At 40.8% G+C, this 144,179-nt stretch overlaps 1 long non-coding RNA gene across 1 annotated transcript; it reads right to left on the bottom strand.

The window, feature by feature from the left end:
- Positions 1 to 28,316: 28,316 nt before the first annotated feature.
- On the bottom strand, positions 28,317 to 88,386 carry LOC140705883 (uncharacterized). The gene is made up of 3 exons (XR_013540558.1): positions 80,787 to 88,386; positions 53,668 to 53,755; positions 28,317 to 30,860 (listed from the first exon to the last, which is right to left on the bottom strand). It is a non-coding gene; the product is annotated as an uncharacterized LOC140705883 (long non-coding RNA).
- Positions 88,387 to 144,179: the final 55,793 nt, after the last annotated feature.

Genomic DNA, 144,179 nt, shown 5'->3' on the forward strand with positions numbered 1-144,179 from the left:
CATTTGTATAACATTCTGGCATGAACTCAATTAGCAGCAGATCTCCTACGTGCCAACAGCATTATATCTAGCAACAGAAGGGGTTGGGAGAAGTTAATGTGCCAAGCTAGTCAGCCATTGAGCTGTCATAATAGCTTGTCTGCCCTCCAGCCTGTTGTGCTACCAAGTAGACTGAAGATCCTCCTGTGCTTAGTGACCCTTTCTCCCAAGCAGAGATTCCGAGGATGCCAGGTGCAAGAGAAACAATGTCAAACAGCATCTCTTTTATGCTTTATGCCATCGTATAAAGGAAATGATATTTAGGAAGCAGCAGACCAGAAATATCTGGCTACCTATTATTTCAGGCCCATAAGTGGGGCAAATGTCCCTTCGTTATGGTGGCGCAGGATTATCTAACATTTCCATACTTGTTTATACTGTCCACTGTTTCAATGGTGGGCAATGCTTTTACTTTCCATCCATGTCCACTAGCTTCAAAATGGGTATAAATGACAATATTGCTGGTCAGGAAGATCTCGTGAATAACTGGCCAGAACACTGTACCCAACAACTACATGCTTTAACATACGTACCATTCAGTGAAATAACCTACCTACCTAATTATTGTATTGACATTTATAAGTTAAGCAGCCTGTTGCTAGGTCCATATCTAACTTGCATTCATTATATTAATTATCTGATTTCAGCATGCTAGCTCACACATATCCCAGTTTTTTTAGTCCCACCCACCACACACCCTTCAACTTATTTATTTATTTATTCATTTATTTATTTTTAAAGAATGAACAATTTCTCAGAATAGCACATCAGTCCATAATATTACTTACATGCTGAATGTTTTTGTCCAGACAACCTTGAAAGGTAAACAGCTGGGAGAAAACTGGCACAAATCTGATGCTATAATGGTTTATACTGTACCTTTTTCAAGATACGATTTAGTGGGTAATAAAATTATAATAAAATTATCTTCAAGCAATAGTTGTCCAGATGACATTTTCAACTTTTATTTTGGTCTGAAAAAAACCCCCAGAAAAGAAAAAAATTATACAGGTGGAGGTCTTGGAGGCATGTAGGAAGGAAGTGTGTGTGTGGGGGGGATGTGTGTGGTGGGGGTAACCTCTACTTCAAACTAAGCCCTGAATCCAATTAGTAGTCACAGCTAGAGTATATCTATCAAATCAGCAGCATTTATCTATGTATTGACCCCAGTAATTTATTAAATTGTTCTTCTATATTTAGGACTAGCAATTGGATTTAGCCCTAAGAAGAGAGTCTACACGTCACTTGTTTGTGGATGAAGAACCATGTGCACAAACAAGAGCTAAACCCATGATTTATTTCCATTCTGAGATTTCTTTCTTGTCATGGACTAATCAAATGCGGCCTTGAGCATTCTGATGTTCAGGGAACAGAATCAGAATGATCAATAACTTGTATTGTTTAACTTGTATACCACACTGACTACAGGTAAACACTACTCTGAGTGGTTTACATCTAAAAATGAAACAGAAATAACATAACATAAAATAAATCTTAAATAATATACTAAATCCATCACAAGTGAACAAATAAAGCAGCTCACAACTAATGAATCAAACAAACAAAACAATAGCAAACAGGCAACATAACGATAGACAATTTGGGCTTCATTTAGAGGGGATGCTTTCAAAGGGTCCACTAAGTCTTGTTTTGAGCATCCTTGATCATCCTGTGAGAGAGGAGGCCAGGCACAGATCCACTGGGAGTCCATTACAAAGGGATGAGGCCACAACCAAGAAAGTCCTGTTTCTAGCTGTTGACTTCCTGGCCTGTCTTGGAAACCTGAAGGAGCATGGCTTGGGAGATTTGAGTGGCATGGGTGGAAGTTCTTAGGGAAAGATGCTCTAACAGGTACAAAGGTCTAAACCATGAAGGGCTTTATAGGTAAGTACCAACACCTTGAACCTGATGCAGTAATTGTTATTGGTTTTCTGATAATGACCTGTGCATGCAGTCTCAGCTATTCTCTGCACATAATTGGCTTAAAGAATTAAAAAGCAGAGGCACAACATTACGTCATTACATATCCCCTTAATTCAATGGGTTTTGCTTAGTTAGAACTCCCTGAAATCAGTGGGCCTTGGATTAGTGATGGTTAACTTAAATCTAGCTGACATCAATGAATCTATCATAAGCAGATGTTGTGCCCGCTTTAGAGGTGTCCTTGTCTAATAAAGACATTGAGTCCCTAGGAAGCAGATCCCATCAGGGCTTACTAGAAGCTTCCAACAGAAGCTCAAGGAGAGGGTGGTTCTGCAGCAGAATTGGAAATATAGCTAGTCCCTAATCCCCAAGAGCAATGCCACTTGTGAAACCAGGATACAATGGTCCTGCCCAGAAGAAGTACAAGGTTGCTGCTAAGATCACTTAAGGAAGCATCTGCACAAAAGGGTTGTTTGTGGGAGAAAACATTTATTCTGTTCAGCTATCTCAGTGCTATGCATTTTTGATAAACCTTTGGCCATCTGGACATTTGATCCTGGTTTATTAAGATACCCTTTTCCTGCATCTTCCATGTTTATTTAACAAACAACTGGTAGGTATTTTGCTTGCTGTGGCCACAGCTCAGCCTCTTGGATTCTGCTGTTTGGTTATACTTTGTTTATCGCCTGCTTTTTTGTGACTTGACTTTGACTCTGCTCCCAGACTCTGTCTGTGTTTCTTAACTGCTTGTAACTCCCCATGGGGCTTGTCAGCCTAACATAGGCTGTCTCATACTGTGTTTGAGGTGCCTGCCAGGAACCAGCAGTAAGACTAAGTGTCAATCCGGTCGCTCATCTGTAATAATCGAAGGGCTTGACTGGCCAAACCAAACTTAATTTCAAGATAAATCCAAGTAAACTATCCACAAAAATAAGAGCACACATCCGGTTTTGGAAAGCTGTATATCAGCATTTCCAATGAGTCTTGTGTTTTTTGAATTTTTTTAATTATGAAAACTGCAAATTTCAGCTGAGAAATCTGAGCATTCTCTTATGAAGATTAATCAGCTAATTAAATGTAAAGAATAGTATTAGTTTTCTCCTTTTGGTTTGGCTTTGTAAAATCAGGTGAAGGTGGTTGTGTTTCAGAAGCACCTTTCAAAGTAATACAAAATGCAAAATATGACTTGGAATGAATATATGGAAATCCTGTCCAAGCACTCTTCTCAACGGGAGGAATCAGACACAATCACTTTTTAAATTTTGGAATACTGTTGTCAGTCTCCTCTGTGATTAAGAATTCTGAGTGTGCACTAGAGCTTTTATATCAATAAGTAATTTCTAGCCCAGGGCATAATTGTACATGGTATCAGCTTTCTGAATGCCAATTAATGAAAATGTAGAGCATAGGCATTCTACAGTTTACTTCTTAAATCAAGGCTATCATTGATTTCAGTCTTTCACCCTGATCCTGACATTTACATAGAAATAAATCCCATTGATTATATTAGAGCTACCAATTAAATGCATTTAGAATTACAGCTATAAGATCACTGTGGATTAAACTTCAAACACCCATGCCGTTTTGAAATTAAAGTGTTCTTTGCCACCACCCTCTGAGCCTTCCATCCACAATCAAACCGGGCAGAGTTAGAGATGAAGGGCAGTAAAAAGTTGGCTGATTCATTAAGAATGGGCAAAACAAGTACATTTATAAAATATTGCATGCTATAACAAAAGGAATGCTTTATTCATTCTGAATTATACATGGGAAATACTAAACTCATACTGCTTTCAGACATAACACCCTTAATAAGAAAAATGTTCACTTGTCTCTTCGTTTCTCATTCATTCACGTCTGTTTCAGATCAGAAAGAGGAAGAGGAGGGTTTATTGACCAACCACTTTTCTTCTGTGATACCTCTTGAAGGCATTGGGAGATAATATCTATATCAACTCCCTTGCAGAGAAATAGAGGAGTAAGTGGCTTTTGGTTCAGTACAATCCCTTTACTAGCCTTCTTCAGGAAAGGCCAAAGCCATGGATGGTTAGGAATGCAGGGTGTCCAATCATCCACCTATGGTGCCAGGAGAACCAGGAGGCAGGCAGTCCTGAACTGTGAACACAACCACAGAGTGAAAGGATCAGGAAGAAATCTGACCAGCACATAGAAGGGTCTCCTGGAAGTTCTTAAAAAGCAAATGTTGGGTATTATCAGCAGGTACCAGACCACAAGGCTTCTGGACAGCCTTTTTTAGGTTTTTAATGTGTATGTGAAATAGTATGGGGAATCATGGAACATCAAGGTGTTGAACAGGAGTCCCCCAGCGCTACCTTTCACAAAGTGACACAGTGCAAGGGAAAATTACAAAAACCGACTCCTTTTTTTCCCATCCATTCACCACTTCTCACCCAAACACAAAGCAATTGTCAGGGCTTTTTTTCAGCAAGTGTGAATGGCAGTGAGCAGAAGAGGGTATCCTGTAGACCAGTGGTCTCCAACCATGGGCCTCCAGATGTTCTTGAACTGCAACTCCCAGAAGCCTTCAACACCACCTCTGCTGGCCAGGATTTCTGGGAGTTGAAGTCCAATAACATCTGGAGGCCCAAGGTTGGGGACCACTGCTGTAGACCATCTTAATTGCTGTCATTGTTGTTATCAACATTCCAGCTGCCCTTTGCTATGCAAAGCTTGGCATCCTTTTTCCTGCTGGCAACATGGGCATGATATTGTGCATCAATATCGGACCATTTCCTGGCTTTTTGAATTGTGGGTACAGAAGCACAATATCACACATTCATAAACCAGAGGTTTTTTGAACAACTGAATTTCCTGGCTTTTTAAAATGGAGTTTAAATATACACATGCTACCCAGAAATTCAATCAGAAATTTCCCTTATATTGAATTACCCAGTGGTAGAGGATTCCAGAATATGAGGATATATGATCTGTATTATGATTCCTGGAGAAGATGGAAGTGAGAACTGCCTGGGTGTGCCTATCATCTCTGTGTGTCAAAATATTTTGAATATTTTGTTACATGCAACTAACCTGAGTAAAAATTGTTTTGAGATCATCACCGGTCACAAAGCAAGAATTTAAAAAGTTCATTTATTTAATTATTTATTTAAAATCTTTTAATCTGCCTTTTTCTTTTAGAAAGACCCAAGCTGGTTTGCAAGAATTAAAAGAAGGTATTTAAAAGTATTAACAATGAGTGCATAATACTAAAAGAATAAATCAATACAATGCTAAAAAACATAAACAGCCTGCTTGCAGAAGGACAGGAAAGATGGGGCCAGTCTAACTTCATGTGGGAGAGACTTCCAGAATCTGGGGGAGGAGGTAGAGGGACCAGCAGGGTAGCAAATCTTGGGACACAGTTCAGCTGCAACCCCTAGTATGGTAGATCCACTGATTCCTTTTTTGCATGGATCAGTCAAACCTTAAAAAAATCCTAAATTGGAATCAACTTTAATAAGGAACCTTGTAATGAGGGTGAAAGAGGAGAGCTCAAAAATTGTCTGAAGCTCAACATCAAAAAAACTAAGATCATGGCCACTGGTCCCATCACCTCCTGGCAAATAGAAGGGGAAGATATGGAGGTAGTGACAGATTTCACTTTCTTGGGCTCCATGATCACTGCAGATGGTGACAGCAGCCCTGAAATTAAAAGATGCCTTCTTCTTGGGAGGAAAGCGATGACAAAGCTCGACAGCATCTTAAAAAGCAGAGACATCACCTTGCCAACAAAAGTCCGAATAGTCAAAGCTATGGTTTTTTCTGTAGTGCTGTACGGAAGTGAGAGCTGGACCATAAAGTAGGTTGACCGCCGAAGGTGCTGGAGGAGACTCTTGAGTGTCCCCTGGACTGCAAGGAGAACAAACCTATCCATTCTAAAGGAAATCAAGCCTGAGTGCTCACTGGAAGGACAGATCCTGAAGCTGAGGCTCCAATCCTTTGGCCATCTCATGAGAAGAGAAGACTCCCTGGAAAAGACCTTGATGTTGGGAAAGTGTGAAGGCAAGAGGAGAAGGGGACGACAGAGGATGAGATGGTTGGACAGTGTCATTGAAGCGACCAACGTGAATTTGGCCCAGCTCCGGGAGGCAGTGGAAGACAGGACGGCCTGGCGTGCTCTGGTCCATGGGGTCACCAAGAGTCGGACACGACTAAATGACTAAACAACAACAATAAGGCTTTCAAGGTAAGTGAAATATTTAAGAAGTGGTTTTACCAGTTCCATGCCCCCAGTGAATTTCCATGGCTGAATGGGATTCAAACCTAGGCCTATTGAGTCTATTCTGCCCCCTGGAACACACTGGGTATCCAAAGAGGATATATGTCTGCGTAAAAGCCTGTTAACCATGATGGAGGGAGAATTCTGTGAATTTAGGTAAAATAAACAATTTCCCCCAAGCTCTCCCCGTGACACCTCATAATGGTGTTCGCCACATCATGCCTTCTTTCTTTCAAACTGAAAGTCATGGCAGGGTTAAAAATGACAGACACCTGCTCTGTGATGAAACAGGAGACACATTCTGATTGGCTAGAATGCTATGCTGGGCAAATATTGGAATTCTCAGAAGTTCTGTTTCTGCACAGGGGTAAAACAGTGTTGTTTTTTAAATAAGAAAACAACAACATACAAACAAGTCCAAAACCCTTTGCCAAAACTTCCTAAAATTTAGCTCAGAGCAAGAACAGACACCAAATTTGGTGCTGATTTGAGGTCCAGTTTCGTAGTTATACTTTTTTTGTTTGGGGCACTTCTATGGAATGTTGAATACTGCTAATGCACAATATACTGGTTCCCAGCTGAGCACCAATAATACTGCTGTGGCCTCAAATCACAGCTTACCTGTGGGTATTTGGACAATTGGTATACCTGAAGGGAGATTCTCTCAGGAAAACTGATTACTCTTTAAGAAGCCTTTACTTACAAAGATTTCTCCCAAATGAGCACCTCAAATAGGGGTCTCAACCAAGGGTGAGCCATCAGTCTGCACCATTCTTTCGGGCTGGAAGTTGCATCATCATCATCATCTTAGCACTGCAGAGCTAGAAGAGACCCTATGGAACTTCAAGTCCATCCCATGTGAACCCCTAACCACTGGCTCCACAGCCAGATACCTAATCCAAGACATTGTAACTTTACTCTAGATCAGAGCTGCTTCTAGTGAGGCATTCTGCCTCATACACTTTGAAGTCTAGGGGTCAACCTACTCCTCATCTTTATTTTGTTCTGGACACCTGGTGGCCTTCCAGATGTTGTTGATGACTGCAACATCCAGGAGCCCCATCCAGCATTGTGAATGGTGGAAATGAATCGAGTTGCAGTCCAGTACCATTGGGAGGACCCAGAGCTGCCCACTTCATGGGTAGCGCCCTTTCAGGTTAGATAATGAACTGTAAGAATATCTTCACATATTTGCCTTATATGTGTGTTTTGGACTTTCACCAGCTGAAATCTGTCTTATTTTTTAATGATATTAGGGAATAGGACATGAATAAGAAATTGAACATTTCCATTATAAACCAATTTAATTGCAAATGGAAAAATATTGCTGAAATTAAAAACACAATCTAAATCAGAATTAATACTCTGGTAGCTGATTATTTGTCACCTTCAATTTGAGGGAGGATGCTACCTCCCTGAGGGTTTTCTTTCTGGTTCAGATATAATTCTTCTTTCTTTCCCTCCTTAGTTATAAACTTGTTGCAGCTGCTGCTGTGGCAACAGCAGGATGAAGGAAGATTTACAGTTACAGCTTCCCTGTTGTCTTCCTCTTCCACATTTGCAAACTGACAAGGAATAAGAGCAAGAGAGAAATGAAGATAGTGAGCAGGAAAGGGAAATAGCCCTAAGGAGAAAGAAACTGAGGTGAAGGAGGGGCAGATAATATAATCAGGATGTCATTAGACCAGTGGCTCCCAACCTTGGGTCCTCAGATGTTCTTGGCTAAAAGGTCCTGTGCTGGCCAGGATTTATGGGAAACACAGTCTAAGAACATCTGAGGACCCAAGGTTGGGAGCCACTGCTTAGAAGGCAAGCTATTTTAAGAGGTAAAAGTAATTAGTTCATTGTAATGCAATCTTTCCCTGCTGTGCATAATCCCACTTAGCTCACTTTTGTTTCTGGATTGTCAATAGGAGGAAATCATGGGCTACCAGTCTCATTTTGCAAGTCTGATTATTCAGATATGGAGCTTTGAAAGAACTGTTTGGAGGGTTACTATTATAAAAGGAATCACACTTTATTCTTAAATGTCATTTGAGTGAGACAGAGAGAAACATTTAGCAGAGTTGAGCCATTGGTCCATGCATCATCCTTTCTGATCAGTTAAGGACGTGCACCGTCCCAAACAGCTGTCTCTGTGTGGCTCCTCTTTGCCAGGACTATAAATGCCTCAAATCCTGGTGTACAGACTTTTAGTCAGTCTAATTGTTATGTGTACCCAACCACATAACTGAGTTACTACAGAGTTGCAATAACTTAGAACAATGGAGAACATAATGACACACTCATTCATTCAAATGACTCGCTACCTGTTCCCATCAGAAATACATATCCCTGGCTGATCTTCAGGGAGCTATACCATCCTTTTGCAGAGATAAATGTGAATCTTCTCCTCCTGTATCTCATCAGGCTTCCTAGATGATCTGGAGAAACTGAGTCAGGGTCTAATCACACAAACCAGTTGAATTGTTTCTTTTTCCTCCTTTTTTCATATTGATATAGTTCTATGTATAGTCACGTGATATATATGCAGCTGGAGATGTTCATATGGCTGTCAGTTCAATTGGTACATTTTTTGCTATTTGTACCAGTTCTGTAGGTTACACATGCCATTTTATATAAATAGATTCAGTTTCCATCCTGTTTCAGAGTCCCCGCTGCCCTAAATTTTTCCTTTTAAAAAACTAATTCATAAGTAATATATCACTATTTTCCTGTCATTCCCAACAGTTAGTCAATACACAACTTGGTGGTATATGTCACTTGCAGCCCTTCCTTCCTTCCTTCTTAATTTTTTTTCTTCCTAATTCCTTTCTCGACTTTCTGATTTTCTTCCCCCCCCCCTTTTCCTTTCCCTCCTTTAATCACTTGTCCTCTTTTCCTTATTTTCCTGCATATTTCACCCTCTGCCTTTCATTCTTCTTTTCCTTTTTGGACAGCATTGGTTGGATGAAGTGGATTTTAAAATACTTGCAAAGTATTGTAAAGAGCAGGGTTTAAAAACAGTGAGATGAAATGTTAAAGCACTATCCCTTTCTTTATCCTCTTAAATAATTCCAAGCAGGAAATGGCCCTTTCTCTGTTCAAGCCCTCTATCCTCTTGAATTCCTTAAACCTGCAAGGGAGGTGGGGGAGAAAGCTGTCTCATTTTGAGCAATGTATTTGTGATGTTATTGTTGCTTCTGCAACTTCTGCAGCTGCTAAAAGTGATTTATTGATAAGTATTTAAAAAAAATTCAAAAAGGGGGGTACAAGTGCAGTGGCTGTGCAGTGGCCAAAGCACCCAAAAACCCAATCCATTTACAAAGTAAATAAACCAACAGCAACATTCACATGTACCAGAATGATACAGATTGAAGAGATGCAGGGACCAGTACATTTTAAAACAACCATGACAACAAGGCAGGCGGGGAAACCAACTCGTTGGCCAAATGAATTCATGTTACCCATGAGTCATGTGGATGAAATTTATAAAATAATTTAAATAACAGCAGAATCTATTTATTTATTTATTTATTTATTTATTTATTTATTTATTTATTTATTTATTTATTTATTTATTTATTTATTTATTTATTTATTCATTCATTCATTCATTCATTCATTCATTCATTTATGACCCACCTATCTAGTCAATTGTGACCACTCTAGGTGGCTGGGATTCTTTTGCCACGTGTGATCAAACCCTCAGTTTGGCAATTTTCAGTTTTGCTTTCTTTTATATTCAGTGTATTGCTTTTAATTGTAATCTAGCACCAGAGTTCCCACTGTCTCCTTGCCAGTATGTCCCTGGCCGTGGGTACTTCTGGGAGGGGCAACTGTAAAAATATCTTTCCCAGGTCTGTCCAGTCTGACCAGTTTGGGTGAACACACACGGGTTGAAGCCCAGAATGGGGGAATTGTCAGATTTGCTTTCTTTTACATCCAGTGTTCAAGCATTTCAAGTTCTTTTTCTCACATTAATAAAGAAATTTGAATTTTGCGAAGTTTGGTTTAAAAAACAAAAAAATCCTAAATTCTCACTGATCTGTAGTGTGAATTGAAATTAAATTTGAAGAGAAGTAAAGGCGCTTCAGCTATTTATGCACATTGCTGCCTTGTATTATCTGTGGCATGGCTAGGTGATCAGACAGCTAGCCTGCAGTCACTTTACATGGAAGTGATTCGAGTTCAGGTTGTCTAGTGGAAGTGGGGGTACGTCTGCATAGTTATAGTGGGATGGGGAGCAATTTATTTTGGAAATCAGGGTTTCTTTGCCCTCTCCTGTCTTCTCCATTTAGTTCCACCTGTGATTGGACTGAGTAGGTTTTGAGGTAACACCATGAATTGAGGAAGGGTCATAGTCACAGCCCTGTGTTAAGGCTGGGCTGTATGCATCACATCTTGCCATTTTAACTGGATTGGTTTGAAAGAGGGGAATAGTGATTGCCAGTTGGGTGCTTGTTACAGAAAATGGTAAGTCCAGTTGCATGGACTCCATCTTTCTCTCTTTCAGTAAACAAGGCATAAGTCCACCACTGCCATTGGCAACCACTCAGCTCCAATGCTGCAGTGAGAGAAATCAACCACAACATAGGATAGGATATCACACTACGCCCACATTGCCTAAACAAAACATCTACAAGGATATCACCCTTAATTAGCTGCAATTTCCCAGCAGTTTGGAGCTCAAGTGAACATAGAAAGTCTATAAGGAGAACTTTTAACGTATCATTTTAAGTGAAAGGCAGGAGATTGTCAATCAAATTGTTCAGTATTTCATTTATGAGCCCTAATCTTTGTTTGTAACATAACTTTGAAATACAGATTCTCCTGTAGTTGAAAACAGCAGACATGTGGGGCATCATGCTGGAAAAGTGTGTTAGACATCAAACCCAATTAAAGTTTAATATGTTTAGGGACCTGGGATGGGACTAGAGTGCTTCTAGGGAGGAATTAAAAAGAGTGCTTCTGGAAAGGAATTCAAATACAACAGATGAATAACAAAGCAAATGTCTAAAAATACGAATAGGAAGGAATGTAAAGGGAGGCGGAATCAAAATGCAAACTTTTAGGAATATGTGTTATCCTTTTATTCTGTTCCCTTACTCTTCACTCTGCCCCAGATTCTGCTGCACCTCCCCCTTTTTTGGATTTTAAAAGAGTGTTTCAAATGTTAAATTCCCCAATTGTTGAATTATTAGCCAGCCATACCATTCTTTACATTCATTCACGTCATTAAAAAATGTCCATGTTTTGGATATGTTTGGTTAAAAAAAAGCACCCAAAAATAACCTTGCAGACCCCATAGAATAAATGTTTGTTTTTTCAGTTGTGTTCTGACAACTCTTCTGTGCACTGGTAACATAGACGGAAAAAGAAAAGAAGTGAATGGGTGGGGCAGAAATCTGCACAAAACATGCAAGCATAGCGCTTGTCTGACAATGTGCAGACAGGAACAAGATAGAACAGACTAATGTCAGTGCCATATGATGCCCCCCAAAAAAGAAAGAAAAAAGAAAAAGAAAGATTTTGAGTGCCAGATCCTGGGGTGCAAGAGGCGGGCGACATTTTCAGATGTATCCCTCCTGATTTTATTTTACTGTGATCGCCGTCCAATTATACCCCTCTACCAAAAGTTAATTTCCAAAAAGAACCATTCTTGCTGGTATAAATTTTCCTTGAAGCAAATGCCAAAGTAAATAATTCATCATGCAGCCATATATCACATCTCTTCCTGTCAACAGGCATAGTTTAAATGAAAGCTTCAAAGTCTGGCATATTTTTTATGTATAAAGCCTCCATCTCCTAGGTGAACATGGCAGGGCTTCTCAAGACATGGAAGGGCAAATCATCCCCCAACACATTTTTGAAGCTAATTACTGTAATTGGTTGTGTTGGGGTAACCAGTGCTAGCCATTGTTGTCACCACTTCAGCATTTGTTGATGAGGATGATGAAATGTTTTGAAAACAGCATTCATTCCCAGAAAAGAGATAGTTAATGGGTGAAATATTTAGTAAGAGAGTTACAGTGTTCGTGTATCTTAGTCAGACCTAAATCCCACTGATAGCCTCAACTAGTATAGATTTAGTAAATCAATTACAGAATAGTAGTGCAAAATATATGCAAACCCTATTGATTTAATAACTGCACTCTAACAGAATCAAGGTGAGGAGAGGAGTTTATTTAGGAACATTTTTGGCCCATAAACCAAACTCTAATGTGGTTTGCAGTACAGTGCACTCCTTCCGGGGTATAAGGTAGGCTGAAAATCTTCCTTGCAAGGTCGAAAACAGGTCTCCATTCCAATAGGGGCAAATGTGCTCTGATCAGGAATTCCGCTGCCCCCTCTCCCTTTGTGAAAAGATCAATGCATCTTACCATTTTGTCTTTGAACCTCTGATGTCTGAGGGGCAGTGGAAGGACCACGTGTGAAGTAAGGGAAGACTGAAGGACTTCGTAGAATTCAAACCACTTCCAGCCCTTGATTGTGTTCTCAATGTGAAGAAACAAAGAAACAATTGGATCAGCCTTGGGGCTGATCTAAAAGGTTTCTTTTCTTATTGTTACTTCCATTTTACAATGCAAGAAAAAAAAATGACAGCACATCCAATGAACATTTTCCTAAACGTGAGGTCCCAGATGTTTTTGGACTCCCTAAAGTCCAGAGTATTTCATGTAGTGGCTAGTCCTTGGGTTTGTAGCATAAATTACAATGTTTTCTGAATTATCTCTCTATTAGGTAAGAGTCAAATCTTATTGAGAGCAATGGTTGGAGTAGCAAAAATCCTTCCTTAGTACAGTGGTGCCCCGTATAGCGAGATTAATCTGTTCCGGATTAACCTTCGCTATACGAAAACATCGCTGTGCGGGGCAGGAAAACCTATTGGAACACATTAAACTTAGTTTAATGCGTTCCAATAAGTGTGTAAACTTACCCCCTCCAGCGATGTTTTCGCTCCGGCGGCCATTTTGGAGCCGCCGATCAGCTGTTCGGCGGCTCCAAAATGGCCACCGGAGCCCCAATCATCGCAAAGCGAGTGCGGCGATTGGGGCTGATCCGTATAGCGATCCCCAAAAAGGGATCGCTATACGGATTTTTCATTAAACGGTGTACTCGTTAAGCGAGGCACCACTGTATTAAATTATGAAATCACCCCTTTTACCACATTCTGTTGACAGTGATCTTGTCAGAGAGCTACAATAAACATAAGTAGTGGAACCATTTGAATTCTTTTTCCAGACTGAAAAATGAAATACACTACTGATAAAATGCAGATAATAATCATGTAGTGTATGCTGTCATTTAATTTTTACAAAACTTTTAACTGGATTAAAAAAAACCCACTACATCTCCCCCTATGAGTCTGCCCAAGCATTAAGATCACCAGGGGTGGCTATCTTGGTCCCACCACCCTCACAGGTGCACTTAATGGTGAAATCGGACAGGGCCTTCTCTTTTGCTGCTCCCAGACTCTGGAACTCCCTCCCATGGGAAGCCAGGCTGGCCCCATCTTTGCTGTCCTTCTGCAAAGACCTTTCTCTTTAGCCAGCCACTTCCCTTAGTGCTTTTTGAGAGAGGCCTTTTAATGGACTACTGTACTCTGTTGCTTTTAAATGTGTTTTTAGTAATGATTTTATTTATCATTTTAAATATAATATTTTTAAATGTAATTCTTTTAAAATATTTGTATATGTACTGTTTTTAGGTTTTAAATACTAGGTGCTTTTAAGAAGAAAGGTGGAGTGAAAGTATTTTAAATAAATAAATAATAAATATTAAGACTAAATTATTTCACTACCATTTAAAACACTTACTCTTGCAGATTGCTCTGTGTTTCAACTGCTCTGCAGTCTATTTCATATTAAATAATGATTGACTACATTAAAAGTAGAAGACTAAACACAATTAGAAATAATAACATTGAGGGCAAATGGCTAGGACACAGATTTTGTTGTTATTTATTGGAGAAATGAGCAGCAGGAGATGGGTGATTATGGTGATCAGTGTGTTTTTGTTGTGGGTGTACAACAGGGCTTTCATCTCCTGAAAAGGACAAAAAGGTGATCCCACAGCTATAAATATTCAACTCCCAAACAAACTGCACCAGAGCACAGAGTGCTACTCCTGTCCTCTGAAGATGCCGGCCACAGAGACTGGTGAAACGTTAGGAAGAACAACTTTCAGAACACAGCCAAAGAACCCGAAAAACCCACAACAACCATTAGATCCTGGCTGTGAAAGCCTTCACAAATACATTTAGCAGGTATTCTTTATGTCTCTACTCCAGATACCATTGGCTAGCCCCATACTCTCCATCCTGGTTCTCCCTGTGGAGAGTTAAATTTCACAAGGAGATTGTTTTTAATTCAAAATCCCCCATACCCATGGTTTTTGAGGGCATGGAGGTGCTCCCACATGTATTTGGCTCACCGCTTCAGATTTAGCAGGAAGGCAAGGAAGGAAGGAAACAAGTCTAAATTTATGTATTTAGATTACAAAGCCCAGAATTCTCCACACAAGAACTGTTCAGGGGAATTCTGGAAATTATAGTCCCAAACCCCAAATTTGCATTTCTGTGATCTGGACTGTAGATACAAAAAGAGAGGAATCACCTTCCATAAATATTCTTAGACATGACTTCTAATTTAGTCCAGTTTAAAAATAAAGAATCATAATTAGGGACATTACCCAGTCATAGCAGATTGAGTCATCTGGTCACAGTCTTCCCAAATATAATTAAACAAGGCATATTTCCATTTAAATTAGTAGTAATTGCTTCTACATTTTCATCTGCACATATAAATTAGCAAATACACATTTTATGTAAATTGGGACTGGCCTTTGTTTCCTTTATTATCACTTCTTCTCTCTGTGTGTGTGTGCTTGCGTGCGTGCATGCATGTGTGTGTTGTGTAAATGGCCACCCCCAACAACAGGGAAATCATAAGGTAAACCTCTTACACTGTCATGGTTGTGCTGGGACACCATGGAAGTACATGGCCCCACCATTATTCCTAGTGTGGCCTTCACTCGAGCCATAGATAGGAAGTTGGAGAATAATATTTGCCCATTAAAAACATTGCAGTTAAGTTTCAGCTGCTGCCAGTCCAAGCAAGCTTCTGTGTATGAGATGGGAGGAGGTGTCATCTGGTCCTCTGAGTACTGCTGCAGCCCCATGCCATACATAGAGGGTTGCTGAGTTCCTTCTAGGCTAGCTCAGGGCTGGGCAAAGGAACATTTTGAGTGAAAAATATTTTGTAGGCATGCATGGGGCTACAAAGGTGCTAGGAACCCATATTTCCTTGCAGACCATTGACCACACATTGCCAGCTCAGGCCAAGGTGATGCCCATGGCAAAGTAAATAAGTGTCTCAACACCTTCTGATCTGTATATACTTTTTAGTTCCAAGATGGAAGCAGCATAAATGAAGTACTTAGAATCTGCCTTATGTTTGGCATTTACTGGTGGTTCATCTCTTCCTGTGCCTCTAAGAGATGTCAGGTGGAATCCAGGGCAAAAGAAAGGGGAAAGCAGACTGGGGCAGTTATTCATTTACATTTTATGTACATTAGCTTTGGGAACAAGTGTAGTACAAACCACTAGATTTGAGAATATCCAACTAGAAAAGTTTTATTTTCATTATGTCCCTGAGGGAGAGTTGCCAGGTCAGCAGCATCCCGTTCCTTGGGATTTCTTGGTTTATAGCTGAGAAGAGAAGGGAGGCCCCTGAGCTATTGCAGAAGTGGGGCCAGAAGCTACTTCTAGGCCAGCTGGTGGTAGAAATGGGATCAAGGGAAATCTCCACAAATGGGACTCAGAATCTGGTTAAAAATTCCAGGTTAAAAATAACTGGTTAAAAAACCAGGTAATATCATAGAAAAGTGAAGTTGGAAGGGGGCTACAAAGCCATCAAGTCCAACCCCCTGCTCAATGCAGGAATACAATCAGTGAACATGTACTTTTATCAGTCCAAGTCATCCTGCTCGTAAGAAAGCTATACTCTAACATTTATATTTGTGCAAACAAACAGTGGCCAAGTTCTTGTTCTGCACAGCTTGTATGCATTGACACTGATTACATGCACACTGAACAAGGTCCAGGACAGAAGCAGGAATTCTGAACTACCCAAAAAGTCTCTCTGACAGTAACATTATCACCTTTCATAGAATCATAGAAAAGTGAAGTTGGAAGGGGCTTACAAGACCATCAAGTCCAACCCCTTGTTCAGTGCAAGAATACAATAAAAGCATATCTGCCAGGTGATTATCTAAGTTTTTCTTGAATGCCTCCAGTGTTGGAGCACTCACCAACTCCCGAGTTAACTGGTTGCACTGTCATACTGCTCTAACAGTTAGGAAGTTTTTCCTGATATTCAGCCAAAATCTGGCTTCCTTTAACTTGAGCCCATTGTTGCATGTCCTGCACTCTGGGATGATCAAGAACAGATCTTGCCCCTCCTCTATATGGCAGCCTTTCAAATATTTGAAAAGTGCTATCATATCACCCCTCAATTTAATTTTCTCAAGGCTAAACATGCCCAATTATTTCAGCCTTTCCTCATAAGGCTTGGTTTCCAGCCCCGTGATCATCCTTGTCGCCCTCCTCTGAACTTGTTCCAATTTGTTAGCATCCTTCTTGAAGTGTGGTCTCAAGAACTGGGGAATCTCCATTGGTAGGCACTGGTCATGTTGCAAGCAGTGTTTTCTGTCTTATGGGACAGACTTTCTCAATGGGTCCGGGGGGGGGGAAATCTAGCACATTTGAAGGAAGCCACAGACTGGAAACAATTCTTCACATGCACACTTATAAGGTTCATTATGCAACTTATACAGTCCTGATTCAGCCTCTATTCCTTTCATATTGTGTTTATGGCTGTGACAAAAAAAAAGTTGAGAATGGCTGCTCTAGGTATCATATCCTACATGTCTTATCTACAACACACATTAATTAATCTAGGCTCAGTGTGGCTGCTGTGACTAATCAGAAGCTCATCTGCCTTTCATGGGGAATTCTTTTTTTTTCTGACTAGATCCTGTGCTGCCACCACATACTCAAAAATCAAATCTTCTCTTCCTCTAGTGTTTCTCTCCCAGAGATTTATCTGCTGTCCTTGAGATCTGAAAAAGCTTAGCAATTGCTAGAGACTTTGGCTGGTATTTTGAGACCTGACAACCCTATTGTAATCTGTGAAGGAATACGTACAGCTTCTGTGAAACTGACAGGCATCTATGCCATAGACTTTCTCCCTTCTTATCATAGATCCTGATGGTGGACCTGCTGATTTTATGGTTTAATAGTGAATTTTGAAGTTTCTTATCGTGAGTGAGAGCCATGCCTCAAACAAAGAATCCAAAAATATAGGGAAGTGTGTTGGTCTATATCAGCAAGCCAAATGTTGTTTGTTGTTCTCTTCACAGGATGAAGGTGTTTTGTAAAGCTAATAGTTCTTAATTGCTACTCATGATAGAGGCACCCTGAAATGTTTTGCATTGTGACAGGTATAGTTCACAAAATATGTTGTTGCTGAAAAGATATTACACATAGATTCTGTCAGGGATGGGGATTCAAGTCACGGGAATTGCTGTCAAGTCAGACTAACTCCAGGAGGCAGTGGAAGACAGGAGGGCCTGCCGTGTTCTGGTCCATAGGGTCATGAAGAGTCAGACATGACTAAACAACTAAACAACAACAACAGACTAAAGTCATGCTGGTGACTCGACTCAGACTCAACTCAGATTTTTTTTTCAGTGAATCGGACTCGACACAATTTGCAGCCCATTCACTCCTCCCTTTTTCTGGGGGAAAAAGCTTGTTTTTAATAGGGACTAGAATTTCCTCTTCATAGATTGCTGCCTTGTTGTGGCGAAGGGGCTTGAGTAATTCAGAGAAGCTATGGGCTATGCCGTGCAGGGACACCCAAGACGGACAGGTCATAGTGGAGAGTTCGGACTAAACACGATCCACCTGGAACAAACAGGGGATGGCAAGAATAAACATTGACATCCTGGGCGTCAGTGAACTAAAATGGACAGGAATGGGCGAATTCGATTCAGATGATTATCATATCTATTTTTGTGGGCAAGAGGCCCGTAGAAGGAATGGAGTAGCCCTCATAGTCAACGAAAAAGTGAGAAAAGCTGTAATGGGATATAATCTCAGAAATGATAGAATGATTTCAATAAGAATCCGAGGCAGACCTTTCAACATCACAGTAATCCAAGTTTATGCACCAACCACCAATGCTGAGGAGACTGAAATTGACCAATTTTATGAAGACTTACAACACCTTCTAGAACTGACACCAAAGAAAGATGTTCTTGTCATTACAGGGGACTGGAATGCTAAAGTAGGGAGTCAAGAGATAAAAGGAAAAATGGAAGTTTGGCCTTGGAGTTCAGAATGAAGTAGAGCAAAGGCTAATCAAGTTTTGTTGAGAGAACAAGCTGGTCATCACAAACACTCTTTTCCAACAAAACAAGAGGCGACTCTACACAAGGACATCACTAGATTTGCAATACCAAAATCAGATTGATTGTATTCTCTGCAGCCAAAGATGGAGAAGCTCTGTAAAGTCAGCAAAAACAAGACCTGGAGCTGATTGTGGCTCTGATCATCAGCTTCTCATAGCAAAATTCAAGCTTAAACTGAAGAGAGTAGGAAAAACCACTGGGCTAGTCAGGTATAATCTAAACCAAATCCCTTATGAACACACAGTGGAAGTGAAGAACAGATTTAAGGAACTAGATTTGGTGGACAGAGTGCCTGAAGAACTTTGGATAGAGGCTCGTAACATTGTACAGGAGGCAGCAATAAAGACCATCAAACATCCTTGTAATGCTGTGACTATTTCTTGATATAGATTAAGAGCCTTTTCAGGGGAACTTCTTTTTGAAAGGGACTCCCACACTTTGAGATAGCTTTATTTTGTTGTTTATGTTGTAGCGGAGGAAGATACACATTAAACAACAGGGTAAAATATTGAAACATAATAACCAGAGACATTGCAAAATTGGTTAATGCAGCTCATCTAATTTTGGTGGCTTGAAGATTAGTGGAAACTAACACCCCAAGGCCTCCTTTGGCTCTACCTCCCCTGGAACTTGGTTTGGCTCTCAACTTGTAAAACCATCTTGCTCCAGTTCTTTTGTCTCCCAAGTGTGTTGGGCTGTATAGTGAAAGCTATGGTTTTTTTTCCAGTAGTGATGTATGGAAGTGAGAGCTGGACCATAAAGAAGGCTGACCGCCAAAAAATTGATGCTATTGAATTGTGGTGCTGGAGGAGACTCTTGAGAGTCCCCTGGACTGCAAAGAGAACAAACCTATGAATTCTGAAGGAAATCCACCCTGAGTGCTCACTGGAAGGACAGATCCTGAAGCCGAGGCTCCAATACTTTGGCCATCTCATGAAAAGAGAAGACACCTTGGAAAAGACCTTGATGGGAAAGTGTGAAGGCAAGAGGAGAAGGGGACGACAGAGGGCAAGATGCTTGGATAGTGTCATTGAAGCTACCAACATGACTTTGACCCAACTCTGGGAAGCAGTGGAAGACAGGAGGGCCTGGTGTGCTGTGGTCCATGGGGTCACAAAGAGTTGGACACAACTTAACAACTAAAAAACAACAAGGACTTGGGACCCGGGACTTGATACCAAAGACGTGGACTCAGACTTGAGATTTGGTACCAAAAACTCAGAGTCATACTTGGATTTGGGACTCTGACCCAAAGATTTACCAACATTCCTGACTTCTGCAAGGATCAGAATTAAATTAAGGAAATCTGAAAAGTGGTAAGATATAATGCTATTGCCCTGGATAACCAGCACATCCTGGCACACTGACTCTGTGAATTTTACTACAACTCTACTTATATACCCCAGAGAGGTTCCAAAGATAGTGGGGATAAAAGTATATAATAGACTCTGCCCACTAATTCATATATAGCTATATAGGTTTCCCCCCATATAGTTGGACTCGATGATCCATAGAGTCCCTTTCAGCTCTGCGGTTCTAAGGTTTTATGTCTCCCTACAGAGAAACAAGCAAAGGAAAAAGCATTCGCCTTTCTCTCAAGCTTCAGATTTTCTTCTAATATTGCCTGTGTACTTGAAATTATCACAAGACATGTTGTAAAGTAGCATGGAATACAAGACCATAGTCTAGAATGTTTTAGGCAATATACTGTTTTGGATGAAAAAGAACTAAAAAGATAATGAGACATCAAGCAGCATTTGTACGGCTTGCTAATAAATGAAGCGCTGTTGTTGATTTCCATTACTGACATTTAAGGAGGAGCAGGAAGTATATCTTTTGAAGTCTCTTGTTGGTGTTGATTTAAATGTTAAGAAGTGAAGGCAACTATTATAGTGCTGTCAAAAATCCCAGCGAACTCCCAGGAAAAGAATGACAAGAAAGAAAATGAAAACCTTCCTTTGCCTTTTCAGATTTCAGGAAATGCAGAGACACCCTTTTCCGAACAATCTGTAACTCGGAGACAAGCTGGGCATATAAATCATTAGAAAGCATGTTTGGCGGGGGGGGAGGGATTCACAGAACAAGAAAAAACTTCACATGAAAATGCTTTAATAAACAAAAGGGGAAAGAGGAAAAGCAATACATATAATCCACCTGTGTATGTGGTGTATCTCCTAGGGCTCCATAATAGGCTTTTGTAACTGCACAGATCTGCTCTTACGAAATTCAGAGCTTCTGGGGTCCAATCCCCACTCTAGAATATATGCTCCACAGCATCAATATATGGCATCAAACTATGCTTCTGAAATTTGGTGGTGTACTGGGGAAAAGCTGTATTAAAACACATTAAAAATTGTTATTTTAATATGTTTGTGCCTTGATATATGCATTTAGCAGTAAACCACAACTTTTTAAAAATGTAAATCTTTAAAGCAAACAGCTGCTGCTTGTTTAAAAAAGAAATCCTGATTCTATGAGAAAATTGAACAGGACCATGTTTCCAAGAAAGCTTTTACTTATTTGTGAGTTACGCACACACACTCCAGCTGCAAACCTGTGGTCTCAGTGGAAAGGAAGCTCCTTCCTGCATGAGTTAGATGCCATTTTCATAGACATGAGAACTATATACATTTCTCATACATATTACAAGAGGCTCACTGTCTCAAAATCAACCATTATTATTTTTCTTATAGATAAAAGCTGTCTAAGGATAAATGCCCCCCTTTATTTATTTCCCAGGCCAAATACATGGGTTTTCCAAACTGCTACCTATTATCCACCTTCCCCTCCCATCCTTAGAAGACATGATGCAAAATTCAGCTTCTCTGACTGACCCAGAAGTCATGAAATATCCTGTGCTGTAGTTACAGAATTGTCAAGGAAATTACAACCAATTTGTGCATGTGTTTTACAGCTCATCAAAGCCTGTTTCTTTCTGATGTAAGAGTGCCTAAAATAGCTGGAGAAAATTGTGTGAAGCATCTCGGACTAATGGTCTGGCTTTGATGTGAACTCACAGTGCTGATGAACATTTCACCAGGAACAAAATTTTTTTTAACCAGAAGTAAATTTGAATAACAATTACTCAAGTGGTCATTCTTTAGAATAGTGGACTGAAAGAACTGGAGAAAAAAATGCTTTTTAAATGACCCTGTAATGCTTAGTGTCCCCTCTGAGAAGTGTGGGTCCCCCCCCCACTCAAAAAGATAGCAATAGGAGGAGAGGGAAGAGTGAAACATACCAGCTAGCCGTTAGTGAATGAAAATAATTAGTTTTCTGGAACTTTACTAATATTTTCTTTTTGCTTCCAGCATATTGCAGATTATTGATTTTGTCTTTTTCAGTACAATAGCCAGATTTAAAAGAAAACAAAATGTATATCTAAATAGCACTCAGAATAGTTATATCCTCACATTTCCGAAAAGAAACATTGTATTTTAACTCATTTTCTCTGGGAAGTACCTGTTATCTCTCTGCCTCCTTTCTAATGTTCTTTACTTGTGCAAATGTATTTTTTTTAAAAAATCAATGAAATATTTTCAAAAATGGTTCTCTTTAATACGTTTTCATATTAGAGCAAGCATCATATTCTGCAAAAATCTGTGTTTATTTAGTGCCAGACTTTCTCACAGGGAGTCCTTGCTTTCACGTCACCCACTAGTTTGTTAAATGAATCTGACCAGCAGCCCCCTTCTCTCATCTTAACCTACCTCATAAAATCATGAGATTAAAAGATGGTGTGTGGGGGGGAATCCCATGTGAACCAGCACATGGTAAGACAGAAAGAACCACATAAATATGTATCCAGTCGCACTTTCCGTTAACTGATTTAATAAGCTACTCAAATTTGGCAGAGGTAGAAAATGACTCCCTGTAGTTAATTTTACATAACAAAATTACTGGTGTTTCAAGAACTGGAAGGAAAATAATTCCCATTTCCCCTTTACAGTGTATGTATACTCTGGTGACCACTGCTGGTACACATATTAAAGGCATCTGTTATTTCAGCACTTCGTTTTAACTCCCCTCATAAGATTGCTGACTGAGGTAGTTCTAGACTGGTGAGAGATTAGCTTTTGACACTCCCCTCACTTTCAGTGCATGCTTTTGCATGGATTCTTGTCTCCAGAAGATGGTTCTTTACAAAAACAGATGTAACAAGAGTATCCTGAGGCAGCAATTCCCACACCTTCTGCTTGCCTCTTTCCTCTTGCCGTTCCCTGTGATTAAAGGAGCAGCAACAAAGAGTGAAGTGCTCTACAGGATTGTGTATCTATGGATATGTTAATAGCACGTGTAGGTCAGTCGTCAAAAACATCCCTTTCCAGAACCAGAGTCCAAAGCCAGAAGGAAGAGTAACATTCAAAAGGAGTAATTTCTCCAAGCTCTGTGTATACTGTGTATGGGTGGTGCATGTGTGGAGAAAGGAAGAGAGAGGACTCTGGCTAGAGATGGACATGAAGCACTTCATGCCAAGTCATTTGAAGGCATTGGTGCAGCACCACAGATGCCACACATTCCCTGCCCCCTCTCTGCCGGCTCCCCCACTCACCAACTAGCACATGCTGCTTGTTCCCTCCCCACTGCATGAACTTCCAGTCCTGGCAGGATCATGGTCTTCCCTTCTCTGCTTCTCCAGCAGATGCCCACTCACAGGCAGTGCTGCCTCACCTCCTTGTCTGAGTGGGCAGCTGCTGGAGGAGTCAGAGAAGAGAGGTCCATGCTGCTGGTGGGACTGGAAGGTCATGCAATGGAGATGGAACAAGCAGCATGTGCCAATCGGTGAGTGGGGGAGCTGGTGGGGAGCAGGGAATGTGTGGCACCTGTGGTGCTGCACTAATGACTTAAGATGACCCGGCATGAAGTGCTTCAAGCCCATCTCCAGTTCTGGCTGAATGTAGCCCTCTGCAGCCAAATGTGATTCTCAGGACAATAGCATTTGTTCATCCCATTACAAAGGGAGAGGCATAAAGGTTTGGTAACCTACAGAGGGTCAGTCATTATGTTAATAGACAAAACATCACTGGAAGCTGAGATAATGCTCATGTTCAAAAGTTATGACTAGAAAACGTTTGGAGCAAAAAGAGGTCTGCTTCTTTGTCTTCAACCATTTTTTGTCTCTAAATGTGGTATTTTACAAGTCTCTCTGATTTGGTTGTTCTTTGTTCAGTGTTCCAGCCCAACAAGATCCTTTAGAATCTTGGTATTTTCTTACATAGTGCTGGACCCGTCCCTCATTATTTTGAGTGATATAAGCAAAATTCATATGCAGCCTCTGGTGCCCATTCATCCATGTCATTTACAACAATGTTGAATGACACTTGGCCTAGGATAGATCCCTGTGGCACTCTACTGAAGTCCTCCGTCTGGGAAGTCATTAATCAGCACCAGTTGAGTGTGGTTACTCCAAAAAATTGTAAATCTACCTGCCCATTGTCTAAGCCACTGGTTCTTAACCTTGGGTTACTCAGGAGTTTTGGACTGCAACTCCCAGAAGCCTTCACCACCAGCTGTCCTGACTGGGGTTTCTGGGAGTTGCAGTTCAAAAGCATCCGAGTAACAAAGGTTAAGAACCACTGGTCTAAGCCACTGTTCACTATTTTGTCAACAAAAATATAATAGGAAACATTGTCAAATGCTTTCTGAAATTCAGAAAATACCTTCACAGCATCCCCAAACCATATCAAACTGTCAACTCTATTTTTTTTAAAGGAGCTTAGTTTGATTTGGCATGAAACATTCTTGACAAGCCCATGCTAAGTCCTACTAATTAAAAAGTTATACATTATAGATCCTCACATACTTACCATCTACTGTACTTAGTATCCCATGTCAATGATTAGCTGGGAAGAGAAGGGCTTCAGGGAGGAGGTGTGACAAGGAGGTACTATGGATCGAACTGGACATGTGAGCGGAGAATTCCTCTCATTTGCTATAAATCCTAAATATTCTGACCTGCAGGTCTGTTGTGGCACTATCTGATTCTGAATGCTTCCCAGGCAAATAATAGTGTCCTTTTATTCTTTTGGAAGTATGACCCTTGTTTTTGAAGAGAAACTCCTGACCATATTTTCAGATGAAGGCAGGATGGAAATCCTGTAGCACAGACCCAATTTGGTCCATTGAAGGTACAGTGATCCCATTCTAACAGTGACTGCTACAGTGCAGCCGGGATATGTATTCATTCTCCCACCTGTCCTATGCTCGGGTAGTCAGGTTCCAGAAGTAGGAACGGTCAGGTCAAAGTCAAGTTGGGAAAGCAACACAACTACATCCATTAAACCAGTTGGAGATGAATACCACAGCTACATCTGATAAATGAATATGTCAAAAGGGCAAGGGTCAAGAACCAAAGCTGTATGTGAATCTAAGGTCAAAAGCTAGCAGAACAAACCCAGCAGGGATTCATATATTTGAGGAATTACAGGAATTGGTAACTTCATACTAGCCCAGGATAATTTATTGCTTTCAGCAAAGGACAAGATGGTGTCCCTTCCCCATTCTAATATAGAATGTAACTGGACTGGTGCTTCATGAAATGACCACATTTGATCCAATCTGTTAATTTAGGAGGTTTGTGGTGGTCTGTGTGGAATACATAGAATTTACCTCTAAGAGGGAAAATGTCTCAGGAGAAAGAGGTCAGAAGTGGGCATCTCTGTCTCCCAACATCTGCTGCCCAGGGCAGTTGTCTGGCTCTAATTAATGGTTGAACCAGCTCTGGACACAGAGATGGTTTGCTTCTATCATCAAGTATTATAGGTTGACTCTAGTGCTTAAGAAATCTTCATAGTTGAGACAATAGATAACCAGCTGTAATTATATTCTAAAGCCAACTTTGCAGATTGTTAAAATCATCTTTATATTTCCTCACAGTAGCTGCTTATTTTCTTGAAAGATTCTTCAAAATGCCACAGAAGCATTCACCAAATCCCCACTGGCTCAATAGGACTACTCTAGTGCAACTTACTACATTAGGCAACAGGATTTTAGCCATTTTTCAAATAAAGACACTACTTCCTCTCAAAACCATTTAAAAATTGTATCCACATCTATCTATCTATCTATCTATCTATCTATCTATCTATCTATCTATCTATCTATCTATCTATCTATCTATCTATCTATCTATCTATCTATCTACCTACCTACCTACCTACCTACCTACCTACCTACCTACCTACCTACCTACCTACCTACCTACCTACCTACCTACCTACCTACCTACCTACCTATCTATCTATACCCCCCACCATCTGTCAACCACTCCACTCTGGGCGGCTAACAACAATATAAACAGCAATATTAAAACACAATAAAAATAAAATAATATGTAGCCAACAGGATAAATTAAAACAGATGGCAATGAAGGTGGTAAAAATGGAGATGAAAAGGAAGGCAAAAAGGATGGCAAATGAGAAGCCTAGATCATAATCCTGAGAGAAAGCCTGGCAGAAGTGCCAAGTCTTCAATGCTCGTTTGAACCCATCCAGCCAGGGTGCCAGGTGGATCTCAATGGGCAGATTGTTCCACAGGTGGGAGGTGACCACTGAGAAGGCCCAGTTTCTTGTTATTTCCCTCTGGGCCTCCTTCGGAGTCAAGGCCATCTACTGCCCTGCCTGTGAATAATGGGTATAACGGACAGATTTGGCTGGGAGCAGGTGTTCTGATAGGTACCGAGGTCCTAAACCATTTAGGTCTTTGAATGTTATCATCATAACCTTGAAGCTGATGCGAAAACGAACTGGTAGCCAATGAAGGGCAGCCAGAGTGGGGGAGATTTCTTCACCCCAGTTATTAATCTGGCTGCTGAATTCTGCACCAGTTGAAGTCTCCACATCAACCTCAAGGGTAACCCCATGTAGAGAGCACTGCAGTAGTCTATTCTTGAGATTATGAAGGCATGACTAAGCGTTGTGAGTGCCCCCATGTCTAGATAGGGATGCAACTGGACAATCCTCTGGAGATGGAAATGGGCTGCCTGGAGCACAGATGCCACCTGGGTTTCTATTATGAGATCCAGGTCTAGGCAGATGCCAAGCTGCAAACTTCACTCTTCATGGGAAGAGTCACTCCCCCAAAGGAGAGGGAGTTTCCCAACCTGCTGATGCCAGGGCTGCTCATGAGCAATATTTCCATCTTCTCCAGATTCAACCTCAGTCCCTTTGCCCTCATCCACCCCAGAATGGTCCCTAAGCAGAGTTCAGGAGTCGGGACAGCATACACTGCTAGTGGAAAAAAGGAGAGTTAGAGCTGGGTGTCATCAGTGTACTGATGGCACCGGGCCCCACAACCCCAGATGACCTCACCCAGTAGCCTCATATAGATATTAAATAGCATTGGTGAGAAGATCGACCCTTGTGGAACCCTACAATTGAGGATCCACAGGATGGAAGTCATCTCGACAAGTTGTCCTCCAAGAAGGAATGGAGCCACGCCAAAGTGAGGCCACCAATCCCAAATTCGGAGAGCCGCCCCAGGATGATACCATGGTCAATGCAATCAAAGGCTGCTGAGATATTGAGGAGGACCAACAAGGACATATTGCCCCTGTTGGCCTCCCTCAGGAGGTCATCCTGCAGGGTGACCAGTGCTGTTTCTGTACCATGACGCAGCCTGAAGCCCGACTGGAACGGATCAAGGGCATCAGTTTCTTCCAGGATGGACTGGAGCTGATTGGCCACTCCCTCTCAACCACTTTACTCAAGAAAGAACAGATGGTGTGGAACTCTTTGGCTTTCAGTCTTGGCATGGTACTAGGCAGAGTATTTACCTGAAGGGAAGATGAAACAAACAAGGAGAGAACTGGAGCTCTTCCAACACACACATTATTATAAAATTGTATGTGTGTCAAAATTTGCTTATTTGGTTTCTGAAGTCCAACAATGCACTAAAATGTAGCTGAAGAAATTGCTGTCCCTCTCTCTACAGCTCACCACAGCTTCAAGTGCCATCAGCTGAATTTATGCCTGTCCTGTCAATATGCAGTCTACTTGCACTCTTTCAGTGGAACACAATGATAAAACGATGACTGACATACGCTAGGCCTAGACAGTAAATTACATTTCTTTCAGGAATAATTTAGAGTGCAAATTCATGTGAGTCTATTCAGAAGTAAAACTGACAGTTTTTTTGTCATTTATTTCTAGTTAAAGAGGCACAGGATGTATATTTCAGTATCCTTCTGCTCACCCATATTCAAGACCACTGATAGAAAATGTAAGGAAACATATTCTGCTTTCATGGACTAGACCATGCAGTGATTTTTTTTTATAGATCACAGACTGATGTGGGGGAGTGATGGGGTTTAACCTCCTTGGAGAGATAGGTGTAAAGGAAGAAAACTAAAAGTGTGTCTATGCACACTGTTCTTATCATAAGTGGAAAAAGAATGAACAGGGATTGAAATAACAGAGGCTTAAATAGCCCCGTAATGTTGGTATATGCTTTTGAAATGCATTGCTTTTAACTTAGTGAAGTACATGCGTTAGGACAGCATTGTCGTTGTCAAACTAGAAAAAAAAAAACTGGTCTCTTGTTTTCTAAGCGTACTCTCCCCTTCTGGACAGATGAATAATTGAAGTGTGTAGTTTCTTGGAGAGCAGCTTGTCATGTTGCATTCAGTTCTATACTTAAGCGAAACATCATCCCATTAGTCTTTATTTTATTTTTTATTTATTTTAGTTTTTAAAATAGCAAGGAAAAAACCCTTCCTATGACTAACTATATACCGTGGGGTCTTGACTTGAGAACTTAATCCGTATTGGAAGGCGGTTCTCAAGTCAAAAAGTTCTCAGGTCAAATCTGCATTTCCCATAGGAATGCATTGAAAACCATTTGATCCGTATCTGCTCTTTTCCGTCCATAGAAACTAATGGGAAGCTGCTATTCTGCCTTCGACCACTAGAGGGGGGTATTTTGTTTCTTTTTTTCTTAGATCAAGAAAGGTTCAGGGAAGGCAGGGAAAATACAGTCCAGGCAGTACCAGGCAGTCTGAAGACTCCCAATCCACTCTCTAAACGCTGGGAGGAGTGAGGAAGCAGACAGGCACCCTTTTCACTGGCCAACAGTTAACTGAAAGTTCAAATTTTGCACTTTCCCTGCCTCCCACGTGGTTTTTTTTCAGTTCTTAACTCAAATCTAAGTATGTAAGTCAAGTCAATATTTTCCTATGAGAGCGGTTCTTAAGTCAAAATGTTCTTAACTCGAGCCGTTCTTAAGTCAAGACCCCACTGTATAACAATTCTTTCACACATTGATAGGACACAACTGGTAAAAACCCTCCAATTAACGTGCAATTTCCCCCCTTCTTTTCTGACCCACCTTTCCTAGCACAAGTTAACAGGCCTAAGTTTCAAAGGCAACTGAATCCATCATCCACTCATTTTCTAATTTGGCAACAGGAAAAAAAGAAACTAGGCATGATGGACTTCTACCAGGAGACCAAATATATATTTTAAGGAAGCTCAGTAGGTGTGTTTTGTTCTTTTTCCCGTGTCAATCTAACCATCATTTTTTCATTAAGGAAGAGAATACAAATTTGAGGTATTAGAAACAACAACACAAGCAGTGATCCACCATTTTTAAATTTCTTTTTAGAAAGACTTTCCCAAGCAAAATTGGAGGGTATTGCCTAGATTATCAGCAGCAGAAGGACAGTTGGGATGTACTGGGGATGCACTGGAACATTATCACTGTTTCCAAAATTGTAGTTGTGGTTTCCAATAAAATACTGTGTGTACTCAAAGAGCTCATTAACTCCAGGTTGATCCTGAAAGAGCTGGAGAATATCATATTGCCCTCCTTGATGGAACAGCAAAAATGAATGCTTGAGGAAACACCACAAGCAGAAGTAGCACTGCCCAGATGGCAAGCTGTTGGCTCCATACCGCAGGCCTGTTGGTCAGAATAAATGTTCTGTTGATGGATCAGCCCAGGAGAGAGAAATCTCTTGTGACTTCTTAGCCTTTTCAGTGTCTCACAGAGAAGTAAAAGGCCAGAATTTTCAGAGAATATGCAAACTGAAGCATTAAGCTGCACAAATGATCAATTCTTGAAATTATATATATATAAAGTAGATGACCTTATTTATGAAACGATGGAGTAACATTCGTAGCCTTTCCACACTTCATTAGCTCACGAGTGACGGTAACTAGCTCTGCCAAATAATTAGCAGACAACACACATTCACCTCTATGACATTCACTTTCTCCTGACTTCAGCAACATTGTATATGATTCATAGAGAGGAATTTCTTCTCTCATGATTTTCCCAAGGAGAGGAAAGGGTGGGAGGGTGGGAAGGGTTTGTTGGCAAGAAAAGACAGTAACCACACTCCACGAAACTTGCCAGAAGATGGTTGTTGACCAAGTACCCTTCAGGAGTCTTGGGCCGAAACTCCAGGCATCTCTTCCCATTGGCCATGCTGACCAAGGCTTACAGAAGATGTAGTCCATCTGGAGGGAACCAGGTTGCCCTATTATGTATATATGGGAAATCTGAGTGCACAAGCTTATATGACTCACAGAGACCATTAGGTGTGGCTCATCCAAGTGCTACCACTGTCAAATTTTGAGGTTGTCTCTGCCCAATTTTCCTGTCTGTTTTCCTGCAAAAGTTCAGACATGCCTGTCACACAGTTGTTGAATTAGAATGAGAGAGGACAATCTTCTTGAGGATAATGGGGCATGGAGTAATGAGCCTTCCCATGTGCCATTCTTGACAGGCTAGAGTGAGCAAACTAGCAGGGGGCTCCTTGGAATTGTGTCCAAAACATTTGGATTATAGCACATGTAATGTATCACCATCATCATCTTAGAAGTGCAGAGCTAGAAGGACCCTATGGATCATCGAGTCAAGCCCCTGTCATGGAGGCATAGTGGGGGATCGAACTCTCAACCTCTGGCTCCACAGCCAGATGTCTAAACCACTGATCTATCCAGCAGTTCTCTTATGATACAGATAACATCAATTTTCTGCTGGAACTGGAACCTATAACTACAGCAGCTGCTAACACTGTTCTATTCAGAGATAAATTACTGGGTTGAGTAGCACTTCATATCCTCCCCATTTAAAAACAGGGATACACAACCTCTTTGTATCAAGTTCATACTTACACTCTACAAACAATTTGATGAATCTCTCTCCTAGGCTACAGCATTCTTCCTTTTCCTCTGTAGTCTGTGAAGCTCAATGTGTTCTCCTGGCAAGAAAAGATGAAGTTACTTCCCTAAAGCTTGAGAAGGGAGGATATTTCATTGATGTCTTGTTTCTGGATGAGTTAGGGAGGACTCTAATGCAGTACTCCCTTAACTCCGTTAGGGAGTTTTATTCTTCTTGGCAGTTTTCCAGGCCTCGCCGCACCAAGGTTCGCACTCAAGACCTCCCCCTCTGCCAGTGAGATTTCCCAGCTTCCCGCAAAAATGAGATCTTGATGCCAGTTTTTCTGTTTGTTGTTCCTCTTGCTGCTGCTTGTGTGCTCTGCAAGAAAATGACGGATTTTGCTCAGCTCCATTCCATTTGCATTTTCAAGTGCCATTTGGCAAAGCTTGGGGAAGATGACAATTTGTACAGGAATGGTAAGAATTCTGTGCAGATGGCCATTTGATCTGGGGGGGGGGGGAATGACCAGGAAACTTTCAAGAAATCCCATGAAATTTTTCCATCATACTTCTCACAGTAAAACACACACACACAGACACACACACACACACACACACAGAGGGGAGAGATTGAGAGAGAGAGAGAAAACTCTTATAGTTGAGGAGAAAATTGATTTTTTCCTTAGTTTCTTGCTACCAGAGGCTCATCACAAATCCACAAAGTGCCATTAGAGTTTTCACCTCCAATAATCACAGTGAGACACCAGTTTGCATGCAGTCTCCATAGCGCCTCTTCCATTCCTAACACTAAACAAGCACAAATACAGAAGGAACATAAAGAGGCAGACTGCTGATGAAGAAACAAACAATTCCTCAGGAATGCTTCTACTTTTAAAAGCAAGATGGCAATTAATGTGCAGAATTGTGTTGCATAGCTTTGTACTTGGCATAACTAGGCTCTGGCATCACAATTATTTAACTTATACTAATTAAAAGCTTTATGTTCCCCCTGTTTTAGGTTCCTCATGGTCCCTATTGCTCTGGGGGAGACTTTAAAAATAAAAAATCACCACTAGATCACCAGTGGCAGTCCTGATCCCAGGAGTGGGGATCCAGCAGCGATTTTTGATTTTGAGAGCCCTCCCCTCATCATAAAGCTCCCAAAGACTCCCCCAAGGTTAATGGAGCAGTAGGGAACCTCAGAATCTAAGAAATACAGAAAGCTTTTAATTAGTGTAAATTAAAAGTTTCTGGCAACTGACCCAAGTTATACTTGGCACAAAGTCACACCACAGGATTTTGCTTTTTTTTTTTTTTCCAAATTTTGCACAATTGCATTTAAAAACATTCTTGCAAGTGTGCACATTTTTTCCAAGACAGGGAACCTTAGGAAAAAAAGCCAAAACCCTCTGTTCTCTCACTGCTAGAAGAAATTTTTAGTGTGTGTGCTTTTTTATTTAGTGCAAACCAGCTCGTGATTTACATCACTACCAGTAGCTAGTACAGAGCAAAACCTTTATTATATTTCATTTTATATTAAGCCATTCTCTGAAAGTGAACAGAAAATGAAGAGGTAAGCAACAGAGACTGAGGAAGGGAGAGAACAAACGATCCGGCTAGAGATAACTAACAGTTATCATATTTTAGGGAATTGAGCTGGAACATTTTAGGGAATGAAGTTGCCATAGTTTCTGAATCACAGTACCTTAAGGACACGAAACACAGACACAACAGATAAATAATCGAAATAGCTGTTATAGCACTTTACATGGGGAAAGGGATGGTGAGGGACTGATAGAATATATTTACTAATTTTGGGAGAATAGCTGTGCTGGTCACTCACAGTATAAACAACAGACAGCATTGTGGCACTTTTATTTGGCTGCAGTCCATAAAAATGTACAAGAAATCAAACATGAAGTACCAAAAGACTATTTACTTATTTCCTTATCAGTTTCATATATATATCATATCATGCCCCATCAAGTGAATTCTGATTTATGGCTACCCTTTTCAGGGTTTTTTAGGTAGAGAATACTCATAGTGGTTTTTCATTCCCTTCTTCTGGGGATTCTCTGTATCTATGCAGCTTCCGAAAGTCTTCACAGACTGATTCTTTTGTAATGCACAGTGGGGATTTATTTATTTATTTATTTGACTTTTTTACCACCCATCTGGCTGCCAGAAGCCTGTGCTGCAGGGTCAGAAGACCAAGCAGTCGTAAGATCAAATCCATGCGACGGAGTGAGCGCCCGTTGCTTGTCCCAGCTCCCGCCAACCTAGCGGTTCGAAAGCATGCAAATGCAAGTAGATAAATAGGGACCACCTTGGTGGGAAGGTAACAGCGTTCCGTGTCTAAGTCGGACTGGCCATGTGACCACGGAAGATTGTCTTCGGACAAAAGGCTGGCTCTATGGCTTGGAAACGGGGATGAGCACCGCCCCCTAGAGTCGAACACGACTGGACAAAAATTGTCAAGGGGAACCTTTGTCCGAAGACAGTTTCTGTTGCCACGTGGCCAGTGTGACTAGGGAATGCTGTTTTACCTTCCCACCGAGAGGGATGTATCTACTTGCATTTGCATGCTTTCGAACTGCTAGGTTGGCAAGGAGCTGGAACAAACAATGGGAACTCCATCACGTGGATTCGATCTTACAACTGCTGGTCTTCTGACCCTACAGCATAGGCTTCTGCGATTTAGCCCACAGCGCCACCCCATCCCTATGAACAGGATAGCTATTAGCAAATCAAAATTGAGCAATGAAGCAAATGCACAAACAACATATAATTAATTTAAAGTAATTAAAAGTAATTTTAAGGCAAGATGACAGAAATAATAATATAAATGCTGAGACTACCACTGTGTTAAGATTTTTTTGTAAACTCTGGAAAGGCTTGTCTAAAAAGACAAGTTTTTAATGATCATTTAAAATTTCCAGTGAAGGAGCCAGGTGAATTTCAGGTGGGAACTTATTCCAAAGATGAGGAGTGACTGCCAAGAAGGCCCTATTTTGGGTCTTCTCTTTCTGGGTCTCTCTCAGAGTCAATGTTCTCAACAACCCAGCCTGCACAGGATGGGTAGATCTTATTGGAAGGAGGCATTCTGACAGGATCAAGGTCCCAAATCGTTTAGGACTTTGTGTGTCAACATCATCACCTCAAAGTCAGTATGGAAACAAACGGGTAACCATGCAAGATGGCCAGAGTAGGGGAGATACTCCACTCAGTAATCTGGCCACCAAATTCTGGACCTGTTGATGTTTGAGACTCATGGGCAGTCCCACATAGTAGTCCCACATTACAGTAGTCTAATCTGTGGACCAGCATGGTGAGGGACCTGATGTCAAGGTAGGGACACAACTGGGCAATACGCCTCAGGTGGAAAAGGGCAGAGCAGCCCACAGACGCTATCTGAGACTCAATTGACAGTGCTGGGTCCAGGAATATACCCAGACTGTGAATCTCATCCTTAGTGGAGGGAGTAGCCCCCACAAAAAAGAGAGGGAGTCCCCAATCTGCAGACACGAGGGACACCCACTTGAGGGACTTCCATCTTGTCCAGGTTCAGCCTCAATCTATACTCCCTTATCCACCCCAGCACTGCATCCAATGCTCAAGGGATGGGACAGCATCCACTGCAGAAGGGTGGAAGGAGAAGGCAGTGGCCAATCAGCTACAGGCACTCCTTTAAAAAGGGACATTGGTGACGGGTCTTTAGTTGTTAATGTCCGCTGCCAAGTTAGGGTTGTTTTTTTTTTACAAATGAGCCTAATGAGTTTCTCCTTGAGGGCTCTGGGCACCCTGCCTTCAAGGAAAGACCCATTAATGATAGTAGTTTCCCATTCTATTGTTACTGGCCTGGCAGTTTTTATGAGCCAGGCTGAGCAAGAATCTAGGGAGGCTGTGGTGGCCCTGCAGCAGTCAAACACCCTGTCAATGTCATTGAATGCCACAGGCTGAAACTGTGTTAAACTCACAGACAAGGCAGTGCAGTGGACATCTCGGTTCAATCTACTAAAGAAAAATTGGGGTCAACTTAAAGCATAAAAGGGATTCAAGAGTCCCAGTCATATATAGACAATACCTTTGTCAGCAAGAAATTCCCAAAACTGTCTTGGAGTGAGGGTGATGGCAAAAGATTGAGCTTAGTGAGTATAAATGCTCTACAAACTTGAGATGTTCTGAAAATTGTTCAGTAGGATGCAGGTGCCCTGTATACTGACAATACACCAATTGCAATAGGGGAACAGATTGTATTTGCTAGAATATACAGATCTTGACTCTCAATGCAGTGCCATATCAGAGACAGCACTCTTATGCTTGTTCCTCAAGCTTTAAGCCAGATTCCAGTGGCCCACTGATCCTATTTAATGCAGAACCAGAAATGACCATCTATCTATTTGGGAGTCTGTTAACATTATGGTGTGTGTCACTGTGTTACCTGGGTAAAAAAGAAATGGAGGTTCAGCCGAAATTCTGTAGTCTGGACACAAGCTACAGTTTCCAAGAAATCTACTCTGGATTCCAGAGATTTGGCCACATAGCCTACACAATCTGGAACTCAAAACATGACACCAAAAAGTTGCCTGAGTTTTTTTCTACAACCTGGATAAATCCAAATGGGAATATCACAAAGAACTGCAGAAGTGTTTCTGCTGACCCTCTTTACGATGTTTTCTCAAAGCGACCAGAAAGTCTGTGAAGACTCTCAGTCATCGAAGTGAGGATATCTGGAAATTTAGTCATTGTAATTGGACTTCTTTCTTATTAGGCTGAAATATTTTGCTACTCTTCCAAGTAGCTTCTTCAGTTTGAGGAAAGTTGGTAGGAAACCCCTGATAGGGGGGAAGTGAAACCGACGTAGAGAATATATCAGGGATCTCCTGCCAACTCTCCTAAGACTGAAGAAGCTACTTGGATGAGTAGCAAAATATTTCAACCTAATAGGAATGAAGTCAAGTTGCTGTGACACAGCTTTCAAATAACTGGGCCATGGGTTTAGCTTTAAATATTTGAACAACTTAATTAACATTATGTGTAATTTAGTTTAAAAAGCCCAACACCCCAACAACTGTCATCACAAAGCAATTAGCTAAATTAAGCAACACTAAGTTTCTGCTTTTAATGAAGCCTCACTTTTAATAAGCCTTACTTATTGCATGGCTCTCAGGAACTGAAGTGTTCCTGCTGACCCTCTTTGCGGTGTTTTCTCAATGCGACCAGAAACGGCATTAATTAAATATCTGTTCTGTTTACACACCTCACAGTTATCTCCGGGAGCTTTGGTTCTGCATGGATTAGTATAACACTCTGGCTGCATAAGGTATTAGTGGTTCTGACTGGAGCAGAAATGGACCAACCAATCTAGAATTTGAGACATGGCTGTTTGGAAGATTACCAGCCAAGTTTTGAGTTCTCTGCAGAAAATTTCTGAACTGTGAAATAATAGCTTGATTTAGAGCAGAACTGCATGCTTAATGACATTGTGTGTGTGGGCAAGTAAGCAATTAGTGGTTGTTGTGGGTTTTTTGGGCTCTTGTTCTGAAGGTTGTTCTTCCTAACATTTCACTAGTCTCTGTGGCCAACATCTTCAGAAGACAGCACTCTGTACTCTGGTGTAGTTTGCTCTGGTGTAGTTTGCACTGAACTCAACCGTCTGAATTGGGACCTACAGGCAAATGGCTACTCCAAAAATGAAATCACAAGAGCCATCAAACCGAGAAAACAACACCAAACTGAAGAAAAACAGCCACCCACAAATAAAGTATTTCTGCCATACATCAAAGGGGTCACGGACCACATGTGGAAAATTTTGAAAAAACACAACCTACAAACAGTATTCAAGCCCACCACAAAAATACAACAAATGTTACAGTCAGCAAAGGACAGAAGGGACCCCCTCACCACTGCAAGAGTATACCGGATACCTTGCAGTTGTGGCCAGGTATATATTGGAACAACAAAATGAAGCATCCAGACCAGAATCAAAGAACCAGAGGGACACTGCAGACTAAAACAACCAGAAAAATCTGCAGTAGCTGACCATGCCCTAAAACAAGCTGGACATGAAATTCTATTTCAAAATACTGAAATACTGGACAACGCCAGCAATCACTACGTCAGACTGCACAGGGAAGCCATTGAAATCCACAAGCACCAGCAGAACTGCAACAAAAAAGAGGAAAGTTTGAAACTCAACAAAACTTGGATCCCAGCTCTCAAAAATACAGCATGCAAAAGGTCAACGAACCCTACCCAGCCACAAGGATAGGGGATCACTACACACAAAAGACCAGCCGATGACACCCATCAATCACAGTGACAGATAATCTCTGCTCCTTATCACAACAATACACCCACAACAAGACACACTAATCACCCATCTCCAGAAAAGGACAAAAACCTATCTCACAGCCATAAATACTCCAAGCAAACTACACCAATGCACAGAGTGCTGTCCTCTGAAGATGCCAGCCACAGAGACTGGCAAAACATTAGGAAGAACAACCTTCAGAACATGGCCAAAGAGCCCGAAAAACCCACAACAACCATTAGATCCCGGCCGTGAAAGCCTTCACGAATAAATTAAGCAATTAGTCTTGATCATTCATTTAATCAAGTCTAATACATTTCCATAATGATTTGAAACAGTTCATTTTGGTAAGAACAAGACAGATGCTGACCTTTATATTTTATTTAATATCAGAAAAGAAAAATAATCTGTTCTCCCATTTTATTAATTGACTGAAATGGCAATTTATACTTCTTCATTCTTTTGATTACCTTTAAACAAGGAATTCATATAGGCTTTGGGGGAAAGAGGCAAAAAATTTAATTAATAATCACATTTAATACTCCTTCAGACAGATCTAATTTTATGTATAAAACAAAGTGAACGGGTAAGTGTGAAACTTTGTACATACAGGGTGCTGAAATAGTTAAAGGGGGTGTAGAAAAAGTAGCCAGGAAAATGAAAGTGTTTTTGGAATTTTCTGTAGTAATTTCAAAACAATTAGCAAACTCAAGAGCCAAACATAATTTTCTTGACAGTTAAATATGTTTATGCTGCAAAGTGTAAATATGGAGGTAACACTTATAATTTGCATTATGTATAATTCCAGTACCTTGGTGTTACAATATTCTTGTGTTCCAAGATGCATCAAATGATTTATACTACAAGCCTTTATTCCATCCGGCTTTGCAAAATTTTAGTCAAAACAATGACAGCTCGCTAGGGTCTAAGTTACAAGCCCTTGACATTGCAGTAGATGCAAAAAGAATAGAATTTCCTATTAATTTTTTTCCCTTTGTGCTCCTGGATCTCCAGGTTCCTGTAGAAAGGATTGTTTAAAGTGGGAATGGAAAGGAAAAACAACTGAAAGAATTACAAATATAGAGAGATAGAACACACACACATATTCAGTGACAATGCTTTATGCTATGCCAGAAACCAGCAACAACCAACATAGATTTTCCTTCGTAGATTCAATCTGGTTTGGCTGGGTGAGCATTTACATTTATTTTGTGCATGATAGGGATATGAAACCACATGTTCCCTGGCCTATGAAATGAAGAAATATTTCCATGCTCTGTCTCCTCTGGGTGTTGCCTCTGAGTGGGTGCCTGTCATATGGGGCAGGATTCTGAAGAATGGAAACCTGCTCAACCGTCATCCAAAGTGGCACGAAGTGCTGAAGAGGCAGTTCAAGCCCATCTCTACCCCATACAATTTCATGAGTCATTCTCCTCTTTTGTTTTTGTCCCTTAGGTCAAGTTCTTCAACAATATTTGGCTCTGCTTTGTTTCATACTTTTGCATTTCATTCAGTCATGTATGATTATTAACATGTCTTGTTTTGGTGTTTGATAAGTTTCCTCCTGGAAGTTTACATAAAAACTTTTAGTTTCTTCAGCATCTGTAGTTGGAAGACAGATTTGATTGGTGGTTTTAAGGATAGGTTTTACAAGAAATCTGATGGATATTATTTGGTCTGTCCTTGCATTATACCTCATAACTACTTGTACCACATCTTGCCTCAGTATTAGAGGCACTCGTTTTCTTCTGAGCTCATCATTTTCAGCATAAAATACTTTGTAGTTATCTGACTGAAAATATCCCATTTCAGTCCATTTTAGTTTCCTGACATCAAGTATGGCAATGTTTAAATGTCCAATTTCTTGCTTTATAGTTTCCAGTTTACCTTGATTCATACTTCTCATGTTGCACGTTCCAACTGTGTATGTCGTACAGCACTGGACTTTTCTTTCACCTCTGTGCACATTGACCACTAGACAATCCTGTCAGCTTTAATCTAGTTGTGTCATTAGCAACAGCACTACAGTGGTGCCTCGCAAGATGAACGCCTCGCGGGATGAAAAACCCGCAAGATAAATGGTTTTTGTGATTGCTGTGGTGCCTCGCAAGATGGCTTCTTCTATGGCCGTGCTTCGCAAGACGATTCCCCCCCCAAAGGCCGATGCCTTGCAAGATGAAAATAAGTCAGTCGTCATGTGAGGTTCCCATAGGAATGCATCGCAATGCATTCCTATGGGAAACTGCTTTTCACAAGACAGCTCTACTCACGGAACGAATTACTTTCGTCTTGCGAGACACCACTGTATTTGTACTTCTCCTTTGCTTTTCTCCAGTAGCTGCTTGAGCTCCTTCTTACTTGGGACTCTCATCTTCCAACTATCTCTTGTTTCATTTTGGATCATCCCATAGTAGAATTTTCAATGTAAGGAATGTTCAGCAGTGATCTACCATTGCCTTCTTCTGTGTACTGCTAATAAACATTAGTTTGAGTGTCACTCATTCTCTGTGAAAGATCCTCTACCAGCACTATCTTCAACTATCACTGCTGCTCAGTGGCTGCCTTTTAGGTGTTTCACCATTATCTTCTGCTGATCCAGTTGTTACTCCTTAAGAGGATGGATGCATCTTCATCTCGTACTTTGGCTGTGCATTCTGCCTTAGGTCATCCTGCTAAGAAGTCTGTTCTTGTAACAAAGCCTAGCATCCTAATAGAATTGCTCTCAACTTCTATGACATATTCAACCTCCCTCATCATTTTAAGGTGTGCATTCATAAAGTCGGGACAGGTACAGGATTTATGGGAGATGGGATGCAGCTATAAACTAAGTGGCTTAAGCACCTGATTACAGAGCTAGAGACTGTGAAAGATTGAATTTGATAATCCACAGGGTCCCTTCCAGCTCAGCAGTTCTAAGATTATTATTTATTATTATTATACATATGTCCTGGGGGTGGGGCAAGTAAAGGATTTATATCTGCATCCTCTCTCTCATAGTCCTCCGATACTGCAGACTTTCAGGCTGTACACTTGAATGAAGCTTATGTGACCTGATTTGTTGTGATTTGTCTTTAGAAAAAAGGATTCCTGCCCCCCCCACCTTTTGGACACAGTGAAGCAATTTGAACGAAGTAATGTGGCACTTATTTATGTCAGTGTTTTGTGGTTTCTTTTTAAGACCAATTGATTTGGAACCATATTGATTTTTTAAAAAGAAACAAGCATGGTCAATCAGAAAGGAATTGGCACAGAAACAGCAGAACCAAGATGGTAATTAATAGTGAATTATAAATGGTAAATCTAAAAGAACCATCTCCCTGGAAGGAGAGACTGTCACGGTTGCATTTTTGATACATTTCAAATTTCCAAACACCCACACATAAGTTAAGTGCATGCCTGTGTGTTGTGCAGGGGTAGTGTATTGTAATGTAATTTGATCTATGTACCTTGACAGCTGCCCTCATAAATTTGGAATGCTCTTTTCAAATTGCTACATTTCATTTAAAAGTTGGCATCGAAAGTGATGGTGCTGACTAAATAATGGCAAAATTAATTCTGGAAGACGGTTGGCAGGTGGTTTCATTGCATCGCTAATTAGAATGTGGAATGCACTCCACCATTCTTCTGCTCCTCCAACCCAGAATAAGACAAGGTATGGAATTAAAGGCCATGGTTGTATTAAACCCAATCAAAGAACTGCAACAAGACCAGTGATGTTAACAAAACTGTGCCAGCACCCTATCTATGGGTGACAGCTGCTAAAGGTCAAGACATCTTTTGACAGAGAAGATGACACCACTTTGGCTTCTAGTACTGCACCAGTAGTGAGAACTGTTCAGCGTCTCACCTGCTCAATGTAAATATAGGTCAAGATGGAACCTTTGCCTGCTTCCATTGCACCTCCCCTGCAGGATTTGGAAAAACAAAGCCTGCAGGAACTGAATACTGTCTACATTTCTAGCCTGTTCAAGCCAGCCAGAAATAATGGCCGTCAGAGACAGCAACCCTTCATAATAGTGCCTCTGAGTGCTCCTCCGGGCATGCTAATTAACTCACTTCCCTCCCAGTCTGTACTCCCTAACTGTTGTGACCAAACTGCAGACAAGTTCCACAAGCCAAAGCTAAGTTTTCACATCTGCTGTTTTTGTCTTGGAAGAACTACATTACAAAAATATACAATGCCTTTTATTGAGTGATCAGTTCAATTTATGTGCACCCCATTTGTGCAAGCAAACATGCATCATATATGTAAAATCAACATATACACTTTTAATTGCATTGCATATGTTTTATTTTAGCTTTCTTAAACCTCACCGATTCTAGATTTAATTTCAGAGATCTGTGCCCACGGCCACTCACCACCTAGTGAAAGGCCTTGGGTTCTTTGCTCTGCATTATGGTCACCACAGAGGCACACAAGTAACTCTGATTCAATTAGTAGTTCAGTATTCAACCAAATATAGTGTGTGAGAAGCCTCTTACCACCTTGGCTTAGGTTTCGTTTCGTTTAGTCGTTTAGTCGTGTCCGACTCTTCGTGACCCCATGAACCAGAGCACGCCAGGCCCTCCTGTCTTCTACTGCCTCCCGGAGTTGTGTCAGGTTCATGTTGGCTGCTCCGCAGACACTGTCCAGCCATCTCATCCTCGGTCGTCCCCTTCTCCTCTTGCCATCACACTTTCCCAACATCAGGGTCTTTTCCAGGGAGTCTTTTCTTCTCATTAGATGGCCAAAGTACTGGAGCCTCAGCTTCAGGATCTGTCCTTCCAGTGAGCACTCAGGGTTGATTTCCTTTAGAATTGATAGGTTTGTTCTCCTTGCAGTCCAGGGGATTCTCAATAGTCTCCTCCAGCACCACAATTCAAAGACATCAATTCTTCGGCGGTCTGCTTTCTTTATGGTCCAGCTCTCACTTCCATACATCAGGACAGGAAAAACCATAGCTTTGACTATTCGGACTTTTGTTGGCAAGGTGATGTCTCTGCTTTTTAAGATGCTGTCAAGATTTGTCATCGCTTTCCTCCCAAGAAGCAGGCGTCTTTTAATTTCGTGGCTGCTGTCTCCACGAAATTAAAAGGCTTAGGTAGTAATATACTTTTGCTGGAGGGGCACTGGAAGAGTCAATCCATTTAGTGATCTTATGCATTTGTAGTTTATTTTATGGTTTAAAGACTATACTGTACTTGAAGCATTTCCTTTATGTTGTGAATCTCCTGCCTCAATCTGGGACTTTGTTTTTATTTGGCTTCAAAGAGATATTTTGTATTCTTCTTTGGTTCAAGTAATTCCTGCTCTGGTGCTGGTGAAAAATACTTGGGATGTACAAATTGTAGAATCCAGTTTTTGGCTATGTTTTTATCATCATTTTTTTAAAAAGTTGGTGTTTGCAATTCTTATTTAAAAATCAACCCTGTATATTATCAAATCCAATTCTTAAAAAAACCTTCATTTTGTGAATGTGAGATATTTTACTTCTCTATACATGATTCAAAATGCCAGGAACTCGCTGGACATTGCTGCACAATATTGGATCCATATTGCCAAAAGGAAGGAAGAATGACAAACTCTTTTTCATTTTTGTTCACCACCCAGAGCAGTGAGTTGTCACTAAGTTGGGCAGTATATAAAATATATAAATACGTACATACATGGTAGTGAGTAGGGATGGGCCTGAGCCACCAAATGGGCAGTTTGTGCTGTTTTGTCCTTCAGCTGAGCAGGTGTTAGGCACTTCTCAGCCCTGCCTCCTTTGGCAGGCATCCACTCAGAGGCAGCAGCTGGAGGAGGCAGGGCCAGGAAGCCAGATTGTTGCCTCTGAGTGGATACTCACCAGAGGAGGAAGGGCTGGGAAATGCCTAACACCTGTCTGACCAAAGGCAAACCGACATGTACCACCAATGTATTGGTTCCTGCCCATCTCTAGTAGTGAGCACAAGACATATCCTGTAGAATGTCTGCTATAACTGTACCAGATTTGGTGCTGATAGAAAACTCCATTTAAATGTTACGTTTTAGCTGTCTCCATGTTTAGAATTTGCTGATAGAATATTGATTTGCTCTGCCAGCACTCTCATGCAGCAATAATTACATGTTATAATATGTTAGTATAAGTATACAGTATCCTAAATTCAGATGTTGGTGGGGTGGTAGATTAAATCTCTTTGATTTCTTGATCCTTATGGAACAGATCTCTAATTTTCCTTGTTGTTATTATTATTCTTGTTGTTCTCTTCTGTTTCTTCATGGTAGTTATTAAATAGTTCTCTTTATTACCATGTGTCAGTTGTTGAAAGATGACATTAAGATTCTGACCCAATCTCTATCATTTTTTACTTCTGCCTCTTGTCTGTTGCTAATAATTTTAAGCATTTCTTCAGCAATGTTTCTTTTCTTTTGATAATAGGAATAGTCATTTGGCATTTTTCCCCTGATAAAATATATAGTTTCATTCCTCAATTCTTCTGGAGTACTGCGATGCAAATCTGTTCTTTGCATAGGCTTTATCTTATCAAGAGTTCTCTTTAAATCACATATTAACACTAGGATTTTTTAAAGGTTCTTCTGCTTCAGGTATAATCTAAACCAGATCCCTTATGAATACACAGTGGAAGTGAAGAACAGATTTAAGGAACTAGATTTGGTGGACAGAGTGCCTGAAGAACTATGGATGGAGGCTCATAACACTGTACAGGAGGCAGCAACAAAAACCATCCTAAAGAAAAGGAAATGCAAGAAAGCAAGGTGGCTGTCCAATGAGGCCTTACAAATAGCAGAGAAGAGAAGGGAAATAAAATGCAAGGGAGATAGGGAAAATTACAGAAAATTGAATGCAGACTTCCAAAGAATAGCAAGGAGAGACAAGAGGGCCTTCTTAAATGAACAGTGCAAAAATGTAAAGGAAAATAACAAAAAGGGAAAAACCAGAGATCTGTTCAAGAAAATTGGAGATATTAAAGAAACATTTTGTGCAAAGATGGACATGATAAAGGACAAAAATGGTAGGGACCTCACAGAAGCAGATGACATCAAGAAGAGGTGGCAAGAATACACAGAGAAATTATACCAGAAAGATCTGAATGTCCCAGACAACTCAGATAGTGTGGTTGCTGACCTTGAGCCAGACATCCTGGAGAGTGAAGTCAAGTGGTCCTTAGAAAGCATAGCTAACAACAAGGCCAGTGGAGGTGATGGCATTCCAGTTGAACTATTTAACATCTTAAAAGGTGATGCTGTTAAGGTACTACATTCAATATGTCAACAAGTTTGGAAAACACAGCAGTGGCTGGAGGATTGAAAAAGATCAGTCTACATCCCAATCCCAAAGAAGGGCAGTGCCAAAAAATGCTCCAACACCATACAATTGCACTTATTTCACATGCTAGCAAGATTATGCTCAAAATCCAACAAGGTAGGCTTTAGTAGTATGGGGACTGAGAACCCCCAGAAGTATAAGCTTGATTTCAAAGGGGCAGCGGAACTAGAGACCAAATTGCTAACATGCACTGGATTATGAGGAAAGCCAGAGAGTTCCAGAAAAACATCTACTTCTGCTTCATTAACTATGCAAAAGCCGTTGACTGTGTGGACCACAGCAAACTATGGCATGTCCTTAAAGAAATGGAGTACCTGACTACCTTATCTACCTCCAGAGAAATCTATATGTGGAACAGGAAGCAACAGTTAGAAGTGGATATGGAACAATTAATTGGTTCAAAATTGGGAAAGGAGTACAACAAGGCTGTATATTGTCTCCCTGCTTATTTAACTTATATGCAGAATACATCATGCAAAAGGCCGGACTGGAGGAACCCCAAGCCAGAATTAAGATTGCTGGAAGAAATATCAACAACCTCAGATATGCAGATGATACCACTCTGATGGCAGAAAGTAAGGAGGAATTAAAGAACCTCTTAATGAGGGTGAAAGAAGAGAGTGCAAAAATGGTCTGATGCTCAACATCAAAAAAAAACTAATATCATGACCACTGGTCCCATCACCTCATGTCAAATTGAAGGGGAAGATATGAAGGCAGTGACAGAGTTTCCTGGGCTCTACGATCACTGCAGATGGTGACAGCAGCCACGAAATTAAAAGACACTTGCTTTTTGTAAGGAAAGAGATGACAAACCTAGACAGCATCTTAAAAAGCAGAGACATCACCTTGCCCACAAAGGTCCATATAGTCAAAGCTATGGTTTTTCCAGTAGCGATTATGGAAATGAGAGCTGAACCATAAAGAAGGCTGACCGCCAAATAATTGATGCTTTTGAATTGTGCTGGAGGAGACTCTTGAAAGTCCCCTGGACTGCAAGAAGAACAAACCTATCCATTTTGAAGGAAATCAATCCTGAGTGCTCACTGGAAGGACAGATCCTGAAGCTGAGGCTCCAATACTTTGACCATCTCATGAGAAGAGAAAACTCCCTGAAAAAAAACCCTGATGTTGGGAAAGTGTGAGGGCAAGAGAAGAAGGGAACATCAGAGGACAAGATGGTTGGACAGTGTCATCGAAGCTACCAACATGAATTTGACCAAACTCCGGGAGGCAGTGGAAGATAGGAGGGCCTGGTGTGCTCTGTTCCATGGGCGTCACAAAGAGTCAGACACAACTTAATGACTAAACAACAACAATAATGTTGATGTAATCAACTGGTGACAGCTGAGGGGCACATAGTGTGAGCTCTTTGTTTGGTGAAACAAGCAGGGGCCATGAGGGAATCGTGACAGTTATCAATAAGGAAAAGATGGTATTATGGATATTTAAAAGAATATAGCGTTCATTCCAAAAAGAAAGAAGAAAAAGAATATATGAAAGGCTAGTAGTAGGAAGGAGTTGTGGTGTTTCTGAAACATGAAATAGATGAAACAGAATACACTAAACTGTCCCGTATCAAGAACAGGAAAGCTGATCAATTTTTTTTTTCATTTATTCTCTTTGCATTCACACTAATATGTCATTCTCTCCACATTCATTCACACCATGTCATTCTCAAAGCCACACTTTGGACAAATGTGTAACAATGAAGGGAATCAGGTGTATTCACAGCACACCTATAGATCCTTCATGTTGAATCATGCCACACATTGTGATTAGACATGCGGAAGGAGAAAGAAAAACACAGAGACGAATTATAGTATGCTCTTGACTTTAGAAATAAATCTAGAAATGAGGTCTTTACCCACTAAAAGAGGTGTTAACATTCCTGATGCAAAATCATTGATTAAACTATCAAGATTTTGTGGCCTCAGCAGAAGACTAATTTGAAAATATTGTCATAGACTGGAACATGGGTCTGGATGGAGGGTCTCCAAAGGGGCACAGGGAAGACTGGATCTGGTCTGTGCAATTTTTATTTGGGCACAGAGCAGACGGTGGGCTTCTACATATCTCTAATATATTATTACCTCATCTTTCTCCTAAAAGAGGACCCAGGACATATTACATCCTTTAAAAATAACTAGAAGCTAAAAACTGAAAGCTATTTGAATATTTAAAAAGAATTAAATAAACATCATATTAAAAATATTAGATAAAAGCATTAGTAAAACAGATATAAAAGTGGGAAAAATACAAACCATCCTATTTTTAAAAACCTCACTCAGACAGCCAATCTTTGCCCACTTGCAGAAGCATAACCCAAGTTTTTAACAATCTCTTAAAAGTAGCCAGTGAAGGGGCCAGGCGAATAACAGGTGGGAGTTGGTTCCAAAGACATGGCGCAACCCTTGAGAAGGCCTGATTTAATGTATACAGTCAGGAAAACTCACAGAACATATTGTTTAGTTGTTAAGTCCTGTCCAACTCTTCATGACCCCATGGACCAGAGCACGCCAGGCCCTCCTCTCTTCCACTGCCTCCCGGAGTTGGGTCAAATTTATGTTGGTAGCTTCAATGACACTGTCCAACTATTTCATTCTCTGTCGAAGTAAGCATTTGTTGTTGTGCACCGATTGATATGATTTGGTATGTAACAGCAAATTCCTACATTGACTTTTTAACCTGGAGAATTCCATCACTGAGAATTCGCGGACTTTAGCTCTGCTTTTAACACCATTATACCCCACAGATTAATAGACAAACTTAAAGATCTTGACTTTCCAGATTCTATCTGTCTGTGGATTTGGGATTTTTTAACAAATCGTCCACAAAGGGTTAAACTGAATGACTACATCTCTACTGACAAGATACTCAGCACTGGCACTCCACAAGGCTGTGTCCTTAGTCCACTACTGTTCTCCATTTATTCATCGGATTGCACCAATAACCATCCCAGTAATAGGATTATCAAATTTGCAGATGATACTACACTAGTAGGACTTATCTCTGGGGATGATGAGTCTGCGTATCGGGACGAGGTATTACAGCTATCCCGCTGGTGCAAAAAAAATAATCTTTTATTTAACATCCAAAAAACCAAGGAATTCATAGTGGACTATAGGAAAAAAAGAGCAGACATTCAGCCACTGTATATAGATGGAGTTTGTGTGGAACAGGTGGTTGAATGTAAGTTTCTTGGGACTATCATAACAAATGACCTGACTTGGAGTGCAAACACCGCTGTGTTAATCAGGAAGGCACAACAACGGTTGTATTTTCTAAGGATTCTTAGAAAGCAACAATTGACTGAGAGTTTGTTAATCACCTTCTATCGGAGTTCGATTGAGAGTATATTATCCTACTGTCTCTGTGTATGGTTCACGAGCTGCACAGTGGCAGAGAAAAAGGCAATTCAAGGGGTGATCAAGACGGCCCAAAACATCATTGGCTGTTCACTCCCCTCTTTGGAAGAATTGTATAAGAACAGATGTAAGAGGAAGATATCTAACATACTGAAAGACTCCTCTCATCCGGGATATCAGCTCTTTAAACTATTACCATCAGGAAGGAGATTCAGGGTATTGAAAGCAAGGACAAGCAGATTCAAGAACAGTTTTTACCCAAGTGCAGTATTGAGTTTAAATGCGGGGCCATAAGTTTTTGGTGGACTTTTTAATTGCTGAGAGAAAACGGGGTATCTATATTTGGATGGTGAAAGTTGTGTATATTTTAACTTTTTTTTTGTAGTGTTGTCCAGTTTTACCTTGGGGAAGAGCACCTCATTTCGTTGCACCCACTTGTGAGCGCAATGACAAATAAATTTCTTATGTCTTATGTCTTATGTCTTATGCTAACTGTGTTATGTCAACAAAAAAAGTAATAGTATTTTAGTTGTTTTTTTTTAAAGGGGGGGATCATACTAAGCCACATCATAACACAGAGCTACTTCCCTGGGCACAGCTTAAATGAAAGCAAGATGTGCAACTATTTCTGAGTGACCAACATAATAATAAACAAACTTTCCCAAAGTATCTATCTAGTTGGTCCATGTATTATTATTCACAACCGTGAGAGTCTTTGGGTTCCTCATCGGCCACCACTAATCTGGCAAAAATTGAGTTGCCTGCAGAGTCCTCTCACCTTTTCAGTCAAAGAGATATGCAGGATAAACATTCTTGAATGAGCCTAATAAGTGCATCAATGACTAATAAGCGAGGCGGCAGCAGCACTAACATCAGTGGCTAACTGGAATAAATTAAAGGATAAAAACTTTTAACAGGGATGCGTGCGAGCTATGGCAAACATAGACTACTGGGTTTTTCCCCCCTAGAAAATCTACAAAGTTCTGTTGGATTCATAGCGAGGGTCATGCACCCGTTATCTGATCTGACAACCTATCTTATAATATGAACTCCTTCCTGGCATGGTGCCACTCTGTAACATGAAGAACTAGTACTTTTTGTTTATGTTACCACCTAATGACATAAACTTGCCTGGTTGCTAATATAAGGGGCAGGGCATTGATGCTATATTGCTAAATGCAGACTTTAACTTGTGTAGGCTGCATTTCAAAGTGGAAATGTTGATCTTGGAGGCTGTTTGACCATACACCATTCATTTGCCTTTCATTGCTGGGATTGAGAGCTGATGTGCCTGTGCATATTGTGGATTCAGCTCATCTCTGTCCTGGGCCACAGTTGCCACATCACAACTACCATTCACAAAGCAACATGGTGCAAGGGAATATCCAAGAGGGGACTAATTATTTTCCCATCAGATTAGCATTTCTCACCCAAACACAAAGCAATTGTCTGAGCTGTTTTTTTTTTTTTTTGACAAGTGTAAATAGTACTGAGCAGAAGGGAGTATCCTGTAGACCAGGGGTCTCCAAATTACAGCCTGTGGGCCACATCCAGCCCACCTTGCCTTTTTATCCAGCCCAGGCATAGGAAGAGGAAGGAATGAGGACCCAAGTGGTCCTCCACTCCAGCTGTCTTTGCAAAGACAGCAGGGCTGGGGGGATCACTTCTGTTAGCTTCACTCCTCTTCCTATCCCCGCCTGGGCTGAGAAAGAAGATGGTAGGGGGACCCAAGCAATCCCCACCACCACCACCACTGTCTTTTGTTTTATGTTGTTGAGACCTTGGCTTCATGAATGAAAAGTATTACACCTGGCCCAGTTGTTCAGCCGTTTCCCACAACCACCTTTGCTTAATGAAGAGTTCTGGATAACATGGAAGCTCATCTTACCCATCCTTGGACTTTATATCTTGCTTCAGAAATCTTTTCACGGTCATTACACTAATCTTATTTCTTCTGTTTCTTTTAACATATCATTGTGCTGTGATGTAATAAGCTCCCATCAGAAAATGGCCACAATAAAGTCCAATTATATATTGCTTTCTACCAGGAAGACCAAGTACACTTAGGTAAAGAATAAAGAAGAGCTTATATAAGCTACTTATGTAGAAATCATTTGTTATTACGACTCCTTGATTCTGACAACACTGTTAAGAATTACGGTAGAGTTTTATGTTCAACCATTCAGAAATAACGAATGAAATCCTGCTGTTTAGTATAGTAAGTTGCAACTAGAGTGTGTGAGAGTACTGTGCCATCAAGTTGGAACCAACTTAGAGTCATCCTAATAGGACTTTCAAGGTAAGTGAGATATTTAAGGAGTGGTTTTACTAGTTCCACCCTCCCAATGAGTTTCCATGGTCAAATGGGGATTCGAACCCTGTCCTTCAGAGTCCTAGTCCATCATTCTATCCATTACACCACACTGGGAATGGTAATTAAGGTATACTGAATCAATGAACCTCCATCGCTATGGCCTGCCTTAAGGGAATCTAGGTTGCCCTTTGTAAAGGTGGTGGCTGCAGCTTCCCTGCCTAAGAGAAGCTGTAGCCGCCATCTTTGCAAAGGGCAGCCTGGATTCCCTTAAGGCAGGCTAAGGGAATCCCGGTAGCCCTTTGCAAAAATGGCAGCTGCAGCTTCCCTCCCGTAAAAGAAGCCACAGCTGCCATCTTTGCAAAGGGCAGCCAGTGTTCCTTACAGCAGGCCGTGGCTGTGGAGGCCACCCCAGTGGGCAGCAATGGATAGCAGCAGCAGTGGGTGGCAGTAGATGATGGCAGCACCATGTGGTGGTGGATGGCAGCAACAGCTAAGGTAAGGAGTGGAAGGCAGCAGGGGATAGGTTGTGGGGGTGGCTGGCTGTGGGGGTGGCTAGCTGCCAATCGGCCCACTGATCAGTGGGCCCATAGGCAGAATGGGAAAGCCATGGGGGACAAATAAAAATTGGGAAATATTCATCGCTTCGTATTCATCGGAGTCTCTGGAACTGATGAATATGTAAAAATGAATATTTAACAAATCAGCAATTTTTCACGAATATTGTAATCCATTTTTCCATTTGTCCCAATGTCTAGTCCAAACATTTTGTTGTCTAGGACAAACTGGGGCCCTTTCCCATTCCATGAAAGAAGCAGTTAAGGGGACATTTCAGTTGTTTCCCCTGGTCTTATGTGTGTGTCTCTGACAGTATAGCATAAGGGAAGTCAGAGAGTAAAGAAGATGAACAAGCACAAGTAGGGCACTCATTCCTTTTTCTGATCCAGGGTACAAGCACTAGAGTTTGAACACTGCATTTTTTAAATTTAAAGATGAAGGTTGCATTACAGCTGACTGAAACCCAGTGAATTTTACAAATAGGGCATATGTCATCAAGCATAAGAACCACTTATGCCTGGCTACATATGTTCAAGCCTACTTCCAAGAAGCTGCACATAAGATTACAGCTGTGACCTGTAAACATACCTGTGAATTTCATTATTTGTTTGTTTTTGATGCCTCTGCTTCATGGTGGAGGATTTTTAACTAGAGTATTACCTCCTCTTAGTATACCTAGTAGAAAAGTAGGATGGTATGTAGATCAAAGGTGGAAAAATGTAAAAACAACAACAACCCAACTATTAAACTCTGATAATTCTATAGCCAACATCGCCATAGCTATAGAGATGATAAGATTCTGAAGACTGTCATTCAAGAAAGTAATTTCTCTTCTTTCTGATGTAGTTAGACAGCTGGCCAGATAGACAAAGGGGTATTCTGAAGGCATGAATATGGATTTTCCTTGGGGCATATTACAATCAGCACTTCATTATTCACATTTATCACTGCCGCTGGCTTAGATACATTTTTAGAAGAACTGGACAAAAATGTTGAAAAATAAGGTTGCAATCAGATGGCTATAAAAGATTACACCTGATTGAAATCTCTCTTAAAACAGCCCTTCCATGCATATAGGAATCATCTCAGCCCAAAAGAGAGTAACTCTACTGCTGGACAAAAAAGGGTTGGATTGGGCACAGCAGGGCCAGGCTGGTTCACAATCTCCTATGCATTGTCTGAACAGTGGAAAATGGCCCCCATTGAACTGTGCTACAAGCTGTCCAAAACACAAGCTACAGTATATCTCTGTCTAACCACCCCACAGTCTGCAGGTGGTAGTCTATCAACACAATACACAGTTATAAAGTCCAGTACAGTGGTACCCCGCATAGCGACGTTAATCCATTCCAGGAAAAACATCACTATCTGGAAACGTCACTATGCGGGGGGAAACCCCATAGGAACTCCGTTTAATGCGTTCCTATGGGGACAAAACTCACCGCTTTGTGAAGATTCCCCATCCGGCCGCCACCTCGGTAAGTGAGGGCAGGGCGCGAAAACGGAGTGGGCGACCATTTTCTTCTTCCGGCGGCCATTTTGGAACCGCCGATCAGTTGTTCTGCAAACATTGCAATGCAAAGATTGGTAAGCAAAACGCTTACCGATCATCGCAATGTGATGTTTTGCCACCTAAAACATCGCAATGCGATCGCATTAGCGATCACAAAAAACGCATCACTATGCAGATTCGTCGTTAAAGGGTGCGTTCGTTAAGCAAGGCACCACTGTATATAATAGCTTAACCAGAGTTTGGAAAAGTTGGTAATGATGCTGCCTGGGGGATACCAGGATTTCTAATCCAAACAAATAAATTGGCTAAACTCTGCATGTAGCAGGCAATGTCCCATTGGATACTGCACAAGCGGTGGGGAAGGTGTGACAAGAGTGGTGGACAACTGCTCAAACTAAAAGTGTCTAGTCCAATAAGAAGCAGGATTACACAGACTCTCATTATTTTATAACAGCACTCCTCTTAAACTGTTTTTCTGCTCTGTGTATCACATTTATCAGTTTTTAATAGATCCTCTCTTCTCTGATCTCTGCCTTCTCTTATATTGATATAAACTCATATTGCATCCATACACACCCCACTGAAAGTGAACTAGCAATATGAACAAGATTTGCCATAGTGGGCAAGCAGTTCCTGTGATGATTACACATCTGTAGCCCCTGGGGAAATACTCGATTTTTATTGAAGCATCTCCAATCAGAATTTTCTAGCTTATGAAACAGACTACAGAATTATTACTTTCCTGGAAGGATGTTCTGTTTTTTTTAGAGCACAGCAAGCAGAAGAGACAATCCTGTATGAAAGAAGAGTATTATTTCAAAGGTTCAGGCAGAGTCTTAATAAAGACAGCAACAAAGGTGTTGGCATGCAGCCACAGAACATAGGAGGCCTTGATCTGCAAGGAAGGCACAGATCAAAGTGGGGGGGGGGGAATCTGTACCCAAAGGCTGGATTTGGCTCATGAACATTGTCATTCGCGTCACAAGCTTCTTCCACTGATCCAGTTATCACTGAACTAGCAATGAGGGAGAACAATGAACAGATATCAGAAGAACCATGCCACAAATATGGCTTTTCAAAAGTTGCCAGGCAGGAATGATTGCAATTATAAGGTCCAGTCATAATGTTAACAATTCCTAATTGGAAGTCTGGTCAGAAGCAATCCAGTGGTGCTTTTAGAGTGGAAAGATCAGCTGACAAGGTGCCGCCACTGCCCAGGGTACACCCAAATGCACCCACAGTCCTCACATTCTTCAAGGAAGCTCATTCTAGATTTTGCTCTACTGAAATAGTTGTGTTAAAGCTCCATGTTTCACGATGCTCATATGTATTTTCTAGAATATGTTAAATTATCCTGGTGCAGTGCTGATGCATTTAAATGATGTATTTAGCATGCCCAAATCAGTGAGAACAGATAAGTCATGCTGAAGATCTTCCAATCTGTTGCTCCTTTGTTGATGGATCTATATTATTCCACTGAGCTTGTCAGAACTTGAAAAAAAATACTTTTTTGGATTAGAACTTGTAGTACTCACTGTAACTGGAGGATTCTGACAGATGTCATCCCAAACATTAACTTTTTCAAGTTCTGGGTTTTCTATTTGTCAGTTGTTCCATGAACCCCTATAACAGTTAAACATTTAAAATCAATAGTTAGATAAATATTTTTGAAATCTGAGGATAAACATTTCAAATTAATAAAGTAAATGAATGGACATCAGACAGGACAGAAGAACAGCAGCATAATCCCTCTCTCCACTTTAACTCTGCTCTCAAATTTTATGGATTTTGGTTTCTCATTGAGTTTTTCCCCCCACATGAGAACTGCAGTTATTCTGATGGGATATTGCATCCATCAGCTGGCAAACACAGGATGTGATCTACAATAACAAGTGAATAACAAGCTTTGCTACATAAGCAAATAGTGAGAGTGGAAGGACAGCTCTTTGATATTGGGCCAGGTACATATCCAGCTGTTCTATTCAAAGCAACACTTCAGGCAAGAATCCTAAACCATATGGATACACCAACGCAATTCCCACATCCTATTTTAAGATAATATTCTCCAGAAAGGAGGGGAGGAAGGCTCATAAAAGGCGATTCCCAGGGTAATATGTTAGACAGTTATTTTCCAAACATGAGCTTCTTTGGTTTTTACCTCTTTTGTGGTTTCTGTTTTAATTCACTCAAACACCAGGCAGAGCTATTTGTATTTCCGAAGGCTTTCATGGCTGGGATCCAATGGTTGTTGTAGGTTTTTCGGTCTGTTTGGCCATGTTCTGGAGGTTTTCCTTCCTGATGTTTCACCAGTCTCTGTGGCCGGCATCTTCAGGGGTCAGGAGTCAGAACTCCAGAACACAGACAGAGTTCTAACTCCAGTCCTCTGAAGATGCCAGCCACAGAGACTGGCAAAACGTCAGGAAGAAAAACCTTCAGAACACGGTCAAACAGCCTGAAAAACCTATAACGATAGAGCTGTTGCCTGTGGAATGTTGTACCTCACAATGTCCTTCATGATGTTTTCTAACTTCTGGACCCCTTGTTTATACAAAATAAAACATGATTTCTCAAAGAGGCTTGTCCTCCCACCCCAGAATAACGAGTCAAGACTCAATGAGAGGTTGAAAACAGGGTCACATTTTTATTAATCATAACACTTTTCAACTTTCTGGCCCTTCAAAGAAGCAAATGGGGCCTGTGGTAGTTCAGAATGATGGACCCCTTCTTGACGACAATAGGCGAGTCTAAAGCAAATGCTGTAGTGGAGGGGAAAATCCATTACTGGTCATTTTTCAGAATCGTTTTCATTGAGGGGCAGAATATTCTCTTTTATTACTAAGAATACTTTTGCGCAAGTGGATCTAATAGGCATGGATATTTATTTTCCATTTTCCAAAACAAAACAAAACACACAAACGTGAAAGAAAACAACACACCTCACTGCTTCCTCCATTTCCTTCTCCTTCGAGAATGAAATTTCTTACCTTAACAATTCTGCAACATTAGAAACATTTATTTTCTGTAAGGTACCACAAAACTCTTTGCTATTTTTTGTACCAGAAAACAGCAACTTTTTGTTTGTTTTCTACTTTCTACTTTCTGTTTGTTTTTAGTGTCAACAAAAGCTCCCTTTATTTTTTTGAAGACTAAATACTGACTCGCACATATAAAACTTCTGTCTAGTTAGTATTTGTGATGAAGTCAATGAATGTAACTACTGCCATAAATCTCCACTGAAGAAAAATTAAGGAGGAGGAGAAAAAAGAAAATCTTAACCCTCACCCCAAAATTGCTTAAGATGATTATTACTATGTGTGTATGTTACATGCCATCAAGTCAGAAATGACTGATAACTATAACAGGGTTTTCAAGGTAAATAGGATATTTAAGTTGTGGTTTTACCAGTCCCACCCACTCTGCAGTGAGTTTCCATAACCAAGCTGGAATTTGAAGCTATGTCTTCTGAGTCCACCACACTGAGCATCTTCATTATTACTACATTCAATCAATGATAAAGCATCCACAGAGATAAGCAAGGGAGGAGGGATCACAAGGGAAAGATCATGCCCTGCACTCTCTGCATTCCACTCACTGAGAGAACAAATTGAAGTGTACTGGACAACATTACGCAGCCATGGTCATGAAATTACTTGCCAATTTCAAGCCAGTGTGCAGCGTTTGCCTCTGAGGGAGTGTTAACTGAGGAGCCTTCACTAGTCTTGGACAGCTTCCTGGTCTCCTCTTCCCTGCCTGCCCCCTGAGCCTTCTGGGCTCCAAATCATGACAAAAAGAATGCATGCCCTAGTACTGTGTCAGAAAAGTGTAGGACAACTCTTAAAGGGAAAGATGGATCATTCTAAGTAGAAAGACAATTAGATGTGGTCTGATCCAAATTGTGCTATCAGCTATTCATATACTGTATCATATTTATATGCCAGTGTGGACAGACCCTGTCTCCTACTCGCCCTTTGCAATCAGGGAAAGCATGCACTGGCTTAACAGCCCTCCCTTATGGAAGGAGATGTAGTTGAAACACACCCACACTACGGATACAAAGATAATAAAATAAATACCTTCTGACCAGATTTATATAGAGATGCATTCTGACACTCAGTTTGCTCAGTATGGAGGTGGGTGGGGTAGGATTCATTATTTGCCTACTTTTAATGATTAACTCACAGAATCCCTGAGAGAACAGGAATGTTGAGAGCTACTTAAATATCCTTATGGTCATCACTGGACCCTTGTGTTTGCTGCATCTGTCAGATGCCCACATCCTTTTCTATTTGATTGCCAGACAAATTTATTGCTTGTGACACTATTGTACAATTAGCTTCAGCTCTTTTCATCTGTCTGTCTGTAAATTGAGCCAGTTATCTAGAAAATCCTGGAACAGAACACTTGCTCTGGTCATTAGGTGACAGATTAAAGTGCTTTAGGAGTCATTGTCATTACTCTACCTGGAGCCATAGTCTGGCTTTTGATTCTGACTCAGACCAAGAGGGAGAAGTCATTCTGCACAACAAGCCTGAGTGGCTCTCAGCCAGTGCCTGAGCCTGATGGATTGTAATTCATTGAGCAATGGACCCTTGACCTGGGACCTGAGTCAGTATAATCTGAATTTAGTGTGCCACCCAACCAGGAGTGTGATAGGGTGGAGCAACTGAGGCTTTGTCCCAAAGCACAAACATTTAGAAGGGAACAAAATCTAAAGGTGAATCTCTAGGCAAGTGATAGGAAAATAAACAGCAACATCTTCTGGCTCCATTTGCTTTCCTGGTTTGCTTGCTTGTTTTGAAAGCATGCACTTTCTCTTTCTTTTGGGGAGACAGCATGTTTTCCTTTTTTACCCATGGGCCAGGATGGAGTAAGTGGGAGATGATGGCACTTGCCACAAGTGACAAAATGGCTCTTATGGCTCTTCACCCTTCAGAACCATTTGTCACACACACCAGGGAACTTATGACATCCCTTCCACGTTGGCTTCTTTCCACAAGCACTAAAACCTGAAGGAGACTGTTCAAGGACAGGAGGAATATTACAGCTTTCTGCATTCAGAGGCATATCCCTCTGAGTGGGTGGGTGAAAGAAGGGTGATAGCCACAGGCATAAAGACATTTCGTTCAACCCACACTTTGCTACAGGAAATTGCCTTTTGGAGATCTCCAAGGTTCTACCTTATTCTGTCAGCTTCCTGTCAGAGCCAGGACAGAACACCTACAGATTGTCTGCCCAGAAGCTGGAACAAAGCTAAAACTAGAAATAGGTAGTTCATTTTCACAAGGCCACAGTAGCCCATACTGGGTAGGCCCTGCTATTTGCCTGAATAAGGCAATTGCCTCACGTGGCAGAGCAGTGAAGGCTATGAATTTGCTGGCTTTGGCCACCTGCAGGCAAGGCCCTGCCGTTCTAGAGAGCTGCCATTGTTATGCACAGCTCTTTAAAGACCGCTTCTAAATGAAGAGAAAAAGGGCTGTGCAACTACCCCCAATGTCTGTTTAAATCAAAAGTAATATGGCATCCCAGATATATTTATCAACTGAGGTAGGAGATCCACATCAGAATGGAAACAACTCTAAGTACTGTACATCGTCTTGAAAACCTTATATATCTATACAGTACCTAAAATAAGGTGGTAAAGCCCTTATCATCCTCCAGGGGAACAGCAGCTGTCTCTCCCGCTCTCCCACTCTTTCTCAACCCAAATCTTGGACCACACCCCCTTCCTATACCCTTGCCCTGTAAATATGAACAGTCCATCCTCCTATCATCATTGAAGCTACCTGCAGGCCCTCACACCTCAGGGGTGGCAGCTTAGTTAAAATTGGACAACACTGGCAAGCTATTGCTGTTTTGTAAAACTACCTTTCCACATTGATGATGACAGTTAACATATTTCAGATTTATGGCACTATGATTCTAAGTGATAAATACCAAGCCCCAAAACGTCCTGTCATCTCCATTTTGTTCAGGAAAAACTTGATAATGCCATGATCCCAGAGGTGTTGTGTTCAATGACAAGCTGACACAGTCTGTGTCAAAGTAATTAAGAGCTCTCTGTACTCCTGGTAAAACTGAAATTTCACAGCTCTTTTGTTTCCTCTTAGAAAGTGCTCCTGTTGTTTTAACATCAGATGAATGTAGGAGGCTATGAATTGCCTGACCTTGGGGCAGTCACCTAAAGAGGGTCTTCTTACTTGGCAGAGGCTGACTACATGGGCTATTTATCCCACTGTTTGGAGCACTGCAGGATGGGCTGGTGCATTTTTTAAGACAGTGATCAGACAACATCTTTACTAGAGCACACCAACCCACTCCCTGAGTGTTTCTACCCACACCTTTCTGGCCCCTTACCTGCCGGTAGGATCACCCTGATTTGGCTTAGCTCCCACATGTTTTGTAACTGTAACTGATCCAAAACAAGCCTTCCTTTTTCAATTTCTTCTTTCAATTTGCAAAAATCATGAAGTAGCTTAATAAATGAGCCACTTCAGGATAGTGGCAAATTACTTACTTCCCCTTCTTGGCAGAGGGCAGGGGATGTGGAATGGTGGTATTTTTTTGTATACAGTGGTGCCTTACTTAACTATTACCTCGTTAAACGCCGAATATGTTTTAATGGGCAAAATTCACTTCCCGATGATCGGTTCCCTGTTTCGGGAACCGATTCTTCGCATTACGACAATCAAAAAAGCTGATCGTCGGGTTTCAAAATGGCTGCTCGCTGTGTAAAATGGCTCCCCACTGTGCTTTAGGACAGATTTTTCACTGCACAGGCATCGGAAAATGGCCACCCTATGGATGATCTTCGCTGGACGCTGAGGTACTTAGCCCATTGGAACGCATTGAGCAGTTTTCAATGCATTTCAATGGGCTTTTTAATTTCGCTTGACGAGGATTTTGCTCTACAGTGATTTCGCTGGAACGGATTATCCTCGTCAAGCGAGGCACCACTATATAGACTATCACTGATGCACTACATCATTTTTTTTTAAATCATGCCTTGCCTTAAAGGACTAGTATAGAAACCACCCATGGTGGTGGGTTTGACTGCAGGCAGTTTCTCAACCAGACATTTAAGAGAAGGCAAATATATATTTTTTTTCATTAAGTGAAACAACATATCAGCAATAGTCTACACATGTAGTGAAAAACTCTCCCCCTCCGCCATTTCCCCTGTACTGTGCCAAAATGATTACTTCGCCACTATCCTGAAGTGGCTCATTTATTAAGCTATTTCACAATATTGTCAGGAGCCATTTCTAAATGAACAGCTAGGCTTGATTAGATTGTTTTAATAAATCCCAACCATTCCCAAGCTGGCTATACTAGCTTACTCCTTGCTGCTAGTGTAGCTGTACCCCCAAGCAGCTTGTTGGTACAAACTAACATGGGAGCTATTATACCCATAATACAGTACATATTTCTTTAGAAGAGGTTTATTAATTAATTTTTTTTACTTATGTATTAATAGTATTCTTACACTACTGATGAATAATAAATCATCTGGACAGTACACAGAGGAAATGTAAAGCTGTAAAAGATAAAGGGCTAAATTCACTTGTTAGTCATAACTAGAAGAGGAGACTTATTAAATTAGTATGACATATAATTTTTGAATTCCAAATAACATTAATTCAATGAAACTACTCTATTGGAGACACCCTATAGGGTTTAGTCCCCCACCCTGATAGAAAATACAATGTATAGATACGTAAAAACAGATTCAGAATAAAATCTATGTGCTACCATGGCCAATTTCCAAAAATCATTAAAACATTTTTTAAAATAGAAAAGACTGTCATCATCATCACCACCACCACCACCACCATCATGGTCTTCATTTAATGATGAAGAGAATCTCCTAGAGCAGTGGTCCCCAACCTTGGGCCTCCAGATGTTCTTGGACTATAACCCCCAGAACATCTGGAGGCCCAAGGTTGGGGACCACTGTCCTAGAGAACATGTTTGGGGATGTAAGTTTCACAACCTATTCTCTGAATTTGTTCAGGCAAAGGAAAAGACCTCTGGATATTATTTTAGGTTCCAGGCAATACAGATGCACATAGGAGGGCATAAGAACCTGGTCTAAGGGTTAATAGCCATATTTTCAACTGGATCGAGGAATGAACTAGAAGGCACTGGAAAGAAAAAAAGAAGGAAAAAAAGGAAGGAAGAAAAAAAGAAAAATCAGTTGTCACTGAATAGATAATCCTCTCTGTGCTATTTTGAGCTGCTTTCTCCTGAGGTTGCCTAAAACAATTTAATGGTCATTACTAGTGAAACTTCTGCAAGTCTTGGCACTCCACAAATTATTTATTTATCTATAAATACTCCACCTTTCTTCTTGAAAAGGACCCAAGACAGCTTACAATACTTGAAAGGCAATATTTAAAGTTGAAAACAATGAGTATGCAATGGTGTTTAACATTATTAAAAGACAATATTTAAAACTAAGAACAACGAATATACAAATGTTAAGAAGAATAAAAAATGTCACTCTGAGAAATGAAAACCTGCAATGGAAAACATAAGTAGTACTAAAAATCCCATCAAAACATTAATACACAACAATCCATCTAAAAATCACACACAGATAGCTGGTTATTGATGGAAAGCCTGCCTGAAGAGAAGGGTCTTTGCCTGCTTGTGGAAGAACAGCAAAGATGGGGCTGTCTGGCCTCCTGTGGGAGGGAGTTCCAAAGTCTGGGAGCAGCAACAGGGAAGGCCCTCTCCTGTGGCCCATCAGACACACCTGTGAAGGTGACAGGACTGAGAGAAAGGCCTTTCTTGATGATGCTAACACCTAGGCTGGCTCATAGTGGGAGATATAGTCTTTGAGATACTTTGGACCCAGGTCATTTAGGGCTTTATTGGTTAAAACCAGCATTGTCAATTGTGTCCAAAAACTGACTGGCAGCCAGTAGAGCTGTTGTAACGGGAGTTATGTGGTCCCTGTAACCAGCCCCTGTCAGCAATCTGGCTGCTGCATTTTGCATCAGCTGAAGTTTCCGGACACTTTCCATCGGCAGTCGCACGTAGAGTATGTTACAGTAATCCAGCCAAGAAGTAACTAAGGTGTGTGTGACAGTGGCGAGATCAGATCTCTCCAGAAATGGATGTAGTTGGTACACTAGTTTTCATCATGCAAATACACTCCTGGCCACTGTTGAGACCTGGGCATCCAGGCTCAAGGATGAATCTAGGAGCACTCCCCTGAGTCTGCTGCCCAGGGAACCGTGTTCAAGAAACAGGAATGGGCTCTTGACAGGCTGACCACTGTTTTGCTATTGGGGATCCTTCTGGAACTCTGACCTTGTGTCTTCCAGCCTGATCAGTTGCATCTTAAAAATGTCTCCATCCTCTCTAGTGCTTTCCAAAAACTAAGTTTTGGGATGGCCCTTTCCCCACAAAAGAGCCCTGGACCGGATGGGTCTTCTTTGGGGAGGGGGGAAAAGAAACCACTGCTGGGAGACAAAAAAAAAACACCAACAACCCACATGTCCGAAATGAGTTGCATACTTACAAAGATCCTTGCAAAGCCTACAGATACTTTCTTTTCCTTCTGTTTTAGTATATAAGTGCAAGCATTCATGCCTAAAACAAGAAACATTAGAAATAAGTCATATATTAAGGTCTCTGCAGTGAACAATGGCATAAATCAGTTATTTCTCCAAACAAATATAGAGTGATTGAATCAACAGAACTTCAGTAAATCAACCCTTAAATAAATACCTCTATGTAGTGGGTGTGTTCTAGATGGAAGCATTTATTTATTTATTTATTTATTTATTTATTTATTTATTTATTTATTTATTTATTTATTTATTTTGCATACTGCCCAATTGGTGCAAAAGCATATTCTGGGTGGTTTGCAATCAACTAAAACAATAAATGTAAATAGAAACAAGAAAATAACAATCAACACATCAAGTGGTGGCAATATAAAATGAAATGAGGTATCAAATGGATTGAAGCATGGAGCCTTACCTTGATTTCCTTAATTACCCCCATCATACCACTTCTCTTTCCCTACTTGTTCTCCACACCCATTGAATGTCAATGGTGAATCTCCTTCAATACTGTTTCATTTATTTACTTATCTATTTATTCAGTTTGTATCCCATTCGCATTAGTGTCACAGCACTGGGTGGGTTATAACTCATAAAACAGAAAACAAAAACAAAAATAGAAATATTAAAAGAAATAGCAATAATAAACAACAAAAAACAGATGGTTCCAACTAATCCCAGAGCGGATGGAGAAAAAGAGGGGAGGGAAGAAGAGGAAGGGAAAGGAAAAAAAAGGGGGAGAGATGTTCAGCTAGGGTTGGTATGGAAAGCCTTCCTGAAAAGCAATGTCTTTAATTGCTTCCTAAAAGTCCAGAGGGAGGGGGCTAGGCAGAGCTCCTCCAGAAGCTGGTTTCATAAAGCTGGAACCACCGCAAAGAAGACCCTACCTCTTGTAGAGGATTTATGGACCTCCCTCAGGGTGGCCACTTGGGGGATCCTCAACTGGGATGATCTTGTGGGTCAGGCAGATGATATTGAGAGACACTCCAGCAAGTAAGATGGGCCCAAACGGTGGAGGATTTTGTATGTGAGTGTCAAAACTTTTTTTATTATTATTACACACTTTATTTAGTTTAAAACAGTATAGATAGTACATATAAAAAAGAAGGAAAGGGAAAACATAAAACGATAACTAAAAAAATAAAAAATAAAATAAAAATAAAATAATTAAGGTACAGGGTTAACCAGATACTATTATATTTGCTATATTTGCCTTTATCAATCTGTTTATCATTGGTATATATATAATTTCCTGTACATAGATCTCATCTTTCTTTATCTCTTTTATGAGTCATTTTGCATATTCTATATTTTATGTATTTGCCTGGAGCCACACAAAAATAATTCCCATTTCTCATTTTGTATCTGTTTTGTGTTTTGTTCTAATACATCTGAGAGTTTATCTATTTCTGCTAGGCCCATTATTTTTTCCATCAATTCTTCCTTTGTATTTGCGAAAGGATCTAGTGGTTGTTGTGGGTTTTTCAGGCTCTTTGGCCGTGTTCTGAAGGTTGTTCTTCCTGATGTTTCGCCAGTCTCTATGGTCGGCATCTTCAGAGGAGGGGCAAGATCTGTTCTCGATCATCCCAGAGTGCAGGACACACAACAATGGACTCAAGTTAATGAAGCCAGATTCAGCTGAATATCAGGAAAAACCTCCTGTTAGAGCAGTATGACATTGGAACCAGTTACCTCAACATTTGTTGAGTGCCCCAGCCAAAGATGGAGAAGCTCTATACAGTCAGCAAAAACAAGACCTGGAGCTGACTGCGGCTCTGATCAACAGCTTCTCATAGCAAAATTCAAGCTTAGACTGAAGAGAGTAGGAAAAACCACTGGGCCACTCAGGTATAATCTAAACCAAATCCCTTATGAATACAGAGTGGAAGTAAAGAACAGATTTAAGGAACTAGATTTGGTGGACAGAGTGCCTGAAGAACTTTGGATAGAGGCTCGTAACATTGTCCAGGAGGCAGCAACGGAAACCATCCCAAAGAAAAGGAAATGCAAGAAAGCAAAGTGGCTGTCCAACGAGGCCTTAGAAATAGCAGAGAGGAGAAGGGAAGCAAAATGCAAGGGAGATAGGGAAAGTTACAGAAAACTGAATGCAGACTTCCAGAGAATAGCAAGGAGAGACAAGAGGGCCTTCTTAAATGAACAATGCAAAGAAATAGAGGAAGATAACAGAAAAGGAAAGACCAGAGATCTGTTCAAGAAAATTGGAGATATTAGAGGAACATTTTGCGCAAAGATGAACATGATAAAAGACAAAAATGGGAGGGACCTAACAGAAGCAGAAGACGTCAAGAAGAGGTGGCAAGAATACACAGAGGAATTATATCAGAAAGATTTGGATATCCCGGACAACCCAGACAATGTAGTTGCTGACCTTGAGCCAGACATCCTGGAGAGCGAAGTCAAGTGGGCCTTAGAAAGCCTGGCTAACAACAAGGCGAGTGGAGGTGATGGCATTCCAATTGAACTATTTAAAATCTTGAAAGATGATGCTGTTAAGGTGCTACATTCAATATGCCAGCAAGTTTGGAAAACTCAACAGTGGCCAGAGGATTGGAAAAGATCAGTCTACATCCCAATCCCAAAGAAAGGCAGTGCCAAAGAATGCTCCAACTACCGCACAATTGCACTCATTTCACACGCTAGCAAGGTTATGCTCAAAATCCTCCAAGGTAGGCTTCAGCAGTATGTGGACCGAGAACTCCCAGAAGTACAAGCTGGATTCCGAAGAGGCAGAGGAACTCGAGACCAAATTGCTAACTTGTGCTGGATTATGGAGAAAGCCAGAGAGTTCCAGAAAAATATCTACTTCTGCTTCATTGACTATGCGAAAGCCTTTGACTGTGTGGACCACAGCAAACTATGGCAAGTTCTTAAAGAAATGGGAGTGCCTGACCACTTTATCTGTCTCCTGAGAAACCTATATGTGGGACAGGAAGCAACAGTTAGAACTGGATATGGAACAACTGAGTGGTTCAAAATTGGGAAAGGAGTACGGCAAGGCTGTATACTGTCCCCCAGCTTATTTAACTTGTATGCAGAATACATCATGTGGAAGGCTGGACTGGAAGAAGCCCAAGCCGGAATTAAGATTGCCGGAAGAAATATCAACAACCTCCGATATGCAGATGATACCACTCTGATGGCAGAAAGTGAGGAGGAATTGAAGAACCTTGTAATGAGAGTGAAAGAGGAGAGTGCAAAAAACGGTCTGAAACTCAACATCAAAAAAACTAAGATCATGGCCACTGGTCCCATCACCTCCTGGGAAATGGAAGGGGAAGATATGGAGGCAGTGTCAAATTTTATTTTCCTGGGCTCCATGATCACTGCAGATGGAGACAGCAGCCCCGAAATTAAAAGACGCCTTCTTCTTGGGAGGAAAGCGATGAGAAATCTTGACAGCATCTTGAAAAGCAGAGACATCACCTTGCCAACAAAAGTCCGAATAGTCAAAGCTATGGTTTTTCCTGTCGTGATGTATGGAAGTGAGAGCTGGACCATAAAGAAAGCTGACCGCTGAAGAATTGATGCCTTTGAATTGTGGTGCTGGAGGAAGCTCTTGAGAATCCCCTGGACTGCAAGGAGAACAAACCTATCAGTTCTAAAGGAAATCAACCCTGAGTGCTCACTGGAAGGACAGATCCTGAAGCTGAGGCTCCAGTACTTTGGCCATCTCATGAGAAGAAAAGAGTCCTTGGAAAAAAAACCCTGATGTTAGGAGGGTGTGACGGCAAGAGGAGAAGGGGACGACCGAGGATGAGATGGCTGGACAGTGTCTGCGAAGCAACCAACATGAAATTGACACAACTCCGGGAGGCAGTAGAAGACAGGAGGGCCTGGCGTGCTCTGGTCCATGGGGTCACGAAGAGTCGGACACGACTAAACGACTAAACACACACACCAGCACTGGAGGCATTCAAGAAAAATGTAGATAATCACCTGGCAGATATGCTTTGATTATATTCCTGCATTGAGCAGGGGGTTGGATTTGATGGCCTTGTAGGCACCTTCCAACTTCACTTTTCTATGATTTCTAAATGTAAAAGCATGTAACAGTCATTCGGGAAATATTGCACAAATATGTTACTAAGGAAGTTACTCCAAAGGGGGTATTTGTCCAGCTAGCAGTTATTTTGACATGTAGCTAAGTCAACCTACAGCTGTCTGGACAAGCCGACATCGCTTATCCATGGGAAAGCCAAAGTTCAGCGTCATAATGTTTTGTTTGATTTAGAAACACAAAGTGTATTTAGAGATGTCTATCATGTTTATGATATCTCCCAGAGATCATGCATCCTAAATTGACAATCACACCCCTAGAACCCAATGGATGATATAGAGCAGAAGATGGCATAAGCCCTTTGAAGAATCCCAGAAGGATGTATTTGGACTTCAGGATGGTTGGATTCTGCCCATTTCCCACAATATGGCTTAAAAGAATGATCATACCCCAAAGAAAGCAATACAGACAAAATGCTATGTGATAGGTTGTTCTTTGCAAGAGCTGCATTAAATTTCTGCTACGACTATACACACATCCCCCAGTTCAATCTGAAGGCCAACTTGAGGACACAGAACAGATACTGATTTGAATTGAAGCGATCTGTGCCTCATCCTATTCTAATTGGGCCTCAAATCCTCATCAATGTGTGTGTCTCCCATTGACTTAACGTGGAAAACTAAAATATAGTAACTTTTGTTGTTTTTGCAGTGCAGAATTTGAAATCTGGAGCATCCTTTCTTTAACTGTATCAGAGCACTGCACAATTTTAAATTTGTGATGTACTGTATATGAAATTTAGATTCCCAATCTGGTGTAGTGGATAGAGTGTTGGACTAGGACTCTGAAGAACAGGGTTTGAATCCACACTTAGCCACAGAAGGTCACTAGGGAATTGGAATAGGTAAAACCACTACTTAAATATCTCACTTGAAAGCCCTATTAGGGTCACTTGACAACACAGAACACCTACCACACAAATATGAAATATAAACAAATTATAAACAAATTAAAATGTGAAGATAATTACACTATTTTCAACCAGAAGTGGACTAATTATTCAATAGTATTAACTTTGCCATTTGCTCAGTCTCCTTTTGTACATATGGTGGTGCATTAATTGTATATGCATAAGTCAACTGAATTTTTCCACAGTCACAGAAACTTTGTCCTGTATCCAAGTAGCCTGATTTTACTAAAATATTCTTTGGACTTCTTATTTGCTTGGAAGTCTTTTATGTGTTTCATCTGGAGGCATGATAGACCTTAAAGGTGGGGGAGGGGACCTGATAAATTCAGGGGTTTACATAAAGAGCACCTTTAAAATGTTCTTTAAAAATAAAATGGAAAAGGGTTGAAACAATCTATGTCTCATTTGATTGGGCTTGTTCTTGTCAATTAATTTTGCTGAGAAACAGAATCTGATCATTCTGCTTCAATCAAAACCTCACAAAAATTGGTCCAAATCAGGCTCATTCAGTAAGTAATACATGGTTCGTCCAAATTCAATGCACAGCCCTACATTCTGCCAATAGAGGACAATATAAATATTACTCCTGACAGCTAGCATCTATGGCATGATTTCCTCTGAGGGGTTATCAGCACAAAGCAGCCCTTTGTACAGATATTGTATATTGCATTGCTGAGATATTTCCTTAGACTTTAACAATGTAAGAGAGTTATTGTTCTGAAAGAAAGATAAGGCAAAGCAATACAATTTAGGCCAGCTCAAATTTCCAGTCAGACAAGAAATGTGATGGCTTAAATCAGCAGGGTTTTGGCAGAGTTGTGTATATTTTTATAGCTAATAAAGGGCTTGAGAAGAAGAACAATGCTATTTTTTACAATGTCATGTGCACTCATTCATTCAGGTTTCAGAAATTAGCTTGATTTCTAAGCTGCCAATTGAGATGTATTACAGTACTTTTGGACAATTCACAAGCCTGGGCAGTTTTCCAGTGAGACACAGGAAGTGAAAATAAATCTGCTTAGTATCTGTAGGATTGAGATGTACACACAGTCCTTTAAATTAACTTATTTTTATCTTTCTTCATGTGAGACTTTCCATGCATTTTACCTTTTCTAAAATCTCCCATGAAAAAGTTTGATCATTGTAGCCCAAGAATTTCTCCATCCTTAAAAGAAGATGAAAAAAACAGTGATCTGTGTCTTCAAAAATGCAATACCCTGAAAATGTTATTAGCATATTTTCAAAGCCTTTAGTTGTTTAGGATAATACATAGTGAAAGTACTGTTTGTAGCATAATTATTTCAGAGATTGCATAGCAAGAATCAGCAAATTAAAACCCGGAAGGGATCGGAAAGAAATATTCAAGCAGGCTTCCCTTGTAAATTCTGTGCTCCACATCATATGCTCTTTAAATATGAACAAAGAACTAAAAATAATTGGTAGCTAAAAAGCGTGCCGCTTATGTACCACCCCAAAGCACTTACAGCACTTTCGGGGCAATTTACAATTTAATCACATAGGCTACACATTGCTCTCTTCCCCCCACCCGCTCCAGCAAGTTGGGTACTCAATTTACCAACTTCAGAAGGGTGAAAGGCTGACTGATCCTCAAGCCTGCTACCTAGGATTGAACCCAGGTTGTGAGCAGAGTTTTGATTGCAGTACTGCAGCTAAACCACTGTGCCATAAGGTTAATGCATCTTGTAACCGTTCTGTAAGTGGAGCAGTATCTACTTGCTGTTGCTGTTAACTGATTTCTACCCTGCTTTTCCAGTTTCCCAGTTTTACTAGTGGAAAACTGAAGGCATATCACAATAGTCATCAAACATTTACTCTGGAGGTTTTACATAAGTATTGATATCCAGCAATAGATTCAAGAAGTCTATTCCGTTTGGGGATACTCAGTGTGGTGTAGTGCAGAGTGACAGATTGGACTAGAACTCAGGAGACTTGGATTCAATTCCCTGCTCAGCCATGGAAACTCTCTTGTGGTGGGTGGATGGGAAAGAATCTCGTATTTTCTGAAAGACCTATTAGGGTTGCTGGAAGTCAGTTCCAACTTGACAGCATGTAATTCATAACATCCCAATTGGGACTAACAAAAGGAAGGAATAAGTTTTTAAAAATCATCACAATATAAGGTAGAGTAAATCGTTGTGTTTCAACACCCTTCCTAAAAGAAGCAAGCATTAAAGCTGATCCCAATTCTAACAGGAGTGCCTTCCAGCTATAGCTAGTTAAGGTAGCTACTACTGGAATACACTCTACCTTATGCATCTTCTCTCCGCATGTTCTGTTATTCAAATACCTGCTACTGATTGTTAACCCTATCAAGAGGAGTTCATCTGATTCATGCAGACACAACAGAAGAAGACTTACTGTATGGTAACTGTATTAGTATTGAAAGATGAATTCTGTTTCCAAACAACTGAAGTCACCCAGGGAATCTTTAATAAACATCTTTTTTTAAGCGATACCTGAATGACTGTACTAAAAAATGTATACTGTTCTGACCTCCAGCCTGCACTGGAACATTTTAACTCCACATTATACAGTGGGCCATCGACTTACAGACGACTTGATTTACAGACTTTTCGAGTTACAGACTTCTCTGGCTGCAAAATTTAGGTTTGACTTGCAGCCGGAGAATCGGCCTACAGACCAGAAAAAAACCAAAATGGGATAAAAATGGAACAAAAACGGCCGGTTACGGATTAATCGGTTTTCAATGCATTGTAGGTCATTGAAAAGGCACTAATGAGTTTTGATATTAATTATATCTCTCCCTAATTTAAATCTAAGTTAAATAATAAGTGCTATATTAGGCTGAGCTTAGAAGAAAAGAGTATTATGTTTATGACAGGCCAGAGATTTGTGACGCAGCTGCCATGTATTGATAATGCAAGGGTCAGCCTATCAAAACTCTTTGTTTAATAGTTGAGTCCGACTCTTCATGACCCCATGGACCACAGCACGCCAGGCCCTCCTGTCTTCCACTGCCTCCCAGAGTTTGGTCCAATTCATGTTGGTAGCTTCGATGATACTGTCCAACCATCTCGTCCTTTATCGTCCCCTTCTCCTCTTGCCCTCACACTTTTCCCAACACCAGGGTCTTTTCCAGGGAGTCTTCTCTTCTCATGAGATGGCCAAAGGATTGGAGCCTCAGCTTCAGGATCTGTCTTTCCAGTGAGCACTCAGGGTTGATTTCCTTCAGAATGGATAGGTTTGTTCTCCTTACAGTCCAGGGGACTCTCAAGAGTCCCCTCCAGCACCACAATTCAAAAGCATCAATTCTTTGGTGGTCATCCTTCTTTATGATTCAGCCCCCACCTCCATACATCAGTACTGGAAAAACCATAGCTTTGGCTATGCAGACCTTTGTCGGCAAGGTGATTTCTCTGTTTTTTGAGATGCTGTCTCGGTTTGTCATTGCTTTCCTCCCAAGAAGGAGGCGTCTTTTAATTTCGTGGCTACTGTCACCATCTGCAGTGATCATGGAGCCCAGGAAAGTAAAATCTGTCACTGTTTCCATCTCTTCCCCTTCTATTTGCCAGGAGGTGATGGGACCAGTGGCTGTGATCTTAGTTTTCTTGATGCTAAGCTTCAGATCATTTTTTGCGCTCTCCTCTTTCACCCTCATTAAGAGATTCTTTAAGTCCTCCCTACTTTCTGCCATCAGAGTGGTATCATCTGCATATCTGAGGTTGTTCATATTTTTTCTGGCAATGTTAATTCAGGATTGGGATTCAGCCAGTCCAGCCTTTTGCATGATGTATTCTGCATATAAGTTAAATAAGCAGGGGGACAATATACATCCTTGTCGTACTCCTTTCCCAATTTTGAACCAATTAGTTGTTCCATATCCAGTTCTAACTGTTGCTTCCTGTCCCACATATATATTTCTCAGGAGATAGATAAGGTGGTCAGGCACTCCCATTTCTTTAAGAACTTGCCATACTGCTGTAGCCTACCTTGTAGGATTTTGAGCATAACCTTGCTAGCGTGTGAAATGAGTGCAATTGTACAGTAGTTGGAGCATTCTTTGGAACTGCCTTTCTTTGGGATTGGGATATAGACTGATCTTTTCCAGTACTCTGGCCACTGCTGAGTTAAACTTGCTGGCATATTGAGTGTAGCACCTTAACAGTGTCATATTTTAAGATTTTAAATAGTTCAACTGGAATGCCATCACCTCTACTGGCTTTGTTGTTAGCCATGCTTTCTAAGGCTCAATTGACTTTGTTCTGCAGGATGTCTGGCTCAAGGTCAGAAACCACACAATTCTGGGTTGTCCGGGACATCCAGATCTCTCTAGTATAATTCCTCTGTGTATTTTTGCCACCTGTTCTTGATGTCATCTGCTTCTGTGAGGTCCCTACCATTTTTGTCCTTTATCACGTCCATCTTTGCACGAAATATTCCTTTAATAATCTCCAATTTTCTTTAAGAAATATCTAGTTTTTCCCTTTCTATTCTTTTCCTCAATTTCTTTGCACTGTTCATTTAAGAAGACTCTCTTGTCTCTCCTCGCTATTCTTTGGAAGTCTGCATTCAATTTTCTGTAACTTTCCCTATCTCCCTTGCATTTTGTTTCCCTTCTCTTCTCTGCTATTTTTTTAACTTTTTTTTATTATATAAATCCATCCATATTGGTTTAACATTGTGTCACCAGGGTACAGCTTATAATCATTTGTAAAACAACTACTACACACATTATACTCCTAATCTATACAACATCCTTCTAACCATTGATAGAATAAGTCCCATGTTTGGTAATATTTTGTATCTTCTTTTCCTTTGATTTTCAGTGTTAGTCTGTCCATTTCGGCGCAGTCCAATGTCTTTTTAATTATTTCTTGATCCGTAGGTGTTCCTTCATTTTTCCAGTACTGTGCATAAATAATCCTCGCCGCTGTTAGAATATGCAGTATTAAATATACATTTTGTCTATCAACACTTTCTGGTATTATACCTAACAGAAAGAGCTCTGGCCTAAAATCTACATGTTTTTTGATTATTTTAACAAGCCATGTATGTATTTTGTACCAAAATTTTTTTGCTTTATCACAAGTCCACCAGAGGTGATAATAGGTTCCAGTTTTTTTATGACATTTCCAACATTTACTTGACCTGTTAGAGTACATCTTAGCTAATCTATCAGAAGGTAAATGCCATCTATAAAACATTTTATATAGATTCTCTTTATAAGATGTTGCCATTGTCATCTTATAGTTTCTAGACCACAGCCCTTGCCATTTTTCTAAGTCAATATTGTACCCAAAAATTTTTGCCCATTCTCTGCTATTTGTAAGGCCTCGTTGGGCAGCCTCTTTGCTATCTTGCATTTCCTTTTCTTTGGGATGGGTTCTGTTGCTGTCTCCTACAATGTTACAACCCTCCACCCATAGTTCTTCAGGCACTCTGTCCACCAAATCTAGTTCCTTAAATCTGTTCTTCACTCCCTACTTTACCATTCCAGTCCCTTATAATGACAAGAACATATTTCTTTGGTGTCAGTTCTAGAAGGTGTTGTAAGTCTTCATATAATTGGTCAATTTCAGCCTCTTCAGTTGGTGCATAAACTTGGATTACTGTGATATTGAAAAGTCTGCCTTGGATTCTGACAGAGGTGCTGCGTTACCAGACTACGCCAGGGGCGTAATGGTGAAGTGAACTGCCCAGAGATTAAACCAAACAGACACTGTTGTGGTGTTGAAAATATTATTTACATTAAAGTCCATATATACAGGGGTAAATACAGCTTCTCTTGGTCTTTATACAGTCCTGGTCATTCACAGTAGTTCTTCAGTTAGCAATGGTAAATTACAGTTTTCAGTAACCAAAGATTGTTACCAATGTAAATAGTCCAGCATCCACGAAGTCTTCTCCTCTCACCACGGAGATAGTCTTCTCCCAGGATCTTCTCCTTGCAATATGGCAAGTCTTCATCCAACGATGCAGAATATACAGTTCTCAGCAACACAATCACCAGCAACACAACAGTACAACCACCCAAACTATCCAACAGCCCAACTACCCAAACTACCCAACAATTTGTCTCTGCAAGCTTGGCTAGTTTTATTCTTGGTTTCTCCAATCAAATTGGTTGTCCCACAGCTGCCTCAATTAACTCAGCTGTGCTCCTTTGTTACATGTTGCTTACTAAATCTGATCCTGTAACAACTTATACACTGAATTGCAATGAACAATTCCTCAGGTTGACTTTGCGACCTGTCAATCTCCTCCAATTGTTTATAGCAATTCTGTTACATACATTGTACATTGCCTTGAACATATACAGAGTTCTTTTTTTACATTCACATACATATTTTATATCATTCCCAACATTTCACATGCTTTGTTATGTTTAGTTGGCCCCAATACTTTTGTTAAACAATCAGCTTTGTTATTTTCTGTTCCACAGTATACCAGTTCAATTAAACTATTTTCTATACTTTGCTTTACATTTTGGTACCTGATATCTGTGTGTTTAGATCTGCTTTTTACATTTGGTGAGTTTGCCATTTGTATGGCAGCTTGATTATCTTCAAAAACCTTTATTTGTGATTTTATATTCACACCCAGATCTTGTGCCAATTGTTTATAGAATACTAGATCTGTACACAATTCAGATAATGCTGCATACTCAGATTCGGCAGAAGACAACGATATAAATTTCTGTCTAGCTGTCTTCCAGCTTATCAAACTTTCTCCCAAATGCACAGTCATGCCTGGTGTTGATCGTCTGGTCGTTAAATCACTACCATAATTAGCATCGGCATAGGCAGTAACAGACAGTTCTCCCACTGGTTCTAAATTTAGCCTTTTATTTTGTGCCTCTTTTAAATACCTAAGTACTCTTTTTGCTGATTGCATGTGCCTTTCATTCGGCTTACTCACGTTCCTAGATAGCAGGTTTACAGCTATAGAGATGTCTGGCCTTGACCATCTGCTCAAATATAGTAAGCTGCCTACCAGTGCTCTATATACATCAATATCACAATCTGGGCCACTAATATCTTCTTTCTCGAACTCTATGTTCATTGGAGTTGCTGCACCTTTACAATCCTCCATCTTATACTGTTTTAGGAGTTTTAATATTTTGCTCTTTTGGGCTATTTTAAATCCTTTCTTACTTCTTTCTATTTCTACTCCTAAGTAGTTACTTATTTCTCCTAAATCTCTCAATTTGTAATGTTTCTTTAACATTTGGATTATTTCTTCAGCCCCTTTCTCATCTTTGGTGAATATGGCTAGATCATCCACAAATACTAATATTATAGCTTGTGTTCTCACATTTATGAATAAACAAGGGTCAGCCTTTCCTTGCACAAAACCATTATCTTTTAAAGTTTTAGTTAAATGTTGGTTCCATTCATGGCCACTTTGTCTGAGACCATATAGACTTTTTTTCAATATCCAGCATTTACCTTCACTTTCAATTCCTGGTGGAATTTCCATATAAATTATGTGTTTCAGGTCAGCATATAAATAGGCTGTTTCTATATCAACATGCCTGGTCATGAGATTATGCTTGGCTGCATAGGTTAAAGCAAATCTCAATGTCTCTGGTCTTAGAGCCGGTGCAAAAACTTGATCATAGTCGTTTGAAGTTTGTGCATATCCTTTTGCCACTAACCTTGCTCTATACCTCACATTACCATCGGCATCCACCTTCCTTTTAAATACCCATCTGGAACCAATTACTTTTGATTTTTCAGGCAGTTTCACCTCCTCATAAACTTTCAGTTGTTTTAATGAATTTAACTCCTTCTCCATTGCCTCTTTCCATTTTATTTGTTCTTTCTCAGGCATATCACATATGTCATCCTATGTCTCTGGTTCAGCCACATTGAGACAGTAATAGGTCTCAGGCTTGTACCTGTCTGGAGTTTTTCTCTCTCTGCTAGACCTCCTAGGTAATTCTCTGTCCTCCTCTAGAGTTTCCCTCCTTTCTGAGTTGGATGGAATTTCTTTATCTGATTGCATTTCCTCAGGTTCTACCTCTCCTTTAATTTCTTGCTCTGTTTGTGAGTCACTTTTATCTGCACTATCTTCACTACTTTCATTCCTTTCATGCAATTTAATTATTGTTTCTGGGGGTTTACATATTTTGTCCCAGTTACTGTGCTCATTAAAAGAAGCACTGCTACTTATTACAAGTTTGTTGGTATTTGGCAACCCAAACCTAAATGCTCTCCTATTTTGTTGATATCCAAGGAAATACATCAACCTGGCTTTCTTCTCTCCCTTTCTCCTTATTTCTTTTGGGATGTGAACCCATGCAGGAGATCCAAATACGTGTAAAAATTTTAAATTTGGTTTTCTCCCAGTCCAAACTGTGTAGGGTATGTTGTTTATTCCACTGTGCCAAAGAATATTAATATAAAAATTCGCACAAAGTGTAGCTTCACCCCAATATTTCTCTGATAGATTACTCCCCCTAATCATTGCCTCAGCCATGTTCTGCAGAGTTTGGCCTCTTCTTTCAATAAAGGCATTCTGAGTAGGTGTATAGGGAGCGGCTCTCCTGTGAGTAATGCCATTTTTCTTTAATATTGCTTGAAATTTGGCATTTGTAAACTCTGTTCCATTGTCAGTTTGTACCACCTTAACCTTTTTCCCTGTTTTACGCTCTACAAATTTGAGCCATTTTTCAAACTCTACATGTACTGCACTTTTATCTTTCATAAGATAACAGTATCCAAACCTGGACTTTTGGTCTTGGATAGAGAGAATGTATCTAGCTCCTCCTAATGATGCACTTTTGGGTCCAATTACATCAATTGACACTAAATCTAATATATTTTTCACTTGTACATCACTATGTTTCATTATAGGAGCTTTCTTACTCTTGGCTAATTGGCATGCTTGACAATTCACATATTCATTACATTGTTTTAGATTAACTCCTACTGAGTTTTCAATTGTTTTTCTAAGTGTTTTGTAGTTTGCATGTCCAAGTCTTTGATGCCATAAATGAATACAATCTTTGTGTATACATTTGTTCTCATAGACATTGTTAGCCTTAGTACAGTTTAGTCTATATAAATTATTTCTAGCATAGCAATTCAATTTTTCATTGTTCTTGCTAGTTATTATACATTTACTCTCATAGAAAGTGCTAACAAACCCATTCTTTGCTAATGAACTCACAGAAAGTAAATTATGCTTCAAATTTGGAACATGTAAAACATCTATTGGTCTAGCAATATAAGGTAATTTCACTTTACCTTTTCCCAGTACCTTAGCACTAACACCATTTGCTAAGCATACTTGTTGGTTGGATACAGGTTGGTAGTTAAATATTAGCTGTTTGCTCTTACACATGCTGGCAGTTGCTCCTGAGTCGACAATCCACTCTTCACCCTGTTCAGAGTTATAAATTTCCTCAGTCAGGCTTAGTGTTTCTCTCTTGCGTCTGGTTTGTTTTTCTTTTCCTTTCTTAAATTTACAGTCTTTCATCAAATGTTTTCTTGAGCCACAGGAAAAACAGCGTTTTCCAGAATGAATGCTTGCAGCTGTGTCCCCCTCCTCCTCACTTTCTTTCAGCTTATCACATTGATTAGTGAGTTTGGAGTCTCGGAGCTGTTTGTTATCTTTTCTCTTTTGTTCCTCTTCCAACAGTTTGCTCGTTATATTAATTACTGTTAGCTCTGCTTGAGGAAGAATTTCTAAATTGGTCACCAGCTGATCATATGACTCATCTAATGAAGACAGAATAATAAATGCTTCTTGTATTTCTGTAAATGTGATGTTCTTTTCCCGTAAGTCCATCAACATTGACTTCATTGCCTCTAAATGTTGAAGCATACACCCTCCAGCTTTCAGTCTAGTTCGAAAAAGTTTCCTGGCAATTTGAATCTGGCTTCCAACGTTATCTCTTACGAAGAGTCTCCTTAAATCCTCCCATGCCTTCTTTGCTGAGTTTTGGCCTCTCAGGTGGATAAGAAGACGGTCTTCTAGAGTTAACCCAATAATAGCCAGAGCTTTAACATTTAGTGCTCTTTTTTCTTCATCTAGGACTGCTGGGGGATTTTCTACAATGTCCCATAATGCTTCCTTTTGCAATAGCAACTGAACCTTCTGCTGCCAAGTTGCATAATTTTCCCCATTCAACTTTTTTATGCACAGTCCAGCCATAGACATTTCGTTGGCCATTTTCACCACAGACTGTAGCCCACACTACTTGGCTCTCTCTGTTCAGCAGTTTCTTCAATAACTTCTTAAATTTATACCTGGATGCAGTCTGGTGCGCTGTCTGGGCCCATAACCAATTGACAGAGGTGCTGCGTTACCAGACTACGCCAGGGGCGTAATGGTGAAGTGAACTGCCCAGAGATTAAACCAAACAGACACTGTTGTGGTGTTGAAAATATTATTTACATTAAAGTCCATATATACAGGGGTAAATACAGCTTCTCTTGGTCTTTATACAGTCCTGGTCATTCACAGTAGTTCTTCAGTTAGCAATGGTAAATTACAGTTTTCAGTAACCAAAGATTGTTACCAATGTAAATAGTCCAGCATCCACGAAGTCTTCTCCTCTCACCACGGAGATAGTCTTCTCCCAGGATCTTCTCCTTGCAATATGGCAAGTCTTCATCCAACGATGCAGAATATACAGTTCTCAGCAACACAATCACCAGCAACACAACAGTACAACCACCCAAACTATCCAACAGCCCAACTACCCAAACTACCCAACAATTTGTCTCTGCAAGCTTGGCTAGTTTTATTCTTGGTTTCTCCAATCAAATTGGTTGTCCCACAGCTGCCTCAATTAACTCAGCTGTGCTCCTTTGTTACATGTTGCTTACTAAATCTGATCCTGTAACAACTTATACACTGAATTGCAATGAACAATTCCTCAGGTTGACTTTGCGACCTGTCAGATTCATATTGAAATCATTCTATCATTTTTGAGATTGTATCCCAGTACAGCTTTTCCCACTCTTTCGTTGACTATGAGGGCTACTCCATTTCTTCTATGGGATTCTTGCCCATAATAGTATATATGAGAATTGTCTGAATTGAATTCACCCATTCCCGTCTATTTTAGTTGACTGATGCCCAGGCTGTCAATGTTTATTCTTGCCATCTCCTGTTTGACCACATCCAGCTTCCCAAGGTTCATAGAGCTTACATTCCAGGTTCCTATGTAATATTTTTCTTTGCAGCATCAGACTTTCCTTTCACTTCCAGGTGTGTATGCAGCTGAGCGTCCTTTCGGCTTTGGCTCAACCACTTCATTAGCTGTGGAGCTACTTGTACTTGTCCTCTGTTCTTCCTCAGTAGCATGTTGGACGCCTTCTGACCTGAGGGGCTCATCTTCCAGTGTCATATCTTTTACCTTTTTGTTTCTGTCCATGGAGTTTTCTTGGCAAAGATGCTGGAGTGGCTTGCCAGTTCCTGCTCCAGGTGGATTGTGTTTAGTCGGAACTCTCCACTATGACCTGTCCGTCTTGGGTGTCCCTGCACGGCATAGCCCATAGCTTCTCTGAATTACTCAAGCCCCTTCACCACGACAAGGCAGCAATCCATGAAGAGGTTATCAAAACTACATAGTAATTAAGGGACATTTCACTGGAACATGTTTTATATTGATGAACATGTTGATACTGTCTCATCTTCTAAACCAAATTTCATCAAAATATGAATCAGATTTAAATGAGGGACTGAAGATTTCAGTGCTGAAGGACATATTGTCACAGCCCTGAGATGTTTGGGTATATGTATTCTCCCTTAGAAACTACACACTTGTGTTCAAAGGTGTACTTTTGCCACATGGAAACACAGTTGTGACCTGAAGAGCCTTGTGTCAAGATGCCCTCTCCCCATGTACTGGATATTGGTTTTTTTTGGATTGTCTCCTTTTGTCATTTTGCTGTTTTGGAGTATGTGAGATGTAAGGTCACCTTCCAAGTGCATTAGAAGGTCAGAACATGCACACTGCCCTTATCACGCTCTTCCATGCACTCAATAAAATGTGTGGGCAACAGGTTCACAGCAGCAGGATCCATCGTTGCCGTGTGCTAGTTTATTGCTGTATCTGAAAAAGGCCTAAACATGTAGGAATGTACTTGTTTAAACTTCAGATGAAGGGAATGGTAAAGCCCATATGAATAATCTATACCTATGAAACTTTCCAAAGAGTAGCGACAGGTTGAAATTGACTTGACAGCAAGGAAAAAAAAAACCCTACCAATGCCTGCTTTTTTGACAAGGATGGAGCCTGCCATTTTAGGTGTGCTGTGTAAGTCTTTCTGAAAAGGGCTTAAATTACTGACAGTTCACAGGTTAATGAGTATAGGATACAGGCATAATCTGGCTCTTGCAGCACTCACAACTACAAGACTGGGTTAAAGAATGTCTTTAAAGTAATCAGACACAGAGATCCTACAGCACACCTTTAACCTGTGATTTAAAGGATGTTGCACCATCTCCACATTGTGATGGTGCTGTATTATTTTTTCAAAGAAGGAAACTATTTGGATGTCAGATAAATCAACAAGATTTTCTAGGTACAATAGGACAGAGCAGGTCAAAGGATGCTTTCTGACCCCAGGAAAGGCACTGCATTAGCCTTGCTCACTTATCTCAAAGAACGCTGCCGCTGCTGTTGATGTTGCTGCAGATGCTCTTGCCTTATAGTGCATTATCCCCAGCTTGAATAGCATCAGTGGTCATTGAAAGGCTAAACAAAACCCAGTGTTTAAACTGTCCTGACTGAGGGTAAAAAATATATATTAAACAGCATTAAATGTCCATGAATCCATGCTTAAATATTCTTGAGAATGTATTCAAATAATACCTCTGTCAAGTTGTATACAGTAGTACATTGACTTACAAACGTCTCCACTTGCGAGCGTTTCGAGTTATGAACAGCTCCGTTCGCAAAATGCTGCTTCGACTTGCAAATGAAAAAAACATTTCCTGCCCTTTTTTTGATCTAAGTTCATCTTAGGTCAAAAGAAGAAAAAATTCTCCCCCTAGTGGAAGAGTATGGATTAACCGGCTTTGCATTAGTTCCTATGGGAACTAATGCCTCTACGTATGAACAGCACCTCGACATACGAATGAAGAACAGCCCGAATGGATTAAATGGTTTTCATTGCATCCCTATGGGAAATTTTGCCTCTACTTACGAACTTTTCAACGTACAAACACCGTTCCAATACGGATTAAGTTCATAAGTCGAGGTGCCACTGTACCTTGTTTTATCTTAGCATAAGACTGCTAGGAAGTGGAATGCAGCAGTGATACTACCAAGAAAGAATACATCAAATTTCCTGAACCAAGGCCCTATTCTTAAATGAGGCCAGATTAAGCAAGGCAGGCTCAGGCCAGGCCAGGCTGAGCTGGTCAGGATCTTGGACAATTCACAGTGGAAATTCTGACTGGAATTTCACCTTAACCAAGCAGTTGTCTCTGAACAACACACACAGGCTTTCTGAGACCCAGGGTCTGCAGGTAATCCTATTCTGAGCCGTTTAAAAAACAATCAAAACCAACAATTATTATTATTATTATTTATTTAATTTATATCCCGCCTATCTAGTTGCGGTGGACTACCCAAACTACTTTTGAACATCAGTCACTGGCTCTATCCACAGACATTACAGATAAAACTCACAAATTTTTTGGCATAGGAGGAAAGAAAAAGATGATTCAAAAATTATCATGGCAACAGAAAGGAGGCAGTTGCCCCTCAGGGATTTAAAGCCTATACTTTCCAGTCCACACCACTGCTTAACAAAGTATCAGATGGGAGCCATCTGAGATACAGATACCTCAGATTTCAGAGATCATGTATGAAAGAATCTAAAGCTAATTTCTACAAACTGCTACTACATTCAACAAATATTTATGCAACTATCAGTTCTCTGCCATTCTGAACAAAATAAGAGTTAAGGCGGGAAAGGATGTATTAGTACATCTGTATTAGAACAGAAACACACCTCATCCTTATTCAGACCATTGGTCCATCTTCCCCAGTATTGCCAACTGCAATCAAACCTAATACAATGTGAATCTTTCATTCAGGAGAAAACATTCACTTCCTGTCGAACTACTACTACAAAATGTCTGCACCTGAATATCCTGATTTTCTGTTGACATCTGCATTCTGCTCCCTTCACTTCAGTCTGGCGATGGGTACCTGGGCTTTCCATATTATTCATAGTGCAGTGGCTGTGGCTGCTGATTAAAACAATAATCCCAACTGCAGGCCGCAGTCCAAAGTCACAGGATGCATGACTTCAAATGGATTCAACCTTCAGCCAAAATCTGTTCCAAACTCTATTAATGTTACACCTGGTGATTGTACAAAAGGTTGCCCTTGCTGACTTAGAAGCCCTGCTATAAAAGAAGCAAGCAGAACAGATGTTTGTTGGCAGGAACATTACATTCATACACAAGGCAGCCAACTGTAAAAACGGCACTTGCTGTGTGGCTCCAATTTGCTTAGGTCTCTCTCGTGTGCTTCTTTTTAAATGTTTCACTTTATGAATTGGAGCTACTCTTCTAACCAGATTATGATTCTGGCCAAAACCAGGGATGTATTATCAGAAGCAGTTCAAGGAAGGGCACATCTCAGGGGAAAAATAATGTTGGGGAGATTTGACAAAGCACATGCTGTTTTCCTGATACAGGGAGAAAAAAAAACTACAAACACAGAATGAAAACAAAGCTTTCATTCTTTGAGAACTGAGCAAATTAGAGAACACTGACTGAAGTCATAGGAAAGTACTCCCAGGTTTCTAGTCATGTCAAATTACTTCAGAGGGAACATCAGAAGATATTCTACTCCCAGAGCTTTGGAAAGTCTTTTTTAAACAACAACAACAACAACAACAACAACAACAACAACAACAACAACAACAACAACAACAACAACAACAACATAGCCCAGCATCTATCTGGGCAAGGGACTGTGGAAGCTGCAATGCAAAAAGTAACTTTCCTCAAAGATGTGATATGCTGCTTAGTCAAGCAATTCATCTGAAAAAGGTGTAACTTTTTAAAACAACTGTGTGTCAAAAATCATTTTCATTATACAGAGATAGGTTATAAGAAAGACTCAGCAAAAAGATGGGCTGTGTGGCATAAGGAGAAATTATCTCTGTAATGGTACAAAATGCAAGGGGTTGTTTCTGATTATGTCTGTCTTCCACTGGTACAGACACCTCCAGTTTTACCTCCTTATTTCTTTCTTTAGGATAACCATGAAATTTCTCCAGAGAGTTAGGGACAAGGTTATACAGGGCGGGTAGAAGAAGTCTAGCTTCATGAGCATCACATCAGATAAAATTAATGGCGTGGCATGTCATCAGACATAGAAAGAAATGTATGAAACAATGGAAGGGATAACAATGAATAGTGCAATATGTTGGGTGAGTCGTCCCTTCTTTGTAGAGAAAAACATAATGGTAAATGAACAAGTAAAATGACATGACAGGAAGAGAAGGGGGGGGGGAATCAGTAATCAAATCAAAGAATACTACGATTTATCCTAAAATTAAGGGCCTGAAACCACAAACCTGGAGCTAAAAGTTTGAATTAATACAAAGAAGAAAAGCAACCTTTGATTTGATTCAGGTTTTTAAAACTCCCATGCAGCTGTTCATGAGCAGCTAATTTTAAATTAAGAGCAAATGGATGGGTTGGGTGCCAGGAAGAAGATATATGATTTATTTCCTGCCTCATACCATATAATACTTTTTTTTCTAAATCAGAATAATCTGGTTCAGATGTTATTAGATTATCCCTCTTTTAAAGTGACAAATACAAAAAAATCCACTTACCTTCCTCTTTTATATTCCTGTCCATTTGGTCTGCAGCAAATCTGGTTTAGCTCACTATAAGGCCAGACAACAAGGGGCTTTTTCATTCTCACTGCTGTGTGGTTTCTGCATTCTAGTTCTCAAACATTTTCCTTTGTTTAGATCAGTGGTCCTCGACCTTGGGCCTCCAAATGTTCCTGGACTATAACTCCCAGGAGCCTTCACCACCACTCCCAGGATTTCAAGAACATCTGGAGGCTCAAGGTTGGGGACCACTGTGCTGAGGGATCAGTTCAGCCTGATCGGTAAAAGTAAAATCCCTAAAGCTGGCCCAAAACGATCCAACTTAGGCATGGATCAAGGTCAGGCTAGAGTTCTGTTCCCCATGTGTCATGCAATTACCAGGACATGGAGCACGCCAGACCGCTCAATAAGCAGTTCAAATTGTGATCTGTTTCTCTCTGTGATTGCACCATAACATTCCACTACAATAACGGTTTTTTCTGTTGAACATTTGAGAAACTGTGAAACAAACACATTTTAATATGTCTGGTGGATAGTAATACAACCTTGCAAACTATTTTACTTCAAAGTCAGCCAGCACTGTATGACTGAATAAATGTTTGGATAGCTCCATGATTTGAATTCAGCATTAAATGTCAGCTCCCGCAGAAAGATAACATAAAATCCTGGGGAAAAACAAAACCACTTGATAGAAGTTGTTATGAACTATAAATCACTGTGTTCATCAAAGATTATGCCACTATATTTTATGCCAAAGGACACTTATTGGTCTTAGATATGCTACAATATTTTTTTAGTCTCTGAGGCAACAAATTAACACAGTTTTCTTAGCCATGGAAACTAGAATGATGGGGGTAGAAGGCTATGGAGTCCTAACTATCCTCCACTTGCCATGAATCCAGTAAATCAGTCCCACCAGTTCAAAAACTAGATAGGAGAAATGCCATAGGAAAGTTGCCACCAAGCATAGTTAACAGGCCCAGATAGATCAAGCAAGTAAAAAAAAGTAATTAGATAGGTAGATAACACAAACAAGCAGTCAAGCTAGGATAACTGCCCATTCCAGCCAAGATGTAAATTCTGAATGGGCCAAAAATTAGGTGACATTTCTAGATGATTTATGATAACATAACTTATTTTGATACTCTCCCAGTATTCTTGTTTAATGCTGAACTGAGCAAGACTAGACCATATGTAGACTCTGAAAACTGTGATGTCTATGTGCAAACATTCAGAAATATTGGCCAAAATCCTGTTGCTTTGTGCAGTGAATTGCATTAGAACAGACCTATTGAATCAATGGGAATTTCGTGAGTCAGAAGTTCTCCTCCATAAGTTCTCTTGATTCAAATGAACCTATTCTAACTGCAACTTATTGTGCCAATTGAACTTATGGAGGAGCTTATTCACCAAATCTTTACTGATTGAATGGGCTTACTCTACAGTAGATGTTTGTTCTTACCCTAAGCACAAGATTTGGGCCAATATTGTTGCTGGTGACTGAATGTGAGAATGTGGTAAGATGTAAACTTAACTGAAAACCTATTCCTCAGTAATTATCATTTTCCTGTTAATTTTTTTCTGTTGCTCAATCTGAGCACCTGTGGATTCAACAAATTTGGAGGAATTCATGTGATAAGTGCACCTTGGTATATGTGCAGCAGTCTCTTATACATATGTAAATTTTCATGTGCACTAAATTTCATGAGCTGTAGGGCTTTCTTGGGCAATTCAACACAGTAAAATAAGCAGCCTCCTATGCAATAAGTAATACTTATTTAAAAAACACCTCCCACTCTTGAAATTCATTGTGGAAGCCCATTGATGTACAAGCACCATATGTGCAGCTGTGAATACTACATTTCAGGACAGTATGTGCAGGCTGGGCATCTGCCTTGGCATGGATTGAAGCAGAATATCCAGAACAATTGTGCAACAAAGCAGAAGAGTTTCAAGCAATTCGGACTAATTCAGAGATTTGGCCATTTAAAATGAGGATAGAGAAGCCAGACAGTGTGTCCCCAACATAGTCCAGCAAAGAAAATGCCAAGATGGTATGCTCAGAACCCGAAGGAGCAGATTTGCACTTCCCTCTTGGAACACTTTAGATAGCCACCACCACTCATACAAATCACAGGGCTTGTGGGGGAGAAATATGTGAGTTCACTGAAGTTCTATAGCTTATCATCTCACACAGCTCTTCCTGCCTTCAACAGCTGGAGCAGGATTTAGCAGATCATAGAACTGGTGGTAAACAGAGGTTGATTATTGTTCCATCTCTCTTCACTTCTCATCACTTTGTCATGCCAGTTAGCAAAGCTTAGTGTAATCCCCTGTTTTCTGCTTTGTTTATTGTGTTAATCAATGCATCATTTAGTTACTGAAACATATTCTTTCCCCCTTTGGCCTGAGTTATTTTCAGGTGTTGGATTTGCTTTCTCTACTGATTCATTCTAAAAAAGTATATACTGTACATATCTCTCTTTCTTATTCACTGGCTTATTTGTGTGCTATTATGTATACATCGTGGGACGTGGTGGCGCTGCGGGCTAAACCGCAGAAGCCTATGCTGCAAGGTCAGAAGACCAAGCAGTCGTAAGATCGAATCCACGCGACGGAGTGAGCTCCCGTCACTTTGTCCCAGCTCCCGCCAACCTAGCGGTTCGAAAGCATGCAAATGCGAGTAGATTAATAGGGACCACCTCGGTGGGAAGGTAACAGCGTTCCGTGTTTAAGTCACACTGGCCATGTGACCACGGAAGATTGTCTTCAGACAAACGCTGGCTCCACGGCTTGGAAACGGGGATGAGCACCACCCCCTAGAGTCGAACACGACTGGACAAAAATTGTCAAGGGGAATCTTTACCTTTACCTTTTATGTATACATCTGATTTGTGCCAGGAAGCATCTTTTAAGACAGAAAATACACATATTGCACACTGAATTCATATTGTGAAAAGGAAACACAGGCAGTGCTATTATTTTTATTACCCATGTCAAGAGTGCCAATTTTATGGGCAACAAATGTTGAAATACTTAAGGGATATATATGAATTAAAGCCCTGGAAATGTGAAATGTGAGTATAACATGGAGGCTTGAACAGTAATGAACTACATGGTAGAGGTAACTTCAAGACATACAATGTAATTTTGAAACGAAAAAAAGAGAGCGAGAGCGAGACAGAGAGATTGAGAATTGTTAAAGTAGCAATATAATGAATGTACTTTAGTGGTCCTTGCAGAGTAGTTAAGGAAATCATATCTAATCTCATGCACTTCTCTAAGTAAAGACCCATAGTTTCTGTACAGGGTTTATTTGTCATGTGAACAACCATATTAAATTAATGGAAGTCCTACAGAAGCAGACACAATAAACATCCCAGTGAGTCTTCCAGAACATGGACAAATGTGGATAAGAGACTTGGATTTTTCATTTAATGAAACTTTTATATTAAGTTTTCTGTTTTCTATATATACATTTTTAGAGAAAAGTTATTACATTTAATCCCTCTTGCATATTCAATAAAAAGAAGAAAAAGAACAATTCTTCTGGATATTTGTGTGCTTCTTGGGCAAAATATTCAAAGGATATCCAGAGGGAGAACGTTATTTGTGCATAATAAATATTCTGCTTTACACTGCATACAAAACCCCTACATAGGAAATGCTAGCTGTGACAGATTTCACAGGCTGAATGATCAAAGAATGTCATAACTTGTAGTGCTCTGGGGGCTTAGTTCATGCATCATATACCAACTTCACAGTATCGCTCATACTTGTGAGAAGAAGAAACATATTTTAAATTTCATTTCATTATACAGTATCTACTCATTATTTTTGCTCTCTCTGTCACACACACACACACACACACACACACACACACACACATACACACACACACTTTTTACAATTTAAACTGTCACCGTTCCATCATCATCATAACTTAATCATTAGTTTAACTTAGCACCTCAAACACCTTCACAGACAGAACCCAAAGTTCTTCTCCATGATAGAGACAGAAAAATCCCAGAAGCCAGGCAGCCAAGCAGCCTATTGAAGGGGGGGGGGGGGACACAATGAGAAGAATGGGATCACGGCAGACCCCTGTGAATCTGCTCCTTGCTGCACTGAGAACCTTAGTGGACCGCTTCGAGACAGACTAATCCCTCCCAGCTTCATCCACTGAGAACTCAGTGATACATGCCAAATCTGCACACTCACCCAGGATCAAATCCGGAATAGCTGTTGTTTTCTCATTCACTGACCCGAAACAGCATTCTGTATCTGTTGCCACACTTATGCAGGTCGCTTGAAATGGAAGGAAACTTGGGAGCAACCAAACTCCATATTGCACACCCCTTTTTCATAATGCCATAAAGGCCTCCTCCCTCCATATCTCCCTCTGCCATGTCAGACAGCCATGGCTTCTTTCCCTTTCCTCCCTCCATATCTCCCCGTGCCATGTCAGACAGCAATCCTCCCTCCTGTGATAGCACATGGCAACACGTGCAGGCAATGGCACAAGAAAAAAAGGCTGGCCTCTTACCCTTGTGCCTTCCTAACTTCCTTCCCCGAAGGAGTCTCTCCACTAATTCAGTTACCCCCTTTCGTGGCAGCTTATAACCACAATGGTAACCTAGCTTATATCTGGTTCCAGGCAGAATTCAAAGGGATGGTTTTAATGCACAAAGCCTTGAATGGCTTGGGTCCAAGCCATCTCAAGAACCACATCTCCCTTTATGAGCCTGCTTGAGTGTTAAGATCATCAGGAAAGGCCTTTCTCTCAGTCCCGCCACCTTCACAGGAGAGGACCTTTTCTGTTGCTTTGGAACTCTCTCCCACAGGAGTCCAGCCTGGCCCCATCTTTACTGCTCCTCCGCAACCAGGTGAAGACCTTTTCTTCAGGCAAGCTTTCCCTGGGTGAATGGCTACCTGAGTGTGGTTTTTAAAATGGATAGTTGTACCTTACTGTGTTGAATGCGTTTTGGTGTTCCTTATATTTTTCGATATTCCATTCACTGATCCCTTTAGCATTGCATACTCATTGTTACTAACTTATATACTGCCTTTTAATTGCTGTAAGCCACCTTGGGTTTTTTTTTTTTGAGGAGAAAGGTGTTTTAAAAATATTTTAAATAAATAAAATTTAAACATATAGCCAATCCCAAGAGTAGATTTTTTGGGGGGGGAGAGGGGAAAGATGGCTGTTGCTGGCTGAAGAAGATATATTGCAGGTGGAAGTTCTCCAGGGAAAGGGCAGGCAGCAGATGGCCAAAGGACACACGTTCACAGACATTCCCTGGGATGTCTGGTAGGCCTTCTCCTCCTCTACTTATCAAGGTGTGCTGAGTGATACATCTTATTCTCTGAACAAAGAAAAATCTAAAGCTTACACAAACAGCCCAAAAGCCGCCTTTTCTGACATTTGGCAGCATTCTCTCCTCTTCTGGTTCCAGGATGTTTCCAGATTTTACACAAATCAGTGAAAAACCAAACAAACAAAGTTACAACTCTTTTGGTTTTCCAGTACAAGGTAGCGAAAAGGCCAACACCCTGAATCTTCCAATATCAATTTGGACTCAGAGACAAAACCCAAGCAGGGGACCCGTCATCACTTTGAACTAAATTGGGATCTAGTTCAAAGGGCCACATCAGTCTTCAATGTATATACGGGACCCATGCACACTTCCCATATGTATATATATTTAAATGGTCTATGTGTGATACAGATTTCAAAAATATTGGAAATAAGGGGTGAGATTGCTAAGTTCAGAGAATGTATTGCATGTTAAACTGCTACTTGGAACTTTCATCCTGGGATGGAGAGCTGGTGTAGTGTTGTGGACAAAGTGTTAGGCTATGATTCAGGAGTACTAGGTTCAAATCCCCATTTGTCCACATAAACTCAATGGTAGAGGGCCCCCCAAAATTGAACTAAAATATAAATGTCAGGAAACATCATGCTGTCCTTCATGTGCAAACACACCTTTTATGTTTAAAGCAAAAGCAAAGCATGCAAAGTCTGCGTTGAATTCAAAGTGCTAATGATCACTTATAAAGCCCTAAACGGTTTGGGACCTCAATATTTGGCAGACCGTCTTCTCCCACCCAGATCTACCCGAATCACCCGACATAGCCAGCAGGGGCGGCTGAGGGGTCTGACGCCGAGAGAGGCCCGGAAGGAAAAAACAAGAAACCGGGCCTTCTCGGCGGTGGCTCCTCGGCTGTGGAACGCCCTTCCAACAGAAATTCGGCTGGCACCCTCGCTGGGTGTTTTTAAAAGCCAGTTAAAAACTTGGTTATTCAAGCAGGCCTTCCCTCCAGTCAATTAAGTATTTCTCTTTTTCTTTTTCTTTGCTATCCCATCTTGGTAATCCTCTCTTTAAATTAATTGTTTTAAATTGAAACTGTAGTTGTAATTTTTATGATTTTATATATTTTTATACTGTTTTGTTTTATTTTGTAAGCCGCCCCGAGTAGACATGGTCTAGAGGGGCGGGGTAAAAATCAAATAAATAAATAAATAAAATAAATATACTGCCCCATAGCACTTCAAGCACTCTCTGGGCGGTTTACAAGTTAACTATGCAGGCTACACATTGCCCCCCCCCCCCGGTGAGTTAAGTACTCATTTTACTGACCTCGGAAGGATGGAAGGCTGAGTCAACCTTGAGCCGGCTACCTGGGATTTGAACCCCAGGTCATGAGCACAGTTTTGGCTGCAGTACAGCGGTTTAACCACTGCAATTCAAAGTAGTCGTGTGTTGTCCTTTTTCTAGGAAATAGGGAGATAGTATTTAAATGTGACCAATTAATTTTCTTGTTTGGAAGATGAATGTCAAAGAATGATTAATTCTGTGCAATATAAATCGTGGTTTGTTTAGATTCTGAAATATAGCATCTGTCTGAATGAATAACAGAGTGGCTAATTAAGACTTTGAATATGGCAGCAATGGACACATTCATGGCTAAATTTTGTGGAAATTATGCCTCGTTGCAGCAAAACTTATTGAAAAACTGGACCCCATTATTGTCTTTTTGAAACATGCCTCACAGATGTATATGGCTGCAAAGACATCTTACTAATTGCTTATGTGCTGATTGAAATCATGGGGAGCAAGGCAAATGACTAAATAACTGCTGTTAACTAAATAACTGTTGTTAATTAATTCAAATCCCAATGGAAACTGTGAAGTAATTATAAAGGACAATGTCCAGTTTGTATTAGGGACTTTTTGAACCAAGGAAATTAGTTTTCTTTATCAATTCTAGGAGAATTGAGGGGGGGGGGATTTACTAGAGGGCTTTTCTGCAATTTCTTCATTTTTTAAAAAAAGTGCCTTTGTGCCTTTGTTCTCCAACAAAGTGCCCCCCTCAGTGCACAGGTTCAACAATTCTATCAAATCAATCTTTATTGTACAGACAACTACTGCCTTCACTGCCTTTAGAGTCTGCTGATTCCTTGCCTGTGATTTGTGAACAAAACCTGGGGTCACCCATTTCAGACAAATCTCCTTCAAGAAGTTCCATACTTGTCATTGTCATTGAGTAAATGAATGTGTTCTGCTTAAACTCACTTCTCGTCCCATATAGGAAATGGCATCTGTCTTAAAGTGTGAAAAGTGCTCATGCAGTCTGTTAAAGACATAGGGGCCTGTGGCTAAATAACATGCCTCCAGTAATATATACACATGGAAAAACACACATCTGATTCTGTGCATATAATTTCCTATGCACAGGAGTTGCGCTAACCATATGTAAAGTAGTTCAAAGTCATAAAACAAGGGGAATGCATTAATATCTTTCAGGAGTAATCCAATGTCTGTGTGCTTTGACTACCCCTCTCTCCTGTTCTGCCTTCTTGATACTTTGTGTTGATTCTGAGACTCAGACAAGTCATACACTGGATGGAGATGCCACGCCAATGTTAGGTATCCAGTCTGTCTGACTGCAGTAGATATTGGCTTTTTCATTGATTGGATTGCTACCAAACAGCTTTGCAGCACACCTGAATTCAAACTAATGGTGTCAGTAACTGAATATTTTTAGTTGATTGATAATCTTCCTTCTAATGGCTTCATCAATTAACCCATTCCATAAAATGAATTTGCATCTTTCATAAAGAAGATTTGCAGTTGACGAACATACTATACCGAAAGAGTGCTTGCCAATGGTTTCTATCATTGTGTAGAGTAAAGAGACTATTGGGATGCCACGGGAGACTGCCTTGGGCTTGATGTTGTTCAACATTTTCAGAAATGAGTTGGAGGTGTGTCTGGAGGGGAATGTGCATTAAATTTGTCTATGGCACTAAACTGAGAAGGATGACTAATACTTCAAAAGATAGAATCAGGATTCAGGAAGATCTTTACAGATTGGAGAACTGAGACAAAACAAACAAAATGAATTTCAATTGTGGCCAGAGGGCAAAGTTGTTGTTGTTGTTGTTGTTGTTGTTGTTGTTGTTGTTGTTGTTGTTGTTGTTCTTCTTCTTCTTCTTCTTCTTCTTCTTCTTCTTCTTCTACTACTACTACTACTACTACTACTACTACTACTACTAATAATAATAATAATAATAATAATAATAATAATAATACAGTACTAATACTGCTGCTGCTGCTGCTGCTACTACTACTACTACTGCTACTGCTACTACTACTACTACTACTACTACTAACAACAACAACAACAACAACAACAACAACAACATGCCATCAAAACAATTCTAACTTACAACGTGGCAAACCTTTTCGGGAACTCCTAGGTAGAGAGCACTCAGAAGGGGTCCACCATCCTCTTCTTCTGGGGGCATTCTGGGACTGTGCAGTTTGCGCAAGGTCACACAGGCTGACTCTTCTCCCTGAAGGCACAGTGAGGAATTGAACTCCCAACCTCTGGCTCTGCAGCCAGATAAGTAACTCACTGAGCTGTCCACCCAGCAAAGTTATACATATAGGCAGAACAAAATCAGAGGCACAAATGTAGGATGAGAGATGGTTGGCTTGACATGTGAAAAGTTTCTAGAGGTCTTAGTATATCATGAGCAAAACATGAGTCAACAGTGTGATGTAACAGCAAAATAATAATAATTTTAAAAACCTAAAACCTAAACTGCTACTTGGCTGCCTCAACAGAAGTATAGTGTCCAGATCAAGGGAAGGAACATGACCCCTCTAATCTGTGCTGGTTAGACCTCACCTGGAAAACTTTGTTCAGTTCTGACTACCACAGTTTAACAAGAATATTGGGAAGTTGGAACTTTTCCAGTGAAGAGGTAACCAAAATGCTGAAAAGTCTGGAAACTAAGCTGTACAAGAAAAGGTTGAAAGAGTTGGGTACATTTAGTATAGTGAAGGGAAGACTGAGAAGTGATAAATCACTGTTTTCAAATATTTGAAGAGCTGTCATGTGGTGGACGGAGTGAGCTTGTTTCTGATGACTCCAGAAGACAGGGCTCAAAGTAATGGATTTAAATGACAGGAAAGGAAATTTCAATTCAATATTGGGAGGAACATCCTGACAGTGAGAGCTGGAATGAACTGCCTTATAGGGTGCTGGGTTCTCCAGCACTGAGGGTGCTTTAACAGAGATTGGATGACCACTTTCTTGCTTTGCCATGGGGATGGACTGGATGACCCCTGCAGTTCCATTTAGCCCTAGTCTTCAATGATTCATTAACGGACCAGATTTCAAGGTGATAAACTCAACGCTTTGATACTTTAAAATAAATGTTTATCATCTAATAATAATTGCTTTTAAATGGCAGTCTCTCTGATAAAATAAAATATGTAGTCCTGATACAGTTAGTAAGAACAAAGTAGTGTGCAACAATATCTAGGACCCAGAGCATCTGCTTCACCTTACAACAGAGTTTGCATCTTGTTGTACACTGTTTATGTTCTTCTCTCTTTCTTGCCATCCAAAGGGCACAGGCACTTTTTAAAAAATATGCATAGTTTTAATATAATAATTAATGGCTTTTCAAGGATGGTTATATTGAAAAATGCCAATATAACCATGAGAAAAAAAGGTTCTAGCACTTTCAGAGATGAGGAGAACACACATATTGTATGTAATGAGCAACAAAAAGAGCAGAAGCAAGAAAGGCTGGTTTAGGTTTTTCTTTAAAAATGTCAAAATTGTCTGGGAAAAAGTCTTTTCAAAGGTCAGTATGTCAGTGATGAGATGTATTGAAATAATACGAGGAAAAAATTGGTGTTTTCCTCTCTCCCCCCCCCCATTAGATACGATGTCTTTGTACTGCTTGTCAACCAACAGTTACTTTGTCCTTTTCAGAGAACATGCCCTTTCTTCTGCTTTTTCCTCTCACCTTAAAGAAAATGTTGACACAAATTGAATATTTTTAAACAATCTTAATGACCTGGATGCTGGTCAGGTTTAGGACAGACTGCTAACAGAAGCTTATGAGCAGAAGAAGATGATTTGACCTTAAAAGCCCAAATAAGACAGTGACATAAAATGGATCAAAACCAGGCTGGATTGATACCACAAACAGGTGAACACCATTCTGCATTGCTGCAGAATTCCATGCCTCTCACACAGCAGAGGAAGACAAAATGGGTAGCTTGCTGGTGGCTAGGTATCCTACTTCGTGGACGACATGCCTCTGTTCAAAGACAACATCTCCCAGGAGAGATGTTTCTGTCCAAGACCCACTTAAAGATGGGCCTGTGAAGTTTCCCACCTTGATAGTGGTAGATTGAGTAGTATACTGACCTGAGTACCCCTGCTGCAATGAAATGCATTATATTGCTATTTCAATTATTTCAAGTTCGCATCTATACATATAAATTACCATAAGTTACACAATCCATGCTGCTGGTGCATGGAAAGGTTTTTCACTGGCTTTTAAACCCTTATGTGTCTTCTTTAGACATTATTCCAGGGCTCATAACTGAAATACTTTCATATGATTGGCTTCTTTATCATTGATATTACTAAGGGAAGCATATCACTGATCCAACATCCAGAGCCTTTCTGGGCCCTATTTCACATGCCCCATGAATAAATTAGGAGAGAAGGCATCAGACAGAGCTCATACTGGCTACCCTGATGGTAACAAGCAGAATGGATCTAGTTAACATAATACCTGGATAGGGACAAGCGTGGCTCTTATCCAAATACAAAGCAAGGGTTAAATGTTGTACCAGGAGCCTTCAGGCTGCATATAAGCCTTTGCTCCATTTAGGATTCTGCTCCATCAGTGATGGAGCAGCTATTTGTTGTAATAGCTCAACAAGCAAATACTCCATTTAATGCTTTCTGCAATACTCAATCCACTTGTCCTCAAAGAATGCAGTGGTTTTCAGACAGCACTTATGGCAAATCTCAAAATTCCAGAGCTAGCAATGTCTCTGACCATGCTGGCTTGGAGTTTCTGGGAACCATACTTGAAAAAGTAACTTTCCCAACTCTGGATGTACCATATTCTTCTCCCATTCCTCTGTCAAACATTTAATAGGCCTCTAACCAAATCAAATTTAAAGGCATCTCAAGTTTATAAGAATATAAATGGGTACAAACTGTACTAGTTCATGCTTCTGCAAATTGCTTTTATCCTATTAAAACAACTAACATCTGTAAAAATTGTATCAAAAAATGCCAGAGCTGTGAAGAATGAACAAGATACCAGCAAGCGACTGAAAAGCAAGTAGGGGGTGGAGCACAGGGGACAGACTTTTAAAGTCCTAAATACTGTCTGCCAGTCATGACCCAGGGGGCAGAAAAAGCCCACTGGATGCTTCTGAAAAATGGTAGGATCCTTCCAGTCCCAGAGTGAGAAAACACAGAAATTCTTCCCCCATTTTGGATTGCTGCTTGCAGGCAGTGTGATTTCATAGTCCTTGGGTTTTGTTTTTTTATGTCTCCCCTCATTTTTCCTTTTAATTCATCATCTCAGTTGTTTTTGGGGCATTAAACATGGCAGAGAGTCTTGTGGCACCATGAAAGCTCCAAGTTTTATTCGGTATACATGGTCATGTACTACACCAAATACATGGAGTATAGCCTCACTGTCCAGCGATTTATATACGAGTGCCTGTTGCAGGGGTGGGGTGTGCGACATGTAATAGACATGCAAATGAAGGCTATTAGGGTGGCAGGCACATCAACTCATGTCATTCTAAATGGGATGCCAGACCTACTTCTGCTTGAGCTACACCCACTAGGTAGAGTCACAAGCTGCCAGCAACTTCAGAGCAAACCTCTGTCCAGAGCTTGGAAAAGTTACCCTCGGTTCCCTTTTGACTAGAGGCATATGACATTTAGAATTTTTGTAGCCACGGACAATGGCCATTAGCCATGCTGGCTGGGAGATTCTAGAATTGAAATTGGTTTGGTTTTTTTAAGCGGCTGTTTTGGTCTTTTCCTTTCGGGCTACAGTCCCAAACGCTGGGGCCCTTTGGCATAAAGGAATTTCATTGCTGGATAGTTCAGTGGCTGGGAGTTCAATTCCCCACTGTGTCTTCTTGACAGGAGCTGGACTACATAGGGTTCTTTCCAGTTCTGCAGTTCTAATATGATGATGATGATGATGATGATGACTCTAAGGAATGTCACCCTCCAGCCAATGCCATTTGGGACAGGATTGGGCTGTAAAACCATGTAGAAACAAAATAACAACATCAACCACTAGGTGATTTAAACAGGAAAGAATAATCATTTTTGCAAAGCTATGCCTTTCTCACATTTGCAGCAGACAAAACAATGCAATACTAAATAAATTCGGTTTCTTTTACCTCTGAGGATTGGCTGAAAGCCCGTTCCTTTTCTACATTATTCTTTTCTCTCTGCATGCCCAGGGCCTCTACAATCTTATTCCCACATGCTTTATCAGATATTAATATTCCTGCTCTAACCTCCAAAAAAGCATTCTAACAGCATTAATCCATAGAAAAAATATTAGAATGCAAGAGAATCAAACTGAAAGTTCTAAATTTTGAGAGCTTTCTTCTTTTTTTTGCCATTGTAATTTCATGTGCTGTTTCCCCCAAAGAATCTATTTATGCCTTAATATATACTGAAAACCATCCTGAGACTTCAGTGTACAGCAGGATAATATACATATCACCCTTCAGACATAAATAGAATTAAGTTACAAATAGCAAATCTAATCCTACCTGAGGCCCACAGATATTTCTGTACTTGAGGCTGAGTGAATGGGAAAGGAGGGTGGATTGTTTATGTGAAAAGCTGCTTGTGTGTGTGTGTGTGTGTGTGTGTGTGTGTGTGTGTATTTTCTGCACAGTCTAAAATACATTTTTTTCAGCTGAGCTGCACCATCTGCTTTACATGCATAGATTGGGATAGGGTCTTTAGAAACCAACCAAACAGCAAGGAGAACAATCTGAATTTAAATCAGAGATGAATATTTGGAATACACTAGAGAGCACCTGCTGAAGCAAATGAATGAATTATATGGCCGTGTAGTTAACCAACCTCTGGCAATGATAATATCTCACTCTCTAGAGGAAGTGGTGAAATAATCAGGTTTCTATAGATTTATCTGCCTCATATCTGCCATACAAACATTGCTGGACTGTTTTTTATGACCTGCATGTTTTCCTCTATGCATATACAGTTATGGCCAAAAATATTGGCACCATTTCAATTCTGTCAGAAAATGCAACCCTTCTCCCAGAAAATTGTTGCAGTTGCAAATGTTTTGGTACTCACATGTTCATTTCTTTGGTTTGCAATGGAACAAAACACACACACACACACACACACACACACACACACACACACACACACACAAAAACCAGAGAAGAAAAGTCAAATCTGAGATAATTCCACACAGAACCCCCAAATGCACTCGCCAAAATTATTGGTACCCTTAATTTAATACAGTGGTGCCTCGCTAGACAGTTACCCCGCATGACAGTTTTTTCGCTAGACACTGACTTTTTGTGATCGCTATAGCGATTCACAAAACAGTGATTCCTATGGGGGAATTTTGCTGAACAATGTTTGGCCCCTGCTTTGCAAACCGATTTTCACTAGACGACGATTTTGACAGCTCCCTCCATGCTCGCTAACAGGTGTTTTGGGGACCTAAGCTTCGCAAGACAGCGATTTAAACAGCTGATCGGTGGTTTAAAAAGTGGCTTACCTATGGCCGATCTTCACTAGACAACGACGATTCTTCCCCATTGGAACGCATTGAACAGGTTTCAATGCATTCCAATGGAGAAATGCTTTTCGCTAGACAATGATTTCGCTAAACAGTGATTTCAGTGGAACGGATTATCATCGTCTAGCAAGACACCACTGTATTTGGTAGCACCCCTTTGGAAAAAAGAACTGAAGTCAATCACTTCCTGCAACCATGAATGAGTTTCTTAAACCTCTCTGCTGGATTTCTGGACCACTCTTCTTTTGCAAACTGCTCCAGGGCCTTCAGATTTGAAGGATGCCTTCTCCCAACTTTGTTTCAAAATCTCTCCACAGGTGTTCTATGTGATTCAGATCTGGACTTATTGCTCGCCATTTCAGAACTCTCCAGTACTTTGTTTGTAACCATTTTGAAGTGTGTTTTGGGTCATTGTCCTTCTGGTAGACCCATGGCCTCTGGTGCCAGCTTTCTGACACTGGCCACTAAATTGCGGCCCAAAATCCTTTGGTAATAATCCGATTTCATGATACCATTCACACAGTCAAGGCATCCAGTGCCAGAAGCAGCAAAGCAACCCCAAAATATCTTTAAACCTCCACCATGTTTGACTGCAGGGACTGTTTTTTTCTTTTCTTTGAATGCCCCATTTCTTTTTCTGTAAACAGTGCCATGATGTCCTTGACCGAAAAGCTCTACTTTTGTCTCATCTGTCCACAGTATGTTCTCCCAGAAGGATTGTGGTTTTGTCACATAGGTTTTGGCATACTCCTGTCTTGCTTTTTTATGCCTTTGTGTCAGCAGTGGTGTCCTCCTGGGTCTCCTACCATAGCGTCCCTTTTCATTCAGATGGTGACAGATAGTGTGAGCTGATACTGTTGCATCCTGTGTCTGCAGATCAGCTTGAATTTGTTGGGAAGTTAATCTGGGTTCTGTATCCACCATTCAAACAACACTTCGTTGTAATTTTTCAGTAATTTTACTCTTCCACCCACGTCCAGGGAGGTTAGTTACAGTGCCATGTTCTGTAAATCTCTTGTGGACACACGAACATTAAGATCTCTGGAGATGGACTTGTAGCCTGGAGATTGTCAATGTTTTTCCACAATTTGTTCTCTCAAATCGACAGACAACTCTTTACACTTCATTCTTTTCTCCATGCTCAGTGTCACACACAACACAAAGGTTGAGTCAACTTTTCTCCAACTTAACTGGTTGCAAGTGTGATTACTATATTGCCCACACCTCTTACTTGCGACAGATGTGTCTAAATACAAATTAAAGGAGCATCACATGCTCGAAAAGCAACTATTTCTTACAATTTAAACAGGATGCCAATCATTTTTGCCAGGCCTTTTTTGGGTTTCTGTGTGGGATTGTCTCAGATTTGACTTTTCTTCTCTGTTTGTGTTTGTGTTTGTGTTTGTGTTTGTGTTTGTGTTTGTGTTTGTGTGTGTGTGTGTGTGTGTGTGTGTGTGTGTGTGTTGTTCCAAAGCAAACCCAAGAAATGAATGTGTGAGCACCAAAACATTTGCAACTGAAACATTTTTCTGAAAGAAGGGTTGCATTTTCTGACAGAATTGCAAGAGTGCCAATATTTTTGGCCATGACTGCATATTCGGCCTTTTTTTAAAAAAAAAATCAATGCTAGAGTCCTATTGGCCTTGTAGCCAGGACTAGGGGACATCAAGCTTTACTTTGTGCCAAGAGCAGAGCTAATTAAGGGAACAATCAGTCTTGGCTCTTACTCAGCTTTTCTGGTTGAAAGTTGTGCATTTGTCTTCTGCCTGAGTGCAGAGGCTAACTTGAAAAGGTGTTGGAGGCAATTTTCAATTACTTGAATTCAAAGCTCCTGCACAAACCTGAGATGATTCAAGATGAGGAACTACTAAAGGATAAAAAATAAAGAACCACTGCAAGGAAAACAAAAAGAGAGGCGCTCACATGCATATCTTCTACCCTAATGGAAGATAGTAGGGCTTACAGGTAGTGTATACTGTCACGTTGACCTCCTCCACCCTGTTAGAAATGCTTTTTCAGGTTGCAGTCATAGACACATTTACTTGATAGCTCCCACTGAACCCAGTGGAGCTCATCTCTAACTAGGTGTATGTAAAATGGACAAATCAGACAAATCTTTCCTCTCATTATTCACATCACAGTGCTGCACAATTCCAAATCATGGTTGCACATTTATTTATTTATTTATTTATTTATTTATTTATTCAATTTCTACCCCGCCCCTCTAGACAACGTCTACTCGGGGCGGCTTACAAACATTAAATATGAAATATAGGCAAAATTAAAAACCAATTAAAATGTCAAGACAATTTGACTGTTTTTGACCAGAGGTCATCAGAGCTTGAGATGTGTGCAGAAACCTTTCCTCAACTTCAAAACCTTGTCTGGGGGTGGTGGTGGTTAGTGTCCATGGAGTGGGGGGGTCCGGTGCTGTTCCAGTGCAACAGCTCTGGAAGTGCAGGATTTGCCAGTTACATTTGCCAGTGTACTCACAATACTTTCCCACACTTTGGGGAGGAAAGAGTTTGCTCTTTCTATGTCCCCATGGACAAATCTTTTCAACTTTCTCTTGCATTTGAATTTTTTAAAGCCACAGGTTCTTTCCTAAACTTGAAGAAACGAGTGAATTTTGGCAAACTTTTCAAAAATGAACCGAAACAAAACATTCATCCATCTGTACTGATCATGTTTGATAGGTACAGGTTAAGTCTACAATGAGACAATTATGCTGTATCTCCTTTTCATATATGTGTTGGAGATGTGGAGCCTTAATGCAAAGACTTTCAAGAAAATATAAAATAAACTGACATGAATTTCTCACTGAAATGGGATTTTTTTGTAAAAAAAAACCAAGTTGAAATTAGCATTGTAAGAACTAGAAACCATACCTTGGTTCATGTATTTAATAATTCACAAGCATGACTGCACATAGGCAGATCCTAACACCTGGGGAGGAAGAGGTCCAGGTTTTTTAGGTTTAGCAGCTTGTGTCCTGAATGGTCATGTGGAAAACCTGTTATTCTTGTCTGATAAATAGTATCTCAGCCGTGACAGAGTAATAAGTCAAGCCTTTGGTAGGCAGGTAATACCTTAGGATGTCAATAAAGTCATCAGTTGAGTGAAACTGTTTAGTAGCCTCTTGAGACTAGGAATATATTAAGAGCTTGTGGGTCTTTTATGGCTATTGATCTTACAAACCTGGACATCATAATGATATATAGCACTGGGAGTAATTTGTTTCCTTTTAATTTAAGACCTTAGACAGAAACGATACTCTAAATTAAGCCCAAGGCATAGAAAAGAAGATTAGCACTCATCTATGTTGTAGAACCAGCTCTGAGTAAGCATATAATGATATTACATAAAGGAGGTTTTCTTAGGTATTGGAAAACAATAGCACACTGACTGATGAATGGGCTGCAAGTACAGTACATATCCCACTAAGGCATAACATTGAATCCTACACCACTCCTATGTTGTATGTATAACATGACTGCAATGTTAAAGGGGGGGGGGGGAGGTGGTTAGCCACTGTCTCTTCATTCCAGATTAAGCCTAGTGTTGCATTTTGCCCATTTTGAGCCTCTATGTATAACTGATTTCTATTTAATTATAAAAAGTTCATATGGGAATAGCATTGTTAGCCTATATGGTGGATATGTATCGGAGGAGTGCTTATGTGATTAACAGCTGAAAAAGACTGAATGGTTAGCTCAGTTGGAATGTTGCCAGAGTGGGGTCTACATGTGAGTTAAGAGGTGACAGTTTAGTTAGAATCAGAGAGAGGTCCATTAGAGTTCAGAAAATTACAGCAGTGAGTTATATCTGATAGTCTGAAAAGAAGGAAGTATGTTGTAGAGTTAGTCAGGAAAAGTAATATGGGCTGGAGTTTATTGAGAGACTTTTGTCTAGAGCACCCAGAGTGTGCCAGAAAGACTGGAAGTTTATGAAGAAGTTATTTTGATATTGAAATACAGACAAAATATATTTACATTTTATTGTTGGTTGACCTTTATTGTTCATATCTTAGAACCCACTTTCCCTTCATCCTTATTACCTTTGGTCCTTCAGGGGAAAAAAAATCTTGTTTTGTGTGTTTAGACTAAACTCTCTTCATTATTTATTTTAGGTGTAACTAAGAATACATACGTAACTCAGACTATTACCAGACAAACATACACTCCATGTCACACAAATCTACACTTAATCTGCAAAAACAGAGTTTAATTGTAGCTTAGGACCCCTTTCATTAAACACATGAATTAGGTACAATACCAGCTTGAGTCAAAGGAGATTCTGGCTTGGACAGCGTAGAAGAGACAATCCCGAAATAATAGGCTGGGGGCTTAGGGGTGTTTGTTCTTTTGGGTTACAAGGTGCCTGAAGTGATCCCTGTGACCGCTTGAGGAATGTGTAATCATGGTACTGTAAAAATTAATGGAAATTTGGCCTTATATAATTTTACCAAATGAAGATTTTTAGGTTTGGAAAGTCCCATTCTTTTTAAATTTTTAGTGAGCCAATAAAGATATTCTCCAGCCTAGGGCTGGAACATCTCACATATATACATATTAATTAAGAATACTACAATGTAAATAATCATCACCTCGATCTTTAGCAACACATATTTGTACTTGAGCAAGTTTTTTAGCTCTTTCTTAGCCACCTTTCCAAATCCCATTCTTCTGATTCTTTGGCTGCAGTCTCCATTTAGACTGATGACTGAATCAAAGTATAAGGTAAAAAAACTAGAGCCGCATGGTTTTCTTTCTTGAACCCTGGCTGCCAGCAAAGCATGTTGAAATTTACAGACAGAAGCCTGGGTTGACCTCTGTAGATCTTGTCCATTTAACAAACAGGACTTTTTAACTAATGCAGATACTATTGTCTCTGTTTGGACTAGTAATTTATTTATTTTAATTATTTATTTATTAAATTTATACCCCGCCCATCTAGACCGAAGTCTACTCTGGGCGGCTAACAATAATAGATAAAATAAAACAATATAATAAAATTAAAAACAGCAGTAGTAATATAGCTCAACATGGGAAAAATTGGATTTAGCCACCAGTGTTTGCAAAAGCAAAATTTCCAAACTAACCTCTTTTGATACCTCTTTCTCATGTGGGTACACAAAAGATATATAAGGGATATTTTTATTATTATAAAAATCCCTTACTAAAAAAGGGGTTCAGCCTAAACATAATCATCTTCTCTTTTAGAAGATCATTGTCCTTCTTGCCTGATGAATGAAGAAAAGTAGCTGCTGTTCTAAGCACTGTCAATGTGCTGGAGATGGAACAGATTAGCAATTTAGGAACAATCTATTTTCAGCTGTGTAATTTTCCTCCGATTTTGAACACATATCTAGTGCGATGAGGAAGTCAGTGCCAAAATCTCATAAGTGATCATTGTTACTTTATACATTCTTGAACTTTATTCATAGCCTATTTAACTCAGAGATAAGACTGACTGGTGGACAAAGAGCTGCAGACATTTATAGCTGGTGGTCAGTGGTATGGAAAAGAATTCCTAAGAGGGCCAGCTTACAGGACTGAGAGGTATGGTACTGCATGTTTGCAGAAGCTCAAAGAATTTGCCCTCCCACCACAGAATAATAAGACAAGATGCAGGTGATGGGTTAAACTAGGGCCACATTTTATTTAAACATATCAGCAATGTTTGACATCAGAGCCATGGGCCTGCGGTAGTGCAGAATCAGGTTTGGTGCTAGTCCCACACCCCATTGTCATACTGTCCTCAAGACAGCATGGCCCTGGCCAGCATGATTACAAGCCCCCCCCCAGGCCTGTAAGCCCCCACTTTTTAGTGGCCCTCAGCCTGGGGAGGGCCCCAGCAGTTCCCTCCCGGCACTGTAACTTCACGATCCGCAGTGCCTTGAGGTCAGATGTGTGAACCCCTGCACAGTATTCCATGGACACTCACCGATTCCATTTCCTTCCTCACTACCCACCACAGAATGGGCTAGACTAACTATGCCCCATTCCACCCATCAAGCCAAAAATTCCGGCATACAGGCCCCTGTGCAAGTCAGTCAAAAAGACTTCCAAACCAGCATCTGAACCTCATCACCTCTGTGAAGCCACGGGCGGTCCAATCGGATCTCTGGGTGTCCAATAATTGAACCTAACCCATTAACAACTTCTCTACAAACTTCCTTATTAAGCTTTCTATGTGCCCTATTTAAACAACTGGCATCACAATCAGCATTCCACATGTGACATGGTATGATTGTGGACCAAACAATTCTGGAACCTGGATAATTGGCCTTCCAATTCCGGAAGTCTTTCAAGATATCCAACACCACTGACTTGCCACTTTGTCTGGCCAAGTCATTCCCCCCCGCCCCCCCCCCGATGGATCAGCAGCACATCTGGGGTGCACCATCCATCTGGGATGCAAGCATATCTGTGAAATCTCTCCAACGTATTCCTCTCTGGTTGATCCAGCTCAAATTAATAGATGGTCCAAGTCCCAAATCATGGCCCCAGGCCATATTGACAGTGTACTCTGCTGCCCAGTAAATAAAGCTGTATCCTATTAACTGGATCTTCGACTACCACTCCATCCACTCCTATCCTGAAACAAAAAACCAAAAGCCAGACATCCGCCTACAACTGTGGCATATTGCAAACATAAAGCTTGTATATGTTAGATGACCATCTACCGACTCTCTTGATCTCCTCTGGGCTATATCCTAAACTAGCTGCAGTTGATGCTACCCTAATCCAGAATGAATGAGTTCCAAATTGCCATCCACCTAGGCCCACCTGTTCCAGGGCAGCTCCTGTAACCTTCCATAATTGATACTTTGTTAATGGGGTCCCATCTTTATGGCAGAATAGGTTACCTTGCGTATTCCCCCTTTGGCTAAGGAAACTTCCAAGCACCAAAACTGGACAAATCTCACTGACAGAGCAAGTCCCTTACTTGATATAAGCTCCATTCCCACCTTGGTCTGTTGACCTACAGATATGCAATATTATTTTTCCCCCATCAATGACACATCTGAGAGCTGCAGTGCAACTTGCAATGTGTCATTTTTTCCTGCAGCGACCACTTCGCTAATCCTGAAAGCTCCAAAAAATGTCACAAGGGTGGCAGCCTGTAACAGTGATGCCTCATACTCATCCCTACATAGCTCCCTGCCCCCATAGTTCGCTAAACCTCATTAAAATGGCAGGAGCAAATGGGGACCTATCATCTGGCTTTCTGACCTTTTCCTTGCCCCAGCCCTCAATCATCTTGCATATCCTGAAATCTCCTGTCATATATGTAACCCCAAGACCCTTGGCTTGGAATGCCAAGGCAGACATTTTACCCTGAATTGAAACAGGAGCCAATCCTTCATGAGACAAATGAACACAAAACTGCTGCAAATGCTCCACCAATATGGGCCAAATAAGAGCTAAATTTCTCTTAGCCCTGAACTACCTAAATTCTTCACATACTGCTAAATAACCCCTGCAGGTGCTTGGGAGAAGTGCCAACCTTATCACTTGCAGTGCTTCCCTCTACTGCTCTGCCATACCTCTTGTGGGAGGAATTCTGGTCACCTGGAGGCTTCTGGAGCCAACGCCCTGAACTGTGAGATCTGTTGACGGGACAGGGCATCAGCTATGCTGTTAACTAAACCAGGGATGTGACTTGCATGGACCGCTATATTGAAGCACAGGGTGCGTAGCACAAACTCCCTCACTAGGCCCATTGCCCGCTCTGATCTTGAAGACATGTTGTTGATGACATGTACGACTGCTAAATTGTCACACCAGAACCAAACTACTGAGTTGGCTTATTCTTCAGACCACAACCAAAGGCTCCTAAAAGGTCAGATCCCTCGTCAAACCTAAAGTCTGCCAGTCCTCTGGCCAGATACCTGCACACCATCTACCCCGGAAATAAATGCCAGATTCAAACGACCCTGACACATCAGTCTGGACCTGGAATTCAATCCGGAGGCGTATTGCTGCTCTCCAAAAGGAGATACCATTGAAACCTCCTAAAAATTGCTGCCAAACCCTCAAGTCCTGCCTCATGCTAACTTTAAGACTGGTTCTATGAAACGATCTGCACGGACCGCTCATGGTTGAACAAAGCCTGTGCAAAAATGCCCATCCCAGGGCCTCTACCCTGCAGGCAAAATTCAAATGCCCAACTACTTCCTGAAACTCCCTTAGAGTAATTTTCTTCAATTTCAGTAAATGCGATAAACGTCCCTGAAGCTCAACCAGCTTAGACTCTGGAAGCCGACAACATTGTCACTGGGAATCCATTTCTATGCCCAAAAATGTAATTGTCATAGATGGCCCTTCTGTCTTTTCTTTGGCCAATGGGAGCCCAATCTCCTGCACCAAGTTCTGAAAAGTTTCCATTAAAAACTGAAAATTCCCAGAATCCTTTGCACCACAGAAAAGAAAAATAATCTAAATAATGGGCGGTGCTTTATAACCCCACCCTATGTTGAAGTTCCTATTCCAAAAATGAGCTGAAGCACTCAAATGCAGCGCAGGACATTGAGCAGCCCATAGGCAGTGCTCTATCCATATAAAATGCTCCCTCAAATGAAAAACTTAAAAGCTCAAAATCACCTGGGTGCATGGGAAGATTACAAAATACTGATTTTACATCACATCTATGCCACATGCACAGATCTTATGCCTTGCATCATCAAATGATGTGTGGTGCACTGTGCAATGCTCTTGAGGTATAGTATCGTTTACAGAGTCACCCTTAGGATGAGAGAGATGGTGAATCAATTTAAAGTCCCCTAGGACCTTCTTGGGAATGATTCTTAATGGTGACACCCAGAGATACGGCACTGGCCGCCTAGAAAATGGGCTTAATACTCTACCTTTTCCAACTTCCTTCTCTAATATAGCCCTAGCTATGCCCTCCATCCCTATCACTGACCTCCTATTCTCGGCAAACGCTGCCTTGCATTCACTTGTTACTGTAATATGAAAACCAAACTGAAAACCATCAAAAGTATGCTGCATATTCTTGCTTTGGATATCCAGGCAGCAATCTGGCAAGAATATCTAGCTTAATGGGGCTAGGCCCGTTTTGCCATACCAGTGGGTCCCCCAGGCTTCTTTCCATTATTCTGGCCCTTTATGGGTTACAAGACGGGATAAAAGATCATCAGCAAGACCTTTGAGTTTTGCCCTATTATGCACCTTTTAGACTCTCTTGCAGATTGCCTAGGCTGGTTTTCATCATTGTCTCTTTCTGCATACTCTACCCTTTGCTTCTTCGGCACAGCTATTTTAAACCTAAGCTCCTTAGGTTTAAACTGGCCAGCCTTCCTCGTCAGAAGAGGATGACAAAACTGATGGGGAGGCCCTATGAGCCTTGCATTTTTCACACTGCTTCCCCTTACTCTTACGTTGCTCCTTCTTGGGAGCCATGACCATCTCAAACCCCACACCAATGCTAGATGCACTACAACCCCACCGTAAAGAGACACACACCCCTTTTCAGACAGAATGTGTCTGGGAATGTGTGGCAGACAGGAGGGCAGTTTATTTATTTATTTATTTATAATATTTTTTAGCTGCACCATTACCAGTGGCTTCTCGGCGGCGTACAACATTAAAACTTAAAAACATTAAAAACATTTTAAAAGACAATATAAAATGTCATATATTAAAACAATTTTTAAAACATTAAAAATTAATAAGTCCTGCTGCTCATGTGGCCAGCTAGGGAATACTGTTTAATTAAAATACTGGCTGAATAGAAAGGTCTTTGCCTGGCGCCGAAAAGCCAAGAGTGTCGGAGCCAGGCGGATCTCTATAGGGAGGGCATTCCATAGTTGGGGGGCAACAGCCGAGAAGCCCCTATTTCGACATGCCATCCCCCTCACCTCCTTCAGGGATGGCACCTTCAGAAGGGCCTCCTGGCCTGATCTTAGAGGCCGGGCAGGCTCCTATGGAGTAGAAGCTGAGTTGCTATTGAATTAATTCAACTAAAAATTCCTCTTGCCAATTATCAATCCATCAGGTTACCTTTTATAGATATATATACCTATATAGTATGAGTATCAAATCTGTCAGCATGTTGTACAAAATGAAATATGGAATTGCCTTGGTGGTTTGTGGGAAACCAGAAAAGGCTTAGTCACTCAGGTTGGCCGTTAGCCAGAGTGAAAATCATGTGACACTGTTGCACATGTGCAGAGTTCAATTTGCTGTGTCACTGTTGCATCAGACTACACTATATAAGCAAGGTTTTTACTAAGCTTAGTTGTTGGGTTGATGTATGGAAGAGCAGCTTGCTACTTTGTTGGAATCGTGGAATTGCCAGTTCTGAGGTGCGATGTACGTATATTTATAAATACACTCTTGGTGAAGGGAACGTCTCTCTGTGTCCAGTGTCTTTGTTTTTGCTGTTTGGAGATTACACAAAGAAGATCTCTAGTAACTTAAGAATTTCTGCTGTGTATCTCTTATCAAATCTTATCAAAATCACTCTAACTGTCCCCCTTGCCAATCCAGCACCTAAAACTGAGAAATTTATTTTATCTCTCTCTCTCTCTCTTTATTTAATAAATAGCTTATATGTGTGTGGGGGGGGGGCGTGAGAGGCCACTTGCCAGACCCCTTAACCTCTGCCCCTACCCAGGGGGGTAGAAATCCCTGGAGCCAACTAAATTCCCTCCACAAAACCTCTATTATCTGAATTATTTAATTGTAATAAATGATCATTATTACTGTATTATTAACTAATTTTTAAAAAATTGATTCATTTTTATTTTTAAACGACAAGCCCACTACAGGCAGGCTAGTTGGGGATCTAAGCTGATCCCCGACTCTGCTTCCAACCTTGGGGAGAGCCGATGCACACCCCCTATGTTGTCCTCCCCAAGATTGCTGCTGACTCAGCTAGAATACCTGCAGCGCTCAACACAGCCGCTGTCGGGAACAAAATCCTCGAAAGAGGCAGACCACGTGGGGAAACATCCTTTTATGGAGGCTTCCCCTCCCCCTGGGTAACAGCATGTGCACTTCTCGTGTTACTCCATGGGGGAAGGCAAAGGAGGCCTGCTATGGCGACACATGCCAGTGGACCTGACAATGACAGGGAAATGAACAAAGATTTGTTCTCTGCTGCCCCAGAAAATAGAATGAAACCTAATGTGTTCACAGCGGACCCTCGACTTACAGACGGCTCAACTTACAGACTTTTCGAGTTACAGACTTCTCTGGCCGCAAAATTTAGGTTCGACTTGCAGCTGGAGAATCGACCTACAGACCAGAAAAAACACAAAATGGAACAAAAACGGAACAAATATGTCCAGTTACGGATTAATTGGTTTTCAATGCATTGTAGGTCAATGGAGATTCGACCTACAGACTTTTTGACCTGCAGCCACCGTTCCAATACGGATTAATTCTGTAAGCAGAGGGTCCACTGTATATTGCAGGTGGGAAACTATAGCTGAATTACCAAGAAGGTCATCCTGATGTTAAGCAAATCTGACAAACAGAAACCATTCACTTAATGGGCAGGGCACTTATCTCTTCCTGCTTAGTTGCATTCTATTGGGAAAACTCTTAGGTTTGATAACATATGAGCCTTCCTATAGCTATGTGATTTTTTTGGTGAATGGGTCCATTATGGAGCATGAATTCTACTCCCCCCCCAAAAGCCCCATGTTTACTAAAATCGCACACCTCCTATTAGAGCATTACTAAGAAACAAATAACTTATGATATTTAAGAGTTGCACTACATTTGACTTTAGCTGTCTCTTTTTTTTTTTGTATGGATTGCCTGAAAGGCAATTATTGGAGAAAAGCTAACAATATGTTGTGCCTTGGGTACTGACAGGCAGAATACTCTGGTAAAATTTATGCTGCTTTTGATGAAACTATATTCTCTAAACTGCATGGCAAAATACTATAGGATTTATTAGCTTCTCCTTAAATATTGAACGAAACTGCTATTATTAAGCCTATCTTATGGCATAGTTACCATGGGAGTGAATACATAAACCAACACAGAATATTTCAAAAACAGTTTTGTCAGAGAAGTGTCCTCTGCAAATACAACACACTATCTCCCGTTATCAGCTTTCTGTACCAAAAGCGTATTTATTTGCTGTCCGAGGGAAAGGTTTCTCATTTGGTCGACAGAAATCCAATGGGGAAAAAACCAGAACCAGCTTCCACCAACAAGAAAATGAAATCCAAAGCAAATGTTATTTAGTGCTTCTATCGCTGTTTTCAATATACTGTATCATTTTTTAATCTAGTCATATAGAAATTGCATCAAGTGTTATCAGGCTTAGTAATACTAGTTTTTACTGAAGTTGAAGCACTGATAACAGCTTTGGGGGAAATTGTTCCCAGTGCCACATCCTAGGCAGCAATCTGAAATTAGCTGGGGGTCAAGATCGGGAACTGATAGGACAAGTGCATCAGCTGAAAGGACAGTCCATGGTGAAAGGCCAGCATGAAAGAACTGAAGAAGAAACTAGGAGAATAGGCTATTCCAAATAATAGCCATGGGCGCAGGAACACATCACAGTGCAAGAAGACCATATTGCTCAAGTAATACTTATCTGGAACAGGAAACACTTCTTACTCCTTCCTGTTCAGCAGGAGCCACAGGCAGCCTAGTTCAGTAGAGTCAGTCCAAGATACTTCAGTAAGAAGGCTACCAGCAGAAGTTCTTTGTCTCATCATACCGGACCACTGCATAACAGCTCCCAGCTGATCTTGGCAACAGATTTCTTTACAGCAGTGGTCCCCAACTTTGGGCCTCCAGATGTTCTTGGACTACAACTCCCAGAAAACCTACACCACCACCTCTTCGGCCAGGATTTCTGGGAGTTGAAGTCCAAGAACATCTGGAGGCCCAAGGTTGAGGACCACTGCTTTACAGTCACTGATATCAGTTGGTTGATCAACACTGTTGAAGAGAATAGGCATTTAACCTTCAGCAGGTATAGCTCCAGTAAGTGGAAACTTAAGACTCAGCTGAAACATGGAGCCTATTTATTCCCTTGCTGCACTTATGTCAGAGATATACGCAGTGGCAATAGCCCTCTTTGCATTAGAGAACTGAGAATGAGGAATTATTATATCTATCTTGTAAACAAGACTTCATTAGGATAAAAATTAATCTTCACAGTGCAAACTATTTGCATGCAGCTGATCAGTGCTAAATCTTAGCAATATGTGATGGTCTAATGGTATATAAGTAAGAAGTTAAGAGAACTGAAAGTTTGAGATACCTTGTCCCCATAAGACTAAGAAACAGGTTAAAGGGATTTGAGTTCTAAAGAGTGATCATAAAAGTTGACCTTTAAAAGCTCTCCAAGAAATTAAAAATTTATGTCAGCGTTAGAAAACTGAAAACTGGTGTTCCCCCCTATTGTTTGTAATATATGTTTAATTTTTTAGAGTTTAAACATTACTCACTTTAGTTCAGCTGGTAGTAAGTACAACATCCACCAAATCCTTATAAAAACAATCCCTTATTTATTAGTTTTGTTTTAAGTGTACAATGACCCATATTTTAGCTACTCGTCATGAATTCCTCATGGGAAAGGTTCCTGAGAACAAAAAATCTCTGTGTGTAAGGAATCCACCCACATATGCCTGTACTCACTGAAGAAGGCCGGTTAGTTAAAGTAAACTACAAAAAAAAAACAAAAACAAAAAAAAAAACAAACCCACACATATTTTAAAAGAGTTTGTGATATCAAAAGGAGTGACTTCCTTTTCAAGTTCATTCAAAAACTTGAGAACAGCTTCTGACCCTTCATTAATTAAAAATTCCCCTCCAGAAAAAAAGCTCACAGAACCACAAATGTGAGCGCTCTGAGAAATATTCATAATTATATCATTCTGCCTTTGAAAGCCTCTTTTAAGGAGAAGCTACATATTACTGTCCCTCCTTTTTAAAATCCTTCTTTGCCCTCATCACCTTTTTCCCTTTTGTTTTCACAATTCTGTGTCCTACTTTTATTTTTATAAACGGATGCTAAAGTGCTAAGAATCACACTGAGGGGAGAGTAAAAACCCCGGGGTCTTTGCAATATGCTGTTTGTTGCTTTAATTAATACCCTTCTCTCTGTTTTAACAGCCTGCCACAAGTTGCAATTTATCCAGTAAATTAATTCCAAGCCTTCTGTTCGCATAGCGACGGATTTTTTGCGATCATTTTTGCGATCGCATAACAATGTTTTTAATGATAAAACATCACTTTGCAATGATCGGTAAGCTGTATCGCTTACCAATTTTCGCATAGCAATGTTTTAAAAACAGCTGATTGGTGGTTCCAAAATGGCTGCCAAAAAAATGGCCGCCTGCAGTGTTTTCGCACCATTTCCTCGCATACCAGGCAGTGAAAATGGTGGCTGTATGGAGGATTTTCGCAGAACGGTGAGTTTTAAGCCCATAGGGGTTTAATGCATTCCTTTGGGCTTTTTCTTTTCACATAGCGATGAATCCGGATAGCGACGATTTTTTTGGAACGGATTATCGTCGCTACGAGGGGTACCACTGTATTACCTACCTGTTTTTCTTTAGCCTGTTTAAATAGGAAGACCAAGCCCCTTTGCCTTCTGTCACCGCCTTCTCCACATGGAGAACAGTGTGTCCATAGAGGAGAGGATTCCACCTGGGTGTAAATCCTTCATGCAAGCAAGAACTTTGGAGCATCGGGGTTATTGCTCATGTGGAGCGCCTACATGTAAGCAGAAACCTCTTCTCTACATTGCTCACTATGTGGAGAAGGCAAGAATGGAGAAGGAAGGGTTAGCCACTCCTCACTCAATGTGTTGGAGAGAACTGGCTATCCAATAGCTAACTAGCTATCACAAAACATGGATTTCCCATGGTTGGCTGTTTTCAAAATGTCTGTCAACCAGGTTCTGCTTGAACATTTGACCACTTGATAATGTTATAGGAATAAGTTTCCATTGACTTCCATTCAGTATTTAACCACAAAATATATGTATAATGCAGAATTCCAGGACAGTTGTGCTGGGTATGCTAGCTGGGAGCCTGATCTCACTGACAATAAAAACCACTTTTGTACCAGCTTCTGCTTAGAAAACAACAACACTCAAAAGTAGGCATATACGCAAAGTACATGTATGTGCAGAATAGTGTGCCCGTGGAGCATGTTTTCCTGCTGCTCCACCACAGGTGCATTTATTTTGAGGTGGATGTGGAATTGTTTCATTGGAATCAATTCCACATCTGTGAGTGCATCTATCAGGAGCAGAAAAACTTACTCTCACCCACCCACCCACTCACTCACTCACTCACCTGCCTAGTTGCCCACTCACAGGCCCCCCCACAAGCCTGCCATTTTGCCCACCTGCCCAATTATCCCCCCCCCACAAGCCAGAATGCACCGCTCTGCCAGCCTGCCACACCTACACAATTTTTTTTATTCAGGCTAAAGTTTATTCCAGCCGTGAGATCAGACCCTGAGGAACTCGGAAAATGGTAGTCCAAAAAGTAATTGTCCTACACTCCAGCGATAGGATAAATCAAAACATGAAAGGCATTCACACAGTTTTTCACAATTCACATATACTCTTCCATGCCAATTATTTCACCTGAAATTATCTGATATAATAGAGGCTCTCACAGAACCATCTATTTCTTCTTCTGATCTAGAGAAGTTGTTGATATATAGTTCAAAGTTATATATATTACATTGGAGGGAACCCATTTCTATATAATTTTTTTCTACTGAAGAACTCCTTCATATTTCATATGCCTGCCTCCCATGGGGCAAAAAGGTCTGGAGCAAAATTCCAGAAACCATAATCATAATGTAGGCCAAATCTAGCTGGGACCAGATGTTATGCTCTATGAAATGTGAACGCACTTTCAAATATGTATCAATCTTCCATATCAGGGGACGTTTTGTAATACTGACCAAAGTACCCTTCAGAAGAGCATGCCTCCAGTATTCATCTTCTTACTAAAGAAACTCTGATACATTTCCTTTTAAAAAAATGTTTAATTAAAAGAAAAACAAATTATACATTCTCACAATTGAACAATACTTCCCAATAGTGCCAGAATGCAATTCTGAAAAGCATTGTTCTAAGTATATAGAGGTTTTGTATAGTATACCTATTGTCAACAGACATCCACTCATGCAACTTCACACGATGCCACTATGACAGAAGGTATGCTCAACAACCAGATGATTATGTAAGTTGCCTTCAACTTCTTTATAGTCAAGAGTCACCACTTCTACTTTTGGAATGTTTTAGCATAACTGCAAAATAGTTAGGCATTTCCCAAGATGAAAAACAAAACTGGACCAGAAAACATTACATTTGCATGATAAAATTAAGTATGATATTACTGTTTTGCTTTGCTTTATTTTGTTCTGCTAAGCAGAAGTTCCTCTATAAATCTGCAGCTGGAGCAGTAACACTGCTAAAATTTATTTTCCTGCGCTTCTTAGTTACGTCCTTAATAAATCCCTACAAAGGCAAAAATTTACATTAGACAGATGCCTCTTATATCTCATCAGTAGCTACTTTTTCTCCAGGTCATCCCTGACCAGCAAAAACACTTGCATTTCTGTTCTCCTCACTTTTTGTAAGTCTTTCTCTCTATAATTTTCTCTCTCTCAATATATCTCTCTGATGCACTTGGCATATAGCAGTCTTTTCCCTCTTCCCAGTTCATTTAAAATGCATTCCCTTAAAATAAATGTCTGCGCTATAAGTACGTGAGTTTCTTTGAATTCACTTAGTAATGAGTACTATTCACTCAGAGCAAGCTATCTGTGGTGGTGGCATTTGTGTACAAGTATCGACAGAAACAAACATTTTAAATATAATAGGATGCTTTTGTTGCCTGTGCTGTAAATCCATCTTACAGGAACTTCATGCATGTCCGTGGTCATGTTTACATTTACTTTCAAACTGCTTGTCAGAAACAGTACTGATAGTAGCCTTATATGTTGAAAAATAAATCCTAGTTCACAAAATACATTTTTGACACAATGATAACAATCTGGAAATGTTTGCATACCATTGTACGCTGTTACTCCATGTTTAATATTCTGTACACTTCATATTACCTTACTTTTGTCCCTTGATATCCATTTGGGTTGCCATCCTACATGCACTTTCCTGGAAGTAAATTCATCTCATTCAGTGGAATGTACCTCTGAGTAGACACGTCGAGACTTGTTCTAGAAGAGACTATGTGTTGCTGCGACATTGCATAAATGAATATTGAGAGTTAATATTGCCTATTAACATTACGTGTTGGAGATAAAAACCTTTTTTTAAAAAAAGAAAGCACCGTTTTATGAAATAATTGGAAAACTGAAAAGATGACATCAATCTTTCAAGAGAGGAACAAAATGAAAGTTAATCAAGTTTTCATTAAAAATGAATGTCCTTCAAAGAAGAACACTAGTCCTAAATTTTTTAAAAAGTATTATTTTATCATTATTATTATTGCACATTTACTGCAATCTCCGAGGAAAGTGCCAAGAATGCTTTGGGGGGGGGGGATTATAAATTGTGTTCCCTTCCACCAGGGAGTTTAAGCGGCAGAATGAGTCACATCAGAAGCAGACAGCAGTGGCAAAATATCTGAATTTTGGAATACCACAGATTTCTGAGATGTAGAATTTAGGTATTCATCTGACACATGGAGGGCTCAGAGCATGATGGAGAGGATGACATATGCGTAAGCCCCACACCGCAAGAATTTCTATGTGCCAGCAGCATTCTAGATCTTAGAATATGGAACAAAGGTGTGCTTGGTCAACTTTATCAGGATTCTAAATCAAGGCAGCTTTGTATCTATGTTCAGTCAAACACAGTTTACAAGGTCCTCTGTGATAAATGCATTGCAAGCTGTGGTATTGCTGGGCGCATGGGGACATGGGAGAACCTGTCTTAAATGTGTGACCCATCCTATCTACTCTTTTCCCTCCTCATGTTCAAATGAGTGCCTGAATAATGTTAGAATCTTTCCATATGAAAAGCATTTTAAATGTTAAATGCCACCTTAAATTGCCCATTAGCACTTGGCAGCTGGACAGAATGGGCATAGATGCTGTCTGATATATTATATCTTCCACATTATACTGAGTATGAGACAAACAGAGATCCATCTGATTATACTGTCTGTGATAGGACTAGGAGGAGAATGCATTGGGGGGAAAGCACCAAAGAAGACGTTTTCAAAGGAAAATTAGACGACCAGCTGTCAGACGTACTTTCATTTGGATGCCTGCATTGAGCAGCAGGTTGGACTCAATGGTCTCATAGGAAACAATCAAATTCAACTCAAGGAAGTCACAACAAAACCAGATTCCATTGCAAAAATAATTTTAAATATATAAATAATTGCAAAATTCACGAGAAGCTGTCTAGCAATTCTTTTATCTTAAAACTTCCAAGATAAACTTTCCCAAAAGAAACCCAGAATAGATTAGCTCTGCAGAACTATGGAACAGTTGTTCTATAGCATCTACCTGTGCCCTTGTGTCCTCCAATGTATTAGATTTTGCCATCAAGTCATTCTGATTTATGGCATTCCTTTTCAGGATTTTCTAGGTATACAATACTCAGAAGTGGTTTACCATTCTCTTCTTCTGGACGTACCCTGGAACGTTTAAGTTTGCCCATAGCTACACAGGCTGGCTCTTTTCTCAGGAGGCATAGTGGGGAATTGAGCTCCCAACATTTGGGTCCACATCTGGGTCCCTTAACTACTGGGCTATCCAGCAAGTCAACTACCATAATCCTAATTTAAAATGAGAGTTATAACCCAAGTCTTAGAAAAGTATTCAGTGGTGATTCATGGCTGCTTGGATGATATTCCTGTACCTTCTAGCAGAAGCCCAAATTTCTGGATTCCCTGGAATGATTCCACTGAGATATGTGAGACTATCACTACTGGATGAAAACATCACACACACGACTTTTAAAAAGTAAATGAACAAAGTATGACTATTTCCCATTAAATGCTTAGTGTGTAAGTCCTCCTGTTCATCATTGTTTGATGTGGTGATATTAGGAAAAATATCTAACTAGCATTACAGGCTGAATAGAAGATCCAAAAAACTTAGGAACGGATTGTGTACATTTGTTTATATACTGCTATTCTGCACTTACTAAGCAGATTTGCAGAAAGAGCTTTAAAAAAACCTTTTATTTGTTTCTAACCTAGGATGTTCATCTGACTTGTTTGTACCTCTTCTCCCTAAGGACCAAAGATAAAGAAAGAGATGACAGCACAGTTGGCAAAGATTTTGGTAGGATTTTTTTAAAAAATAAAAATAAAAATTAGATCTACTATCTGCATGTTTCCCTAGATTTTCATGACTTGATCTTATCTAGTTATGTTTTATACCTGATGCATCATGTTGTTGATGTAGTTTTTCCCTGATTCATTGTGTGGCAGGTTTGTTTCTTAGCATCTGATTTTTAAAAGTATAATATTGCAATCTGAAGCTCAGCTTTTTTTACAGGCTTTGGCATCTTAATTTCATCTAGTTGAGTTTTGTATCTCATATATCTTACAATTTTAATTGATTTTTGATGTCACAGTTTTATTTATTTGATTCTGCATGAAAAGTTGTTTGTGGAGGCATAGGGCTGGTACAAATACAGAAACCTGAACTTAGGAATAGTAAGAAGATAAGGTTTTTCAGCTCTGCAGTCTCAGGATAGCAGCCAGACTATAACAGATGCTCCTAATATAAAACATGTCATTCTTATAAATTATCAACCATGTACAGCAGCAATAGATTTCTTTAAGTGCTTTGCTAAATTATTTACACTTGCCAATTTCAATTAGCAGAGCAAAGGATGAGTGCACAATATTCTTATATATCAATTCAGCGAAACAGATGACTGGTTTGTGATTATTCGCAAATGGTCACATAATTTAAGCCAGTGGAAATCTCCGTACTCACACCTACAGAACTTGATCAAATCACTTTAGTGTGGATGTCCGTTACATTGAACTGTCTGCTATAATATTCCAGTAATTAATGCCCAGGCCTACTACTAAGCAGAGTGTGGTAGTTGCTTCAGGCAGTTGCTTTCAGATCCCCATGAAAGCAGAGTAAATATTTTTATTTTACCTTAATTTATTTAATTTAATTTATTTTAATATTTTATTGCCAGCATGAGGAGAAATACTTATGAGACTTCCTGCCTTGGGTACCAAAAAGCATGTAACTTGCCTGGATATTGTCCTCCTTTGATTTGGGGATATGGGAACATCATTTGCTGTACTGTCTCAGACAGCAAAATATCTTTGGCCGCATGTATAGGAATTAATGAGCAAGTTTCATTGTTTGGAAAAACATGTTGAGACTTCTGTTGTGTTATCTCAGCCAAGACAAAGAATTCCCTAGATGATAACATGTACAAAAAAGATTAGCAATTATTGGCCATCCAGTTGTTTGGAACCACAATACCCGTTGCCCCATCCAGCATGAACAAGGAAATTGCAGGAGATGTTATCCAAAACATCTGGAGGACCAAAAATTCCACATCCCAGGTAAGAAGTAAAATATTTTCAGTGATGCTAACCACTAAGGCATGCTGAAATACATTTGAGTAACTTAAGTACTTGTTGCCATATCAAGAACACCACCTGATTTAAGTAATATGAGGACAATCCATAAATAAACCATTTATCTTACATGTACATAGGCTACAGTCTTCGACCTGCTTGCCTAGGGGCCATATTGAACTTAGTCTGGATATACTGATGAATAGATGCACTGATTTTAAATAACTGTCCCTAACCAGAGAGAAAGAGAGAGAGAGAGAGAGAGAAACAAGGGCCAGAATTCTACTGGTAGCCTCAGTTAGAGTAAACCTATTGAATCAATAAGTTTTACATAAGTATTGACTTCCCATTCAACATATGTTATTCTTGATTGATCTATTAAAAAAAACCCCTGTAATCTCTGTCTCTATAGTTAAGTATGTGTTACGCAGATCATTGAGTAAAACATTTTGGCCATTTGATAGCCCTATCAAATATTCCTCATTTTGGACCTTTGCATCATTTCATGTACACTCCTGCTGCAGAACATAAATTTATTTTATGCAGCACCTTATTCCACCCATTTAAAGATGTTTTTTCACTGCACACCTTCTATAGCATAGCATTAAATGAATGTCAGAGTCTTCAGATCTATGTGAACTTTTAAGTGCAAAGGGCATTTTAGATGTTGCTTGTTTCAGATGTTTCTTGCATAGCTGATGTAAAGGACAGAGAAAAGAGAGTGGAGACAGACTCTAGTTAACCTTTGGAAAGCAAAAGTAATTACAGCTGTCATATCATGTTTGTATCATTTATTGAGGTAAACTTGGTTTATTGTTTTTAAGCAAAATGCTGGAAGGCAAATGGAGGAAAAGAAAAATACACAATTTTGAAGGACCATCGAAGAAGGTATAGTAGAGTATTATAGTCAAGTTTAAGTACTCCCTAACACTAATGTACGTGTCTGTGGGCAAGAGGGGTAAGATTTATGTTCCAAAATCTTAAATATATTTATTGTTTTAATGCAGATATTGCACCACCCTATGCTCTACACCAGCCATTCTCAACCTTGGGGGGGGGGCATGGCCCTCTTAGGAACTCTTCTCAGATTCCAAAGCCCCCTGTCAAATAAGGATACAACATAAACTAGTATCTTTCAGAAACTTCTCACATTTTTCAGTCTGTTGCCCCCTTCAAATGTGCCAGGGTCCCCAGGGGGCCAAATGGCTCCTGCTGATAATGGCTGCTCTACACTATGATGAGACTTTCTGGTACAGGGCAAGTCTTGTTACTCACTATTGAGCTGCATTTAAGTCACACCAGTGACTTAATTCGGACTTGACTTACCTGTTTTTTTTTAATGACTTGGATTCAACTCGGTACTTGGATCCTTTCCCCGAAATTTCTTTCAGATTTTAAAAAATCTTGTTTTATTTATTTTTAAACCACTCCGTTTTCCAACTGAAACCCTCTTGTTCAGCAGACGGCAGTGGGAAATTCCACTGTAGAAGCCTCTGGAACAAAGTATAGTAAAATTCTAAATAAAATACAGTTACACAGTCTTAACGCTGTGTTGTGCAATGCCAGCCCAGAATTGGGGAGAGCATTTGTGGAAATCTCACTAGTCATAGCCATCCTTGAGCTGAATTTAGGCAAACTGATTAAGTAACATTCAAGTCCCTGATAGAATTTAATACTCATAGACCAAGGTTCTATTTATCTTTTACCAATAGAGATAAATAGCTTTGTGTAAAATTATCCCTAAAATAAGGCCTGCATAGTCAAAGTTATGGTATTTCCAGTAGCGATGTATGGAAGTGAGAGCTGGACCATAAAAAAGGCTGACCGCCGAAGGATCAATGCTTTTGAATTATGGTGTTGGAGGAGGCTCTTGAGAGTCCCCTGGACTGCAAGGAGAACAAACCTATCCATTCTAAAGGAAATCAACCCTGAGTGCTCACTGGAAGGACAGATCCTGAAGCTGAGGCTCCAGTACTTTGGCCATCTCATGAGAAGAGAAGACTCCTTGGAAAAGACCCTGATTTAGGAAAGTGTGAAGGCAAGAGGAGAAGGGGGCGACAGAGGATGAGGTGGTTGGATAATGTCATCGAAGCTACCAGCATGAATTTGACCCAGCTCCTGGAGGCAGTAGAAGACAGGAGGGCCTGGCGTGCTCTGGTCAATGGGGTCACAAAGAGTTGGACACGACTTAACGACTAAACAACAAATCCCTAAAGTGTTTTTAACTTTACAATTTACTAGTCAACAGCCACATTCCTGTGAAATAATTCAGAAAAGAGCGATATATTTGAATGGTTTTAGCAGTTTTGTTATAAGAAGTTTTTGCTCTGATCTGATTACATGTATCCCTTCACATATGATAATCATCTGAGCTGAATTCGCCCATTCCTGTCCATTTTAGTTCACTGATGCCCAGGATGTCGATGTTTATTCTTGCCATCTCCTGTTTGACCACCTCCAGCTTCCCAATGTTCATAGATCTTACATTCCAGGTTCCTATGCAGTATTTTTCTTTGCAGCATTGGATTTTCCTTTCACTTCCAGGCACGTCCACAGCTGAGCGTCCTTTCGGCTTTGGCCCAATCACTTCATTAGCTCTGGAGCTACTTGTACTTGTCCTCCGCTCTTCCTCAGTAGCATGTTGGACGCCTTCTGACCTGAGGGACCCATCTTCCAGCGTCATATCTTTTAGCCTTTTGTTTCTGATCATGGGGCGTTCTTGGCAAAGATACTGGAGTGGCTTGCCATTTCCTACTCCAGGTGGATTGCGTTTAGTCGGAACTCTCCACTATGTCCTGTCCGTCTTGGGTGTCCCTGCACGGCATAGCCCATAGTTTCTCTGAGTTACTCAAGCCCCTTCGCCACGACAAGGCAGCAATCCATGAAGAAGTAGAGGCTCGTAACATTGTCCAGGAGGCAGCAACGAAAACCATCCCAAAGAAAAGGAAATGCAAGAAAGCAAAGTGGCTGTCCAACGAGGCCTTAGAAATAGCAGAGAGGAGAAGGGAAGCAAAATGCAAGGGAGATAGGGAAAGTTACAGAAACTTGAATTCAGACTTCCAAAGAATAGCAAGGAGAGACAAGAGGGCCTTCTTAAATGAACAATGCAAAGAAATAGAGGAAGATAACAGAAAAGGAAAGACCAGAGATCTGTTCAGGAAAATTGGACATATTAGAGGAACATTTTGTGCAAAGATGAACATGATAAAAGACAAAAATGGGAGGGACCTAACAGAAGCAGAAGACGTCAAGAAGAGGTGGCAAGAATACACAGAGGAATTATATCAGAAAGATGTGGATATCCCGGACAACCCAGACAATGTAGTTGCTGACCTTGAGCCAGACATCCTGGAGAGCGAAGTCAAGTGGGCCTTAGAAAGCCTGGCTAACAACAAGGCCAGTGGAGGTGATGGCATTCCAGTTGAACTATTTAAAATCTTGAAAGATGATGCTGTTAAGGTGCTACATTCAATATGCCAGCAAGTTTGGAAAACTCAACAGTGGCCAGAGGATTGGAAAAGATCAGTCTACATCCCAATCCCAAAGAAAGGCAGTGCCAAAGAATGCTCCAACTACCGTACAATTGCACTCATTTCGCACGCTAGCAAGGTTATGCTCAAAATCCTACAAGGTAGGCTTCAGCAGTATGTGGACCGAGAACTCCCAGAAGTACAAGCTGGATTCCGAAGAGGCAGAGGAACTCGAGACCAAATTGCTAACTTGCGCTGGATTATGGAGAAAGCCAGAGAGTTCCAGAAAAATATCTACTTCTGCTTCATTGACTATGCGAAAGCCTTTGACTGTGTGGACCACAGCAAACTATGGCAAGTTCTTAAAGAAATGGGAGTGCCTGACCACTTTATCTGTCTCCTGAGAAACCTATATGTGGGACAGGAGGCAACAGTTAGAACTGGTCATGGAACAACTGAGTGGTTCAAAATTGGGAAAGGAGTACGGCAAGGCTGTCTATTGTCCCCCAGCTTATTTAACTTATATGCAGAATACATCATGCGGAAGGCTGGACTGGAAGAAACCCAAGCCGGAATTAAGATTGCCGGAAGAAATATCAACAACCTCCGATATGCAGATGATACCACTCTGAAGGCAGAAAGTGAGGAGGAATTAAAGAACCTTGTAATGAGAGTGAAAGAGGAGAGTGCAAAAAACGGTCTGAAACTCAACATCAAAAAAACTAAGATCATGGCCACTGGTCCCATCACCTCCTGGGAAACAGAAGGGGAAGATATGGAAGCAGTGTCAAATTTTATCTTCCTGGGCTCCATGATCACTGCAGATGGAGACAGCAGCCCTGAAATTAAAAGGCGCCTTCTTCTTGGGAGGAAAGCGATGACAAATCTGGACAGCATCTTGAAAAGCAGAGACATCACCTTGCCAACAAAAGTCCGAATAGTCAAAGCTATGGTTTTTCCTGTCGTGATGTATGGAAGTGAGAGCTGGACCATAAAGAAAGCAGACCGCCGAAGAATTGATGCCTTTGAATTGTGGTGCTGGAGGAGGCTCTTGAGAATCCCCTGGACTGCAAGGAGAACAAACCTATCAGTTCTAAAGGAAATCAATCCTGAGTGCTCACTGGAAGGACAGATCCTGAAGCTGAGGCTCCAGTACTTTGGCCATCTAATGAGAAGAAAAGACTCCCTGGAAAAGACCCTGATGTTGGGAAAGTGTGATGGCAAGAGGAGAAGGGGACGACCGAGGATGAGATGGCTGGACAGTGTCTGCGAAGCAACCAACATGAACCTGACACAACTCCAGGAGGCAGTAGAAGACAGGAGGGCCTGGCGTGCTCTGGTCCATGGGGTCACGAAGAGTCGGACACGACTAAACGACTAAACACACATCCCTTCACATAATCAATTATTTGTAAGCCAGGCTTCTGACATACAGCACACCCTATAAGCCTGAACTTCCATAAAGGGGAATGGCCTCTTATCCTTTCAGGCAATGTGGTATATTAAATCTCAGAAGTGGTATCCCAAGCAGCTCCTCAAATACGTTTCATGCTCTTATTATGAATGTAAAATCCTTATTTATGGTTCCACTGAAGCCTCACATTTTGATGCCTTAAAAAGTTGGGCATATGATATAATTTCCAAGCTTTTTCACAAGCTGCTCCTTCTCATTAGTCCCCTGGAATTTTATTATGATGAAAAAGATGAATCAGTTTTCACAGCGATGCCTTATGCAACTTTATTGGGGCATAGATCAGGTTAAGCGGGCTTCCACACTTTCTCTTCCTTCCTTCCTTCCTTCCTTCCTTCCTTCCTTCCTTCCTTCCTTCCTTCCTTCCTTCCTTCCTTCCTTCCTTCCTTCCTTCCTTCCTTTTTTTTTACTTTTACTTTTTTACTTACATTATCTATACTTTGATCAAGGAAGTGATTGATTCTGTTGCATATTGTTAATGTATTACCTTGTCCTCACTGACAGCTGAGGGAAATAAAGTTAAATACTCCCTAGTGGCCAGTTGTGATATTCCACCTTGTGAATATTTTTTTAAAAAATACTCCTTTACAAAATTTACAAAAGAACTGTACAGTATTTACAAAAATGCACATTGTATTTACAAAAATACAAAAGCCAGAGACAAGAAATATATACTTGTATCACCAGGATTGATAAGAGAATGGGGAAAATTTGTCAAAATACCTTAAAATGCTCTTTAAAAGTAAATTTTAAAAGTAAATAGCTGTTATTTCTTTTTTAAATAGGTATTACAAATGCAACACTGTAACTTCATGCTTTTTGCTCCAAAATAGTTACAAGAAACTACACAGATTATAATAATTATTTCCCTGATTTTTCTTCCCTGCAAAATGCTTTGGGGTCAAGCTTGTTCTGCAGTTTGAGAGCTATACTGCTGGCTGAATTCCTTGCCTTTTGCCACCTCCGAACAAGTCAACATCTGGCATCTGCATTGATCCTTCATCTGTCTGCCTCTGGTAGACAACATGATATGCTATTTTACATCCTTTAGTTGTGTCAAATTCCGCCTCCCCAAAGTACACTTGACTGAATCATATTCAGGTATCTTCAGATCCCACAATTCAGTGTTCCTTATGCTACCTTAATTGTACATAAATGAAAAATCTCACTGAAATTAAACATATTAACAAGGACAGAGAGCAGTGGGATGTTGATAAGTACCTTTCCACTTAATTCCATACTATCAAAGGTCTGGAAAATGAGACAAGAAGTGTCTATTGAACATTTAACGAAACCAGAAAGTGTGTTTTGCTTAATCTTGTGTTGTTTCACAGTATGATTGGAATCTTACTTTGTTTGTAATTACTGAAGGCATATCTTCTCAGCCCTGTAGGCAGAAAGCCAATTTAATTGCATGGAGAAAGCAACTAAGCAATAGCCTCGGAGATATTTCTTACCAGCTGGCAGATTGTAGTTTCTTTAATTTTATTTTGCTACAATATGAGAAATGTGTAATAAACAATCTGTAAGCCTTGCAAGTTTTCTGTGGTTTACTCATCTCTTCACCAAGCTGCACTTTAAGAAGTGAACTTTAAGAAGAGATGACTCATTAGGTCTAATTTCATAGAAATGGTATAAAAGGCAAAATAGATGAGAGGAACTCTGCTCAGTGTGGGTTAGACATACAGACCCATCATACGACAGCTTCAGTGTTCATATTAATTTGTACTCTTGGCACGAATGCTATCCAAGCATTCAACAAACCAGCACAGCAAATGCATCAGTCAACACTGTATTACCCTTGCCCTAATACTGCATGTTCGTGTGACCCCTTCCGGCTGGCCTCTGCATGTAGATCATAGATTGTCAGCAGAGGGGAAAGCTTTGCTGAAAATTCAACAATGGCCATGGAGCTCTAGCATTTCTAACCAATATGTTTTCCATATCTAGTTATGTAGCAAGATTATATACAATGCAAATCAAATACTTACATTTTAAATTCAGTAGTATGAACCATCCACATTCCCCTCATTCAGTGTGGTTTTAATTTAATTCCAAAGCCATAATGCATTTCTGTCAAGATTTACTGAGCTCATGACGCCCAGTACTCTCATATCCATTAGGCAGATTTGCTCAAGCCCTAATTTCTCAAATCAGCTGAATAACCTTTAAATTCTGTCATCAGCCCAGTTCTCCCTTTGTTCCTACCCTGTTGTACCAGAGACATGCCCTGGAATAGTTTAAGATGCACCCTGTATGGAGAGAGGAGATGAAATTGGAAACTTTCCCTTGTCTGTAAAAAGAGGAGAGTCTTCTTGCTCTGTCTATCAAGCTGTGTTGGTATTATTAGCTATGGGCATTCTTTCTTCCAGGAGGATCAATGGAGAATCGAATTCTCAACCTCTGGCTCCACAGAACAGATACAGTACCTAAATCATTGAGCTATCCAGCCAGCATGTAGCTACAATAGAAAAAGTAATATTTTGCTTATTTATTTTTTAAAACTAATGAAAATAGTGGCCTTTCAGTCATTTGTATGTTTAATCTGAATATAACAAGGCCAAAATGTGGTCTTCTGCCATTTTCCACCAGGCACATACCACACCATTCACCAGCGCACAGATACAAAATGTATTTGTTTTCCAGTTGAAGACAAATTTACCTTTGATGAATCTGTCATCAAGGTTGGTAGTGACATCAAGGTTAACATCTCACTGGTAGATTTGAAATTGGAGTGGAAATGGAGTCTTCTCTGAGTTGTCCCTGAAGCACTTGTTCAAAGGTCAAAAAGTTTATCTCTTACTGAGCCACAACGAAGCTGGTAAGACATAAGACATAAGACATAAGACATAAGAAATTTATTTGTCATTGCGCTCACAAGTGGGTGCAACAAAATGAGGTGCTCTTCCCCAAGGTAAAACTGGACAACACTACAAAAAAAAGTTAAAATATACACAACTTTCACCATCCAAATATAGATAATCCGTTTTCTCTCAGCCATTAAAATTCCACCAAAAACCTATGGCCCCGCATTTAAACTCAATACTGCACTTGGGTAAAAACTGTTCTTGAATCTGCTTGTCCTTGCTTTCAATACCCTGAATCTCCTTCCTGATGGTAATAGTTTAAAGAGCTGATATCCCGGATGAGAGGAGTCTTTCAGTATGTTAGATATCTTCCTCTTACATCTGTTCTTATACAATTCTTCCAAAGAGGGGAGTGAACAGCCAATGATGTGGATGTCAAAAGGAACATGTGCTACATGCATCTGCGGCTATCTTTTGATAAAAGCCATGCTCCCACCTCATGGCCCAATTGAAACTTATTGTGGCCTTTGCTAAAGAAAATAGCTTGTTATGTTAATTGAAGGTCATCAAAAGCATTTCTGCTGCAGTTGTCATCTGAACAGAGGAAATACAAGGTCCAAACCCATTAACAAAGAGTGAGCCCTATCAGAGGCAGAGCTTCATATCTGGTTTGCTATTTTGACTTACCATTTTCTTCCCTGGCTTCCATGTTATTTATCTTTATCCCGTCTATTCACAGAAGAGACCTTTTAAGCCACATCTTAGAAAGAAGGAAGGGAAATTAGTGTAGGGTCTCACCGGCTTGTTGATGCCACTGCATCCAGATTCCTAGATTATTTCAACCAGATCCTCTATGTAGATATTTAAGAACAGGTGAAACAAGATAAACTCCTGTGGACAATCTTACCATTTTTTCTTCTAAAATAGATGGTACCATTTCATTCTGAAAGAATGTAATAACTAGGGCTCCATGGATACCATTTGATCCAATTTGTATCCAAATATTTGCTATAAAACACACTGAATTGCCTTGCAGGGGGGTCTGAACAGATTTGTTTTCAGGTTTCTGTAGATATTTGTATGTTTCTGGATCAGGACAAAACAGAAAGCAAACAAAAACACACACCCCACAAAATCCGTGTAAATGGGGAAAATAAAAAAGCTGTGGCCTAGAATTGCACCACACAGAGCCATCAATCTGGGAATGTGGTGGACCTTCAGTATGTAATCAAAACTGCTACCAGCTTCCTTCCTTCATTCTGTCCTTTCCACAAGGAGCTGTGCTCAGGGGGATGGGGATGAGCTGTGATCATGCCATTAATGTGCCATTAATGTCTTCAGCCTTGTTTGCATAGATGTACCATCACATCCTAGCTCAAATCAGAGTGCTCCATGTTTGGCACCCACCCATTCTGGAGCACACATAGGAAGGAACTCAGTACAAAAATAATGGTTCTTCCAGTAAAGGCTAGCAGCATTAAAAATAAAAATAAAAAAATAGGAAGGGAGGACATAGAGCAGGGGTCAGGGAACTTTTTTACCGTTTATCCCCCCCCAAAAAAAATTTATATATGCCGACATTACCCCCTTGATTCAAAAGGAAGGAAATCATACATTATTTGAATTAAAATATTATTGAATCTACACAGGCTGTGTACCGAACTAGCAGGATGCACCAAATTTGATAAAGATGTGCACTATTTTTGCTGGAACACATTGTACTCCAGCCATGGTGTGGTATAGGGAGTAGTAAGGTGTCCAACGTGCCTAGAAAGTTGCATTAAATTTTTGCTAACTCATAGAGGATTTAATCATCATCAGTGGCTACCAGAGTGGTGCTACTGTAGCAATGACATGCTTGCTAGAGACAGCCAACACAGAATTGGGGATGGGGCTTTCCCTACCACTTTAATCATTCTATGTGTGGTGTGCAAAAAGGAACAAATCAAGCTAAAGGCCATGTCACCCACCCTGGTGCCACAGCCCAATATCAAAGGACCAGTGTGCTTTTTAAAATCATCATCAATGGAAAACTCAGCAGTGGCCAGAGGATTGGAAAAGATCAGTCTACATCCCAATCCCAAAGAAGGGCAGTGCCAAAGAATGCTCCAACTACTGTACAATTGCACTCATTTCACATGCTAGGAAGGTTATGCCCAAAATCCTACAAGGTAGGCTACAGCAGTATGTGGACCGAGAACTCCCAGAAGTACAGGCTGGATTTCGAAGGGGCAGAGGAACTAGGGATCAAATTGCTAACATGTGCTGGATTATGGAGAAAGCCAGAGAGTTCCAGAAAAAATATCTACTTCTACTTCATTGACTAGGCAAAAGCATGGCAGAAAGTGAGGAGGAGTTAAGGAACCTTGTAATGAGGGTGAAAGAGGAGAGTGCAAAAAATGGTCTGAAGCTCAAAATAAAAAAAAAACTAAGATCATGGCCATTGGTCCCATCACCTCCTGGCAAATGGAAGGGGAAGATATGGAGGCAGTGACAGATTTTACTTTCTTGGGCTCCATGATCACTGCAGAGAGTGACAGCAGCAACAAAATTCAAAGGTGCCTGCTTCTTGGAAGGAAAGCAATGATAAACCTAGATAGCACCTTCAAAGCCACCCTTCCCCCCGCCTTAATTCAAAATTTCTTTTGATTGCCTGTTCATTTTTACAGTTTTGAGACTCTCTCTCTCTCTCTTTCTCTCTCTCTCTCTCACACACACACACACACACATCCATCCACCCACCCTCCCTCCATTTCCTCCCTCCATTTTGTACATTTAAATAAGCTTGATGAAGCCCTCAGTCTCTCACACCTTTCTTCCCTCCCTTGCTTGCTCCTTGATCCTTTCCCTGCCCCCTGCTTGCTTGCATTCATTTCCGGAGGAAGCAGTCATTCAAAGCCCTGGATTGATTGATTGCTTGGGGCTATTCCACAACTGTAGCCAATTAAGCAGGCTTATCTCCCACTAACGGAGGATTTACAAGTGCTTGCTGCAACCAGGAAGTAACAGGGAGAGGTGGCTGACAATTGAAGTTTGCCTGCAGAGGGTGGGAGTGGGAGGGGGGTAGCACTCTGCTCATTACCCCCAGGATTTTCACTTTTACCCAATTTGGGGTAATTATCCCTGTTCCCCAACCTATGACATAGAGGAAATTTCCCTACTGCTACTTTGATCTATCCAACCAAAGCCCACACAAATTTTCCATCTGATATTCACATACACATGCAGTCCTAAGCCTGAGTCTACGTCTTTTAATGCAGCTGGGTTTGTTGTTGTACTTTAATTAATGAACAAGTATTTCACAGCTTGACAATGTCACTCCTTTGGACTACAAATTCTCCCAGTTTGAAAACTGCCAAAGGAAGACCACTGGTTATGCTGCCTGAGGGATTCAGAGAGATGTAGTCCATAACTCTGGGAGCACCGACAATCTTTTAGAGCAGAAGGAAAACACGTGTCCTTTAAAGTGTTGTAGGACTTCATATCATGAGAGTTTTATTCTAATAATATCTGGAGAAGAACTCATTCTCCAATAATGTGTCAAAGGATCAAGAGTAGGAAGTGTGCAGACTTGTGGCTTTTGGTGTATCCAAAAAAAACGCAACATACAAATAACACTGAAAGCTGAATACAGGTCATAGTTTCCTGGAAGGAAATCAAAATTGCAGTTCATGCACAGATTTGTGCTTCTGCTTATGGTTTGCCTAGCTGTAATTAGGTGATCTTTTTGATCAGAGAACTAATTTGGCAAGATACATGTTAATGTTAATTAGGACTTCCAACCCACAGAGTTTAAGAGTAATGATGCCTAATGTAATTATGTCACCTGCTGCTTTCTAAGGCTTTTCATCTTCATTATCTGTGGATGGAATATAAGAGTACAGCAGTACCTCAGTTTATTAATTTAATGTGTTCTCCAGGATATTACGTAATGTGAAGAATTCATAAACTGAAATGTGGTTTGCCATAGGAACAGGGGCAGTGCTATAAACCTCCAGGCACAATGCATCCTGGGGAAATTTCCTTCTTACTGCAGAAAAAAATTGTAAACCGAGACATTATTTTCAATGGATTTCTGTTCATAAACTGAAAATTACGTTAATCGAATGGTTTGTAAACCAAGATACTACTGTAAGTGTTTCCAGCACTAACCAGCCCAGGCCATAGGAATAACCTCTTCAGTGGGGAAATGGAACCCACATAGAAGTTGTGATTGTCATGGAAAAATTAGTAGGACTGTAGCATTAGCATAGGCTGATTCCTCAGCTACTTTGTTAATTACTGTTAGAATTAAAGCAGGGTGATGACAGGAGATACAAAATGCATTTAAAAGGCAGAGCATTGTTCTTTGCTCCGGAAAAGAAGGAAAAGAACAAAAGGTTTTATGGAATAAAACAAAGAAGAGCACCCACATTTATATCAAAATTGAGTGTCTGAAAAGTGGAAGGAATAAATTAATTAACTTGCAAATGTCTATGGCAAGTTATTTGCATATGTGTAAGGGAAGAAAATTTGAATCATTAAAGGGCTGTAAGAACTGTCTTAATTTATCATGTTCTGAATTTGAACTGAGTTATCTTCCAGGGTGTCAAACATCAAGAAGACATGTGCTGCCCTACTTAAGAAAATAAAGTTTAAGAGAAAACTCATCCAAATCAATTTGATTCTGTATAACTGTGGCCATCCATCGAATCTAATGCAGGTCCCTGGCTTTGTGCAGAAGCCTTTGTGGGGGCTTGGTATTTGTATGCAACACCTTCTAGTTTTCATGGCTGCTTGTGAAGGTAAAACTAAGGAGAAGAGGGATGCCGTGGTAGATGACTGGTGCATTTCATTCAGAATGTTGTAAAGGTTTGTCATAATGGATCTGTTATGCTGAAATAATGTGCAGAAACTGACCTTTTACACAGCATCTCCCAGATTTCATCTGGACCCCCAAAAAGACACCAAGTTAGGCTTTTGCCTTGTGACTTTTGGTGACATTCTGATCTGTTGGAGTCTATGATGGTATTTGTGCATTTCCAGATCTCTGTGATTGATTGGTTGGTTGATTGATTTTTTTAAGGAAAGGACATTCCTACAAATGGGAAAAACAGAAACAATTATGGTCTGGGGTGGGGTCTGAGCTGTATGGTGCCATCCATTTCAGCAGCAGCAGCATGGTAGACATAAACAATTGATTTCTGCCTGTTTACTTCATCCTCACTCTCACACACATTCTGACCTGGTAGTGAACTGTTGAATAAATTAAGCTAGATAAGTGGAAAAGAAAATTATAGAACATACGTACATAGTCTAAATCGATAACATTACAAGTCTTTTGCCTCATCCAGTACATAAGTAAAATGACTGGAAGAGCAGCTGCAAGGGGATATGGAGTGTGTGGTTATGTAGTGGATCTCAGTCTGAGCTTTCCTTGCACCTTGAGGGAGATCAGGAGGGCTCAGCTTTCATTCACCTTCTCCTTTAGTGCCAGCAACTCACTGGGCACCTCTGGTTAAAAATGTTATAACTCTATGAGCATCAGATAGAATATTAAAGATTGATGCGGGAATTGCTCCATCCTGTTGGTAACCTGTTGCTCCTCAGCTGCCCCAGAACCACAAAAATATCCATTCTTACACATCTGGATAGTTCATATCCCTTCTGATCATTTAGACTGAATTATGCATGCAACCAATACAATACTGATCTATTGAGTACTTTGCATTAAAAGCTGTTGGGCCATCTGAACATTCTCCATTAACCTCTGTTAGAAAACCTATGGTTCAAAACCAAACTGTGGCCTAGGTCAATTAATACTGTCCTCCAACTTGGGGTACAAATTGTCGAGCTATCTGACTTGATCAGCACTACTGAGATGTTACATAAGGGGTGGTGAATAGGTGACTGGGTTGGAAATCTGATCAGTCCTAGCCAACCTAGCCATTGGTGAAGAATGAACAGAGCTGCCATCTCTCAGTGCTGGGTGGACCACATGTTCTCCATCCCTGCTTATGATGAATGTTCCAGTTACAGCCAGGTGCTCTATTCCTGGGGTCCCCAACCCCCGATCCATGGACCGGTCCCGGTCTGTGGCATTAGCAAGACTGAGCCGCAGAGACAGATTTCCCACACACCCCACATGCACTCCCCCATGCATGCCTACCCACATGCACTTGTGTCCCGTCCACCCATGCATGTGTGCACGGGTGCCCCACACATCTGCACATGTGCATGAGCGTGCCCTGCCCACCTAGCATGCATGAGCATGCACCACACCCACCCATGAGCACACCTTGCCCACATGTGAGCATGGGGTGCCCCACACACAGAGACCCTGCCCCCCAAGCAGTTGGGGACAACTGCATGCTTTCTGCATTGCATAAACTTTATCTTTAAAACTACTGGCTCAAGACAGATCCAAGACACTTAACTATCTACAGTGAAGGACAAGATGATTCCCTTCCCATTCCATTTGCAGAAGGCAACTGAACCAATAAGTGCATCTTACTTTTATCAAGACTGAGCATCTTCCTTGCCAGAGAGCAGCAGGCTAGTATAAAGTATGTGGGTCAGGTTAACTGAATACACAATTCTGTTCTCTGATTTAGGGGAACAGTGAAGAGGAGGAGAAAATACCTGTGGTTGCTTTTGCCACTGCCACTTCCCCCCACGCTACCCACCAGCTGCTACCAGAGCCAGCTGCCTCATGCTGCGTAATGGGGAGGGGTAGGGAGCAGCTCTGCCTCCTGTTCTTCCTGAGCACTGACATAAGCCTAGTTTCTTCTTCAGCTGTCAGACATTTGGCTTTCAAAGGATGGGAATTTGGAGATTAATCTGCCTTCCTTTTAAAATTCCTAGTTAAGAAGAGTTCAGGTTTTAAGACCGGGTGCATTGGTGTTATCCTGCTGGAGGGGGTGGTGGTTTGGAATAAAATAATTTGCTTTGGACAAGCAATTTACAAAAGGGTTTTCTTCAACTGCTATTTGGTTTTGGCCAACTCACCACAAAACATATAAATGAAATGTGATTCTAAGTGACAGATCCATGTAGCCTGTGATTCTGTTTTTCACTTTTACTGTACTTTCATTTATTCTGAAGGGATGTGTCAAATTTTGGTATACAATAGTGCTGATTATCTATGTGAAGTGGTTTACTTTAAGCTGTACGATGCTGGGGAGTATCACTGTTTTGAAGTCTTGGGCAAAGGCAATTTACATACTGTATATCTTCACAGAATCCAGACCATTCAAGACAGGAGCAGGGTGGTACTCCCCCACTTCACTCCACAAGCTACTTCTACCACAGACTTTATACACCCATATACTTCTATCTTATATCTTCCTGGCACACAGATGCACTCAAGTGGAAAGAAAAATCTTGGCAGTATAAATATTGCTATAGATGAGGGATTTGAAAAGTTGGTCCTGGGGTAAGACACACAACTCATCCCAGGGTTGTTGTTGTTGTTGTTGTTGTTGTTGTTGTTGTTGCTGTTGCTGTTGCTGTTGCTGTTGCTGTTGCTGTTGCTGTTGCTGTTGTTGCTGTTTTGCTGTTTTGCTGTTTTGATGGGTTTTTTTGTGGCCACTGGTCCCAAGCCATTTTAACTGGACATTTTTAAGCAGAGGTTAGATGACCGACCATTTATCATGATTGTGTTCACTGTGGATTTCCTGCTTTAGCAGGTAGTTCAACTTGACGGTCTTGGGGAGGTCCTGTCCAGATCTACAGATTATATGTCTCCATGATCACACAAGATCTTTTGTGGGGGACAGGGGAGGCTGATGGGTCAGAAGGCTTCAAAGACAGCTTGGGAGCCTAAAGAAAACTGAAGCTTCCAGAAGCAATGAGTCACGTTTTAAACAGGTTGTCAGGGCTCCTATGCAACTTTTAATATGACAAGAAACTAAAACCATGTGTGGATTGGTCACTTTGGATTTCATTTTTCTACATTTGAGGCAGACCATGCAGCTCTCAGAGGATGCCAGGGCAGAAAACTGCCCACGGATCTACCAAAGTTGCCCACCCAGGCCATAGGTAGATGCAGCTATAGATAGATAAAACCACCAGCAACATATGCACTATAAGCCTTTATTTTGCCATCCCTCAGAAAGAGAATGAAACTTAGCTTGTGAAAAGTTGACCTAACAAGCCTCTTTTGACTACACACATCAAAGAGATCTATGGTTTTATTTTTAATGTTCCCATAATCTCAATTGAAGAGAGCTATTTTTAAAAAATGGTCAATATTTCTTTTTTATGTGCTAGCAAATGCAGCACAGTTATGTAACTCCAGTAGCTGAAACCTAGCAGAATTGCTAAAGACTCAGAATGGTTTTTATAAACTATGGCCAGGGGTTCCCAACTCTAAGTCCTCAGATGTTTATGGATTAAAACTCCCAGAAATCTTGGCCAGCATACCTAGTGGTGAAGGCTTCTGGAAGTTTTAATCCAAAAACATCTGAGAACCTAAGGTTGGGAACCAAAGAAATATGTAAAAGAGAGCAAAAGATACATATTTACATTAAATCTCTATATTGTACTTGATATACACAGATGAAAATACTCTTTATATGGAATCATTGCTAGGTGAGGAATGTCATGGTCAAATGAATAGTTTTCCTGTTCATTCTTCTTGCCAGGACAATGGTTCTCAGCTTCTGGACTGTTTAGGGCATCAGTTAGTAGGGTTCCTGACCAAAGGACGTTCTGGTTAGGGCTTTGGGGAGTTGAAGTCCAAAACATTGAAAGGACCAAATGCTGATATCTACTGGTCCAAAAGCAAATGAAGGAAGAGGTGTACTTTTACCTTCAAGTACCTTCCTGCTTCCACCTCTTCTGAATCTTTATTTGCAGACTGGAATTGCCCTTAGACAAGTGACATTTCCAAAGAGAGGATTCTCTTCTGAGTCAGTTCCAATAGAAGATTACACTATGTAACATAGCATCCATGGTCGCTCTGCATCTCGAAGGAATTGATAGTAACAGGGAGACTGCTATCAGAGAGAGAAGTTGAAGGAGATTTGTAACTGAGCAATTCACAAGGGGAGAGATGCAGTCCTAGAATTAGAGAAAGGGAGGTCTAGGAAAAGAAATAGAGTGCCCAATAGCCCTCTTTCTCCAACGTCCCAAGGCCACTCTGGCTTCTCATGTGACAGATAAGACAAAACGTGGGCCAAAATGGTACTATCTACTTATAAGAAAGAGGTCTATTTATAAGAAAGAGGTCTAGGAATGTTTTGAAGACCTACATAGTTTTCAGTTTAAGACTGCCAAGTCAGCAGCTTCCGATCCCCTGAAATTTCAGGGCCAAAACCCAAGACAATTATGATGTTAGAGAGACCCACATATATGTTTCTGTGATTTTTCTAACTTGCATTAACTTTTTTACTTTGAATGTATTTTAACTTGTTTCTTTCAAATTCAAAAAAGTTCAGTTATATCTTAAACATAATCCGGCCTATTCCCTGCCCATCTGCTTGATTTAGAAGGGTTCCCAGTTAAGGAAGGGGAAAACAACCCGCTAGGCTTGGAGTTCTTTGTTCACTGCACTTCTCAAACCCCACAAAAAAGGAGATAGACCCTGCAACAGAAATCTTCCCATTTATTGGATCAGCAGAGGTTTCCTCATTTTGCTTAGATGGATGGGAGGTAGCGGTGGTAGAAGCTACCTATTCCACTTGTTATAAAAGTAATCTCCTCCCTCAGCCTTCCATAGAGGCTGGCTAAAGAATAAGCTTTGCGTGCTGAAACCTTGCAACCATAGCCAAACCATAGAAAAACCTCAAGGGAAGGGAGTAGGGAAAAACTGTTCAATGAGAGTGGAGTAGGTTCAATAGCCACTGAATGCTTTCTGCATGTTGTGGGAACAAAAACAGAAGCAGGGAAGAAGTGAGGTGTTCTGAGAACAGAGCATGGTTGGCTGAGTCCTCAGACAGGAGTACTACATTTTGCAACCTTTTGTTGTTGTTCCCATTTGTTCTGCCCTTTTTATAGTACCCTACTCTATTTACTCTATTTTCTCCTTTTAATTCTCCCTTTATTTTCCTTGCCCAGAGATGGTTTTCAGGAGGAGCATCATTTCTGTACACTCGGGAAGTATGAACATTTATTAGCTTTATTGGTGTTCCATCCGGGTAGGTGGGACTCGTCAGCCCTGGAAGGCAGCCCATCTAGGAGAAGGAAAACTCCAAATTTTAACCTCCACTGCCTTGTGGCTATATCCACTTATGGAAAGGGCTTCAGGAGATAACCTCGAGGCAAAATCCGGAGCCGGAGTCCCGGAGGCATTTTCTTTCACTCTGCCAACTCCTGCGACGTTGCTGGAACCAGTTGTATTGGCTCTTGCCTTTCCACTGGACCATTTCAGCGATGTGGAGAGGGGGGATTTGCTGCTTGGGTAACAGCCTATCCTCCATACTATTTTACCCAGGCTTCGTGCTCTGGAGAGGACACTCCAGCTTCGCATACAGCGTCGAAACAACACGGGAAGTAGCAGTTACCGGTTATAAGTCTCTGCTGAATTGGCGTAGAGCAGGACGCCAGGGGCTACTTCTGACGGTGGGAGAGGTCATTGCACCTCACTAGGTAGATACCGCCCGCCTTAAGCTGGGCAGCCCCCAGCCAGTAAGGTGCTACCTCGCCACGGTCTGTTAACCTCACGGGGTGCGTGGGGTTTAGGGTGAAACCCGACAAGCAGATCGACAACCGTGCACCATGCAACAATCATAAGAAAACTTCTGCCCTAAAGCTGGGCACCTGGAATGTACGGACAATGACCCCTGGCTTTCCTGACTACGGCTTTCCTAACGACCTGCAAGAAATAGACGATGTGCGCAAGACAGCTGTCATTGACATGGAACTGAGTAGACTGCAGATGGACATTGTTGCCCTGCAAGAGACAAGACTGCCAGACTCGGGATCTGTCAAAGAAAAAAACTTCTCATTCTTCTGGCAGGGAAAACCATCGAATGAGACCAGGGAATATGGTGTTGGCTTTGCAGTCAGAAACACTCTCCTGAGATGCATTGTTCCACCCACTGTGGGGAGTGAAAGAATCCTGTCTCTGCAGCTCCACTCATCAGCTGGACCAGTAACCCTCATTAGTGCATATGCACCAACACTGTCATCCACTCCAGAAGTGAAAGACAAATTCTACGACGATCTGGCAGCTACTATCAAAAAAGTCCCTGAAAGAGAGTCACTGTTCATTCTTGGAGACTTTAATGCTAGAGTTGGTGCTGATCACAATTCTTGGCCCACTTGTCTAGGCCGTTTTGGCATTGGAAAGATGAACGAAAATGGCCAACGCTTACTGGAGTTTTGCTGTTACTATGGTCTCTGTGTCAGCAACACATTCTTTAATACGAAGCTGCAACACAGAGTTTCCTGGAGACATCCAAGATCCAAGCATTGGCATCAGCTCGATTTGATCCTCACTAGACGTTCTAGCCTTCCTAGTGTTACGATCACACGCAGCTACCAGAGTGCTGATTGCGATACTGATCACTCCCTGGTGTGTAGTAGAGTAAAACTGCGAACAAAGAAATTGTATCACATGAAAAAGGAAGGAAGACCACGTATTGACATCAACAAGACTCGCGATCAAAGAAAAGTGAAGGAATTTGCCCAAGCACTCGAGGAAACCCTTCCAGGTCCAGCTAATGTAAATGCACCTGAACGATGGGAACACTTCAAGAACACTGTCTACAACACCGCCTTGTCCACCTTCGGCAAGAAGACCAGAAAGATGGCTGACTGGTTCGAAGCCCATTCGGAGGAGTTAATGCCAGCCATTGAGGATAAGAGAAGAGCTCTAGCAGCATACAAAGCCTGTCCTAGCGAGTACAACCTGCAAGCTCTTCGAGCCGCTCGTAGCCAAGTCCAACAGGCTGCCAGGAGATGCTCCAATGACTATTGGCTTCAGCTTTGCTCTCAGATACAGATAGCAGTGGACACAGGTAACATCAAAGGAATGTATGATGGTATCAAGCAGGCCTTAGGTCCATTACAGAAGAAATCTGCTCCCTTAAAGTCTACTACAGGTGTGATCATCCAGGACCGAGCACAGCAGATGGAACGCTGGGTGCAGCACTACTCCGAGCTATATTCCAGAAAGAATGTAGTAACCGAAGAAGCATTAAATAACATTGAGTGCCTGCCTGTCTTGGAAGAGCTGGACAGCGAACCAACCCTAGCAGAAATAAATGCGGCCTTGGATTCCCTCACCTCTGGCAAGGCACCTGGAAGGGACAACATCCCTGTTGAAGTGCTGAAATGCGGTAAGGAGATCATCATCACCGAACTGTATGAAATCTTTTGTCTCTGCTGGAGGGAAGGTGGAGTACCACAGGACATGAAGGACGCAAACATTGTCACGTTGTACAAGAACAAAGGTGACAGGGGTGACTGCAATAACTACCGTGGTATCTCTCTTCTTAGCGTTGTAGGGAAGCTGCTTGCCCGTGTTGTGCTGAAGAGGCTCCAGGTGCTTGCAGACAGAGTCTATCCGGAATCACAGTGTGGATTTCGAGCAAATAGATCCACCACTGACATGGTATTCTCCCTCCGACAGTTGCAGGAGAAATGCAGGGAACAACAACAGCCACTCTTAGTGGCCTTCATAGACCTTACAAAAGCATTTGACTTGGTTAGCAGGGATGGCCTTTTCAAAATACTTCCCAAGATTGGATGTCCACCTCGTCTCCTTAACATCATCAGGTCCTTCCACGATGGAATGAAAGGCACTGTAGTTTTTGACGGCTCAACATCAGATCCCTTTGACATCCGAAGCGGAGTGAAACAGGGCTGTGTCCTCGCACCAACACTTTTTGGGATCTTTTTTGCTGTCATGCTGAAGCATGCCTTTGGAACTGCAACAGAAGGTGTCTATCTCCGGACTAGATCAGATGGAAAGCTCTTTAATCTCTCTAGATTGAGAGCGAAGACCAAAGTCCAACTGAAATGCATGAGGGACTTCCTCTTTGCAGACGATGCAGCCATTGTTGCCCACTCTGCTGAAGACCTCCAACAACTCATGAACCGTTTCAGCAAGGCCTGCCAAGACTTTGGACTAACAATCAGCCTGAAGAAAACACAAGTCATGGGCCAGGGTGTGGACTCACCTCCCTCTATTACCATCTCCACACAAGAATTGGAGGTTGTTCATGACTTTGTGTACCTTGGCTCAACCATCTCTGACACCCTCTCTCTAGATGTCGAGCTGGATAAACGCATTGGGAAAGCAGCCACCATGTTCTCGAGACTCACAAAGAGAGTATGGCTCAATAAGAAACTGACAACACATACCAAGATCCAGGTCTATAGAGCCTGTGTCCTGAGCACACTCCTGTACTGCAGTGAGTCCTGGACACTTTGTGCCCGGCAGGAGAGGAAGCTGAACACCTTCCATATGCGTTGCCTACGACGGATTTTTGGTATCACCTGGCAGGACAGAGTTCCAAATAGAGTAGTCCTAGAACGAGCTGGAATTTTCAGCATGCATACATTACTGAAACAGCGACGTCTACGCTGGCTTGGGCACGTTGTGAGAATGGCTGATGGTCGGATTCCAAAGGATCTCCTATATGGAGAATTAGTGCAGGGAAATCGCCCCAGAGGGAGACCACAGCTGCGATACAAGGACATCTGCAAGCGGGATCTGAAGGCCTTAGGAATAGACCTCAACAGATGGGAAACTCTGACATCTGATCGTTCAGCCTGGAGGCAGGCAGTACATCACGGCCTCTCCCAATTTGAAGAGACCCTTGTCCAGCAGGCTGAGGCAAAGAGGAAGTCACAAAGGAAGCAAAACCAGGGAGCTGGACAGGGGACAGATTGGATTTGTCTCCAGTGTGGAAGGGATTGTCACTCTCGAATTGGCCTCCTCAGCCACACTAGACGCTGTTCCAAGTCCTCCATACAGAGCACGATACCATAGTCTTTCGAGACTGAAGGATGCCTACTCTCTGGTGTTCCATTGAGTGAGAAATTTGTCAGAACTAATTCGTTCAAAGTCAGTGTAAATAAGCTTAAATTGTTCAGGGACCCCAGAATAAAACAATTTTGTTGCTGTTAAAAGAAATCTTCGGTTCATAAGGATGAATGAGTAAGCAATGTGTTAGAGCTACCCAAAACAGGCATTTTCACAGCATGATTCTGCAAAATGTTTATTTGGATGCAAGATCCAAAGAAATGAGTTTTAGTTCAGGAAGCATTGTTTAGGATTTAGGGTTCTGGATGAAGCCTGGGCCTCAAACACAAGTTTTTCAGGTGTTCAGGCTTTGTCCAAAGGAAAACAGGTCTTGCTCAAAGCAGTACAATGCTGTGAGCTGCTCCAGTCCCAACACAACCTCTCCCACTATCCATTAAAGAAGAAGAACATCCTACTAGCCAACATATTCCTGTGCCCCCAGCTTCTGTGTGGTAACATTTTGTGTGCTGTGTGGTATCATTTTTATTTATCTACCACCTGATTAGTGAATTCAAACAAGCAAAACTCCAGAATCACCACCCACTTCATTCCTATAATAACATAGATGGCACTATAACCATTCTGAGTACAGTAATCTACACAAAACATAAAGTACAAAGGTTAAAATTAACATCATTTGAGGGTATGCTGTCCTTAAAAGCTGCCTTTTATAATTCTGCCTTAATTTCTTGAATATTGGGAGGGGTTGAGCCTAGTGCACCTCAATGGGCGTTTTGTTTGCAAAGTGGGGGCTACTGCTGAGAAAGACTGGCTCCTCATTGTTATCTTTCTAGCTTTCCTCAGTGTAGCTACCTTTAACATTGTGGACTGAGAGGTGTGTGCGACATGAGAAGCTGCCTTACAGAATGTTGTTTGTAACTCGTGACACAATAATCAGAGAGGCAGACTTGTCTCCCTCTAATAAGAAAGAAAATGCTTTCCCTGAAAGCTTGGAAAACTTACTTGATGGATAATCTTGAAAAAGTGATCGTGTTGGTTGAAGGATTCTGGGAATTGTAGTCCAAAAAAGCAAATTTTCCAAACCCTGGCTGGAACATTATGAAGGCACTATTTGTACAAACCCAGGATTGCCACTCATTTAGGATCATCACAATGGTTTGAAAAAATGGCACCAAAATTATGCCAAAAAACCAAACCAAAACAAATTTCACATGGCTCTCCCAACATGGTTGGTGCATTTTAACAAGAAGGGATATGAACTGACCCAGAGCAGAAATGGTCATACTCTAGAGCAGGAGTGTAAATCCATGCTTGTTCCATCATCACCTGGAATGATGGGGACCTAAAATATTATTCTCCTCACTCCAATACAGCAAGGCATTTTGTAACCCTCTTGACAAAAATAGGAGAGAATGAATATGAGGATAATAACACAAACAATGCAACATATCAGCAAAAACACTTTCAATGCAAATAATGCATAAAACACTGGTGGTTATACTGTATTCCAAGAACTTTGAAGGATTGTGATGCTTTGGGATGGACACATTTTTAAACAATAAGCCAATGCTTCTATCCCTGCTGAGTGAGCATGTGTGCTTTACCTCTCAAATTATTGAGATCTTGGTGAGAAAAAAAGAATGCTTCTTGTTTCACTCTTGCCTGAAGGTGAAGAAAACTCATCTTCCAGGTGTCTGATCAAGTCCACATAGCTTAAATGGATGAGGACAGGAACTTGGTAGGTATTCTTTGGCTGCTTATTCTAAAGCAGTCTTCCAGAAGTGGGGCTTTCTAAATGGGCTGGTATAACAAGTTTCTTCATCCCCAGTCAACAGGGTCTCAGTGTCTGATGATAAATGGAAGACATGGTCAAACATACCTGGAGGCCATCAGGTTGAAGGAGGCTACTCTACAAGTAAACAGGCTGGCCAAGACAGCCAGTCCAACAGCAGTGTGGTCTGTGCTGAACAGATACAGTACATTGGTCAGCCTGAGGAGCTAGGCTTGAGTCTGAAAGTGGCAGAAACCCACCTCTTGCTATCTGCAGTGATGGTGCCACTGTGCAGCAGAGAACAAGCCAGCAGTTTCTCCCATCAGTCAGCTTCCTCAGCAAACTCCTATGATGTCATGTGGTACAAACATTAAAGTCCTAGAACATGCTGAAAGAGAATGCAGCTCAAGGCACACATGCCCAGTTCCTTACACTCTCATCCTCTGCAACAGCATCATTGCAACAGTTATTTGGCAGTTATTGGCCAAAACCCAGTTGGTGCAACTACGTGGGCATTAATGTTGAAAATGTCACCAGACCCTAAAATTACTTTTTAAATTAACTGGAAGCTTCCGATGCTCCCTTCAAGTTCCAAAGATCTCTAGAGTTCTGTTTTGACTTAGAGAAGCCTTTGGGAGCCTTAGGGTGTGATGGGGAGTCTTTAATATTGGATTTCATTGCTGACAGACCTAATCCTGGTTGCAGTGATCTGGTGTCCATTTTCTAATATTATAGGCTTCTCCATTCCCCAGGTCAAAAGGGGAACTTCTAAAGGCTTCCCCAGGTTTTAAGGGGACCATAAGGAGTCTCCAAACCTTGAAGGATGGGGCAATAAAAAGCTTCCAATTAAATTAAATTAAAGAGTGACATCACGGGATGGAGTCATTTATACCTGCATAGTTACCCAACAGGATTATGTTGCGGGGGGGGGGAACCTTAGACATTTCTTGCCTAATTGTTACTGTTATGATAATCTGATCCCTTATTAAAGAGGTAAATAATAATGTGCACAGTTTATGATGATCTTCTTCCTCTTTCAGATTGAGGATGCTCAGAACTGTTTTGTGTTGTGATGGTGAAGCCAGATTTCCCTGCATTTATCTTTCATTCTCAGAAGGTTATTTTCTCCCTCCTTCAGTCATTAATCCTCTCCTTTGTTTTCCAGTCACACATATTGCAAGAGTGAGAAACTAATAAATCTTTAGCACCTCAATTTTTTCTCTGTTGCCCAGTTTTTTTGAAGGTGAATGAAAAAGCATAACTAATACTGCTGGATAGCCAAGTGAGTTGGGTCACAGGGGCTGGGAGTTTGATTCCGCAGTGTGCCTTCCAGCAGCAGAGCCAGCCTGTTGCCATAATTTGGAACCAACTTGTTGGTACACAATTATTATTTTTGATACCTGCTTCAGTATGTGTTTCTTACACTACAGGCTTTGGCACTTTCCAGAAATACTTCAGAATTATTGGCTAAAATCCTGTTTCTTTGCATAGTAAATCACATCAGAACATAAGAAGAGCCCTGCTGGATCAGACCAAGGGCCCATCTAGTCCAGCTCCCTGTATTTCACAGTGGGCCCACCAGATTCCTCTGGGAGCACATGAGACAACTAGATTCCTGTCTCCTGATACCCCTTCCCCTGCATCTGGCATTTTGAAGTACCTTCCTTCTAAGCCTGGAGATTATACGTCCCCATCATGGCTTGTAACCTGCGATGGACTTTTCCTCCAGAAATCTGTCCAATCCCCTTTTAAAGGCATCTGGGCCAGATGCCATCACCAGATCCTATGGCAAGGAGTCCCAAAACTAACAACATGCTGGGTAAAGAAATATTTTCTTTTGTCTGTTCCCAACACTCAGTTGGAGTGGATGTCCCCTGGTTCTGTGTGAGAAGGAAAAGTGCTTCCCTCTATCCACGCTCTGCATAGTTTTATACATTTCTACTACAATAAAACCATTAAATCAATGGTGATATGGTGAGTCAACTCCTCTGCAAGTTTCACTGACTCAAATGGGTCTCCTCTAACAGTGACTTACTTTAGTATAATAAATTGCAACTAAAGTAGACCCATTTGAATCAACAGAAGTTACAGAGAAGCTGACTCACCAAAGTGCCGTTGATTCAAAGGGCCTACTGTGATTTACTATGCTAAGAAACAAAAGTTTGGCCATCGAATGGACATAGATATCTAGTTGTCTGATTTTTCAGCTTTATTTATCAGCACTGAAACATCATGCTACCAGTTAAGGGAAGGAAGGCAAAAACTGGAGTGAGGGAATAGAAAACAGGTACAGAAAAGCCTAGTTTTATTGACTTCAATGGATTCAAATTGAGTTTTCTAAAGGAGGAGAAGGAGGTAGCAGGACCAGGTAGGGAGGCAACAAGGGCAGTGCAAAGGGGGTGGGGAGGAGTTTGTAAGGGTGGGGTGAGATTAGTTCCTCCCCCCCGGCATGATCTTTCTTTAAAAATGATCTTTCTTTAAAAACAAATAAACAAACTGTCAAGTCAAGTTTATTGTATTAGCTAAAAGCCGTCACGATTGTTTAAAATACAAATAAAATCAAATAAAATCATGATAAAATCACAGACATGTAAAATAATAAGGGACCCTTCATATCTGGGAGTCTTCCGCACAATTGATTGCAATGGCTCTCAGGAAATTAACACAAATGTTTCTGGCCGCTTTTGCAAACAGCGCTGTTCTGTATGTGATATATGGGTCATAATCCAAAAGTAACTTGACCACCTTTGCCTGAGGGCTTTCCTCCTGTAGAGCAGCCAAAATGTTACCCAGGAATTTTTCTCTGGGGTTTTGATAGAGCTCACAGTTAAGTCTCTATCTCACTTGCTCCGCAAATACACAGCCTTAGATGCTTGGGGACATTCACGTACCTGCCATCTAAGACAGTGGTTGGCATGGTTTGGTAACGGAGTTCTGTGAATTTGTTCTCAAGGAGGCAAAAGTAAGTGTATGTAAGTATTGCGCCCTTGAGTGGTTTGTTTTCAGCAGATGGTACCAGTGAGAGAAATTTGAAGAGTGGATTAAGGCTAAATCCTGATCATTATCCAATGTATAGAGCCAGTCCCTCAACATTCTTTTAACCCCAGAAAAAAACAAAAATATCTGTCAAGAGGAATTTAGATTTTAGTAGGGTTTGAACTGAAGTTGCCCAGCCGCCACTTTTCCATTGCTCTACCATACAACGTTTAGGTAGACGGTGGTCGGACATATCCATCACCCTCTTATAGTAAGAGAGTATAGCTAGAGTTTCTCTTCAGATCGTATAAATAAACAAACTGGTTCGTAGTTCATTTTTAAAAAAAAGGTTTTGATGGCTCATGGTTCGTGGGTAGCCACAAACCACCACTTTTGTGGGTTGTGCCCATCTCTATTCTGTACCTTGTTTGGTCAGAAAAAACAACACATTTGCTGCGTTTGCCTGATCAGTTACTAGTATACCCAGTTAAACATCAGTTATTTGTTGTGCTTGATAGGGTTAGTGGTGGTTGTGGCTTGTTAGACTGTCAGGTCAAAG

The sequence above is a fragment of the Pogona vitticeps genome, chromosome 1 (assembly GCF_051106095.1).
Source record: "Pogona vitticeps strain Pit_001003342236 chromosome 1, PviZW2.1, whole genome shotgun sequence".
NCBI lineage: Eukaryota > Metazoa > Chordata > Lepidosauria > Squamata > Agamidae > Pogona > Pogona vitticeps.